This window comes from Vombatus ursinus, unplaced genomic scaffold (genome assembly GCF_900497805.2).
Source record: "Vombatus ursinus unplaced genomic scaffold, bare-nosed wombat genome assembly UNPS02014791.1, whole genome shotgun sequence".
NCBI classification, from domain to species: Eukaryota; Metazoa; Chordata; class Mammalia; order Diprotodontia; family Vombatidae; genus Vombatus; species Vombatus ursinus.
The window spans coordinates 3,053,826-3,172,837 of NW_020954569.1; the positions used below are offsets into that span (position 1 = coordinate 3,053,826).

A 119,012-nucleotide genomic window follows, 5' to 3' on the forward strand; every position below is an offset into this window, starting at 1 on the left:
TATCTATCTATCTATCTATCTATCTATCTATCTATCTATCTATCTATAAAGGAGAAGATGGGGTTGGAGAGGGAGGAAATACAACTGTGAAAGTCAAGCCATTACTGTGACATGAAAATCCCATTTAATTTCCCCCAAGAGGAGGGTACAGTGGTTGACCTTCTTGTGCATGTGATTCAGTAGTGATTCAGCAGTTGGAGTATGTAAGGCCCCAGGAAGTGGAGGATCACATAAGTATGATGGAAGGAGCCCCTCCTCAGTTCTGCTGTGTTAGGGGGGACACAAAGGCAGTCATGCTGGCGAGCCCAGTAGAGGAGGTGATGGTGCCCTCCAGTGGTATAAGGTAGGAGGAAGTGAGCCAATGCAGGTTTATAGTTCTAACAGAACTTCCACAGACACATGAAAACCCAAGAAGAAAAAAAAAATCATCATTAACTGCTCAGTTTTCTATCTTTCTGGAAGAGATGATGAAACAAAACAGGAGACGGCAGAAGGACAACTATATTTAAAGGGGAAGAAGGAGGATCCTGTCTTTTCTTGCCTATCTTCCTATCTAGGCTCTTTCGCTCCTAACATATCTAATCCAAAGAAAACAGACTTTATCCATTTTATACACTATTTATTGCTGAAATACTCACTATGTTTAATTGCATTTCCAGTACTGATTCAGACCTTAAGAAAGTAAAGGTAGGAAGCTAGGTGGATAGACAGTGGGACTTGGTGTTAGAAAGGTGTCAGTATAAATCCTGCCTCAGACAATCACTAGTCATATGACCCTGGACAAGGTATTCAACCTCTTTAGCTTCAGTTTTGCCTTTTGCAAAATGGATAATAATATCATCTATTTGTCATAGTTGCTGTGAGAATCATTAGTTAATATAAGCAAAACACCTTATAAACCTTAAAGTGCTGTATACACATTAGCTATTACTACTACTACTACTACTACTACTACTACTACTACTACTACTACTACTACTACTACTGCTACTACTAATGTAAGTAGTAGTAATAATAAAGGTATGAAGGGCCTTTGATGAAATCTGGATATGAAATCTGGATTCCATTTTGGGATATTGAATCTAGGGACTTAGAGCCAGAGACTGAATTCAAACTTCAGCCCTAACTACTAGGATCATAGGATTATAGATTTGGAATGGTAAAAGAACTAGGAGATCATGTGGCCCAATTCCCTATCTTTTATAGATGAAGAAAGGGAGGCCTAGAGATGAAGGGACTTGTCCAGATTCACATAGGTAGAAAATGTCAGAGGCAGGATTTGAACCCAGGAGCTCTGACCCAACATCCAGTACTTACTCCACTTTGAAAAAAACCTTAGTATGTCTCTACCATGCTATTTTTCTGCTTTCATGATTTTATGGCAAATAATTGGTTTCCATGAGTTTTTTCTTTTTCTGGAAGATAGCTGGGCATTATAGATAGTGCCTCAGGCTTCATAATACAATGGAAAGAACATTTATTCTGGAGTCAGGAGACTTGAGTTCATATCCCACTTCTGACACTAAGTAAGCTCAGTTTCCTCAGCTATAAAATAAGAGTGCATTTACATGACCTCCAAGGTCCCTTCTTGCTCTATATCTATGACCTTCAGATTTGTGGTCCTAGGGAAGCCATTTAATTTTTCTAAGCCCTGGCTTCTTTATTTTACAAAAAAAAAGAAAAATAGTATTCAACCTACCTACCTTAGGGGGTTGTTGTAAAGAAAGTGCTTTGTAAACTGTAAAGCATTACATAAATGGAGTTACCATTTGGATCATCTTTTAGTATCTTCCATAGCCTCAGCAGATTCAGCTATATTTCCCACCCAGTGAGCTCCTGTCCCCAGATCTGCCCATGACTCTCTGTGTGACTTTGGAGCAAGTCATTAACCTGTCTCTGTGTCTCAGTTTCTAAATTCTCAAAATGAAAGTGATAATAGATGCCAGCTGCCTCAAGTGGTATTTATTACAAAGATTAATGAGATGATGCATGGCAAGTGCCCTGAGCTCCTTGGACAATGGCTCAGGAGAAGCACAAAACCTAATTAGAATTTCCTTCCAGTTTCAAAAGAGCCTTTGGGAAGGATGCCTCCTGCTCCTCAGTCTGGAGATGAGCCCTGCATTGGGAAGGAGGGTTCCTTCCATCTGACTGCGGCAAAAGCACTCTTCTGCATTTGCTAGTTCCTGTGGCAGAATTAACTTGGATCTGGAGATGCCAGATGACTAATTTGTCCCTATCTAAGGGGCTAGGGCTTCTGTACCTAAGAACTTTCACAGGATAACAGATTTAGAGTTGGAAAAGACCTGAGAGGTCACTAACCCCATTTTATAGTTAAGGAAACTGAGGCTCAAGGAGATTGTGACTTACTCAGGATCACACAGCTAATAAGAGTCTGAGGTAGGATTTGAACCCATGTCTTCTTGACTGCAAGAAGAGCTTTCTGTCCACTCCAGTAAGTTTCTTCTTTCATAGGGTGTCATTATAAGTAGTAGTGTGGTCTCTGAACTGGTCCATAATCTATAAGAAATTGGGACCCTAACTTGTCACAGAAAAACTGTGTCTTTCTCATTTCCTATTGTACCTTCTTACTTTTCTTCAAGTATAAGATAACAAATTAAACAAAAGGCCATGGGACAGGGAAGAATGAAATAAGATCCAGGGTCAGGGGTCATCTGAAAAATGGTACAACGGGTAAAGGTGCCCCTCCATGTTCCTTTGTCCCCATCCCAAGCACCAGCTGCCCTCTTTCAATCTCTTCTCTCCCCTCCTTTCCTCCTTCTGCTTCTGGCCTGCCCTCCTCAGTAGTATTCTTGTCCTGGAACTTTCATAAGCCCTTCTCCAGTCAAAATTTCCCCCATCCTGTGACCCATTCCCTCAGGGCCTTGCTAGGTTACCCACTAACCATTGATGCTAATGCATAATAACTAATATTAGTTTAATGTATACCCTTTTCCACATTATCATAACAGAGGCAGGGCCAGCCCTAAGCAAAGTAGAAAGCATCTATAGTGTGACAGAGGCAGATTTTTTTTCTGGTCTTATTCCCATCAAATTAGCAATACTACAGTTAAAGGACTGAGAGGAAAATATGCATATGCAAACCTTTTAGAGATGTCTTAGTAGTGACTTTTCCTGGGCCTCACAGCCAATATGTAGTCAGAGATGGAACTCAAAACTCACATCTTCCTGAATCTGAGGCCACCATACTATTATATCTCTCGAACACACAATATATGAATATATATGTATGTATACACATATATATGAAGCAGCATTACAAATTGGGAGAATCAAGTTCATTCTCAGAGAGAACCATGACATTAGGGAGGTGATGCCATGACATGAAAGTAAATTGAATCTAAGTGAGGGAGGGCTGTGCAAAGTCACCAGCCTCACTTTGTCCTCTGGAGCCATCTGGGTCCAGTGGCAAGATATAGATCAGGACAACTGGAGCTGGCCCTGGATGCAGTGGAAGACTGTGGCCTTTTTTAAGCTAAGGTCTTTAACAGGTTTCAGTTTGACTGAGGCAACACCCATTCAGTGATTAAGGCTAGGTAAGAAATGAGGCAGAGAATCAGGAAAGGTCTCTTGAAGGAGACAACATTTGACCTCTGCCTTGGAGGGAGCCAGAAGAAGAGATGAAGAGGGAAATCATTCCAGCTGTGGGATAGGCTGCGGCAGTGCATAGAGGGAGAAGACAGAATGTCATATTTGAGGAACAACAAGCAGCCTTGTTTGACTGCAATATCACGGGTGTGAGGAGAACAGGCCAGAATGAGAAGCCAGAATCAGACTGCGAAGGCCTTTATTAAACAGAGAAGTTTGTATTCTAACGTAAAGACAATGGGGAGCCATAGTGACTCCTTGAGCAGGGGATTGCATAGCTCAGAACTTCTTTTGGAAAATCAATTTGACAGCTAACTGGAAGATAGGTTAGAGAGTGGTGAGACTGGAGGCAGAGGACTCATTATGATGTGATTGTAGAGTCTGGGGAAGAGGCAAGGAGAGCCTGGGCTGGAGTATTTGTGATGGGTGTGAGAAAAGAGAAAGGGATGGATCCCAGTGATGATAAGAAAGTGGAACTGACAAGACTTGGAAACAGATAAGATAAGGGGAGGGATGAGTGAGAGTGAAGAGCTGAAGGTGGTTCCTAGGTTATAAACCCCTGTGACTGGAAGAATAAGGGTGCTCTTGACAGAAATAGAGAAGGGAGTTAGGAAAGGCTAGGGTTAGAGCAATGGTATCAAGCTCAAATAGAACTGGAAATCTGTGGGCCAAATGTTGATTTTGAAAACCATAAATTAACATTATCTATGTTGTATTGTATTTTTATTTTTTTCTTTGTTAAACCTTTACCAATTATATTTTAATTTGGTTCCTGTGGCAAGGGAGTTTTACAGGCTAAATTGGTCTGTGAGTTTGACATCTCTGGTTTAGAGGGAAAGATAATGAGTTTAGTTTTGGACTCATTGAATATGAGATGCCTATGGTATATTTTGGGTGCAGCTAGGTGGTGCAGTGGATAGAGCACCATGTCTAATTTAGGAAGACTCATCTTCCTGAGTTCAAATCTGGCCTCAGACACTTACCAGCTGGGTGACCCTGGGCAAGTTGTTTAACCCTGTTTGCCTCAATGTCATCATCTGTAAGATGAGCTGGAGAAGGAAATAGCAAACTACTGTAGTATCTTTGCCAAGAAAACCCCAAATAGGGTCAAGAAGAGTTGGATAGGGGCAGCTAGGTGGCACAGTGGATAGAGCACTGGCCCTGAATTCAAGAGGTCCTAAGTTCAAATCGGGCCTCAGACCAAACACTTGACACGTACTAGCTATGTGACCTTGGGCAAGTCACTTAACCCCGATTGCCTCACTAAAATAAAAAAAAAGAAGAGTTGGATACAACTGAAATGACTGAACAACAACAAAAATGGAATATTCTGGTTGAAATTATAAATAAGCAGTTGGAAATGAGGGAATGGAGTGAGATAAGGGCTGGATTTTTGAATATTTTGGGGCAGTGGATAGAGGCCTAGGCTTGGAATAAGGAAGATTTGAGTTCAAGTTCAGCTCTAGACACTTACTAGCTTTGTGACCCTGGGAAAGTCACTTAACCTCTCTTTGCTCAGTTTCCTTATCTGTAAAATGGGGAAAATAATAGCACCTACCTTCCAGGGCTGTTGTGAGAATCAATTAATAGTGCCTGGAACATAGTAGGCACTATATAAATGCTATTGTTGTTGTTGTTGCTGTTGTTATTATAGTTGAACCTGTTGGAGCTGAGGAGAGATCAGAAAACAAAAACATTAGTATAGAGAGAAGAGAAGTCTAGAATAAGGCTCTGGCCTATTCCTGTACATAGGTGACAGCCCATGGAGGATGAACCTGCAAAGGAGACTGAGAAGCTGTCCAACAAATAGGAAGGGAACCATGACAGGGCAGTGTCTAAAAAATTCAGGGAGAGGGGAATGTCCAGAAGAAGGGGGTAGTTAAGTGTCAAACCCTACAGAAGCTGAGGACTGAGAAAAGGCCACAGGATTGAGCAATAAAGAGATCACCGGTGAAATTAAAAGGAAATGTTGAGTGGTGAGGATGAAAGATAGAGATGGAGTTATTTTGGGACAGTGCCTTGATTTCCTGATACTCTTAGTAGGTATCTCTAGTAACATATAAAAGTAGTTCTGATCAGGACTTTTTTTATGGATGCTATTTTTCTTTATAGTAATCATTTCCCTATAATTCAGTCCTCTTCCCATCAGTGAATGCTTCCTTGTAATGAAGAAAAATGTTGAAGCAAACCAGCCAACCAATTGACTAATCTCTCTAATGTAGTAGACCAAGTTCCCTTTCTGTGGTCCCCTACTGTTGTGCTGAGATATGCAGATATGGGAAGTGTACTTTATCACTGGTTCTTTCAGACCAAGATTGTTCATTATAATTTATTACTTGATGACCTTTTAGTGCCATTATTTGTTATTGTAGTCACTGTTTCTATAGTTTCTCTTGATTCTGCTTTCTTTGCATTATTTCATGCAAGTCTTGTCGTATTTTCCTGAGTTCCTCATGTTTGTCATTTCTTGGAGTGCAATAAATTTCCATATTCTATACCCACAGGTTCTGGGAAGTTAATCCCCTCAACTTTAGAATTCCTACTCAGATATTTTGATTGGTAGCAAGTGAGAACTCCTTAGCCCTAAATCTAAGGGTCATAGGCCAGACCAAGCTTCACAGTCCATCCAGTCAGCAGCCTTGTACTGTATGTTCACATACATCTTCCTCCTTTCCTTCTGTCCTCTCCTCCCAATCTCCTGCTTTCTACCTCTAGTTCTAGGCATAGTTATGAAATTAATACTGCCATTGCTTTTGAAAAGATTTTGTTAGCTGACTTCCCTTTGGATCAACTCATGATCCCTGTGCCTCACCAGACCCAAATTCTCTTCCCTGGTCACCATTCCCCTCTCTGTGCGGTCTTCCCTATTAGGATGTCAGTTCCCTGAAGTATTGGATGGGACTAACTCACTTTTTATATTTGTATCCCAGGGACTCAGCATAGTGCTTGGAACAGAGTAAAAACTTAATAAATGCTTTTTAATTATTAGTTAATCAGTTCATTGCATTTATATATCACAGTTTATTTAGCTATTGGTTAATTGATGGACATGTGTTTTGTTTCCAAATTTTTTTTTGTTGCTGTTGTTTGTTTTTGTTTTTTGCTAGCCCAAAGAGTGATTCTGTGAATATTTTATTATAATTATATGATCAGGTCAATCTTGAAGCAAAAAGCAGCACAGGATGAAGCAAAACTCTTAGCTGCTCTTTTTCTGGTCTCACCTTTACAATGGGTCAGAGCCCTTGCAACTAACAGAGAACTTCACTCTAGTATGCAGCTGGGTGACACTGTGGCTAGAGTGCTGGACTTAGTGTCAGGAAGTTTTGAATTCACATTCTACCTTAGTTACTTACTAATTATGTGAACCTAGGTAAATCATTTAACCTGTTTCAGTTTTCTCATCTGTAAAATGGGGATAGTAATAGCACCTACTTATCTGTTGAGATAACGTGTAAAGTGTTTTACAAACTTTAAAGTTCTATATGAATACTATTATTGAATCTCAAATTATAGAATCTGTAGTTCTTGAAGGAAAATATAGCTTTTCTAATACCTGATTCCATGGATAGAAGGTAATTATCCTCTTGACTGCTACTGGAAGGCTGCAAATATCTTTTTTTTTTTGGTTTGTTTGTTTGTTTTAGGCAATTGGGGTTAAGTGACTTGCCCAGGGTCACACAGCTAGTAAGTGTCAAGTGTTTGGTCTGAGGCCGAATTTGAACTCAGTCCTCCTGACTTCAGGGCCAGTGCTCTATCCACTGTGCCACCTAGCTGCCCCAGGTTGCAAATATCTTGAGATATTTTATAGGCAGAATATAAAATGATATACTAGATAGAGAGAGAGAAAAATAAATATAGCTGAGCTGAACAAAATACCCTAAAAATATCCCCAATAAGGAAGATAATGGGAAAAAGAATAAATTTTCTGTGTCATACTTCTGTTTACAGTAGCTATGATTTGAAATCATAAATCTGACTAGAGAGGTTCCTGAGCATGAAATGTTCTCGTTGGTCTAGGCCAACTGGAGAATCATTTAAATTGGCATGACTCTCTGTGTATGAGTTTACTGTATATTTTGGTTCCACTCTAATTTAAGGAAACTTTTTACTCAGGAGACAAAAATGGGCTGGTTTTTAGGTAATTAGGACATCTTCCCAACAGAAATTAAAAAATTAGCTTTGCCTTATGCCTGGAATCAAGCTGAGGTTAAATGAAGAGCCAATAGAAACTTACCTGAAAGCCAACTCATTGAGAAGAATAACAAATTAATTAATGGAAACTGTGGTGTGATATGGTATATATAGGAATGTATAGGGTGTGTACATGTGTGTGTGAATATACATACAAAAAGACTTGGTTTCTTAAAATGACTGGATTGTTTTAAACTATCCTCCACAGTAAGGATACATGGCTATCCGAAAGATACCAACATAGACCACGTTGTTGTGGGTGATGACCTAGTAACTGGTTGAATTGCTGCCAAGTTGACATGATTTGGCTGTTAGTGGAACTGTTACAAATGGAACATGGAATAGTTATTCTTGATATTTGCAATAAAAATAGAATTTGAGATGGCCAAAATGACCTGGCTCTACTACATTTTGGCCACCCTATTTAGTCAATTTAAGGTAAATTCTTGCCTCAAAGGCTTTCTCCTATGTCTGTGTTGGACCATAATTGATTACTTGAGAAATTCAATCATGGAGATAACTCTGTTTAATAGTACTCTAATTATTAATTCCCAAAAGGTTTGAAGCAGGAAAATATTTGCTTGCCCAAGGCATTTGCTATTTTGAAGGATGTGTTGAATAGCGTCCTAATGGAAGAAGCATTTTCTATACATGATGACGTCCTCCAGATTTTCCTACCTAAGGGTGACAATGTTCTGCTTGTATCAAACCTTAGAAAATCATAGGGCCTCCTTTATAAGATCCATTGTTACTCAGAGATTGGTCTAACAATTCACTCAGGACAAAAAAAATGAAAAATACCCATAGCCCAGATTATGATATGAAGTTGGACAGCCAGTCCATTGAGTCAGTATACCAGTATATTTACCCAGGAAAGGCATTTCAGATGGACAGTGAATTGGGCGCAGAATTGAATGAGAGAAAGAAAGCAGGCTGCATTGTATTTTGGAAATTGCAGTATTTAGCAGTCCCAAGTTGCTTTCTTACACAAAACCCCAGTTTAAAAAACAAAAAACAAAACTCACTAGGGTTCTTTCAGTGATGCTGAGTGATTATAAATTTTGGGACATAGTAGTCTCCAAAGAATTGAAATTGTAGGTGACCCGAACAATGACAATGATGATGTAACAACAACTATTACTGTTCCTCCTCTTCCTCTTCCAGCTCCAACTCCCCCTACTACTACTACTACAGAAGGGGGAAGGTAATTAGCATTTGTTAAGTACTACTATGTGCCAGACAGACATTGTGCTAAGTGCTTTGCAAACATTATCTCATTTGATCCTCATAATAGTCCTGATAGGTAGGTGCTAGACTTATCCCTATTTTCCAGTTGAGGAAACTGAGACAGACAGGTTGAGGGACTTTCCCAGGGTCACGCAATTGGTAGGTATCTGAGGCTGTATTTGAACTCAGGTCTTCCTGACTCCAGGCCCAGCACTCCATCCACTGTGCTACCTAACTGCCTTTGTACTATTTTGAGATAATATCTATATAATGCTTTAAAGCCTTGGAAAGTATTTTCCTGGTATTATTTTGTTTGGTAAGACAAGGTAGACATAAGTGGGTATATTTCCAATAATGACCTATACTCAAGAAGTTGTATAAGGCAGAGGTGTCAAACTGGAGGGCTGAAAGCCCAACATATAAGTGAGGCAAGAAATAGCTTAAAATAGAATTGGGAAATGTCTAATAAAATAAATAAAAATACAATTCAATGTAATGTTAATTTGTTCATTATGTAGCCCATAGGGATCCATTTCTACTAGAATTTGACACTACTGGCATAAGGGATACCAGTCAGTGAGTCAATAGTCATTTATTAAGTATTTGTCAAACAACATTCTAAGTTCTGGGAATACGAAGAAAGACAAAAACACAGAATGCTCTCACATTCTGATAGGAAAAACAACATGCAAACTACCTATATAAATACATACATATACATACACATATGTATATATGTGTATACATGCATACATACATATACATACAGTATACATATATTCTCAGAGGGAAGGGGATAAGGAAAGGCCTCTTTCAGAAGGTGGGATTCAGACTTTTTTGAATGAAGCCAAGGAGAACAGAAGGTAGAAGTGAGGAGGGGGAGTATTCCAGGCATGGAGGACATCCAGGGAGAAGGCTGTATACAGTGTTCTGTGTAAGAAGAGCAAGAAAGCCGCTGTAGCTGGGTCATAGAGTAAGTGGAGGGAAGTAAAGTTGTGAGAAGACTGGAAAGGTAAGAAGAGTTCAGACTGTGAAGGGCTTTCAAAACCAAACAACATTTTATATTTTATCCTGAAGGTAATAGGATAGTTTATTGAGAGGTGGGTGGAAGTGGGTGACAAGGTCAGACCTGGGCTTTAGTAAAGTCACTTTGTTAGCCCTGTTGGGGATGGACTGGAGTGGGGAGAGATTTGAAGTGGGGAGATCACCCAGGGGGCTATTGCAATAACCTAGGCGTGAGGCCTGCCCCAGGGTACAGGCTGATTGCTAAAGCGGTCTACCAGGTGATTACAAAGAAACTGCTGTGAGCCATGGTCTTCAACACTGTTTATGTAGCCCAGCAGAAAGGAACTTTGGCTCCTTGTTGGCCACAAAGGTTTTTTTTTTTTTTTTTTTGAACTATAATGGTTGATGTATGGGAAATGTATGATTGGTAAAGAAGATAGGTCAGTGACAGTGGGGGATAGCAAATGGAAAACCTGATTGCTACAGCCCTGATACCAAAATATAAAAAGCCCGAGAGGGCTTTTAGCTCATTAAGTGGATTCTCTTTGGAAGATCTATGGAAGAATATGGACGAGAATCATGTAGGATAAGAAGGCATGAATGGGTTGCAATCTGTACTGATGGAGGGTGTACCCACATTCAGATAATCAAAGATCCATTGAAGAATTCCAGTTGACCACGATGACAATTTGAAATGAGTGCTAAAGGAGCAAAAGAACCGGTATTCATTCATCCTGTTACGTAGTGATTAGTATTGAGAAGAGTAGTTCTGCAGCTTTATGAGGGTTCCTCAGAAAATGTGTGGGTTAGTCTCGACGAAAAACCATACTAAAATATGTTGTTTTTTAAAATTTATTTTATCTTCTACAAAGCTGATTCTATGGTAAGAAGTGCCAAAACTCACAGATAAAAATGTAGGCAAAATAATGATTGGTTTTTCAGAAAAGCTTTCTAAAAGTTAGAATCGCACTAAAAGAAACTTTGTTTCTTGTGTTTACACAGGATCTTGTTCACTATCTCACAAATGAGTGCTGTGAGTCCAAAGCAAGATGAACTATTGAAAATTCATCGGCATCACTTAAAAACAATCACAGTGAATTCATCCGTGCTGATTGGTCACTAATACAATCATGCTGTGTGAACACCCACACATTGTGCCTTGTCTTTTTAAAGGTAAGGAATGACTATACTTTTCTGGTCTGGGCCAAAACCATTTTAGAAGTCACTGAAGCCTGCAGATATGCAGACTCAAATGAATGCCCCGCTTCTCTTGAAAGATGAGAGCATCACTATCTTTCCATTTACTCAGACTTTCATCTTCAGAGTCATCTTTGACTTTACCCTCTCCTTCATTTCCCCTTACACTCTCCATATCTAATCAATTGCCAAGTTCGGTTGACTTTTCTTCAGTAACACGTTCAAAATTGAATTCATATATTTCCCATTCCAAATCCTTCCCCTTCTAAATTTCCCTATTATTGTCAAAGGCACTGCCATCCTCCCCATATTTATCCAGGCTCTCAACCTGGCATCATTCTTGACTCCTCACTATCTCTTACCCTCCATATCCAATTTGTTGTCAAAGGCCTATTGATTTCACCTTTGCAATATCTCTCAAGTACTCCCCTTCTCTCCTCTGACATGGCCACCATCCTGGTGCAGGCCTTTATCATCTCATGCATGAACTATGTAATAGCCTGCTGGTTGTTTTGCTTGCTGCAAGTCTCTCCCCTCTTCCATCCATCCTCCATTCAACCACCAAAGTGATTTTCCTTAAGTGAAGGTCTACCCTATTCAATAAACTCCAGTCTGGCAACACTGGCCTCCTTGCTGTTCCTCAGACAAAACACTCCATCTCTGGCCTTCCCTTCAAGGAGTTCACAATCTAATCAGAAGGACAACACGCAAACAACAGCGTATAAACAAGCTACATACAGGATAAATAGGAAATACCCAACAGAGGGAAGGCACTAGAATTAAAGGGCATCAGGAAAGACTTCCTCTAAAAGGTAATAGCTGGTACTTGAAGGAAGCCAGAGAAGCCAGGAGGCAGAGATGAGGAGGGAAGGGATTCCAGACAAGTGGAACCTTTCTTTGTGACCTCAGTGCAAATAGTAGACAATAAATGCTCATTGACTGACTGACTTTTCCCTCTCCCCTCCTCTCCATGAACAAAATCTCTGCTGTAGTTCAGGCCCTCATCTCGTTTTGCCTGTACTATTGTAACAACCTCCTAGTTATTCTTCCTCTTATAAGCTCTCCTTCATTCTATCCATTTACGTATATCTGCCAAATTCATATTCCGAAAACACAAACCTGGTCATGTCATGCCCCTACTCAAAAATATCTAGGAGCTTTCTATTTTCTCTAGGACCAAATACAAAATTCTCTGCTTGGCATCTGAAGTCCATCCCAGCCTGACCGCTGCTTACCTTTTCAGATTGTACTCTTATTATCTTGCTTTCCTACACTCTCCATTCCAATCAAATGGCTTGTTTGTTGTTTCCCAGATTTGGCTCTGTTATTTCCTACCTCCATCCCTTTACATAGACTGTACCTTATGCCTAGAAGACACTTGCTCTTTATCTCTTACTTTTAGAATATTTACTTCAAAAGAAAATTCAGGTATCACTTCCTACATTGGGCCCTTCCCAGTCCTACCAGCATTAGTGTTCTTGCCTTCTTTAAATTATTATGTATTACTTTGTGCAACTTCATGTTTACTTATCAGTTTACATTTTGTTTTCTACCCCCCTGCCATCAGGAACTGCCTTTTTTTTTTTATGCCTCTGAATGCCTTGCACCTAGCTCACTGCCTGCCACATGTTAATTGCTTAATAAATATTTGTTGAATGAAATTGAATCAAAACATCGATATTACATTGTGGTACCCTCAGGCACACCAAGATGGCATCAGCTCATGTGTTGTTGCTTTTTGATAAAAGTAGAAAAACATTTGCTGAATTGTCAAAGATGTCTTAAGCCTCAGATCTGGTACAATTAGAGAAGGGACTGCTATAGACTTCCAATAATGACAAATCCAAGCGCCATTCTGGGGACTACACTGAACCTATAATTATACTTGGTTCAAATGTCTGCTTAGCTGTGTAACTTTGGGTAAGTAATTTGATCTCTCTGGGGCTCCATTTCTTTATCTATAAAGTAAGGAAGTTAGACTTATTAACCTCCAAGGTCAACCTTCCACCTCTAAATTTGTGGTCCTATGATTCCCTGACCACCTTTCATAATGCTATTTATAAACTAAGACATAAGATGAGAAGAACAAAGGCAGTGGAGCCATCCATAGGCTATTCTTATGATTGGTATTTAGTATTTTAGCCTCCCAAATGCTCTATTTAATGTTGAGAATATAAAGATGATTTATCTTCTTAGGCCTTCTATCTATGTGGTTTATCTGTTTAGGTCTTATTACAGGGCCTTGGCCAAGGGCAGTGAAGGAAAATGCCATTAATATGAATCTAGCTTAGAAGGTCTCCTTGTTCCTATAGAGGCATTTGTTGGCTCTGATTGTCTCTAGTCAGATCAATAGAGTTTATTCTCATGGAATGGGGTGTATGTGTGTATGTATATGTGTGTGTATGTGTATTGTGTTGTGTTTCTTTCTTTTAGACAATATCAAAGATTGCTAGAGAGGGTCAGATAGTAGAAGAGGAAGTCAGAAGACAGGATGAGTTTAGGCTACTCCAAAGGGTAGAGGGCAAGGTACAGTTGAATGAGTGACAAGTTTAGAGTCTGAAAACTTGAGTTCTCTGTGATCCTGACTGCAATTTTCTTCTTGTTTGACCTTGAACAAATCATATGACCTCTATTTTCCTCATTTGAAAATGGGAAGATTGGACCAATTGACCTTTGAGGTCCCTTCCAGCTATAATTTTAAGTTCTTTTGGTAATTGACCATTTGTCTAGGAACCTGTGGAGCTCTGGGCATGTTTATTTGGCAGAGAAGGAGAGTATATCATTGCTTCTGGAATCTCTGTTCAGTTGCTCACCTTCGTAGAATTTCCTGGAGGGAGCACAGTTGATGAAACCTATTTTCCTTTCCTCTCTTGACTGGAGGAGCATAGATGAAGATTGCAACATACTCTGATGGACAAGATTTTGCTTAGATTTGGAAGGGACCTTAGAGATCATCTAATCTCATGACCTTATTTTACACATGAAAAACTAAGGTGTAGAATACTAAATGGCAGAGCCAGGACTAGAACCCAATATCCACAATTTATCTTAAAAAAAATTATGGATTTTTTCTGCTCCAACCATGGCAAAATATTTGGTTGCAATGGGAAAATGACCAATTAAGTAGCTGCTTAAGGGTGAACACCAAATAAATTAAGAAATGTTAATGTATGACCACTTGTTCCTAATGAACTTAATGGGATGGCAGTCAGATATTCATCATCTAAATATATGCACATGGTGCATTGGATAGATGGCTAGACTTGGAGGGAGGGAGAGTTGTGTTAAAATCCTGCCTCTCATACTTACTGGCTGTAGGGTCTTGGACAAGTTACTTAACCTTTGTTTTCCTCAGTTTCTTCAACTGTAACATGGGGATAATATTAGCACCTTACCACACAGGGCTGTTGTGAGGATAAATGAGTCAATGTGTAGAAAGTACTTTGTAAACCCTAACTATATAAACACTACTACTACTACTACTACTACTACTACTACTACTACTACTACTACTACAACTACATACTAACCTTTTGGAGCAGGACTATTTCATTGATTCAGGAATCTGGCAAACCTGGTCGTCACTGTTTTTAAAATTTCTTCTTTTTTTTTTTTAACCTTCTCCTGTCTTAAAAGGTGAATCCCTCTCTCTCAATGGAGTGAGGGAATAGAAGTCTCTATTTATACTATAAATCTGTGCTAAAAAAACAAAAACAAAATCAAAAACAAAAAACAGCTTTGCCTAAAGAAGGTCCTAACTTAATGGACAGAATTGGATGCCTGGGAAAAGCTGGACAGTGGTGAATCTAGTCATATAGAAAAAAAAACAAAACAGAAATTACCTTCTAAATTGGATCATTAGATATTTTGTAGTGAGTGCTGTCAATAAAGAGAAATTGTGGGATTAAAACAATTGATAAAGTCTTTTGCCAGTTCTCATAAGCAACCCTCCCTTCAAGAACATTTGTCAAAGGGGCATTGAGATACATATGGCATATACTAAGACCCTTGTAGGGTCTTTATTACCAGATAAGTGGCTGTAGATTTACAGAGAATTTCTATCTAGTGAATATGTAGAAGAAATCTGGCAACTATGGCAATGGGCCTTGCCCTCGGGAAACACCCTGTTGTTTGTTTTAAACTAAATTATATTGGGATCCTATGTGTTCCTTGTTAATGAACTCCAATCTGATTTATGATCATGGTTTTGGCTTCTCACACGGTTATATGTTGAAATCTTGGCTTCATTAGATGGTTTTTATGAGGAAGCATAAGACATGAAGTGTAGAGATGTACTGGATATCTTGAAGATGACTCAAAGGCCAACTCTTTGTTTCAGGGAGAAAGTCATTAGAAAGACTTTAGGACCTCCAACTTAATTTTCTAGAATCCTTTATGCTTTTATGGTTCAAGGAGAAACTTTTAAATCAATGCACAGGATAAACATTTGGAGGGAGCAGGGTTTTCTGTTCCTTTAGATGATAATTCATTAATTTTTAGAGCTAGAAGGGACTTACATGTCATCTAGCCAGAGCCCTTCATTTTACAGATGAGGAAATTAGGGCCAGAGAAGTTGAAGTCACTTGGTCAAGGTAACATAGCTGGGCATTGAGAGAGCCAAGATTTGAACCCGTATCTCCAGATTCCCCGTCCCATGCTCTTTTTTAACTCTATTATACTGGTTGCAGCCCAACCATATGATGAGCATGCTGTAATGTACATCAGGAAGCTTGAAACTCTACGTTGAAGAGTGCAAAGAATGGTGGCTTCATTCAGAGGACCTGTTATTGAACCCTGGCACTTCCTCTTCACCCCTTGTGTGATCCTGGACATGTTAATAAATCTTCCTGAGACTTGATTTCTACATCTGAGAAAATGATTGGGCTGGACAAAATGACCTCTAAGGCACCTATCAGCTCTAAATCTAGGATATTATGATCAATCAATCAACAGGTATTTCTTAAGCACTGTGTTAGGCACTGTGTAAGGTGCTGGGATCCTCATGTGATGCCTTTTGTTTGAAGATTTCAATTACTTCATAAGCTAGTAAACAGCCTATGGGACTGTGTAACTTTGAGCAAAATTATTTAACTTCTCTGGGCTTGTTTCCTCATTTGTAAAATAGAGAAAATAATATCTACATTCATTACAAGGTTTTTTTTTCTGAGAATCATTTGGGTAAGCATGTAAAGTTCTTGACATAAGCTATACAAATGACAGTTACCATTCATAATAGTGTGATCCATTAACTAGTTGGTAATTTATTGAAAGTCCCAAGAAATTTTTGATAAACATGGGAAAAGAGATTCAAAACATGTGGAAATCTGGCTAAATCTTGGTTTGAACACCAGGAAATGACTTTTTGAGCTTCTCTATTAGCCAGTGAGGAATAGTAATTAGGATTAGCTAGTTTCATTCTGTACCAACCTGTCAAAGAAAGAAAACTCAGTGAGTTACATCACCTTCAGCAATTCTTTTTGTAACCAGGAGATATGAACTATGAGAGGCACAGGGAAAACGCACAGCTTGCTTGATCTATAGGTTAATGCTTTCATTTTGCAGCTGACTGTACATTGAGAACAGGGTTGAAAAGGAGAATTCAGTCTAGAGAGCTCATTTTCTACATTAAAGCAAGGAGGGTATCATTCTGTCCCTTCTGTCATTTTGCCCAAGATGTTGCTTGGGTTCAACACTTTCTTTAGCTATGATAGCCCTCTGTCCAATCTCTATGACCTCTGTGTGATAGGCCCACATCTGTACTCTAAGTCACATGAATAGAAAGTTATCTCTTCTCAGCTATTTGGTGATTCATTCTTTCCTGCCCCCTGCCTAGTGCTGTGAGAAATGCTGCTTGTATATGATGCCAAGTTAGCTAGCAGGGCAGCGCTCCTGCTGTTTGCTCCCTTTAGCCTGCCCACATTTGAGTGGTAGGCTCAGAGGTTGTTTGGCTGCCATTGGACTGTGAGTGCCTGGCTGCCAACTGGGTGTTGGATTTAAATTAAAAAAAAATAACAGAAGCTAACTGGTTGGCAAAATCAATCCAAATTGTTAAGGCTCTTACTGTGTGGATATGTGTGTGTGCATATGTGAATGTAGATATACAATCAAGGCATTCGATAGCACACTTAGCCATCATTCATGTTTTTTCCCCTTATGTTTTGAGTTTTGGTAGTGGAAACAGTTAGCACAAAGTGCATTGAAAACCAAAATGTCAGCCAGTTACCTAGATTAATTAGCAATACTGTGTTATTGAAGTAAAAATATCTTGGGTTTGGCCGTTGTATAGATAAATTAAATTGTCTCATGTCTATAGCTTGACAATTAAGATTTCCCTATCCATGGCCAACCATTTCACAAATAAGTTGCCATGGAGGGACTGATGAGAGGGAGAGGATTAATTTGGGCAAGACCATCCTTACTCCTTGAAGAACAACTTAGAGCTCAGGTTCCACTGATCATAGGATAGGATTCTAATAATAAGATTGCAAAAGAACCCAAGGAGTTTTATCTACCACTTGCTGTCTGTGATTCACTCCAATCCATCGATATTTATTAAGTTACTACTATATGAGAGCTGCCATATGACTGTTAGTAATATATCATAGAACCAAAGCATGCCAACTTGTACTGATTCACTGTTGTCAAGGAAGAGGGAGGAACACCATAGGCTAAAAGAGGCCGTTGCACTTGGGACTTTGGGAAAGGGAAATTTTGGATTAATAAGGAGTAAAGTAAAACAGTTTTCCCAACCATTTACCTGAACACAATGATAGAATGTAAGCTACTTGAAAGTAAAGATTATTTTATTTTTCTCTTTGTATCCCTAGCACAGTGACTATCACATAATAGATGCTTAATAAATTTATATTGATGGATTGATTGTGACTATCTACCCATGAAATGGAAAATGTGGGGCCAGAGTCATTTTTTAATTTATAAGGCCCCATACCTTGTGCTTTCCCTTGTTAAGATAAGGGAATTAATAGAATGAACTCAGAGCTGCAGCCTAAGTCAAGGTCACCCAAGGACTTTCAGGCAGAAGTAGAATGAATACTTTAGGGTTTTTTTTTGCCATTATCTTAACCAGACCTGGTATCTTTCATTGTCCCAAGGGACACATGATAAATCAATGTCATTCAAGATGGTGTCTCCTTACTCACAGTCTAAACAATGAATTTCCACCAGACTTTTCCTTCTATTTAACTTTTATTAAAAGAAGTGCTAAGGTACTGTGATGCAGTACATCATATTTATTACCAAAATTATTAACAAATATACAAAACTTATACATGTAATTTTCTTACATCCATTTATTCTTCTATAATACTGCATTTGTTCAAGTAGGTTATCTACAGTATGTAAACATCCCTCGGCTTGACCTCACACAGATTAGGTAAGCCCTCTAACCCATGTAGTTATCAGATACCTTTCTTATTTGGCTTTCTTTCATAGCATCTATCTTCACAATGGGCACGTGGAAGAGACATCTACAGTGCAAAAGAGGCAGATTTCTTTTCAGGTTTCATTCTGATCAATTTAGCAGTACCACAGTTAAAGAGCTGAGAGGAGAATAAACATATGCTAACATCTCAGAGATGGATTACTAGTAATGCCAATGACTCTGGCTTCAGCCATTCAACTTGAACACAAAGTCAACATCTCTTCCCTCTCCCTCCCTGCCCCACCCCCTTCCCCCATGCAAGGCAGATAGAAGCCTAACCTTGTCTTAAAAGGGTGTGTCTGTATGTGTTTTTTTAAGAATTTCACAAATCCTAAAACAAGTAAGATTCATTTCACACAAAAAATATTGAGATCTAAGTTTCTTGTTTTCTTTTTTGTGTGGGTTGATTTCTGTGGTTTGGTGAACCAGCAAACTCCCTAACTGGAAAATAAAATAAAATGAATGTGGAAGTATGGCCATATCTCTGCTGGCTATTACCTCCCCCCACCCTCCCCATTTGAGCTGAGAATTAATATCTGCGTCCATAAGCTTCTTTATGACCCAGGCAGCAAAGTTCTGCAGTGAAAGGAAACCCCATAATGCCATAGCAATTGGATGTCAAGGCTTTAAATACAGCCATAAAAAAGGACAGTCCCCCCCCATCTCTTTTGTTTTGCCTTTCAATTACTTAATTTAATCAAGTAAAGCTGATTCAGAGAGCTGTTTTCCCCATCCCCTCCCCCATTCTCACTCTCCAGCACAGTATTGCTATTTTAGAAGACCACACCCATGTTCACAGAAGCATCTGATGAGAATGGATCTGTATTTGGACGTGCACTGCATTGTGGGAACACTGTGGCCCCTCTCCCTCACCAATTTGTTACCACAGTGGCCCATCGCCTTCGGTAACACCATACATTTCTGCCAGTTTTCGGAAACGCGGTCCCCAGTCCGTCAGGAAGTCGTAGCTCTGGTCTGAGTCTGAAGTGACTGACTGCAATGAGCTCAGGGACCCTGCCGCAGATCCCTCTCCCTCAAACATGTATGTCTGGAGGGAGTCAAAAGGAGGGGCCCACAGATCCATGTCAGCTTCGTAGAGCTTGGCTAGCACATAGCTGTGGACGTTGCTCTCCATGGTGCAGGTCTGAGGCACATACCGAGACAGGCTCTCGATCTCAGGAAGCATGTCCTGCCTCATCTTTGCTGCTGCACCTGTCTGTGCCTCCCGTGGATTCCACATGGCTGCTATGTCAAAGGCCTCCGTGTCCTCTTCCCCACCTCCTTCATCATCATAGCGGACAATGTTCTCATGTATGTTCTCCTCGTCGTCAATGATGTAGGGCTGCTTCCTATGCCGCCTCATGGATAAGATAAGAAGCACCAGCACTGTGAAAAGCAAACAGAAAGGCAAGAGAATCAGGATACAAAACGACCTCGAGAGGCTGAGACAGTGGTTCAGAACAGCATCTCATCCACTTCTGTAGCTTTATCTTCTTTAAGTTCTGCTCTTAGGCTAACAAGAACCAAGCATCCAAATACAGATAAGGGGAGATCTAGCTTAATGGTATTCCATATGGAAAAGATCTGGGGGCTTTAGATGATTTCAGGTACATTATGTATCAATAGTGTTATGTGGCAGCCAAAAAGCTAACATGATCTTAAGTGGCAAGAACATAAGTGTCTAGAACCAGGGAGGTTACAGCTCACAGGACCTACCTAGATTGATCTAATGGAATCCTAATAAAGTTGCCCCCAGCCCCAACATTCTAACTTCCTTATGAGTCCCACTGAACAGTAGGCATGTCCTGATTTAACCATACAACCTGGCCTTAATCATACCACAGGCCCCCAGACTCAATATAGCTACTGCCCCTAGCTCGCCACTGCCCCCAGATTGAATTCACATATTTGAACAAGAGTGTTCTTGTATTCAACCACAATCACATTATCCATGTAGCCCAAGACAGGACCACAATACCTAACTATCCATCTTGACCAAAAAAGACCACAATAGCTAGCCAATCAGAAAGCGGCATGACCACGATGTTTGACCACCGAACCATAGAAGGGACCACTCCCCATTACCTAATCCCTTAACAAACCCCTCCTCCCTTTTAATATTCATAATTCCTGTTGTATAATCAGCATCATTACACTATAAATTTGCCTGTGTTGTCTTACTAAGTTGCAGGTTCCTCTTGGAACTTAGCCCACTTCTGAGGGGCATCAGTCCTCAATAAATGCCTATACTTGGTTTAGAGGTGGTCTGACTCTGAATTCTTTGAGATGACCCCCACAGTACACACAGTACATGAAACCACAACAGAGTCATATTTGAATTATTGTGTTCAGTTCCCTTTTCCTAGAAATTTTCAAGTAAAGTCTTGTCAAGGATCTTGTAGAAGGGAATCTGACATTGGACATTTTCACCTGGATGTCTCATAGGCAAATCAAACTCAACATGGCCCAAACAAAACTCACCTCCTTTCCTTGAGCTTCTCTAAACTTGTCTGTTTCAATTGAGTGCATCATCACCCTTCAGTCATTAAGTTTCACAACCATGGAATCATCATTAATTCTTCCCTCTCCTTTTCCTTTCCTGATGCAATCAGTTGCAAATCCTGTGTTGATATCTCTTGTATCTGTCCACTTTTCTTTGCCTCCACTATTATTAACCCAGTTCAGGCCCTCAACACTTCTCTTCTGGGCTATTTTAAGCTTTTTAATTGTCATCCTTGCTTCCAGTCTAACCCCTCTCTAATCTATCCTTCACAGAGTTTCCAGAATAATCTTCTGAAAGTACAGGACTGACCATGCCACTCTACTCAAAAATCTTCAGTGGGTATCATTTCCCTAGAGGACTAAATATATACTTCTCAGCTTTGTATTTAAAGCCCTTCACAAAGACTTGTTTTATAGTACTACATATAACACATTTTGCATCACAGTCAAACTGGCCAGCTGGTGTCCCATTAACTTATCATCTCCATCACCTCATCTGCTTTGATGAATTCAATGACCATTGCTACTAAGTGGCACAGTGGATACAGTGCCAGTCCTGGAGTCAGAAATATTCATCTTTCTGAGTTCAAATCTAGCCTCAGACCTTCTAGGCTAGAAGGGTCAAGCTAGCTGTGTGACCCTGAGCAAGTCACTTAACCCTGTCTGCTTCAGTTTCCTCATCTGTAAAATGAGCTGGAGAAGAAAATGGCAAACCACTTCAGTATCTTTGCCAAGAAAACCCTAAATGGGATCATGAAGAATTGGACATGACTGAAATGACTGAATAAACAACAACCTCAATTGATAAATGGTCAAAGTATATGAACAGGCAGGGGAAGAGATCGAAACTATATATGATCGTATGAAAATGCTCTAAATCATTATTGATTAGAGAAATGCAAATTAAAAACTTTGAGATATCATCTTACCCCTATCAGACTGGCTAAAGTGATAGATGTTCTTCGGTCGGGGAATGACTAAACAAGCTGTGCTATATATGATTATGATGGAATACTACTGTGATATAAGAAATGATGAGCTGGTTGATTTAGAAAAACATGAAAAGACTTGGACCTATAAAGGAAGATGCTATTCATCTCCAGAGAAAGAACTGACAAATAGAAATATGCATGGTATGGTCTTACATATATGAACATGTGTGTATATGTATACATATGTTTATAGATATGTACGTATATATAAATTCATGTTTAATTGTAGCCTTCTTTAGAGTGGGGGGGATGGAAGGGAGGGGAAAAAACAAAAAGTACACAGCTGAGAACAAAAGAAAACCTAGAAGGAAGCATGGAAAAGCTGGGCAGCTTTGAAAATAATATGTAGTATTTTCTACATATGTTTTCTTGAAATGTACATTTATTTTATATTGAATCCTCTCATGTTCTTTTGTGTACATGCAAATGTGTTTTTCTTTTCTTGTTTTGTATTTGAGTTTTATATGAATAAAAAATAAAATAATAACAACAAAAATAAATACAGATGATCCCCAGATTTATCTACCTGAAGGCATCTCAAACTCAACATACCTAAGTTAGAACTCATCTTATCCATCCCACCCCCAATTCACCCCCTTTCTGACTTCTCTATGACTATAGAGGGCATCACCATCTTTCCAGTTACCCAGTTACAACCTCAGTGTCCTCAAAGCGTCACACTCAACTCCCCCACACATGTATTCAGTCGCTAAACCTTGCTGTTTCTATCTTCACGGGATTTCACATATGTCCTTTTCAGTCATACAGCCATAACTTCATTTCAGGCCCTCCTCACCTCTTGCCTGCATTTTTGCAATAGCTTCCTAATTGATCTTCCTGCTTCCAATCTCTGTCCACTCCGATCCGTCTTCCACATAATTGCCTAAGTGATTTTTCTGACGTGAAGCCCTGCCCGTGACGCTGGTGATTAAATTCTAGTGGCTCCCTATTACCTCTAGGATCAACTATAAACTCTTTTGTTTGGCATTTGGAACTTTCTGTAAGCTGTCTCTTTCCCATACTTCTATTCGTTTTACCTACTACGGCCCTTTGTGTACTACAGAGTCTCCTCTACTGTTTTCTCACTGTTCCTCACAAACACTCCACATCCCAACTCTGTGCCTTTGCACGTGTGCTTCCCTGCTACTGGAACTCTTTCCCTCCTCACTTAGGACTCTGAATCTCTGGCTTCTTTGAAGATTTGGCCCAAGGGCCCCTTTCTACAAGAGGCCCTTCCCAGGCCTCACTTCTGTAAACACTTTCCCCTTCAAGGTTATCTTGTGTCTGCTTTGTATCTTCTACATATCTATGTATGTACAGGTTGTCTTCCGTGTTAGAATGAGAGATTCTTGAGAAGAGGACTGTTTTCCATCTTTATCCCCGGTGTACAGTTGCACAAAGCAAGTATTTAATAAATGCTCACTGATTGATAGAATGTAGGCAGTATCCATCTCTCTTAATATCAGTATTAAGAATCAGGCTTCTACTATATTAACATATACCAACATATTTGAATAGAAATATGATTTCATAATTTATAATACCTTTTATTTATTTATTTATGCATTGCTTTAAGGTTTAAAACCTTAAAGCTCCCTGGTACAGTGAATAGAGGGCTGGGCCTGTAGTAAGAAAGGATAGTTCAAATCTGGCCTCAGATACTAGTTATGTGATCATGGGTACGTAACTCTACCTCTGTCTGCCTTTGTTTCCTCAATTGTAAAGTAAGGATAATAAAAGCACCTACCTCCCAGGGATTTTGTGAGGATCAAATTATATAATATTTGTGAAGTGCTCGGCACAGTCCCTTCCCTTTCTGCCTAAAACAGTACTCTCAGATTAGCACAAGTATCAGTATCACCATTTTATTGATAATGGAATTGGGGCTAAGAGAAGGCAAATCACTTGGCCTAAGGTCACATATAGTCAGTGTCCTGGGCAGGACTCAAACAAATACTCTCCCTTTTCTCTTGACCTGTCTCCTTGTCCTTGTCCCTGTCCCTCTCCCCCTTCTTCCTTCTCTCCCTCTATCTTTCTGTCTATCACCTCTGTCTTTCTCTCTGTCTTGGTAGAGGGAGAGCCATATTGATGAAATCACAGATCCTTGATGTAGCAATATATATGTATGTGTATATATATATATATATATATATATATGAGATAGCATGGAGTAGAGAGTATACATATTTATGTGTATATATATAACATATTCATTTTTATATTTATGTATTTATATTTATTCATATTTATGTGTATATATATATAAAACATATTCATTTTTTGTCATATAGCAAGTATTTCTGGTTTGTTAGATGAGTAGTAGAGTTTGCATCATTTTAAGGGGAAGAATGGAAGCCATTTCTGGTGAGAGGAATAACACAAGAGCATTGTTATGTAAGTGGGAATGCTCTGGGTGTATTTGTGAGGCAGTGAGAAGTCTGGCCTGAGCTGAATGAAAGGCTCATGCTAAGAAATAATGGAAAATAAGGTTGGACAGGTAATAACAGATATTAACCTTGCTAGGCTCTGAAAGCATATGTTGAAAGGAACATAACATCCATAACCTAATTTATCCCATAACATTTCTTATACTCACATATCCTATATAGCAATGCATGACAGGTAAGTCCAAAATGTCTATAACTTCCTCTTAAACAAATGGTAGAAAATAGAAACAATCTTTGTTCTTCCAATAACCCATAATCCTCAGAAAGGCATACGTTGAGAATAGTAATTATGCTTTTCTTGGGGGGCAGGGAGACAGGAGTATCCAAATCAGTATAAGAAAACTAAGGAACATGAGAATTGAAAAAAAAAATATCATGGTAGTAACTAAGCACCACACTTTTAAGATCTGTCCTTGAAGGTTTGGATAATATTTTATCCCAAGAAATGTATTCTTCTCAGGACATGTTCACCAGGGTTTAAAGGTGAGATAGAGATAATCCCATTGAGCTGTTTATCTCTGTGACTGAAGACATTTTCTGGAAAGTGTGTTGAGGTTTTAGCTGTAGGACTTCTATTGATTTGTGTGTGTGTGTGTTTTGTCAGAACTGGTGAACAGTGACAGCTTGACAACTCTGGAAAGTCAGACCACAGTTTATCCAATCAGAAAACAGAATGTGGTCATATGCACAGCAAGAGATTAAGGATTGACTAATAACTCACAAAAAATTATTTTAAAGAACTTGGGATGTGAAATGGAGTATTTGTAAATGCCAAGGAATGCTGCAAATGCTTAACATTTTCATTGTATTTTAAAAATCAATCAATGAGGCAGCACGTATTTATTGGATTCCTACTATGCCAACGTCAGTATTGTCCCAATGTGGGGAGAAAAGACTCATACAGCATGGTCCTTGCCCTCAAGGGGCTTATGTGCCAACTGGCAGAGAAAATGATTGAGGAAGGAAATTTGCAGTCTAAGTAGTGGGAAGAAAATGAAAAATGAAACCACCAGCAAATACTGTAGGACAGCATGTGGTCAAGCATTCAATAGTTTGATAATTATAACTGGCAATGTAAGGTACATAAAATGATTTACATACTTTATTTCATATGGTCCTAAATATGTGAGGTAGGTACTAATATTATTCCCATTTTATATATAAGGAAAACAAGGCTTGTAGAGTTTGTATAATATGTAGGATTATATAACTAGTAAGTTTCTGCTGCAGGATTCAAACACATCTTTTTAAGCCTGAGTCCATGGCTCCATCTACTAGGTCCCCCTGCCTCTAAGCACCAAGATGTTGCTGGAGTTCAGAGAAGGGAGTGATTCCTAAGGACTTTGAAAAAAGGCTTTAAGGGAGAGGTAGGCCTTGAGATAGGTACTGAAAGATGAGTAGTAGAGTTTGCATCATTGTAAGGGGAAGAATGGAAGCCATTTCTGGTGAGAGGAATAACATAAGAGCATTGTTATGTAAGTGGGAATGCTCTGGGTGTATTTGTGAGGCAGTGAGAAGTCTGGCCTGAGCTGAATGAAAGGCTCATGCTAAGAAATAATGGAAAATAAGGTTGGACAGGAAATAACAGATATTAACCTTGCTAGGCTCTGAAAGCATATGTTGAAAGGAACATAACATCCATAACCTAATTTATCCCAGACCTAAAGGCAAAGTTTCCAGGCCAGGTCTGCAACATCTGTTCTTTATCCCCTTTCCTAAAAGCTCAAGTCATCCCATATCCTTTAGAGCAAATGCCTATTAACCCCATTAAGTGTTCAAATCCAATATCTAGTATCTTCAAACATGCTACGTTAAAGTCATATAGAACTTTCAACAGTTTCATAACTTGTGGGTGATTTGAATCAAATTATGAGCCTTAAATGATCTAGACTTGTGATTTTATCTGAGGAGGGAGGAAATTCCCTCTAGCAATGGAGATCAGCAACTGTTCCGCAGCTTAAAGTCTTAGAGTTATCTGAGGCACTGAGAGGCCAAGTTACTTACAAAGGGTCATTGAGCCAGCCAATCAGTCCATAAACATTTAAGTGCCTACTGTGTACTGGGCATTGTATTAAGCATTGAATATACAAAAAAAGGCAAAAGGCAGTATGTGCTCCTAAGGTACTCACAGACACTGTATAGACTTGAATTCAGATCTTCTTGATAATGAATCAAATTCTGTATCTCCTAAGGTGTACTGTCTCTCAAACCTTGAATGATGCCCTAAAAAGAACAATAACCAGTTCTTCTGCATAGTGGCCAAAGTGAGTAGAATTAATTGAAAGGCCTTCTTATCCGTTCCCATCCTAAAGCAGAGAACTGCCTCAGCAAATCGAATGGGACCCTTTCCTCACTGGGTCTGTAGGAATGTCTCAGTGAAATGGATGGAAACCTTCCTGGTAATGAGGTACAGCTCAGAAGAGTGGAAAATAAGATCCTTCTGAAAGGGCAGGGCTGACTGCCATCAGCTTATGTGCCACCTGTGACCCGCTGCTCCGGGAGCCTCTCGGGGGCTTTCTGTGCACTGAAATGCTGGCTCTTGAACTCCATTCCTTGCATAGGCAGCCTGTTTTGTGGGTCAGGTTGAAGCAATTATAGAGAACCTATTTGGCTGGAATAACTAATGCGTGAAATATGAAGTTTCTTAAAAGAATGTGAAAAAGCTTCTGAGAAGGTTTTTTTTTTTTTTTTTTTTTTTGTTTGGTGATGGTTGGCAGTCTGGATTCCCAGCTGAGGGTAAATAGCTTTTCATTCCTGCTGCTGTTTGGGACATTCAGCTACCTGAGTGCTACTCATGCCATCCTGTGGGTATGTGAGGAATTGCAATAAGATTCTCTTCCGCTCTGTTATCAATGGTAGAAAACAAGAGGAATCAGAGAGTGAAGAAAGTTAGAGCTGTAAGAGACCCAAGGGGTCACTGAGTCAAACCTCTTCTTTTTACAGAAGAGGAAACTGAAACCTGGGGGTATTTTTCAGGCTCCAGGATTCCCAGAATCTCCGAAGGTTATATGGGAATCCGTGGAGTGTGGCAGAAAGAATACAGGACTAAGAGTCAGAAGATCTATGTTTTGTAACATTCACAGATGTGTGAACCCAGCCAAATTATTTAATCTTTTTGGGCCTCGTTTTATCATGTATAAAAGAAACTTGATCTCTAAAGATCCTTAAAGCTCATTCTATGATTTGCTTTCTTTCATGTAGAACTAAATTCATAGGATCATATATTTCAATCTGGAAGGGACCTTAGAGGACATTGAGTCCAACCTCTTCATTTTGCAAATAAGGAAATTGAGGCTGTTGTTTGGTCAGTTGTTCTTTTACTCGTGTCTGACTCTTTGTGACCCCATTTAGGGTTTTCTGGGCAAAGATACTGGAGTGGTTTGCCACTTCCTTCTCCAGCTCATTTTACAGATGAGGAAACTGAGTCAAACAGGGATAAGTAACTTGCTAGTAAGTATCTGAGGCCAGATTTGAATTCAAGTCTTCCTAACCACCTAGCTATCCTTCTTAAAAAAAAATTAGGGATATTCAATCTGTAGAGGAGTAATACTTAAGGGAGTTATTTTCAAGTGCTTATTAAATGGAAGGTGAGAGCAAAAAATTTTTTTCTGCTTAATAATAGAGGGCATAATTAGGAACAATGATAGAAGTTGTGAAATAGAATTATGTGTGGTGGAGGGGGAAATTTCCTCAAAAGTAGAGCTATGCAGATGTGAACATTACCCAAATGTTTTGCTAAGTAATGGGTTTCTTCTCCCTTGAGATGCAGGCCCCACTAGCATCTTTGTCCCCAACAGAATACCCTCCCCTGCCCTGTCTGGCTTCCTTTTATGTGTTGGCTTCCCCCATCAGAATGTAAGCTCTTTGTGAGTAAGAACTCTTCTTTTTCCTTTTTGTAGACAGAACTATTTTTCAGCAGTTGTTTGATTGGGCTAGATGGGTCATTGAGATCTCTTCCAGCTCTGAAATTCTGTAGGCCTCACCATGCTACTTTTTGGGTTTTCATCTGGAAGCAGGAAACTTCTTTTCATTTGATTTTGCTGAGACAATGGAAAACTTAACACATCCGTCTCTACCTTGGATATTTACAAACTGCATAAACAGGTGACCATTTCCATGTTTAATGTTATCTAAATAACCATTTTTGTGATATCCCACCAAAAAAATCCACTGTAAACTATTATAGTCAACCCCTCAATCTTCTCTCCATAACTTGATTCTCAGTCATGAGAATGTGTATGCATTCCAGACATTGTATTCTCAGGATCATATTTAAGTTTTGGGAAAGCCCGTGGAAGAAAAAGTCGGGGTGGGGGAGGAGAAGTTCCCTTTGTCATAAGGGAAGTCATATTTAATATTAGGTCATATTTACACAGTGCTTTATAGTTTACAAAGCACTCTTCTCACAGACATGTGAAATAGATAACTAAAACATTATCTCCATTTTTTAGATGAGGAAACAGCTTCAAAGAAGTAAAACCTAAAGTAAAATGACAAGTATGTGGTAGAGCCTACCCAGGTCTTCTGTTATTTTTTTCAATCTACAAGTTTCCCTCCATAAAGGATGCCTGGCTATGGTGTGATCTGACGGGAGTAGAAAAGACCTCAAGGCCCCAGATATCTCCTTCGAACTTTTGGTGATATCTTAAATTCTACCTAGCATTAGGTTTTGTTTTCTGTTAAGGTACAAATATTCCTGGGAGGGATAACTCATTAAGTTGCTCAATAAATGCTTGTTAATTGAGTGATTGTCAATCATTAGCAATTTCCACCTGGTCCCTGAAGGATTAGGGCACAGAACAGGTAGGTTTTGACAGGGGAAAAAGAGGAAGAAATAAGGTGGAAGGGGGGAGGTCCAAGGAAGACAAGAGTACCTGGGGAAGTAGGTTCCTGTTATGAAGGTGGAGCAGTGCAAAATGCAAACAGGGGAAATAAGAGGGGAATCTGCTTCAGAAAAGGGACTGTCTTATACATCTCTGTAGCCGCCATTACTTAGCACAGTGCCTGACATATAGAATAAGTTCAATATACACATTAGATTTGAAATAAATCAAAATGACTGCCGAAGACAAACTCCCCTTACTGCATCACTTTGCCTATTGACCTCATGATTGTTTACTCAAACACTCAGATGGATTTGGATTTGTGACTTCATTAATTTGGATATGCTCTCTAATGATGCTGGCTACAACCTAGCCATGCCTGCCAAGATGCATGCCCCTTGTTCATGTCCTCCAGAAGTCTGCCACAGGGGATCCACTCAATGCGCTAGGAGACTTTCTCACTTTCTTTTAATAGTATGAGAATACCATCTGAGAACCCTGGCTCCCACCTGACGTCATCTCTTGTTCTCTGTGAATGACCAGCCCATCTTCTTTTCTTTTCAGAAGCTTTCTAAGAAGCAGTGAGGCGCGGGGAAAGAGCATAGCTTCTAGATTAGATGGTCTAGGTTCAAATCTCAGCTCTGCCGTGTACACCTTCTATAACTTGAAGTAAGTTACTTAACCTTTGTGTCCTAATTTCCTCATCTTTTTTAAAAAAAATTAGGGGGTTGAACTAGCTAGCCTCTAAAATTCCTTCTAACTCTATGATCTGATCTGGTCTCTGGAGCTCCTCAGTGGGTAAACATTGTAGCCTGCTCACATCCCCTATATCTTCTTCCTTGCCCTCTGTGGGATACTCATTTTTAATTCTTTCGAGACTGTTGTATAACATGTTTTGTACAGTGAAATTAATAGGGATACTTGTATAAGACTAACTTTTGCCTCTATAGCTTAATGGTTAATTCACGCTGAGTTCCAGTTTCCGTGAGGATGTCAGAAATGAGCTGGAAATATATGGGGGAGAAGAGTCCAGGATACAGTTGATGTAGTTTTGAGATTAGTGAGTATCCAGCTGGGCACACGTTTCAGTTGTTCAGAATTGGCTTAATATCAATTATTGTTAGGGAAAGACTGGGTGGTAATAAGACTTTGAGGTCCCACCTGCCTCGTGGATCTAGATCAAGCAGTTTTTTTTTTTTCCATGTGAAGGCGTTAGGAATTTGATCTAGGTAGTTTTATTTTCTTTGGCTTCTCTGTTGACCTCTAATGCTTATAATGAAGCCATCATTCAAAGCAGCTGCCTCCATTATCATCCCTTGCCACGTGAGTGCCCACCAGGTTTCTACTTTAAGTGCCAGGAAAATGCCAGTGATACAACTGCTAGTACCCTCTCTCCCAAACTACCTTGCGTTAAATTATTTTGTACACATTTGTATTTATTCACTTTCTATTTATGCTCTCTCTATTTATCTCTCTTTCCTTATTTTCTCCCCCATTATAATGGAAACTTCTAGTGAGTATGGATTGTCTCAACTCTTAAAACAGTGCCACTTAGCTACATAGCAGGTACTTGAGAAATCCTTGTCGATTGATTGATAGATTGATGGATAGAACAAAGTGCTGAGCAGTATCCTTGCTTAATAATCCCACCTGATATTTATATAGCATTTTAAGGTTTGCAAAGCCCTTTTTATACATTATTTCATTTGGTCCTCACAATAACCTGATGAAACAGGTGCTGCCATTATCACTATTTTACAGATAAGGAAACTGATGCACAGAGAGTTGAGCCTACTTGCCTATGGTCACCCATCTGGCAAGTTTCTGAGGTAGCATTTTAACCCAGGTGTCTCCAGACTTCAAGTCCAAGGCTTTTTCTACTATACTATATATTTTTTTGGAAATAACTCAAATACTATGAAAGCTGGGGAGACTGAGACATCTAAACTGTCTTCTAGTCCTTGTTCTGCCATTCACTAGTTCTGAAACATTTGGCAAATCATTTCACATCTCCACACCTCAACTTCCTTATCTATAAAGTGAGGATTCAAGAATAACAATAGTGGATGTTTCTCTAGCACAGGGGTGGGGAACCTGCCACCTTGAGGCCACATGTGGCCCTCTAGGCCCTCAAGTTTGGCCCTTGGACTGAATCCTCTGCTCTAGTGCTTTGTAGTTTACAAAAGCGTTTTATAGACATTATCTCATTTGATTCCCACTATAATGGGAGGGAATATAATCATCATGAGGTAGATGATTTATCTGGTCTGTTTCTAAAGTTCTATGATTCTGATGTGTTGCATTGAAAACATTCTGAAGTCTCTTGCAAATGTGGGTATGATTTTCCATTGAGAATTCACAGTCCTTCATAACCCCCCTTCCCAAACCTACTTTTCCATTATGACGTTTGTTTTTCCCCTTTGTGCACATCACAGTTCAATTAAACTGGTCTTCATATTGTTCTTCACCTGCAACACTCCAGCTCCCTTCCCCCTACCTTTGTCCTGGCTCCCCACCCATCCGCTTGCCTGGAATGTACTTCTCACCTCTGCCTCTTAGAGTTCCTGTTGTTGTTCGGTAGTTTCAGTTGTGTCTGACTCTTCGTGACCCCATTTGGTGTTTTCTTGGCAAAGATACTGGATTAGTTTGCCATTTCCTTCTCCAACTCATTTTACAGATGAGGAAACTGAGGCAAATAGGGTTAAGTGGCATGCTCAGGGTCACATAGCTAGTAAGTGTTTGATGCCAGATTTGAACTCATGAAGTTGAGTCTTCCTAACTTCAGGCCTGGTACTCTACCCACTGTGACACATACTGCCCCGAATATGCTTTACATAAAGCATTAATTAAGATTTCCAAAGCTAGTACTCATTGCTCAGGATGCAATCGACTAGGACAATGACCACTTACCTAGGAGAACAAAGATGCAGGCGAGGATGGCGATGAGGGCCCCCCTGCTCAGGCTGACCGGGAGCATGTAGGCCTCAGCGCTGCAGGACATCACATCACCCTCATCATCGCAGCTGCACACCTGGACTGTCAGTGTGCCCGTGCTACTCAGCATGGGCCTTCCATTGTCTGCAATCAGGATGGGGAGGTAAAAGACATTCTGTTCCTGCTGTCTAAAGCCAGACCTCCTGGTAAGAATCCGGGCAGTATTGTCTGGGATGGGAAAAGAAAAAATGTTGGGTTGGAAGAGGTAGGGAGAGGAAGAGAAAGGTGGGAAGGAGAAGGTACACAAACAAGTGAATTCAACTTTTCTGATGAGGGAAGAAAGAAGAGAGGAGAGTGACAGGAAGACAAGCCTCTGTGATGTTCCCATGTTTGTGCTCTCCCTGGTGTTGCATCTATCAGCATTTGGCCTCTGTTTCCCTGTCTGATTTTTACTTGCTTCCAGGCAAAACATTGAAACTGGGGAGGCAGGGCCTTTTCAGGAGAGTGTCCTTTTCTTTGTGACATAAACTGCCCAGGGCTAACTGTCAGCCCTCAGATCTCACCAAAGTGTCTTAGGGAAAGCCAGACAGAAATGAATAATCAAGGGCTACTCTGGTCCCTGTTTATTCCTGCTCAGCAGTTTTTCAAGGCCTTATGGCTGCTTTGAGCCTAAAGTTAAAAGAAAAAAAGAAGGGAAAAAAAAGAGGCTAAGGAGACCTCAGTGAGCAACCTTGGTGATTATGGCAGATTGCTTATTTCTGTCACATTCCAGCTTGTCTGGAGCTCATGTCCTTTACTATTTTCTTTTTTGTCCCCTCAAAGGCAGCCGTCACATCCTCTTGGTGCCTTTGGAAAAGGGTGTTTTTTTAGCAGAAGCTTATTTGAAATCCTCTAGTTGTGGGCTACTGCCACTTTCCCATGGGTGGGCTGAAGGTAGAGATGCCTCTAACTTGAAAACTTAGACAGACTTGGAGATCAGCTGGGGGGAGGTTTGACTTTGATTGGTAGCTGAAGCATCAAGATCTTCCTTCCTTCCTTCCTTCCTTCCTTCCTTCCTTCCTTCCTTCCTTCCTCCCTCTGCCTCTCCCTCTCTCTCTTCCTCTTCCTCTCCCTCTCCTTCTTCCTCTCACTCTCTTTCTATGGAATTGATCATGATGAAGTTCAGGGATTCTTAACCTTTTTATGTCATGGACCTCTCTGGTAGTCTGATGATGACTATAGACCCTTTCTCGAGATAATGTTTTTAAATACATAATATAAAATATATAGAATTACAAGTGGAACCAATTTTATGGAAATATAATTATGAAAATATATTAAAAACCTTAAGTTTATGGAGCCCATATTAAGATCTTAAAGTCAGGAGAGACCTCAGTTCTCAAATCTCACGTTGGACTTTACTATCTATGTGTCTTCTGTTTCTTCAAATGTAAAACAGGGATTATAGCTGTGGCACACTGCACGTAATGTCAGACTTTTTCTTTGTGTTGCTTAGTTTTGATAAACTTTCTTTTTCTTCTTTTTTATGATTTGATTATAAGGCATGATGTTCTTGAAGGGGTTGGGGAAGAAATATAGTGGGATAAAAACAAAATATATATATCTCCCTCCTAGAGTAGTTGTAGGACTCAAATGAGATAACAGTGTGGAAAGATAAAAAGGATTTTTAAATCATAAATATTAAAATCCTAGATAAAAAGTTAGCTAGTGTTAGGTATCATTTGCCCAAAACTATATATTAGCTATATAAACTATATAGCATAAGTACATCAAATTTCCTCTAATTTAGGTTTGAACTATATGCAATATGATGTTCTATAATAATTTTTCCATATTCTCAATGTTCTTCAAGTATGTCTAAACTATAGAACAGGTTCTCTTTTGCAAAAATAGATTTGAGGAGAGAAAGTGTTTGAGAAATGCATTAGAGCATATTAATAGTGACACTGAAAAGTTCAAGTAGTTAATCAGTATAACAAAATCTATCTATCTATCTAGTCATTTATTTGATTATTTATTTATGTATTTGACCATTTATTTATGTTACAGTTTGCTGACCCCTAGTCTAGACTAAGGTTTGTAATTGGATGGTTAGTCTTTAGGACCCATCATTCAAAAACCCGTGTATCTATCAATATGTGTTTATATATATATATATATGTATGTATATATACATACATATATATGCATGCACACATATGTATATGTGTGTATACATACAAACATATAGTATAGATATATCTATAATTATATATCATGGACACTGCAAAAAGTTAATAAGCTGGTACCAGAATTGGCCAGGAAGAGGGAAGTAGGCTGGATTGCCTTTGGGAAATTTCATGGTTCTCTTAATGATCCCAGTCACCTCTCTGAAATTACGAACCATCTATATTCATTTCCATCCAATATCATGACATCGTAAATCTATAAGTTATGGAATCTGAGTTTGAAACCTGAAGTTGAAGATCACTCAAAAGGAGAAAGTGGTTGTGAAAAGGATGCAACATATTATAAATGAGGAATTCGCATCAGAAGATACATGAAGGATGGCATCTGAAAAATGAATGACCAGAATGGGCAGGTCAGTGAGTGAAAGCAGGAGACACCTGATGGGCAGGCAATTACTTTATTGATAGCCTTGAAATATCGGAATGTTCGAAACATGTGGGATGGACTTCCATGGTAACTGCATGCAAAGAATTTTATGACTATCCCACAAACTGGTCCAGAATTGATGGGTTTTCATTTGCATTATTGGAGAGAATATCCACCTTGATGAAATCTCAGATTTGATAGAACTTTGGTGTATTTCCATTTAAAACTGCTCAAACAATCCCTCCTACATAATACCTTTCATGATGTCCTCAACTGTTAGCTAGAGATAATAATAGCACCTACCTTGAAGGGTTTTTGTGGGAATCAAATGAGACAACATTTGTAAAAGTGTTTAGCACAGTGGGAAAAGGCCACAATCTATAAGAATTTCCTGACAAATTAATATGGTTAATTGTGACATTTATCATGAAATATTACATACATTATAGTTATTGACATTTGTGTCTTTCTCCCTACTAGACCACAATTTCCATGAGAGCAGGGAGTGTGTCTTTTCTACGTTTTAATGTATCATGCAGTGCTATTGTACTGAAAGCAGATCGATATGTGAGTACAAGTATGTTCCAGGTCAGGAAGACAACCAGCCCAATGGTGTGGAGATGGGAGCTAGATTGTTGTACGTGAGGAGAGCAGGAAGGCCAGTTTGGCAAGAGTGTAGACTGTAGTAAAGGGGAGCAATGTATAATAAGATTGGAAAGTTAGGTTGGGGTCAGATTGTACAGGGCTTCGGAAGTAAAAAAGAGAAGCTTATATTGATCCTAGAGATAATAGAGAGGCCCCGAAATTTGTTGAGTAGGGTACTGACATGATCAGAGATCTGCATTTTCTTTGAGGGCAATGTCCTTTCACAAACACATTATGGATTTGGGAGTCTCGGAGCTTTCCTAAGCGTTCTACAGTAAAGTGTACTTGTAGAGAAAATTGTGATGGTAAGACATTAAAAGTTTATGCCTTTTGTTGAAAATTTGCTGACCAGTGTTTTTGAGACCATCCCAAGAGATGAATCATTTCCTTTTCCTAGCTGTCCCTGCTCTACTAGCCTTTCATGTACGGGTGTTGGCTCTAAAAATTGGTACTGGAAAGGGACCTACAGTAACTTGTAAGAAATCTTGGGCCCAATATTCTGCAACATATTTTTTTCTCTATGTAGGTATAGTAACAAATGCTAGTGTGGAAAAAAATGCCTAAACACTCTACAAGCAGTCTGATAGTATGTGATATGATTGCTAGAAATCAATAGTTCTTTTATTCTTTTCTATGATTTTCTTTCCAAAACCTACTCATGAGGGGTCAAAGACTTTTTTTGCAAGCAGGGTTCCCTCTAAAGTAGATAAATGGAAAACACAGATAACTTCTTTTTTTAAACATACTTCCACATTACACAGATAACTCCTGACCAACAAAATGTCAAAGGTCATGGAATATGGCTATTTCAGATTGAGATTTTTGTTGACTTTCCTATAGAATTATCTCAGTCATTCTGTGATACAAATGGGGAAATCTGAAAAAAAAGTAGTTTTGATATTTTTAGAGATTTGTGAGATCAGCCATTGTAGCAGGGGAGATTAAAGTGAGTTTGCAAAGAACTAAGGAAAAGAATGGGAATCTTCCTGTTAGCTGGACAATATAAACTTCATGAGAACAAAGACCTTATCTTAATTCATCTGTGTATTTCCCTCACCCAGCACCCCTTCAATTCTAGTACCTAGCACCACGATCTTCATAACAGGTACTTAATATTTTTTTTCAGTTGAATTTGATCTAAAAAAACATTGGGGGATGGTGTGTGTCTGACACCAAGATCAAGGTATCTCCAATTATGAGTATTCATTACTATCCACTTTTTCTTAAGTATTTTACAAAATGAATTCTGGAGAGGTTGTATGGCTTGCTGGATAGAAAGTTGGCCTCAAAGACAGGAAAACCTGGGATTGAGTTCTATTTGTGACACATATTATGTATGAGACCCTGGGCAAGTCAGTTCACCTCTTAGTGCTCTAGACAACTCTCTAAGACCAACGGTGAGAATGTGCTAACCTGAATAGGTAAAAGAAATTTCTTCACTTTGGAATTCCCTATACCAATGACATTACAAATGTACTCCCTACAGCATTAATAATACAGAGGAAACAAGACTGCTTTAAAGAGGTTAGCATAAATTGGTAGAAGGTGATGCTATTTATAGATCCATAGACTTGGAAGTAGAAAGGACCTTAGAGACCATTTTATCCAATCACTTCATTTTGTAGATTAGGAACTGAGGCCCAGAGATATTAAATGATTTGCCCAAGGTTACACAGATAGTAGTATCAGAAGTGGGATATGAACCAGGGTTCTCTGACTCCAAAGCCAGTTATCTTTCCATTGTATCATGCTGAATAATAATTTGTTTCTTCATATTAAATATTGGATTTCATATTGAAAGCAGGCTCCATTTAATGGAAGGCTATAAATACTTACTATTTTTAGATTAAAATTAGTTTAATAGTTGCTCTTTTTAGATTGAGTCATAATTAGTTAAGGAGACTGCAGTTTTGTCTGAGAGGGTCTTGAAATTTAGAGATGTGTGCTTCCCTCTAGTAATGTTCTAGCCTACTGACCTTGTACCTCATGGTCCTTTGGTGACCCCAAGTAATGGCCCCTTTATAACCACAGTATAGTCTCCCCTATTCCCTTGCCTGGTTCCAGGTTACACTAACACCTTTGGTGCTTGGGTTATGGTGACCAGATGCTATATTTGCTACCCATTCTGTTTGCAGCCTGGGTAGAGAAGGTAAAGCTCTTCTGCTATTATTGAAATACGTGTTTTCACTTAATTTTTTTCACTAGTATATAGATTTACTTCCTATATATAAGTATCATAATTATCAACAGTAGCAGAATATTTGTATGGTTGGAAGAATAATAGATGCATAGAATTTTAGAGCAGGAAAAAACCTTAGAGATTATCATGTCCAACCTCTTCATTTTATAGATGAGGAAGCTGAGACAAATAAGGGTGATGTGACTTACCCAGAGTCACACAGCTGATAAATAAATATCTGAGTTCAGATTTGAACTCAGGCCTTCCTGACTCTAGATACAATTCTCTGTTCATGAGTCAGCTGCCCCTTAAAGTCAAGTGGGTGAGTTAGCATCCACCTATGCCCTTTACTACCTGTGTGATCATAGCCAAGGCACAGCTTCTCTTATCTGAAAAAAGAAACAATGGTAATAATAGCTGTAAACCCATTTCACAGAGGTGGGAACATAAAGTAAGACAATGTATAACACTTTGACAGTCTTTAAGTGTTATATAAATGTTAGCTCTGATGAGGTTGAAGGAGAGCTAGAAGGAAACTTAGAGAATGCCTAATCCAAATGCCTCATTGTATAGATGAGGAAAATGGGGTACAGAGAAGTTAAGTCAGGATCATCTAGCAAGTAAGTGCCTGAGGCAGGATTTGAACCTAGGTCTTCCTGACTCCCACTCTATTGCCCTCTTAACTACACATAATACTACCTGCACTGTCTGACTCATATGTTAAGAAGAATAAGAAAATTAGGCATTATGGATTTCAGTTTTGTATTAAATTTTAATGGCCACATAGTTTTTAGTATTTTAGACAATCAAAAATACTAATTAAGTTAACTCAGTTCAGGAGTAAGAAATGAGTGGATAAAAAGTTGATAGATTTCATAAGATGTCCAGATAATTGAAGAACCCTAATGATGATTTTTAAAAAGGTATGAAGTATTTTTTAAATAATAATAGCTAGCATTTATGTAGATAGCATTTTAAGGTTTGCAAAGCCCTTTGAATATGTTATCTCATTTGATCATTACAACAAGCCTGTCAGGTAGGTGCTATAATTATCCCCATTTTCCAGATAGTGTAACTGGGGTTGAGAAAGATTAAATGACTTGCCCAAGTTCACCTCAGAACTTATTTAACTGCTTGAACTTGGGCAAATTATGGATCCTCTCAATCTCAGTTTCCTCATCTGTAATATGGGGATTTTTGTTTAGTCATTTTTCAGTTGTGTCTGACTCTCTGTGACTCTATTTGGGGTTTTCTTGGCAAAGATACTGGAGGGGTTTGCCATTTCCTTCTCTAGTTCATTTTATAGATAAAGAAACTGAGGCAACTAAGGTTAACTGACTTGTCCAAGTTCACACAGCTAGTAAGTGTCTGAGGCTGGATTTGAACTCAGAGAAATAAGTTTTCCTGACTCCAGGCCCTGCATTCTATCCACTGCGCTGTGTAGCTGCCTTTAAATAGGGAAATTAATAAGAATAACAATAACAATAAAAACAATAGTAATAATAATAATGATGATAATAGTTTGAGTCTGGATTTGAACTCAAATCTTCCTGACTCCACACCTCATGCTCTATGCACTGCATTAACTAGGCATACTGAAAGAGCATTGTGATGGCTGTATCCTAACCCTTAATGATCTCTGCTCTTCTTCAATGTTTTTCCAAGATTTGCTTACTACTTCCCCTCCTCCTCTTGTCTCTGTCATCCAAATGCTCTTCTCTGGCTTTGCTGATTCTCCTTTCCGGCTCATTTTCTCCCACCTTCTCTAAATTCTTTCACCACATCGACAGAGCAATAAAAAAGAATCATAGCCAGTCAGGGAAATGAAAGGAATGTTTGGAGCCAGAGGGGAAGATGCTTCAACCCTGACACCCTGTGGAGACACTTAAAAAGGCACTAGCTGTCAAAAGAACAGCCAGATTCTCTTCCCCATACCAGCTCAGGGCTGCATTTCTCCTACCTTTGAGCAAACCTTTATGAATCAATAGTAAGTCTCCCTCAGCTCCAGATGTACAAGCCTGCAGCAGGAATATGTGTGTTCCCTGGTAGCTGGGGAACATGCTTTAGAGAAAAATGGGCACAACCACATGACCTTGAAGTCCTCTCCAATCAACAGGTATCACTTAGTGTTACTGGAAATAGCATTGTAATGGAAAGCATCACCAGCCCAACTCTCAAAAAGAGCATGGCCATAGCTAACAGTCTGTGGCCACTCTCATTACCTTGATTGTCCCTTAGAGTGAAGTTGGGGTTGTTAGCTGCTTCAGGAGCCAAGCTGTAGTAGAAGTGCTGACCATCTTGTGGGTCATCCTGGTCTATTGCGCTCACCGTCTGAATCAGCTATGGATAGAAAAAAAGGAAACCTGGTAAAGCAGCTAGAGTCAATTGGAAAGCTCCCACAGCCTGCGAAAACCCAGAATTCTTGCTCTCCAATCAGTGCCTTGCCAAGGCAAAAAATGAACAACTAACCTCCCCCCCCCATACCCTTTTCCCCAAGCCAACACAAAGTTCACCAAGAACATGATGGAGCTATGGCAGTCAGGTGTTCTGTTTACTGTCAGCACTCAGCAAATTAAAAGGCCTTGGGTGAAATTTACTGGGAAGAATACAATGAACAAGCCTCTCTCAGGGCAGAGTAAAGGGAGTAGATTTCAAAACAAAACAAAACAAAAAAAACCTTTTATTGATATTTTTGTTTCTATAGAATCTAAATTTCCCAGTGTCCCTTCCCCTCCTACTCTCAGAGAGCCATCCCTTACAGCAAAGTGTTTTTTTTTTAAAGGGAAGAAGAACTAATAGCTAAAATTTATCTAGCCCTTTTAAGGTTTGCAAAATGCTTTATGTGTTAACTCCATTGATCCTCATAACAACCTTGTGAGGTAGGGGGAAAGAGAAAGAAGGGAAAAGCCATTTATTAATTGCCGACTATGTGCCAGGCACTATTCAAATATTATCTTAATTGATCTTCACAACAACCCTGGGAGATGGGTGCTTTTAATTATCCTCATTTTAGAGATGAAGAAACTGATGCAGACAGAGTATAGAAAGGGAGCCAAGAGCTTGCTGAAGGCACCTTTTGAGTAATTTATAATTTTGCTTCAGATTGATCCTGCTCACTCACTTCTGTTAGGTTCCTAGAACCTTCAGTATCTTCTACACTACTGACTCTTCCCTCTTTTCTCTATTACATTTTACTCCGGAGAAGCCTTTTTTCCTCTTCCCAAGTACATTGCTAGCTATTTTTATAGTGTTTGTTAAGATGAGAAGCAGCATGATGCAGTAGATAGAGAGCTAAGCTTAGGGATCAGGAACACCTGGATTCAGCCTCCTCTGACATGTTGACTGTGTGACCCTGGGCAAGTCCCTTAACTTTTCAGTGTACTTTTCAGTCTCTAAGACCATATGCTGCAGAGAAGATGCTTACCTATTTTCCTTACCTGGAAGTTCCAAATAGCAAAGATATCATCAGTCTAGTCCCCTGTTAAGTCTAACCAAGCAGTTAAATAAGGGGGAGATCAATGAATCAACAAACAAGCATTTGTTAAGCACCTACCATGTGCCAAGGACTGTGAGACATGGCATTATTTGATGTGTGCTTACAAAGAAATGGATCTGCAGTTCTGCACATTTATCAGGAAAAGCCATTTCAGACTGTCCAACATGACACATAGTCTTTTTAGGGCAGAGTTGTGAGGTTGCGGTGTTTTAAAAATGAAAGGGCAAATCTGCATGCCTGGATCTAGGTTAGGAATACCCTCTAGCCATTGTCCTAGGCAATGACAGATCCTTTCATCAAGTCTTACTTGGGGTATGATATGCAAGTTTCAGTCATTCAAAAGTATCCTGCATGATTCATCTCTGTGCCCTCTTCAAGGTCACTTACTGGGAAAAAAGCATACTCACACTTTCTTAGAGGCAAAGCAGATGGCCTGCTATGGTCACTGCAACACAAGGAAATTCAACTTTTGATAAATTTAACTGCATCTATAGAGGGTGACTTACAAAACAAACAAACAAACAAAAAAGCAAAGCAACCATAAGTCCTGGAGCCTAATTCAAAGTATCCAATTTTCAATAGCCAGGTAGGAGAGAAAAGAATGCATGTGGGGGTAAGAGAAGAGGCTCCCAGATGGAGGTAGTGAGCTTCACGAGATGTTCCAGATGTTCCGGATGATGTTCTGGATGTTCACGCTCTCAGTCCTGTGATTCCATGTCACTGGTAGCAGGTTGTGCTTAAAGGTGAGCCCATTGCAGCACGTTTCAAATAAGACTGCAGAAAGGTGGATTTGCTTGGGTGATTCCATTTAACAAGAACAATAGCTAAAGTCTGTTAACCTGTCAGAAAACATCTTTTTTTCCCCCTTAAAGTTCTCTAAGAAATACAGAAGTTGTAAAGAGTCATATTTAGGCTCAATGTCAGGAAAACCTCTCCAGCAATTACAGAAGTCTGAATGTGGAATGGGCTGCCTTGGGAAGATGTTCGGGCTTAATGGAAGTCCTTAAGTGAAGGTTGGCGGACCAGTTGTCAAGTGTGTGGTAGTAGGAATTCTTTGTGGGTATTAGTTTGACTAGATAGCTGCTTAGATTCCCTCCAAATCTGAAAATTTGTGATTTTGTGAAAAGCAGAGCATATTTTATTTTTCTTCTAAAAATGATAAAACTTCTTAATATTCTCTTAAAAGTAAGAGCCAACAATTATATGGAGTTTTAAAGTTTTCAAAGTGCTCTACATAAATTATCACATTTGATCCTTACAACAACCCTGAGATAAAAGGGTTTTATTAGCCTCATATCACAGACAAGGAAACTGCCTGGCTTCAGGTCACACAGTATTAAGTGCCCCCCAAGATTCAGACTCAGGTCTTACTGCTTCCAAGTCCAACACTCTATCCTCTGCACCACCTAGCCCCTTTTCTTTCTCAGTCTCTTCTATGTTTCTAGTTGAATTATTTTTATTTTTTTGAACATTGGTTGGATTAAATGGGGCAGCTAGATGGTACAGGGGATAGAGTGCCAGGCCTGGAATCAGGAACATTCATCTTTCTGAGTTCAAATCTGGCCTCAGATTCTTGCTAGCTGTGTAATCCTGGGCAAGTCACTTCACCCTGTTTGCCTTAGTTTCCTCATCTGTAATATGTGCTGGAGAAGGAAATGGTAAATCATTCCAGGATCTTTACCAAGAAAACCCCAAATAGGGTTGTGAAAAGTTGGACATAACTGAAACAAATGAACAACAAATGGATTATATGATGTGAAAAATGATTCTCAGAGCATCCCCCCCAGTTAACCCCCCTTCTCAAAATTCTTCACAAGGACATTACTGATAATAAATTTATTCCAGTCAAACTCTCATCCAGGCCTGAATTGATTTAATCTGCTCAGGTTTGGGTGGAGACAGATTCTTCTGCCTAAATAACCCAAGACTGGGGGTGGTATTTCCTTTGTCCAGATGACAGGTGATATCAACTCCTGTTGACCAAGATTAAGTGACCTAAGTCACATATTCAAGACCTCATTTTAATATAGCCCACCTCCCAGTGTGTTGACTAATCAGGGTTGATTGGCACCCCTTAGGAACACCTATTCTTTGAAGGGCATATAACCTTGTACTCTCAAATCCCTAATCAAGTCAGTTCTGAACTGGCCCCCTTAGGGGGTGCCCAGTTTTGGACTGTACTCCCATGCAGTTCATGTCAAGCCAACTTGAGAGAAATTAAACCATGGACATACACACCCTAATTTCATTTGTCTCTTTCTTAGAATAGACTGTGATTTATTGGGGTTCGACAATAATCACTGAAGTCCCTTCCAACTCTCAAATTCTGGGTTTTTTGTGAGTGGAACTTCAACAATTCAAGCAAATGGTAAGGTTAACAATTCACAGGAAAGGGATTAGAATTGTCCCTAGACTTTTCTAAATTATTTTTCAGTGTATTACAAACTATCAAATTGAACAAGTTGGTGAGGTAACGATAATAAAGATGGATGAAACATATAAAGCTTTTTTTTTTCCCCTTAGAGAAAAGTCATTTTATCTTATCTATACAGGCAGAACAGAGAAGTGTGTGGTCATTGCCTAGTGAATTCACAAAGATACTCTTTAAAGCCTTGATTATGCAGATATGATACAGTGGTGCTGGGAGGAGGAGGAGGAGGAGGAGGAAGAGGAGGAAATGCACATCAGAGTAGAGAGCACTAGGGAAAGCTAAAGACAATAACAGCTCCTATTCAAGAATGAATAGTACAGGTAAATAAGTTTTCCTTAACTTCCAGGTAAGGAAAACAGATAATTTACAACTTACAAATGACCCAGACATACAAATGACAGGCAGCTATTCCTGTTCAATCCCATCCCACCCTATTCCTTCCAATCCCAATCTATTCTATTCCATTCCATTCCTTTCTATTCTCTTCCTTTCCTTTCCTTTCTAATCCATTTCATTCTTCTATGCCACCTAGCTAGAGACCACACTACAGCAGCCATGGGAACCATTTTGAAGAAATGAAGAGCTTTGAGAGAATCTATTGGTTCAGATGTAGAGTATGGGAAGAAGTTGTGAAAAGCAGGAATAGTTTGGGTGTATTAACCTTGGGATCAGATTTCCAAGCAGAATAGGCTTGTCATCATTGAGACTGTTGCCGTGTCCCACCCCCCATTTTATCCAATATGACTTGATGCTTAGCTTAAAGGATGAAATACTAGATATCTTCAAATCTTTGAAGGGTTTTCAAATGGAAGAGGGATTCTTCTACTGGGCCTCAGAAGGAAAAAAAAACTAGGAATAATGATTGAAACTTGAAGAGAGACAGGTTTAGATTTTATATAAGGGTAAACTTCAAACCAATATGAGCTGTCCACAATGGAATAGATTGTTTGTAGAGCAGAGGTTCTTAACCTGAGGTCCATGGACCCTAAAGGGGTCTGAGGATATATTACAAGCAGGTCTGTGAACTTGTACGGGGATAAAACATTACATCTTTCCTTCAACAGAACTTATTTCCTTGGTGAGCCTGTGTATTTTATTTTACGCAATCAATGGCTTTTACCAGTCTGCCAAAGGGGTTCATGACACAAAAAAATTAAGAACCTCCCTCCTTCACTATATATCTTCAAATGCAGGGTGACCTCTTACGGATGTTCTAAAAGGGATTCATCTTCAGGGACAGATTGGACTGGATTGCCTCTAAAGTTGAAAAAAGCAACTGTCTCTGGGGAACTTCCTGAGGGATGTGTCATTTGAGGTGCTAGGCAGCATAGTGAATAGAGCATTAGGCTTGGAGTCAGGAAGACCTGAGTTTAAATCCTGCCTCAGATACTTACTAGGTGTATAACAAACAGTAAACCACTCAACTTCAGTTTCCTCAACCATAAAATTAGGATAATAATAACACCTGTCTCCCAGGGTTGTTGTGAGAATCAAATGAGATAATATTAGTAAAGTGCTAAGCACAGTTCCTGGTACATAGTAGGTGCTTAATAAATGCTTATTTCCTTTCTTCCTTCATCTCTCAATAGGGAGTAGTTTAACAGTACTGTTCTTCCAACACTTAGCTTGAGATCTACTTTGAGAGGATATCAGGTTTTTTTGGGGGGGGGAATAGGAGGGAGTAATTTGGGGGCATGTAGCACTTAGTAAGTATAGGGTAGAAAAAGTGCCACGCTGCAGGTTTTAGTTAGCTTGAGAGGATTGAGTACCCAAAGAAAATCCTGTTGAAAGCACCACTGGGAAGTGAAGGGGGAGCAAAAATTAAGGGGAAAGGGTACGAGAAAAACCACTTATTTTAATATTTTGCAAACAATACTTTGAAGAAAAGAAGAGGAAACTACTTTCTTCTGCCTCCCGTCTCTTGCACCACATATTTCCTACATCCTCTATTTCCCAGGAACAAGAACTTAAGCCAATGCTATTAGCTCAACAACACTGTGGTTAAATGGTCTTTTGTGTGCTAGCCCAAGAACCTAACCACCATTTATAATGTTGTTCCCGTGGGAGAATACATTCATAACTCTGAAAGACTGATCTCCATGCACATTTTAGGACAATACCTGTCGGGAAATGTTGAAACTTAAGGTATGACTAGTTTATTGTAATAAGAAATATGTAACAGGTGTTCCTCTGGGCTACACACCCATTTTCTATGTTGGGGACTAATCATCAGTGCAAAAGACAATTCATAGTGCTTGGCACATAGCAAGCATTTGAGTGTTTTTCATTCATTCACTCATTCATTCATTCAAAGACCTCAATCACGTGGGCCTACTTACCTGCCCAGCTTTGGCATTTTCACAAACAAAAGCTTCATAGAATCTGGGGAACTCAGGAGCATTGTCATTCACATCCAAGACCTTTACTGTGACAGAAACACTTCCAATTTGTGTGGGGTTGTCTGAAGAAAAAATAAAATAGAATATAGAAAGAATAAGTTATTCAGGGACCCAGGAAAAGTAACTAATTGAGGGAAGCAATATGTTTACTTGGTCATACTAACTGCTCCTAAATGAATGGATCAATTACATACAAATATTATAATGTAAACAAAGGTCATGATACATACCTAACATAAAGCTGAGCTAGTGTCCAGTAAACAGACAATGAAAGACTGAGCAAGAACCAGGGGTGTTAGAGGGAAGAAGGAACAGATTACTAGGTAGAGGGAGCAGACATGAGGAGCAGGAGGTACCAAGTTTATCTAAGAAAAATCTCTGAATTCTTGGCTTAGCTTTGACTTAAGATTGTAAATGTATCAAAAAAGCCAACTTGTACTCTGGAGTTTATTTAAGATGGTGTGTGTCTAATTTGATATACATTCAAACCCTGGGTAGCTTTATTTCTGTACCAAGGAGTTTTGCTTTGAATTATATGTCATTAAAATGTAAATAACTCAACATTTAGGGGTTACACAGAGGGTCTGTCAGAGAATTTGAGAAACCAAATATATGTTACAGTATATGAGTTGGGTACAGCTTAGGGCCCAACTGGGTACATGCATCTTTGGTAGAACTTATATTTGAAATCCAGTAGCTTTCACATTGCCTCACCCTTGTCCCTTTTGTGCCTTGGCCTCCCACTCCATTTAGAGCAGAATGGAAGAGAATAAACATGGTGAAATCCTGAGAATGGATTTCAGTGGAGAGTTGATGGAAGGATGAGAAACATCTCCCTGCATGCATAGTGAAAACTCAATTACCATAAGATTATAGAATCATAGCTCGAGAGCTTGAAAGGTTCCCAGAGACTATCTCATCCTACTTCTCATTTTACAGATGAGGAATATGAGGCCTAGGTATGTTAAGTGACTTGCCTAAAGTTACAAAGGTGGAAAGTATTAGAGGTAGGATTTAAACCTATTTCTTCTGACTTGAGTCAGTGCATTAAATTAGCTTGAACACAGTAATTTTCTATCATAATGAGAGACCTATTGGAGTTCATCTAGTTCAACTTATACCTGACCAATCTATCTAATGAAATCCAATCAATAAACATATATTTAGCACCTACTATGTACCAGGCACTGTGCTAAGCACTGGGGAGACAATTAATGAAAATAAAGACAATCCCTGCTCTCAAGGAGCTTACAATCTATATGGGGAGACAACACACAAAAGAAGGCAGGAAGGTGGGGGACACCAGAAGGTACTCTGCATGGGGACTTCTTGTTCCATGAAGCTGAAACCAGATGGAGCAGCAGATACAAAGTGGGATGAGAAAACCATTTCATTACATTTTCATGACAAGTGCCATTCAGGCCTCACTGAGGAATGAAGCTTTGGAGAAGTAACTACCTTTCCTGTGCCCTATTCCATTTAGAGGTAGTTTTAATTATTGGCAAATTTTTCCTCACTTTGAGCTGAAATATGCCATGCTGCAGTTTCTATGTATCTCTCCTAGTTATGTGCTCTGGAGCCAAGCAGAACAAATCTTAATTTCTATTCCACGTGACATTCCCTTATATACTTGAATAAAGGCGTCACATTCCCATTAAGACTTCTCTTCTTGTCAGATTGGTCAAATGATCTTTGTTTTGAGTTCCATCAACATCCTGGTTGCCCTCCTTTAGATCTCCTCTAGTTTGTTTATGTCCTTCCTAAAGAATGTCCTTCTCCCAAAATGAATATAAGCATCCAGATATGCTCTAACTAGGGTAGAGGAAGCAGGATTTTTACCTGCCTCACTCTGAACATTATACATCTATCAGTGTAGCCTAAGATGGAATAGCTTTCTTAGCTGCTACTGCTGACTCATATGAACCTTTAAGTCTACAAAACTGCCATTTAAAATGTGTGTGTGTGTGTGTGTGTGTGTAGTTGTCTATTCATCTTTCCTTATGTCTATATTTATATAGACAACTCTTTTGCAAATTTAAGCACAGGACTATATTTCTAAAAATTCAATTTCATCTTAGCTTTATCCTATTATTCCAGCCTATTGAGATCTTTTTTATGTGTGTACTGGTTGGTCATGCAGAGTGTTAGCCATTAGGTATCCCTCTCAGCTTCATGGTATCTTATAAATTTGATAGCATGTCTTTTATATTTTTATCCAAGTGAATGACAAAACTATTGAGCAGACCAGGACCATGGACAGAGCCCAGTGGCATTCCACTAGGCCTTCTCTTAGTTTTAAGACAAATCCTAGAATCTTAGAATGTTAGCACTAGAAAGGACCTTGGAAGTCACCTAATTCAACCTCTTCATTTTATCTATGAGGAAACTGAAGGTTAGACAGATTAAGTGGCTTGCCTTAGTCATATAAGTCTTTGGCAGAGCTATGATTCCCATTTTCTCCTGATTCCTAAGAATGACAAAAATATATATTCAACCCAAGTTCTTGAAATTTTCACATTCTAGAATACCTATATTTATTCACTAAGAGACCTAGCTATTCTACTTACTCATTTCCATAGCCAGGACGGTGATATTATGCCATGAAAGTTCCTCTCGGTCAAGGGGTCTTGCAGTCATGAGAGCCCCTGTTGTGATGTCAACATAAAAGAATCTCCCAGGGTCACTGCTCCTGTCAATTGAATATCTGTAAAATATGTATTAGAAACATTATGTTTGCCTCTGGAAGAAAATAGTGCAAGTAAACCATCATGCAATGGACCATGCAGTATATGAAGACATGATTCAATGGATTCTGTAACAGAACTTAACTCAAAAGGCTATCCCTACCAATACTGATTGAAAATTGGTTGCCTGATCACGTGCAGATCAGTCAGATCATCATACTTAAATTTCCTCATCTATAAGATGAGAAAAATATAACAATAGTACTAGCCTATATCTTAAGGATGGTTTGAAGATGTCACTATAAGGCTGTTTTAAAACTATTTTGTCCAAATGTGTTTAAAAGTGTAAAAGGAATAACATATATAGCCCCCTTAGAGTGTCTCTTGCTGAAAAAGCTTTAATCTAGAAGAATTTCCAAGGATAGGAAAGAGAATGCATTTATTTTTGAAAGGCAGCATAGTATGGTAGCTATAATTCAAACCTACCTGGGTTTGAATTCTGCTTTAGATGCTTATTGATTGTGTAACTACTAGAAATTCACTTAGCCTCTCATTGCCTCAGTTTCCTCATTTGTAAAATGTTGACACTAATACTTATACTTCCACAGAGTTATTGTGAAGGAAACATTTTTGAAACCTTGAAGAAGCATACAAATAAGCTGTTATCATTACTGAAGTGAATAGGAGAGCCCCTGGGATTTATACGCTTTAGGAAGTTGTGCAGCTTTCTGTCTATTCATTTCAGGTAATAGCAATCTTATTCTTTGGCCTGAAAACTAAGCTATTTGTAAACAGAGAAATTCCAAGGAAGCAAAGTCCAGGGACAGAGAGGAACTAGATAGATAGAAAGAAGGGTCTCAGAGTTAGGAAAGCAAGGATGAAAATTAATACCTTCTCTCTGATAAGTCGCTGTTTAGGGCTTTTCTTTCTAAGTTGGAAGCATTGAAGTGATTATAGGGAGCTTTAAGGGAGTTACAAGTTATTTGACATGTGGAATCTAAAAACAAGGAGAAAATAAAGATTTCTCCTTAAAATATAATAAAGAAAAACAGTTAAATAAACCACTGATAGAAAAGTTGAAGTTTAATGTGAGAGGTACTTGATTTGTATGTAGGGTATTTATATTTCACTAAATCTTGCTCTCAATGGCATATCACTTTCTTATGCATAGAATTTCATGTTATTGATTATTCAGTCAAAAGGTTTTCTGCTGCATACATACAGGACTCCTCTCTCTGTCTGTGTGAAACTCCATGATGATCTCTTTCCAATGAGGAGTGAGTCTCCTTGGCAACTATTGTATTCACTTCAATTAACCCCTTTTCTCAGTCTCTGAAGACTTGCTATTTAATCACATTTTAATTGTTAAAAACTATTTATATAAAATGTTTCTAATGCCCTTATGGAAGTGTTGAAGTAAGCCATGTATGGACAGAGAAGCCCCTTTGTCTTTGAAAAAACTTTCTGCCTAGAGTTTCAAGGTGCAGAAAGAGGACAGAGGCAGAGCCAAATACCCTGTCCACCATGCGTAGACAGCCAATGGCCCCTCAACTCAGACTGACATATTCTGGTACAGTCACTATTATAGCAGTGGCCTGAACCTCTACCTGCTATGACTGGGATAGTATCACAGCTGAGACCCAGAGGCAGGGATGCAAGTTGCTACTGGAACTATGGGGAGTTAGGAATTGCAGTTTCTAGGGTGCTTGGACCATAAGTTTCTGGAGACCATATCTTGGTAAATGGGAGGAAGACAAACCTGCTCCTACCACAATATTACCATGCTCTAGTCGACTGATGTCCCTGGTTCTAGAAAACTGGCCCTAGACTTATAACTCCTGCCCATAATCTTTTTACTACCTAAGAAAAATAGAAGTATCATTCTGCTTTGGGAAAAAAAATTTGGAGGATCAGCTCTTAACAATCCTATTATTCATCTTCTTTGTATAATAAAATGTATGTGGTTTGAATATGAATGGCCTGTGAAATGACATAAAAGATGGAGTGAATTAGATTGAAGGGAACCAAATGGATATTTCTCTAATTTTAATATTTTGCTGCCATATTACACCTTCATTCCTCTAGATAGATCAATATAGAATTGAAGAGAACTTGGGGTGGGGGAGGAAAGAGTCATCAACTTGTATGTAGTCTAAACACCCTCTGGTGAATAGTAGGGGAATACTGCATCTGTTGGGAAAGTTCACCCATGGACACTGAATACCCTCTGATATAACCATTGGGATAGGGGTTTGAGGTCATTTACTAGTGACCAAAGTATACCATACTTCCTAGCTAGTTAATTAATTAATTATACAACAACCTATTTCTCTGTAAGTTGTAGAAAACAGAGGAAAAAGCCATGTGTGAATGGGTATGGCTTTGGCAGCACCAACAAGTGTGTAGTTAGCATACATTGCATATCACATTTAATAATGCTGGTTAATTTAAAAAAATAATATTTTTTTTGCTTGTCTATCTTTTGCAGACAAGACCATATAGGACAGGATTATATGCTAATCAATGCTTTGAGTTACTGATATGTAGGAACATTTCAACCAATTAGTCTATAGACTCATGACTATGGATTTCAGGAAGCTGTCAAAATTGTAGGCATAATGTCTATGGGAAAAGCAATGGTCTCTGAAGTTCTAGCCCTGAAAACTGAGGTGTTCAAACTGGTGACAGACATTTCAGATAGCATTTTTCTATAACAAAATAAAACAAAGAGCCCTCAGGCTTGCTCTTCCTAACATTCTTAATTTGTTCTCTGAAAGCTAACATTAGTTGAAATGAAATAGGATACAATTCATTCCAGAGGAACAATGCTACAAATAGGTCTTTGGCTGAATGATGACTCAACAAGATTTTGTGACTTTTCACTAGGGATTGGTAATCAAGTAATAATGATGTTATTGCTAAAAGATATATGTATGAGGCAACTTCATGTGGGATATACCTCTAATAGAAAATGACTAAATGTTAAAATCTGATTAGAATGAATAATTTGACCAAGTGTCACTGATAGGAGTCCCATCATTCATAATTAGAATCCCTCTCCTAGTTCCTAAATAGATTGATGGAGTGAGTGTTTGCAGGCAGAACAGTTTTTCAGAACTAATTTTCAAGAAGCAAAAGAATGAGCAAATGAACAAGCATTAGTAGGGCAGAAGGAGAAGAATGTTTCAATACAATAGGAAATGAACTAAATGGGACATCCTGGCGTGACTTATGTGGGTGTCTAGCTGTTCTCTGTTAGGATTTTTCATTTGTACTAGAGAGGCAGCATGGCATAGTTAAGTAGCTCTCAAAGGGTGGTCCAGGAACCTCTCAGAGTTCCTGAGACACTTTAAAACAGTCTGCAAAGTAAAAATTATTTTCATAAAAATACTAAGACATTTTAACATACAATATGATAAATATCAATAGATATAACACACACAAACCAAAGCTCTTTGAAGGAGGGGTCTTCACTACTTTTTGAGAGTGTGAAGGGATTCTGAGACCGAAAAACTTGAGAACCACTAGTATAGTGGATAGAAGGGCTGGCCTTTGAGTCAAGAAGGCTTAGTTCCATCTCTGACATGACCATGAGTAAATCACTAAACTACTTTGTGCCCCTGGGAACTGTAAGTTAAACTGTAAGTTAAAGAAAAGTTGCAGGTCTGCATTAATAGAAGGGGTTCATACACTGGGAGTTCCCTACACTGATGAAATCACAGGTCCAGACCACCTCTCCCCATCCCATGTACCCCTAAAACGGTAAAGTAGGCATGATATTTGGATGCCAAATTGTATGAATAGAATACCCATCATGTTTACTTTGTATCATTTTCATTCACTTAGTGGTGGATGTTACTGAGGGAAGTATTGATACGTTATGCATGAGTACTTGGAGTTCATGTGTAGAACAAGTGTGGGATTCAAAAGGCAGACCCGGCTCCTTGGCAACCAAAATAGGCTCATTTACCAGCGAACAAACAGTTTGTGCTTGTTGGAAATCCTTCAGGCATTAACCAAAAATTCAGAAGAAACCAAACCCTTATTTGGTTTGTATCTTGATGAGGCTGCTTAACACTAAACATACAGTACTTTATTTTACTACAAAAATTCTCCAAGAAAGCTACTTTGAAAGTTCCATGCATTTAAAAAAATGACTGGCCCTTTTACTCTCAACATTTTAAATGCTGGTGAGATGTTGATGCTGCATGATTTGAGATGCATTTTTGGTATGAGATTACAAAATGTGTCTTCTATGCAAAGTACATATAGAATAAAAAATGAGATGACTAAGTATGCAAAAAATGAAAAATGTTTTAGAAGAAAATAATACTTGCAACAAAAAGGAAGGAATAACATAGGAAAGGTACAAGAGGAAAATTATACTCCCTCTAAACATCAATTATAGCTAAAATAAATTCTGGCTAAGTCCTGATTGTCCTGGAGGTTATCCTTCACTTCTGTGACTTCTATTCTGGTTAGGGCCACTGGGAGGCAGTGGAAGCTAGTGCTGGATACAGGTCATCTGCTTCAGGGGGCTCTTCCCTCTCTGCTGCATTACACTGAATCAGGTTTGGTTGCAACTACTCATTTGATGTCTTCAGGAACTCACTTGTTTCTGCTGATTGTGGCTATGGAGGGCTATATTCCTCTCCAGAGAACAATTTCTGAGATCTTGACATCACTAAGGAATCCTTCCCCTTTCTTCCAGCCACAGTTTGCTAATAGGAACAATTTTGTGCAAAGTATCTAAAAATCATCCCTCATTCCCATAACACCCTGGCCAGGTACTAGGGACCAATACTATTTAGAACTTAATATGATCTTTCGATTAGTGTATAGGCATTCTTTTTTTGTTTGTTTGTTTGTTTTTGCTAGGCAATGGAGTTAAGTGACTTGTCCAGGGTCACACAGCTAGTATACGTCAAGTGTCTGATTTGAACTCAGGTCCTCCTGACTCCAGGGTCAGTGCTCTGTCCACTGCGCCACCTAGCTGCCCCTATAGGCGTTCTTAATCAAGCAATCCGTGGACAGATTTCCCAGGGTCTATGAACTTGAATGGGAAAAATTTACATTTTTATTTTATTACATATTTACATATTACATATTGCACATTTATTTATTTTCACTAACCTCTAACTGAAACTTGGCATTTTCTTTAATTATTTTAAAACATTATTCTGAAAGGGGTCTTAGAATAGACTTTGGCAGACTTCTAAAGCTGTCCATGACACACACACACACACACACACACACACACACACACACACACACACACACAAAAGATTAAGAACCTTGATTAGTAGGAGAACCTTTTCACTGAGAGCAGTACTTTATTAAGAGCTGTTTGTCTTACTTGTGCTCATTACATTATCATATCATGAACTATTTTTCCAATTTGACGGTGGGAGAGTCCAAAGGCAGAGGGTGAGACTATGAGCATCTTGTGATGCCCATGTTGTTTCCCTAACTCTTTCAGGCTGGAAGCACAGGGATTACTCACAGTTGATCCTACCACAGATCAACATGGGAACATTGAAGCGCTATGTTTCCAATCTGTGCCAGTTCACTGATTCTTAGGCAATCTGTTGACCCCTCCCTCCCAGAAGGTTCACCATCTTGATGCTGAACTGAGTATGAACACTCCAGCAGCATAGCCCAGGACTCTGGAGCGCAAGTGATCTGCCAGCCTCAGCCTACCCAGTAGCTGAGATTACATACATGTATTCCCACACCTGGCCTAGTTTCCATTTTCCAAGGGAATCTTTCAGAATTGAAATAGGACCCTTTTTAAAAAAAAAAATAAAAGAATAGTCTATAAGATCTCTTCTAAAAAGTTATTCTGGTATCATCTAATTGATTCATTGGGATACATTTATTATCGTCCAATGTTGACACGGGAATTATTTGTATTTTTATTTGATTATAATTGTCTCTGTTTTGGTGATGATGGTGATGACAGTGGAATTTTTTCTCTCTCCTTCAAATTTCCCATTTTAGTTAGAAGGCATAAGGATAGCATATAGCTAGAATACTGCCACTAATTAAAGGTTAGTTGTTTTCTAGAAGTTGAAAAAGCAATGGTTATACAAAACTGAGGACTGAGTATGAACTTTCTGGAAAGAGAAGGATGTCTGCTGAAATTGGTATAACAACTGAGAGAACTCATACTCAGAATGGGGGTGTCTTGATTGAGACTCATGGCTTCTGTGAGGAGGTGAGTAATGAGCTGCAAATGGTATAAAGGGGACAGCAGTGTTCACAAAGAGGCAGGTTTTCAACTCAAATTCAATCATTCCCTAGTGAGAGCCTACCCTGCTCAACATTGATAACCAACATTTTCATTTAGATGAAAACTGATGCCAGGTGGGGAAAGCATCCTGGTAACCGACAGAGAATTTGACAGATCAGAGGATGTTTAAAATGAATTAACTGCACTAATGCCCCAAATTCATTTTCCCGTATTGTGGGCTTCAACAATTAACATGACAGATGGCTTCAAACATCCTCAAAATACTGGTCTTTTGTGTTAAGCCCTTGGCAATTGCCTTTGGAAAGTCTATGTGTCATACTGCTCATCAGCTGTTTGGAGTTTTGTTCCAGGTCTGACGTGAAACCTTCTCAATCCCCAGGCAACTCTCTAATACTATAACTGGCAGAGAACACGCAGAACTGCATTGGTAGAGGGAATGTCCTAACTTGGAGTTCCCTACACCAACGAAAACACAGGTTGAGTGGGAAAAAAAAAAAGATTGCCCAGGTAGGTTTATAAAGTGCTTTACATGTATTTGAAATAAAGCAGCTTTGGTAAATTTTGAAGTTCTATACAACTATTATTATTACTACATTATCCCATTTAATAGTAACAATATCTAGCATTTATATCTTGTTTTAAGGTTTACAAAGTGCTTTACAAATATCTCATTTGATCCTCATAACAACTCTGGAAGTTAGACCCTATTATTATCCCTATTTTTCAGTTAAGGAAACTGAAGCACATAGAGGTTTAAGTAAGGTACCCAGGGTCACACAGCTTGTAAATGTTTGAGATCGGATATGAATTTGGGTCTTCCTGACTCCAGAACCTGTGCTCTATCCCCAGCATCACCTAGCTGGTACTCAAAACAACTCTCTGAGGAAGTTCAAGATATTCATCTCACAGATGAATAAACTAAGGCCAAGAATAGTAAAACAATGATAGTAAATGCAATATAGTAAAACAATAAATAAGGGCATCTAAGTGGCACAATGGATAGAATGCTAGGTTTGAAGTCAGGAAGACTCATCTTTGTGAATTCAAATCTGGCCTCAGATGCTAGCTGTGTGACCCTGGGCAAGTCACTTAACCGTGTTTACTTCAGTTTCCTCATCTGTAAAATGAGATGGAATAGGAAATGACAAACCATTCTATTTATCTCTGCCAAGAAAACCCCAAATGGGGTCATGAATGGTGGGACACAACTGAACAACAACAGCAACAAAACAATAAATGGTAAAACAATAATAGTAAAGCTCAGAACCATGCAGCTCATAAACTAGGTAGGGTTCAAACCCACTTTTTTCTTCTACCTTAAACTCCTGTGTTCTTTTGCATCCTTCATGCCTGTACTGCCTCTTGAAAGGAGTATCTTGGTAAGAAGGCTGAACTTCCCAAATGCCCATAGATTTATTAGAGTGAAGCCCAAGTGGAAATGTGCCCTGCCCTGTCTGGATTATAGCTGCATACTTGAATTGTTTATTGACAATGGGTATGGTTTACATGTGTTTCCAAGATGATATAGAGTCATATGATTTTAAACAGAAGAAATGAGAAAAAGGGGCATATTCAAGGAGTGAAGGAAATGGAGAAGGAGTAAGGAGGGAAAGGGCAGAGGTGGGAAGAAGTGTTTATGCTCAGTACATACAAGAAAGGGGCAGATTCCAGGATATGGGAAGAGGATGAAATCTGCGGAAAAACCTGATTGAGTTGTTGGTCACGTCTGGGTCCTTGGCAGAAATGATCTGTATGGTGGTTCCAATCTCCACATCTTCAGGCACCTCCACAAAATAAAAGCCAGGATCAAAAACAGGGGGCTCATCTACATCCTCCACGCTGATGTGAACTGTGGTCGTGTCTTGGAAAGGGCCTAGGTTCAGAAAGCGAACTTCCAGGTGGGGATTGGCTCCCTCTACTTTCAAAGTGTAGCTTTTCTTGCTTTCAAAACTCAGTGGCTGAAAAGGGATTACAAGGCACACTAATTAACCACTTGAACATATGCCAGGTGTCTAATGGGCTATCTCTAATGATGGTTGATCGAAAAGAGTCTCATTTTTTATAACAGGTTGGGAGAGTAAAAGAATATATATAGGAATATTCTTGTTCCCTTGCCTTTCCTTGTCCCAGAGTTTGAGCTCAGGTTTATTTCTGGTACCTTGGGTAGGAAAGGTAGGGAAGAAGTCAGGTCTTGGGATTACTAACCATTAGAATGGCTTACCAATTAAAAATACATTAGGTAAGCTTTTTCATGTTTATCTTTGTAGTTGTTAAAAACCATGGTATTGTGTTAAGACAGGATGCCCAATCTCAACTCTGTTGTGGGCTCACCATTTCACTCTATCACAGGGTATCATAGCAACACAGACTTAGAGATAGGAGGTACGATACCTAGTCCAGCCTCTCATTTGATAGAAGACCCATTTCAACATTCTTTGGTTCAGTTTCTCCATGTGAGAAAGACGAGATATTTAGATTTTATAGGACTCCCTCATATGGATGCCATGGGCACCAACAAGTTAACATCTATTAACATTTAAATTCATAGAGTGTTAGATCTGGAAGAGACCTTTGAGATGTTCTTCTTCAACCCCCTCATTTCATAGATGAGAAAACTGATGCCTAATGAAGTTGATTGGGCCAACCAAAATCACAGAGCAGATGGTGAAAGAGCTGGAATAAGGATCCAGGTCTCCTGCCTCTCAGGCAAGGTTTTTTTTTTTTTTTCCCTCCAGATAACAAATTTACTTTGAGTCTTCAAAGTGATTATTTTATGCAAAGTAGTGTTTTTCTTCCTCATTTGTATCCTTAACTCTACAGCTGAGATCTGTTATTTCAAAAGAAATAAAGTTTTTCTGGGGAGGAGAAGACCATAAGTGACGTTTGTTTTTGAACAATAATCTGTTTTATGTTTTACCAACTGACAGAAATGGAAGAGAAAAGTCTCTTAAAGAAGATTGAAATGATAATTATTCCAGAAAACAGCAACAATGCAAATCTTTTATGAAATTAAATCCTGTAAAATAATTATAGTGAATATCAAAGCAATTACATGATAGCTTAAGTGTCAGGAGGTAAAATGCTGATGACTTCATTTCTTCTAGCCTGGCAGTTGTGAGAAGAGAAGATATTTAAGCACTCACTGCTGTTGTTGAGGAAATCATGGAAAATCAGCCCAGCAGAAACTTCAGAATGAATGTATTACTTGTTGGAAACATTGTTGCTTGAGCAATTGCCCTACTTTAAAAAAGCAAGCCTCACCCAGGATTGCTTAAACAAAAGAATTATTACCTTGGGTGGGGATGGGGGGAACGGTGAAGTCACCCATGCACTACAGCTGGTTAAGCTCAGTCTGTCAGTAACATGCTGTCTATTCTCTGAATTCAAGAGGGGAGTAATTAATGAAAGCTTTACTCATTTGCATAAGTGTGGCTAGAACAATTGTGATGTGACATATGGTCCTTTCTACATGGAATATCCAGGGGTAGGCCGTCTTTTGGGGTTGCTGTTTGCAATGAGTACCGTTGTTGACAGAGTCTCTACCTCTGCTCTGTGGGCAGACAAACAATTTTGCTCCAAGTGAGAAACCTTCCTTCACTGAATCAGAGAAGGGAATGGATATCTAAACACTCGGTGGAGTTCAGTTGATAACATCCATGGGAAATTAGCCCAGCAGAAATTTCTGAATGGATAAGTCTGAATGGGATTCTCCACGTGGTTGAGATTTTTAAAAACAGCCTCAGCCACAGAGCAGATAATTTGTGTCTTGCTATTATCATAGATTTAGAGCTAGGAGAGACCTTATAAGCAATCATATACTACTTTCTCATTTTACAAAGGAAGCACATAGAGGTCCAGTGACTTGCCTAGGTTCATCTAGCTCACAGAGTAGCTAGGTGATGCAGTGGATATAGTGCTGGGCCTAGAGTCATGAAGACTGCTCCTCCTGAGTTCAAATCTGGCCTCAGAAATTTACTAGTTGTGTGACCCTGGGAATCCTGCTTGCTTCAATCTGTAACATGAGCTGGAGAGGGAAATGGCAAACCACTCCAGTACCTTTGTCAAGAAAATCCCCAATGGGGTAAGAGTTGGACATGACTAAAAAATGACTGAATCTATCTAGTAAGAATCTGAGGTGGGATTTGAACTCAGTTCATCCCTCCTAATCTCTGTCTCCTAGCTTCCCTGGTTTCCTTCATATCTCCACTAAATTCTGCCTTCTATAAGAAGTTTTTCACAATCTCACTTAAAGCTAATTCCTTCCTTCTGTTGATCATATTCACTTTATTCTGTCTACATCTGGATTGTACATACTTGTTTGTATATTGCCTCTTCCATTAGACTGTGAGCTCCTAGAGGACAGGGATTGTTTTTGGCTTTGTATCCTTGGAGCTTAGCACAGTTTCTGGAACATAGTAGGTACTATAAGAAATGTGTGCTGACTAACTGCAGGTCCATTGCTCCATCCATTATGTTACACTGCCTCTTAACAAGGAGAACCTTCATGAAACTTTATGATTCATATATACCTGCTTTTCAAATTGATTTTATATCCTTTTGTTATGCTATCATATTTTATAATGAGTGAGAATGATATAGTGGATAGAGTGCCTTGAAATTAGGAAGACCTGGATTCTAATCTCACCTCCAACACTGGTTAGCTATGTGATCTGGGGAAGTCATTTAATCTTTCTGGATATTAGACAACACGCAATACTTTAGTTTAGAGACAGCTCAAAATCACAGATCCTTGATGAATGAACTTTACTACCCTCATACACCTTCTAAAAAACTCTGTGCAAGTGGAGTTCCTCCCAAACAAATATATTCTTCTGGCTCTATGTCTTTACATAACTTGTCTCCCATGCCTGCCCTACTCCTCTCATCTTCATCTCTTGGAACCTCTAGGTCCATCCAGATATTGGCTCAAGTGCTATCGTCTACATGAGGCCCTTTTGAATCCCCCCAGTTGTTAGGGCTCCCCCTCATCCAAATTACACATAGTTTAGGAGCCCCAAGTAGAGTATAAAATCCTTGCAAGCAAGGTCAGTTTTGTTTTGGCATCCTCAGTGCCTAGCACATATTAGTGTTTGGTAAATCCTTGTTGAATTAAACTTAGGATCATAAATTTAGAATTGTAAGTAACCTTAGAGATCATTGAATCCAATGCTTTCATTTTACAGATGAAGAAACTGAGGCATAGAGAGATTGAGTTCCTTGCCCAGGGTCATCCAGTTATCAAGTAGATAATGTAAGATTTGAACTTAGCTTATCTTGACTCCAAGTATATTGCTCTATCTACTATACTACTTTGCCTCCTAATGAGGTAACAAAGTAGAACAAATTAAAAAGTAAAATGTAGACTAGGAAGAAATACAGTGAATTATTCTTATGTTGACAAATTCAATGTGTATCATTTAGACCCCAAAGTTTCATTTTGAAATAGATGCAAAGTGTTTAGTTAGAATTAAGTAGATATTTAGCATCATAACCACAGACATTATAATTAGAGCAGGATTCAAATCTTGGCCCTGTTAATGAGCTGTTGTGTGACCCTGGGAAAATCACTTAACTTCACAGAATCTTCATTTTACCCATCAATAAAATAGGTAAAATAGAAATACTGTGCACCATGCCTATACCATAGATTTGTTGTGGGTATTGAATGGGATAATGTATGTGAAAACTCTTTGGAAAAGGTAAAGCACTAAATAAAATACATTAATATGGAATGAAATATTTTAGGTACTATAATCATTTATGGTGAATAATCACATAAGTAATGCAAAAAACTTCTTGTCCATTCCTCAAAGTAATGCCTCATGGTTGATGAATAAAGCACACTTACTTTCTCCTACTTTTACCTCTTGATATCCATGTGAGAATCTCCAAATATTTATACTTCTAATGAAGGACATGTCCTTCCTGGGCCTCGGTTTTCCCATATGTCAAATTGTGTGTGTTTGTGTGTGTGAATAGATGATCTCTGAAATCACTTCTAGCACCAACATTTTATAATCCTATGATTCTACAAAGAAGTGATTGAAAACTGGGAAAAGGCAAATGCTACCCTCTTCTTAAAAATAAGGCCAAAAAGTTAGGCCTTGAAATGATTCTGGTGATAACTGAACTTTGGTTATTCCTAATATGTTAACCAATCAGTTAATTAATGATTCACACAACAAGAAAAGTGTAAAGTGCCAGGTAGGAATAAGTGGGACTTTATGGAGAAGAGGCAATCTGATAAGAACAACTCAGGTTCTTATTTTGGAAGAGTGACAATCTTTGGAGACTGGTGGGACACAGTCGATGTGATGGATCTGTGTTTCAGGAAGGTGTTTGGCTCTGATCCATGGTATGTTCTTAATAACAAGGTAGGAAGGAATGGCCTGGCATAAGCAGCAGGGTTTTGTCCCACGTGGGTGGGCTCTGTGCATAGTATTATCTAAAATATTATTTGTGACTTACATAATGACATTGAGGTTATGGTCAATAGGTTTGATACTGAAACCAAGTTAGGACAGAGTGACAAAAACTTAAAATATAGGAGAAGAATTGAAAATGATCTTGACAGATTTGATACATATTTTGTCAGAATGAGGATGAAGTTCTATAAGGTCTCAAAAATAGATAATCCATTGTCTTGTCTAATGTTGATATTATCTTGCTTGGAAGTAAGAGGTTGGAAAATATTATCATTTAGGGCTTCTTTCGGCTCTAGAGTGGCTATTTTTTTTCCCTGAGGCTTAAGCTATTTTATGATATTTTGATAGAAGGGATAAATATTAGTTTGTTAGAGAATTATAGAATCTCTGAGTTGGAAGGGACCTCAGAGGCACTCTGGAATATCATATACCTGAAAAAGAAACTATATAAAATACCCTTAAGAGGGGTCATTTAGTCTTAGGCTGAACACCTCTAATAAGGTTCAACCTCTTCTTCCCCAGGCAATCTATTCCACTTTGGGGAAGCTCTAAGTGTCAGGAAGTATTTCCATGTATCAAACTTAAAATTTTTATGTCTATCCATTGTTCCTAGTTCTACCATCCAGGAAAAAGCAGAATTCTAGCTATGCTTTCCTATTATATTATTGGGAAATTAATTTTTGAACTCAAGTTTAAAGACTACAGTTATACCCATTTATTAGATTAAGTCCACTGCCATTAACTCTTGCCCTCTTGAGGTCTTTTCTCTTCCTTACTCTGGCATCCAAGGTGTAAGCTATTCTTTCTAGTGTGTCTTCTGTAGGTTTATGCTTTATCCAAGAGTACAGCAGTAAGAGTCAGAAGACCTGAGTTCCAATTCTGGCACTACTATGTAATAACTTTGTGATCTTGGTCAAGTCACCTTACCTCATTATTTCCTCATCTGTAAAATGAAGGGATTGAACTTGCTGACTTCTAAGATCTCTTCCAGGTTGAAATCTATGATTCTCTATTAAATAGCACAAGTCCAACCCCAAATGCCTGAAATACTGTACTGGAGATGCCCATCTAAACTGACTTCTTACCCTTAACAACTGCTCTTTGTGTCTGACTACTCAACTTTTTCTTAATATACTTAATTGCACTAATGCCGAGGTCACAGTGAATATAGCACTGGGCCTAGAGTCAGGAAGACCTGAGTTCAAATCTAAACTCAGACACTTGCTAACTGTGTGACTGTGGGCAAGTCTCTTACCCCTGTTTGCCTCAGTTTCCTTATTTGTAAATTGAGCTGGAGAAGGAAATGGCAAATCACTCCAGTAACTTTGCCAAGAAAATTCCAAATGGGGTCATGCAGAGTTGGACATGACTGAAATGACTGAACAACAACAAGGTAATAGTTCTTGATCTTTTCTAAAAGACTTTTATGAGACTTTGCCAAATGTTGGGCTAAAATCTATGTAGAATAGCATCTATAGCATTCTGCTGTTGTGTCAATCCAGTAAGTGAGCCTGACAAAAAAGGCACTGGGGTCAGTCACTCTTGATGACACCCTCTTGATGAAGTGATCTGTCACCACTACTTTCTTTTTCACATGTTGACTATCTCTGCTATAAATTTTCTTTGAAAGACATTTTCCCAAATCTATTACTTTTAAAAGATAAGTTAGAATTTTAAATGCATAAAGTGAATTTTATTAATCACAAATTGGCAAATGAAGGAAACTTTCAGTCTCATCTGGTGTGATCTAAGGAAGTTTTTTGATTGTTGATTTGGACCTGATATCTAGTATACCAAGTTCCAGGTGAGAACTTCTCCTCCTCCCAATGCAAATTGGCACCTCTCTGCAATTTACAGTATTAGAGAGTTGCTCGGGGGCACAGAGCGGTTAATTGACTTACCTAGGGTCACACAGCCAGTATGTGGCAGAGGCAGGTCTTGAACCCAGGTCTCCCTGATTCATAGGCCAGCTCTCTATCCACTTCACCACATTAATTAAATGTTTTAATTAATTGAGAGTTGCCATATATGAGGTGTGATTATACGGTAATGAAGCAGATTCTACAAGTCACAAATGAAAAAGAGTCTAATTACTTTATAGTACCAGACATGCATTACCAATTTTAAAAGAATTAGAATATAATAAAATACCCTGATACTAAAATTGCACTCAACATTTCTTTGATGATACAGAAGGTATTTTAGGGTCTTGCAAAACCTTAGTATCATCATTTTGAACACCAATTATCACACTATATATATATATCTATATAGATAGATAGATAGATAGTGTGATAATTGTGATATATATACACATGTGTGATATATATATATATCACATATATACATATACATATACATACATATATATATATGTATATATATATGTCAGGCTGGTTAATAGCCATTTCTAGTTGATAGAGCAAAAGTCAGTTTATCCAATTATCTAATTGGCTCCATCATAGTCTATCTGTATATCTGTCTGATTGTTTCTCTATTAATTGCTCAATTCTTTCCCTGCTATAAAGCCATATAAGTTCAGCTAATTCTTATTATCTTCTAAACAGAACCATAACTAACCATTTTTTTGCACTTGGGGAGGAGGGAGGAGAAAGTACAAAAGAAAGCCTCAAATTAACTCCTAAAGACATATTCATTTGAAGGTGAGGAAAGATCCCAGGATACCAGGGGTCAGAAACTCCTGAACTCTTTCTATTCTGCTGAAGGACTGTTAAGTGCTGTGGATGCTCTTTATAGTTTGGCACTGTGGGGACAGCCTCTCATCACCCTGCCCTAGTTATGGCTCTGCTTCTAATGCAAGATTTTTTATGAAGCTCAAACCCTTTGAAAATAATTTACATACCCTTCAAAATACTTGAAAATAGAGTTTTTTGAGGTAGTGTGGTAAAGTGGATAGAAAGTTGGCCTGAAGATCTAGGTTCAAGTCTCACCCAGATTTGATATATCATGGCTGAGTTTTTCTGGGCAAGTCACTCAAAGCTCTCTAAGACTATGAGCAGAGAGGAAGGTGCTGATTTGCATTGGTGAAGGAATTTCTTCACCTGATGTTACTATGTTGATGAAATCACAGGTCCAATCCTTATTCCTCTCCTAAAAAATAATTCATTGAGTTTTAAAATTAATAATATGTTTTCCTAGCTAATCAGATTTAAGAATTAAAAAAAAAATGACAGAATTCATCTTCCAGCTTGGGTTCATAGCCTATATTCAGAATCATGCTTTCTTGGGCTCAGTGATGTCTTACCTAGAGCTAAAAATCACTTAAGCAGTCATGTTTGATAAAGCTTCTTCAAGTCTCATTAGCATTTATGGATCTTCAAGTAGCAATTAAAAATCCCCTGCATATTATTTATTGATGTATAAATAATTTTATGGTTCACTTTATTGTTATTTATGATACACTAGAGTAAAAAATGTGTGCTATTCAAGGCAAATATTGATCAAATCATTCACGTCATTGGATAATTAAGTGACAAAGATTTTTTAAATGGGTAAAGAGTGAATTGGGAAATTAGTATGGAGAAATGACATATTTATATACTTTTCTAATGACCTAGTACCCTCTGTGTAAAATGAAGACACAACCAATTTTCACATGTAGGCAAGAACTAGAGAATTTTTTTTTGCAACATAATCTCACTTATTTCATGTTAATTCATTCATTCCTTCATATGGTCATTACTACCTACTGTAGACCATAAAACACTATATAAAGGTGAATGATAATCACCAGCACTTCATATATTTCCTTAGGTAAAAAAGTGATTAGATAGGAGAATATATGCTACCTTCCTAACTGTTATGATGCCAACTTGGAAACTTGGATCCGTGTTGATGTCAAAGGTGTCCAGGCCATCTCCATCCACAATGGTGTACTTCATTTCTGCATTGATTCCTTCATCCAGATCTTTGGCAAATACACGTCCCACTGTAGAACTAACTGGAGCTGATTCTAACACGCTCATCTGGTAGTGCTCTGAAAAGAGAGGTGGAAAGGTGAAATTGTTGACTGTGTCAATATGAAAATACACAGGTATTATATAGAGCAACCCACCAGTCATCAAGACAAACCATAAGCTACAGTGTTATTCTGTAGGGTGGGGTGGTGAGTATAAAGTGTTAGTCTCCTAGTTTTCTGGCTAATGTTTACATAGTGCTTTAAAGTTTACAGAACACTTTCCATACATTTTCTTATTTGTTGCTTCTGGTTGAGCTTCAACCAGAAGTTGTTGCCTGAATCAGTGTGCCTCAGTAGTGGAGTGACTTTGTATGTGTGTCTTAAATTCCTTGGGCCACAGTTCCTCATTTATAAAGTGATGGGGTTAGACTTAATGATCTCCAAGTCCATTTTGTCTCTAACATTGTAAGTCTCAACAGCAAATCAAAACACCGAGAACTGTAAAAATGAGATGCACAGAATCCATCCAAGATAAATTTGCTGTGGCAGCAGAGCAGAGAAGGAGAGAGATGAGTCCTCGATCCAGTGAGTGTGCCTCATTCCTTTTAAAACACAAATATTGCTTTTGGCTTGGGAAGAATTATCATTATGTGCCAGTATTTTACTTCTTTCGATTAAACTTAGGTGTCTCCCCAAACAGCTTTGTCAATACATCATCAACTAATTCTTAACTGTCTTCAAGATAAGTATAGAATAGATCTTAAAAACTAACCACTTGTTTGCTCTGCAGACATTACCCACAGCTACATCTCCCCTCTTTGCGTAGAACAGTGGGCCCTGCATGCTGGTGAATAGGACCTCCCTCCCAGTGCTAAAGGGTATGTAAGTCTTGCATGCCGGGGAGTGAATTTCCCCAAGCTCCAGGTGAGGTATGGAAATAGAATCTAAATGGAATTACTGATGCAATAGCACCCTAATAAAGGTGCCTACCTTTGGAATAAGTCTCTGGTATCCTTTTCTCTGTGTTCCAGGATCAGGTCAATGGAAAACATTGAGTACAGAGCTGTGCTTGTCATTGTGAGAGGATTACCTGGTAGCCCCCTGCTAGCTTTGACTTCATCTATCATCAAGGTAATACCATCCTTTTTTCCATCATGACATAGATCCCAATCTGCCTTGTTTTGTTTCCAGGCCCGTGGATATTTATCTTTGTGAAAACATTTGGCCTTTAGGAAGCTAAATTGTTAACAATTCCTCATTATTTAGTGAGTCATAACTAAATAATGAAGAAAAATATATAACCGCTTTTCCTAAGAATGTGGTCTTTCTCCTAAAGCATTTCCCAAATCACAACCAAGCCTGAATACAGAGACCCTCAATTCCAGACAGTTTTGGGAAAGAAGGCGGCACTAAACCACACATTGCCTTGTATAATGAGAATTTAGGCCGATTCTTGCCTAGGAAGGAGGGTAGTTGTGATGTGCCAACAGGTGCCTGGTTTAAGGTTACCTACACAGTTTTTGGCAAAGCCTTAAGGAGAATTCAGGATTCCTGATGCCCAATCCAGTGTTTCCTGTCTACAAACATGTATATGTAATCATTAGATTATGAGTTCCTTGAGGACACAGTCTGTCTTTTGCCTTTATATTTTCAGCACTTGTCATGGGTGCTTGGCAGGTAGTGGATACTTAATAAATAAATGTTTACTGACTGACTCAGATGTACATTTATAATCTGAATGCATATTCTATTAAAGTATGAGGGAAGTACCAGGGCTCCTACTTATTTAACTTCATAATATTCAGTTAAATAAAAATTAGTGAACTATGAGATGTTAAGTTTTCCATTTATCAATAGCCTACAGTGAGTAGCCGTGAATTTTTGAAAGCAGAAAACAAAAATGATTTCCATCAACAATGGCATAAAAAATCAGAATGTTACTGAAGTAGAAGAAATAATTGAAGATAGTGTTGAAGGAGTTGGAGCTCACTTGAACTTGGCTTTAGCAAATCATAAGAGTAAATAATAATGATGTAAAGTAAAGGGACATAGCTAAGTGGCATAGTAGATAGAGTCATGGGCCTGGAGTGAGGAAGACATGGGTTCAAATTCAGCCTCAGAAACTTACTGGCTGTGTGACACTGGGCAAGTCACTTAACCCCAATTCCCTTGCCAAAAAAAATGAGGAAACTGAGGCACAGAGAACTTAAGCCACTTGCTCAAGGTCATATAACTGATAAGCGTCTGAAGCCAGATTCCAACTCGGGTCTTCTGACTCCAAGTCCAATGCCTAAGGCACTTTAGCACCTGGCCTTTAAAATATAACAATTCTGAACAACATAATACAGTGAATCAGTAACACCAAAGTTAGTCCTACTCCCCAACTCCATCATCTGAAAGGGACCAAAGGACCACAGATTTAGTAATGGATGCCTTTGTATTTCAGTCATTCCCTCCATTCTTCTCTTGAAAGTCAAATAACTGATGGAAAAGATGGACAGAATGAAACTATGGATTATATTCCATTAAAAACAAAATGGAAATCAACAAAAAAGGTTTAAGACTATGTGCTTCCCAGTGTCCTCCACATATAAACTCCTTTCTCCCTGCATTCTCAATAGCTTGCAGATGTTTTTTCTTTCTTCATTTAGCGCCATTTCCTTTACTTTATTATTGCCTTACTTTACATCATAAATTCCCTTTACTTTCTCATTGTTATTTAGTCATATCTGACTCTTCATGATCCCATTTGGGATTTTTGTGGCAAAGATACTGGAATGGTTTGCCATTCCCTTCTCCAGCTCATTTTACAGATGAGGAAACCGAGGCAAACAAAGCCATAATGAGGTCAAGGCAACTAGGGCTTTGACCCCAAGATATCAAAATCTAGACAACTCTGACACTGCCATGTTCTCCTTTGCCAGACAGAAGCTGGACTTAGCACCTACTTAGCATGAATAATTGGTTAAAATAGGATGCTATCAGATTATCTGTTTCCCACACCCAGGTAAGTTCTTTTTTCTGCAAACTGGCCTTGCTATAGTCCGGGGGTGGGGAACCTATAGCCTCGAGGCTACATGTGGCCCTCTAGGTCCTCAAATGAGGTCCTTTAACTGAGTCCAAACTTCACAGAACAAATCCTCTTAATAAAAGGATTTGTTCTTTAAAACTTGGACTATGTCAAAAGGCCGCACCCAAGGACCTAGAAAGCCACATGTGGCCTTAAGGCTGCAAGGGTCTCCACCCCTGCCCTAGAACATTCAATTTTTCTTTCAGCCTTCTCACCATGGAATACCCCTCTTGCCATGCTATCCCCCATTTCCCATTGGTGAGTTCCTTCCTGTGCCTCCATTTTGCAGATGAGCCCAGGCAGGTTGACCTTCATTCCTATCCTGGCTGTGCTTCTGACTTTCTCACCTTTAATGCCATGCCCTAGTGTGGGTACCTTCCCCCACCCTCCACTTTTATAATCTGCCTTTTCTTCATTAGAATGCAAGCTTCTTAAGGGCAAGATCTGTCTTTCTTTTTGCTTGTATCCTTACTTTTTAGTATAGTGCCAGGCACATAGTAAGTCCTTAATAAATGCTTGTTGACTGTCTGCTGGTAGAGATAGGATTTCCCTTGAAGTATAACTACAGCATAATAAGATACCTTTACTTCAGAGTTTCACGGCACTTGTTTCACACATTAGTTTGGATTCTTGACAGTCTTTCCAGACAATGTATGTTTTGACAGATTCATTGTTTGAGGAAATGTCAATGAGATAATATTTGTAAAGCTATTAGCACAGTGCCTGAAACATAATGAGGTGCTTAATATATGCTTGTTCCCTCCCCAAGATTCCCCTTCCCCCTTTACTTTCGTTTTGTCAAACTCTCTTAGTTTGTATGTTTAATAGTCTTTCAGGAATCTCTATTTGAATGCTAAGTATCCTTAACTCAGAGCTAATACATCTCAAACTATAATCATCTTCTCCCCAAAACCATCTTTTCCTTTAAATGACTTCTCTACATATCTTATTGGTATCATAATTTTACTCACCAAGGTTTGACACATTCCAGTCATCTTTAATTCCTCTCTCAACCTTGTCCCCATCCCCTTTCCCCATTCACCTCTGTTGCATCTTTTTAGCTTTCTTTTAAGTGTTTTCCTCCATTGGAATGTAAGTAACTTGAGGGCAGGGGTTGTCTTCCTTTTTACTTATATTTGTATTCCCAGAGCTTAGCAGAGTACTTGACATGTAATTAGTGCTTAATCAATACTTGTTGACTAATTCCACCAAAAACTATCTTGTTTCATTTTGTACTTACTCATTTATATATACATCTTCTCCCAAATAAAATGTAAGCTCCTTGAGGGAAGGGACTGTTTCATTTCTGTCTGTATCCTCAGCACCTAGCAAAATGCCTAGCACATAGTAGGAACTTAATAAAGATTTGTTGATTGATTGATAGATAGATTGACTTAATATTGCTTTATCCTACAGGAACTACCTCCTTCCTTCCTATTCTTCAAGCCCCATTCAAGTTATGCCTTTCTGGTAAGAGTAATCCCTCATTTAAATGCCTATAGCATATATTACATTATATTATGTTATTATAATATATTACATCATGTCATATATCATACATATTATTGTATGTTTTGTCATGTCAAATGTTATGATATATTATATATTATACTGTGTTATATTATAATATATCATGTCATGTTATATCATTATGTTATATATGATCTTTATTATTGATTTGCTAATTATAATGTAATGCCTTGTAATTATTTGATTTTTAAAATGTGTACATCTTTCATTTTCCCATGTAGATTGCAAGCTTCTTGAGAGTAAGGTGTCTCTTTTATATACCTTTGAATTCCCCATATTGTCTGGAATATAGTGCTTGATAAATATTAATTGATAATTCAAAAGCTAAAGTGATTGACAATTTTGCTCTAATGCTTGAGATCTGGAAGAAGAGAGTGGTGGCTGAGAGAGGATAACATCGATGAAGAAGATACAGTTTCCAAACCTAATAGAATTTATGTGAATCTAATTATTTTTCAAAATTATTTGGAAGGGAAACCTAAGCATAGGATCTAGAAATGGAATGGATATTGGAGATCATTTAGTCTGGTTTCCTCATTTTTAGGAAACTGAGATCTAGAACAATGACTAAGTGTCTTTATTGGGTAAATAGCAGAGAGAGATCTCAATTTCATCCCAGCATTGGCTAACATGGACTCTACAAGCATATTTGATATATACATACTCTGTGGAAATCGGGGTGGATTATCATTGACATCGGAGAGGGTGATGTTGACGGTGGTTGTTCCCGCCAATCCCCCGAGCTGTCCTCCCATATCCTTGGCTTGTATAATCACTTCATAGTATTCTTTTGCTTCTCTGTCCATGTTCATGAGTGCTGTCCTAATTACACCTGCAGGATAGCAAAAAGTCTCTTCTTAAGAAGGCAAATTACAAACCGCAATTCCAGTTTGGAAAAAAATAGTCCTTGGGTCATGTGTTGTAAGCACTAAATCAAAATAGAGATTACTCATATTACTGGAGTTCTGAAGCATCAGTTAGTAAGTGTTATTGACCTTATCCCCAAATATTTCAGCAAAGTCAGCTTCAAACGAGACCTTTTCCTTTCGGTCACGTTACTGAAAAGGAACACCAGGTGGCAGCAGTACTTTTCTCATAGACCCAGGAAACTGAAACCAACACTTAACTGCCTGTTCTGACTTACCAAAGATAATGAATTTTGGTCATAAGAATAGAGCATCAGAGAGCTACTCCTCTTTTGACGTTTAGAAAATTCCTCTTTTCTTTTTCCAATGTAGTAAAAATCTCCTCTTCTTTAATCTTTTCCTGCCTTGCTGCTTCCCACTTCCTCAATCCACAGGAAGGTGAGGCTGGGTTTGGGGAGAAATTTCCCTTTTTGTTTTGTTTTTAGTCATTCCTAGTTTGCTTTTTTTTCTGCTTACTTTCAAGCTCACAGTGTACTATGTTCAGTAAACCTGAGACATGCAGGATGCTCTGTGAGTTGTTTATTTTTAACAAGCATAGAGGATAAATCTCTCCAAACAACAGCAGAACGGCTGTGGGATGACATAGGCTTCATTTAAGAAAGAAATGAGATTGAAATCATAATGCATTGGAATATGTTGTTGAGATCCTGCTATGGATCCATTATATAACAGTGGCCAATTGGGAAACATGTTCTCTCTGTTCATTTGAAGTACTAAGTATGGACTTGAAAGAAAGATGAAAAGTTTATTCATTCCAAGATTTACAATCTCATTTGTGACTAAACAGTATTTTTATATGGAAAAGGAAAGAAACGGTTTCTAGTTTGATTCATATAATATTCATATTGAATTAAATTGGTAATTTTCTAAAATGAAATATATAGAATTTCTTCTTTTTAAATGCTCTCTTTGCCCTCCTGGGGCATCCTCTTTGTGTGTTTTTGACCTTGACTTTACAGATGTCCCTTGGGAGCTGTCAAAATAATTTGTAGTTTCTCTTAGGATATAGAGGACTTAGTAGCATCATCTTACCAATGTGTTCTCCAGTCACATTTCAGTGTATTGTGAATAAAGTTTCTTTTTAGGATTTGGAAGAAAATAACAAATTTCTATTAGTTTATTAATAATATAAAATCAAGTTTTCCTGTGATATCCTCATTACCTTTCCTTCTGCAGAGAAACATGATTCTCCTCTGAAGTAAGCAGAACTCTCATGTTACATCTGTCACTCCTTCCTTGAGATTCCATGTTGTGTTATTCCATTCTTTGTCAGAAGCATGTTCACATGCTCCCAGTCTTTCTTCTCCATTCAAAAACTGATGTCTCATTCCTTATGGAGGCTCTTACTTTTTATTAACATACTGTAGTGTGCAAGTATACCAGTCTGGGAATCAAGAGACCTGAGTTCTAATCTGAGCCCTTCCACTAACTAGTTGTATGACTCTGACCAACTTACCTAACAATTACAGGTCTCAACCATAAAAACAAGGTGTTGGGTTATATGGGTTTCAAGGTCTCTTCTAGGTCTAATATTCTGTGTTTCTAGCATGAAGATGTTAATGAGCTGACTCAAGTATTCAAAAGGATCTATTACTTACTGATTTGAGAGTTCTCTCCAAATATACATATTGCAGCCATTTTTGCCTGCCCCTACTGTGTGAGCCTCATCCATACTGACCAAAAGCTTTCTATAGGTATTCCAATCAATGTTCTGGAGGATCTCCTCATCTTTTCCCAGTATCATGAAGATGCCATTGGAACACTCTGGTTGTCTATTGGACACCCTTTGCTCTTGCCATGTGACCAGTGCATCTCCTTTTTCCATCATACAGTTCTCCTGATCATTTTAGGCATTCCTCACTGGTCATATGTTGGAGCCTGCTCATGCCTGCCATACACTTTTCTGTTGCTCACTGTACTTTGCTTATCCTCAATTATTCAGAAGCAGTAGTATTCCAGATCTTGCTGAAATATAATAATACTGGCAACATATTTGTATTGCCAGGGTGGGCCATTGTTATTGTAGCAAGGTTGGGTTCAGTTGAAGTGTTTTGCAATTTTCATAAACCAAATCAATATACTCTCCATCTCATCAGCTTTGGGCCCAGCTCCTTGTCCTTCTGGACTGTCTGTCCTTAACATGCATACTGTTGGATAAACTCTATGGAGTGTCCATTCAGATTCATGGTGAAATCTGAGTAACTGACATTCTTCCTTCAAGTAGTCTTTACTGTGTGGATAGATGAGCCAAATTTTTGTGAGTGATTACAGAACTCCAGGATTCTCTCTAATGTCTTAGGGCTAGATATAATCAAAACAATATTATCTATAAACAGGTACATGACCTCATTGTCCACCAGGAATCTCTTTTTGACCTGGACTCTATGCCATATCGCCTCCATCATCTTCCTATTTTAGTTCTTTTGGGTCAACTTTTATGTTTGTTATTAGAGTGTTATTGAACATGGTTATTTCTGCATTACATATCTTTAAAGGAATCTTGAATGATCTTGATATACGAATGGGAGCTACCTTATTATAAAAGAAACTCATTTTTATAGACGTTTCATTCTATGGAGTTGAGTACTTTTTCATAATCAATAAACAACAAGGATAATGGGATCTTATATTCTCTATATCTTATATCTCTTATATTCTATATATTTTAGTCAACTATGAAGTGATAAAAATGTGTTCTATTTACTGAATATTATTTGCAAAAGCCTCCTAATTCCCTATTAATATTCTTATCAAGAATGCCTTCTCTAATCAGTAGTGATTTAGAGCATTTTTTCATATGACTATGGATGGCTTTAATTTCTTCATCTTAGAACTGCCTGTTCATATCCTTTGACCATCAATTGGGGAATGACTTGTATTTTATAAATTTGACTTAATTCTCTATATATTTTAGAAATGAGGCCGAGGTACCACATCACACCTATCAGATTGGTCAACATGATAAAACAGGAAAATGATAAATGTTGGAGAAGATGTGGGAAAATTGGAACACTAATGCATTGTTGGTGGAGTTGTGAAATGATCCAACCATTTTGGAGAACAATTTGGAACTATGCCCAAAAGGCTATAAAAATGTGCATACCCTTTGACCCAGCAATAGCACTTCTAGGGCTGTATCCCAAAGAGATCATAAAAATGGGAAAAGGAACCACATGTACAAAAATATTTATAGCAGCTCTTTTTGTGGTGGTAAAGAACTGGAAATTGAGGGGATGCCCATCAACTGGAGAATGGCTGAACACATTGTGGTATATGAATGCAATGGAATACTATTGTGCTATGGCAAACGATGAGCAAGCAGACTTCAGAAAAACCTGGAAGGTTGATCCTGAGTGAAATGAGCAGAACCAGGAGAACACTGTACACAGTAACAGCCACGTTGTGTGATGACTAACATTGATAGATTTAGCCATTCTCAGCAATGCAAGGATCTAAGACATCTCCAAAGGTCTCACAATGGAAAATGCTATCCACATCCCAAGAAAGATCCATGGAGTTTGAATGCAGATTGAAGCATACTATTTGCTATTATTTTTTTCTGTTGAGTTTTGTTTCCTCTTTCTGGTGGTTCCTCCTATTGATTCAAATTCTTCCTTACAACATGACTAATGTGAAAATATGTTTAATAGGAATGTATATGTATAGCCTATATCAGATTGCGTGCCGTCATGGGGAGTGAGGGGGAGAAAAATTTAAAACTCAAAAGCTTATGGAAGTGATTGTTGATAAATCAAAATAAATTAATAAAAAATTAAAAAAAAAAGAAAAATCAATTTTCCAGTCAGAGATGTAACTAGGGTAGGTTGGCTGGGCTTTGGGTCAGAGCACTGAAATTTAAAAGGGATCAAAAAATTGAACATGAACTTTTACAGCAGTTACAAGCATTTATTGTAAATGATTGGCTCTCCAGCTAAACTGACCTTGTTTTAATGATTTTTTTTCTCTTCATTTTCATATCATGAGTTACATAGTTGATTTTGGGGTTTGATTTATACTGCTTGTCTGGGGGTACATTTTTGTTTTGTTTGCCCCAGGAGTGTTTTCAAGCTCCTTGCTCCAGTGCCAAAATTGCTGGTTAACAGCTCTGTTCCTGGTTATTATTATTATTTGGAATATGCAATAAAAATACATCTTTAAAATAAAACATTTCTGAGAAAAGGCAAAAAAAAAAGAATGCCTTCAATTCATATAGATCGCCCTCATAAACATTTTGTATAGGCATAAAAGTCAATAATTGATTATGTTCTTGGTCACTTTAAAAAAATCAGTAAGATCTGAGAATTTTTCCACACCTTTAGTATCTTGTAACTATATCCCTCAGTGCCCTTCCAATTGTATTGCCTCCAGCATGGAATACATACATTTATTTGTATGTGTATACATTTTTCCTATTTTTGTTCTCTTTAAGGTCATTTGTACTCCCTCTGTAAGCATTTCAGGCATTGTAATGTCAGGGTCCAAGATGGTGGTTTTACTATTTTTTGATGGAGGAAAGAAAATGTTGTAATCATTTTTGTGATTTTTTTCATGGGTTAACATGTGACCTTGTTTAGGTAATAACCTGCTAGAGTTAACAGCTAAACCAAAAGCTACTCCCATTTGTATGGTGCTTTCCGTACTCTGTGAGGTAAGTTGGGCAAGTTTTATTACAACCATTTTATAGATGAGGAAACTGAAGCTTAGAGAGGATATGACGTGACCGCAATCACATAGCAATTTGTTAAGTGGCAGAGATAGAATTGAAACCCAAGTCTCTTCTGATGCCAAATTCTATGATCTTTTTATTTCATTGGGATGCCTTTTTCATGCCCAAAGTCATGACTGTAATAGTAGCTATTTTATGGATCATGGCAAACTGCTGGGGAAGGTGGGAAAACAGGTGTTTTAGTCCCATTAGAGTTTTTACATCACCCTATGTGGTGCATGTTCTTATTTATACAATGTTATTCTGTTCTCTTAATTCTAAATGCTCTATCTCTAGAGATTCCTGCACTTAAATTGAGACAAAATTTTTGTAAGTACAAAATGGCAGAGATATGGCTTAGTAGCAATTTATGTTAAAAGAAAAAGTCCAGAGGGGTCTTAATGAATTGCAAGTTCAATATAAGTGAACAGTGTGATATGGCAGCCAAAAGACTAATGCTATCTTTGGCTGTAATTGCACATAGCATGAGAGAGACCAGTGTTTAAGAAAGCAGAACTAGGAACCATGCTTAGAAGTTACAGGGACACAGATTTTGATTCACAATTAGAATTGTCAGAAAATTGAATGAACTGCTTTGTAAAGTAGGGAGTTTTTCTCCACTGGGATTGTTTAAGCAGAAAGTAGATGATTACTTCTCAGGTATGCTCTGGAAGGGATTTATTTATTCAGGTGTGGGTTAGCTATGACCTTTGTGGTTCCTTCTAACTCTAAGACTCCATAACTTTTTCTTTGTATCCCTAGCTTATAGCACAGTGCCTTAATAAATTCCTTAAAAGCCCTTAATAAATTCCTCTTAATTGGTTGAGGAATTGATTATGAGCATTAATCCCACAGTAGAAAGTTGTAAAATACTGAAGGAACATAACACACTTCTCTGACCCCGTGTGGTAGGATAGTACCTGTTTTAGAGTCCACGGAAAAATATGGCTGGCCCTGAAGAATACTGTACACTACCCTGGCACTGTTCCCATATGTTGGGTCATCGGCGTCGGTTGCTGTCACCTGGATAACTGAGGTGCCTGAGAAAAAGAGAGTGGAACTTTGTTAAAATCACGTCTGGGAAGAAGGGACAATAATCCTTAGTGACTTTTATTACCACATTATGAAGTATTGAGTGGGATTTCAATAGAGAGTAGTTGCTTCCTTTTGGTGCCTTGGTTTCCATGGCACATCTCATAACTAATTCACTGCATATTGGATCTTCTTGTATATATATGTATATTTATTGACCTTCTGAATTTTTCTTTACAATTTATAAGAAGTTTTGCATAATACTTTATTCTCAGTGAATTCATTGGAGGTAGTCTGTTTGCCAGTTATTATTTGTGATAGTAAGTGTTTAATATCACCTTACCTACAGGGGACATTTCTGGCACGGTGGCTACATAAGGTCCATCCAAGAATTTAGGCTCATTATCATTGATGTCTTGGATTTTAATAATGAACTCTGACTCAGGCTCCATAGGCCTGCCTGTCCGCCTGTCCAGGGCTTGTGCTCTTAATGTATATTGGGCCCTTTCTTCCCGATCCAGTCTCTGAATCGCATGGATGTCTCCCGTAGTATCATCGATTGTGAACACAATTCCGGCTCCTTCTCCTGACAGAATGTATTTGATAGACCCATCACCCCTGTCCATATCTGAATGAAGCTGCAGGAAAAGAAAGATTCTATTAAGAAAATGAGCCTATGTAGTGAATGAAACTTGGCAAATTAAATTTCAATTCTGCTAGAATTCTTTAACACTTTTCAAAACAGAGTGGTAATTTTTTTGGTAACATGTTTATCAAAGTTCACTGACAGACACATTTTTACATCAAACAAGGACATATCAAAGAATCAACTTAAAAAGCTGGAAGAATGAAGTCCAAATTCTATAGAAAGACACTTAAAAACACTCATGAAAAACCCCAAGGTCAAGACATTGACTGTTATCTGGAAAAATTTCTATTAAAAACATAGTATCAGGAATCCTAGGAAATATAACTCCTAAATTCAGGGAAAGAATAAACCTAAGGAATAATTTTTTTATTTGCTTGAGTAGATTACAGGCTTCATTTAAAATAAGACCCTCTGTCCCCAAACCTTGCCTCTTGAAATTTCTGCAGACTAATCATAAAATTCCCATGAAATGTCTTGAAATATATAAAATCATTTTTACCATTTTTAAAAAAGGAAGGTTTTTGCGAATCAATAAGTTACATAAGCATTTCATTTTGTGAAGATTCAAATTGGCTAAAAGGAGGATGACAGCTCCTAATGTCATCTGTCAGTAGACTGATAGAGAATTTAACTGCTTGGTTGCTGGTTCAACACCATGATTGCCTCCTTTCCTTGAATAGGATGAAGATGCTTCTCCTTGAGCCAAGAATCAACGGAACTTCAGAGGTCCAAACTGTCCTGCTTATTCCGAGGGGGCTGTGTTACCAAACTAGCCCTGATTTTGGGCATCACAGTCTCGGTTACCTTTCTAAGCTTATTCAGATTCCTACCTTCCAAATACTCTGTTTCAGCCAAATTTGCTCACTCACTCTTTCCCTGACACCGAATTCTCTCTCCCACCTCAGTGACTTTGTATAGAGTGCGCTCCATGCCTAGAACACCCCCTCCTCATGTGCCACGCACAATGGAAAGCCTTTTCTGATTTCCCTAGTGCTCTCTTCCTTTTCCAATGATCATGAACCTATGTATGTTAACATGTTGTATAACCTTCCTCCTACCCCAGCATGGCAAAAGTCCTTGAGGCAGGGGCTGTTTTGTATATGTGTGTGTGTTTTGTCTCTGTATTTCCAGGGCTTAGTAGAGTGTCCTGCACACAGAAGATGATAAATGAATGCTTATTGGATTAGATTGGCTAATATATGAGTAAATAAAAATCGACAAATATAGGAAGAAATGCCACTTTCTTTACTTTTCTTTTTTTTCAACATCATTCTCATGACCCTCTAAGGAAATGGAGTGAATTATTGTTATCCTGGACCCTGTATTATGAGTATCAGCACAAATACAATTGTATTTGGACACAGAGAAATACTGACATAATAATGGCAATATATGTTGATATAATAATAATAGACAGCTAGTTGGAACAGTGGATAGAATGCTGAGCCTGGAGTCAGGAAGATCTGAATTCACATCCTTATTCAAACACTTCCTGGCTGTGTGGTCCTAGGCTAGTCACTTAACCTCTATTTGCCTCAGTTTCTTCATCTATAAAATGGGAATAATCATAGCATCTATCTTACAGAGTTATTGTGAGGATCAAACCAGTTAACACATACAAAGCACTTTACAAACCTTGAAGCATGATATAAATGCTAGCTCTAAGTTACTATGGACAAAAAAAATTATTGCCTGGTGGCTGATCCTTTGGTGATAAACCTCTCTGAATTTAAACTGTGTTTATTTTCTGAGTCAGCCTAGGTGTTCCATCTCTGGGCTCATCCTTGAAGCATCTCCAGCTTGGTAACACCTGCTGGGCTTGGACTCCTTTAACCAAGCCCCTGAGAACTCAGGGTCACCTCCATGCCATAATGAGGCAACAGAGTAAGATTTGGGTTTTGGCTGGGGCAATAGCAGAGTGGTTAAATTCAATCTGTGGCTGCCAACTCCAATGTGACCCAGATTGTTAGCACTAGCATTTTTCCAGTGAATAGTTTCTTATGATTAATTTACCAAAAAAAGACAACAGATGTTGTCATTTATGCCATACATGCTTAGCCAGAAGGGTATTAATGCACACAGATTTTCTTGTCTCCCTTCAGAACTCTGGTGCTGTAATAGGGTTAGGGAGGAACACATGGACTGGATTCTTCTGGTAAGTGCAATTCTCATGCATGGTCACAGAGGGTCAAAGCTGTAGCTGACTATTTGAATTTACTAGTATAGTGTAAATATAAAGATGCCTGCTAGTAATTAAAGGGCACAGAGTCACAGAAGAGACCTGAAAATACATAAAAAATACTCTTCTACAAGAAGGTTGGGGACTGATGCTGAATTTGAATGGGTCTCAAAGTGACTCACTACAAAATAATGGAAGCAGCTATTTTGCTGCTTAGAGGATGCCATGCTTTATCTAAAAGAGGGAAATAAGAAAATAAAATGGAGTGAGAAAAAACCAAGGATTTTTTCCCTACTAAAAATTCTGTTTAAAATATGGTCTTCTTTCATTTTCACATCTAACATGCTGTCCTATTATTTTTCACAATTGAAACCTTCTATTTAAACAGTTCAGAAAGCATAGGGGCACAGCTCTGACTCTGCACTGTAGATACTTATTCTGTTTGGACCTGGTTATACATAAATAGAAATCCATCCTACTTGCAACTCTGCTATGTGTTGGAACTGCCTTTGGTTAAAACTGAAAACTATATTTATTCCCCCTCTTTAATAAAGAATGATACCTTGGAGAAGAAGCATACAACTCTTTACAACTTAGGATAAAAGAGCTTAATTTAGGCAATGGCAGATTGTAAGGAACAAAGGAATTGAAATGATGTTAAGGCAAGTTATGGGGGTGTGTTGAGGGAGAGAGGTGGCAGATTTCAAATCAATGGAAGGATATTTCCAACAACAGGTCTCTGTCTGAAAATGGAACGTGCTGCTTTATGAAGTAGTGAGCTCCCCAAACCCCAGCTATTAAGCAGAGGTTATATAAGTGTATTTTGTCAGGGGGATTCCTCTTCAGGTATAAATTGGACAAGATGGCCTCTATAATCCCATAAAATTCTAAAACAGTGATAGAATCAGAGAATTTCAGAGAAATGTGTATAATCATTCCCAGAAAGCTACTATGATTCCATGTAGCAATTTAAAAATTGAAAGGAAAAATATAAATAAAATCACACTACAGAGTAAAACAGATACTCAATACATATTGGTCAACTATCTTTGTTAATGACAGAACTCTAATATTTTCCTTGTGTTTCCATTTTATTGTTGTTCAGTTGTTTTGGTTATGTCTGACTCTTTGTGACCCCATTTGGGGTTTTCTTGGTAAAGATATTGGAGTGATTTGCCATTTCTTTCTTCAGTTTATTTTACAGATGAGGGAACTGAGGCAAACAGGGTTAAGTGACTTGCTCAGGGTCACACAGCTAGTAAGTGTCTGAGATCAGATTGAACTCAGGAAGATGAATCTTCCTGATGCCAGGCTTGCCTCTCTATCCACTGCACCACCTAGCAGCCTTATGTTTCCATACCTGCCCTGGAATCTACTCAAGTCAGGTCTTAAGACTCCAACTTTCCTTTTGATTGGCATTGGAAGAAGGACTTTGGAAATGCATCTTCAGCTAGTGAGGGAATAGGAAGAATGACTTTAAAAGTAGTAATTAAAACCCAGGTCGAGAAATATTTATTTAGTATCCACTGTGTTCATGGACAGTGTTTGTATACATGTGTGAAGGACATCTACAGAGCCAGCCTTAGACAAAAATGTTGAGATGAAGTTTGTTTTTAGTGCATTATTTATGTACCCTGTCCTATTTCTGGGGTCCCTTGCTCTTTTTCCTTAGCAAGTCCCATGTCCTGTTGCTATCTCACTCTTCCCTTTTTATAAAAACCTCTTGGATAAGGATCTGATATCCAGGATTAATATGAATTTAACTCCATGGCTTGTCTTTCCCAAGGGCACCTACATTTTAAGCCTTATTTCTCATTGTGAATGAAGGATTTTGTTCCCATTTTAAATGATTTTTCAAGCATCAGTCAACAGGTGGAGGGAAAAAATAATACTTTCTGGAGAAGACTCTTCTGTGTCTCCGAATTAATGTGACACAGTCACTGTTACATTGTCATCTTCAGAGCAGTGCGGTGGAGTGGAGAGGACACTTCACTTGTGGTCGTAAGACTCTAAGTTCCAGGCTTGACTTTGACATTTCCTATCTGTATGACTGTGGGTAAGTCATTCTTCTTCTTTAAGCCTCAGTTTCCTTCTTTGTAAAGCAGGAATAATATACTTTCTCTACCTGTAGGATTTATATGAGGATATATATGCTCAATAAACTTTAAAACCCAAACAAGAGTGAATTGTTATTATTAGAAGACTAGCCTGGAACATACAAATTCCCTGAATGTTGTGGCTACACACACACACACACACACACGTATTTAGATAAAACTTATGGTTTTATTAGTGTAGGAAGCTCTGTTCATACCAAAGCTGTTCAGCATCTATTAATTAATAGATTAATTAAATTAATCTTAGAGAGTTGCCCAATACATTGAAAGGTTAAGGAACTTCATTAAGGTCACATGTATATGTCAGAAGCAGGACTTGAACCCAGGTCTTCCCAATTCTGAGGCCAGCTTACTGTTACTACACAACTGCATCTCTACTATCTTCACTAATAGTTTTACCACATAGTTTAAGTTGCCAACCTAAAAAAAATAGGAAAAGGATATGTTATTGTGCAGATTCTATACCTGTGTCTTTCTTTCCTTGTCAGATTCTTCTAAATTATTTTTCTAAAATGTCCTGTTGCTATGCTTAAATTAATACTCTGTTGTCCATCAAATTGGTAATAGGTCATATACTTACTCGCTGTGTGATGCTGAGAAGTCACTTAACTTCTCCCTGCCTCAGTTTCCTCATCTTTAAAGTATGGATGATAATAGCACCCACCTAATAGAATTGTTGTGAATATAAAATGAGAGAATATTTGTAAAGTGCTAGATACGTACTAGCTATTCCTATATAATCCTATATAATCACCTGTTTACTTTGTCTCAGTAACAAGGCTCATTTTCCTCTCCCATTCCTCATGGCTGATGATGTTATTTAGAAGATCATAAAATCCTAGACATAAAGATGGAAGGGCCTTAGAGGTAATCTTGTCCAACTTCCTAATTTAACAGTTTAGGAAGCTGAGTCTCAGAGTAAGTGGCAGAGATAGTATTCAAACTCTGATCTTAGGTCTTCAAGTTCAGTGCCTCAGAGTTAAGACAATCTGGCTTCATGTCCTTCTTCTGATACACCATCTGTGTGACTCTGGACAACTCATATAACCTTTCAGTGTCTCCAGACAACTAGCTAAGATTTTAAATTGCAAATCTGCATTGATAAAGAGATTTTGCTCATTAGGAGTTCCTTACACCAATGTAATCACAGGTTTAAAAACATGCTTTTAAAAAAGCATCCATTCAGAGAAGAAGGAAAATCCTTTTCTGCATACTTGTATTGAAAGATGTTAATTGTTTTGAGCTAAAGTCTGATCTTGCTTTTAAAGTGCTGTAACATTCTCTTCCACTTCCTGAGCCCATGGTCCATACCTCCTATTGTCTTCATGTTATTTTCTTGGGTAGAGCTGTAGCCTATTGCTATTGTTAAACAAACAAACAAAAAAACTCCCCAAAACAACCGTTGGCTATTTTTCTTCACTGGATCAAAAAAAGAGAATTGCTATGACAACAATTAGGAGGTATCTCTTATTGCTGAAGATTTAACCTTCTCTTAGTCTTAAAAAGCAGATCCATACTAGAAGACCTGCACAGAATACAGGTGAGAAAGGAAATTGGGAAATTCTGGGAAGGGAGAAACTCTTACAGTGATGTGTGTTCAGTCGTGTCTGACTCTTTGTGACCTCATTTGGAGTTTTCTTGGCAGAGATACCAGAGTGGCTTGCCATATCTTCTCCAGCTCATTTTACAGGTGAAGAAACTGAGGCAAATAGGGTTAAGCGACTTGCCCAGCCAGTAAGTGTCTGAAGCCATATTTAAACTCAGGAAGATGAATCTTCTTGACTCTAGGCCTGGCACTGTGCCACCTAGTTGCCCTTATAGTAATCAGAGACAATAAATGGTGTATAGTTCTATCTGAAGAAGCTGGTCTAATTTTCTCTTAAGAAACCTTTTTTCCTGTGCCTTTTCTGTGCATCTGCAAGTTCCTATCTGTTGTTCCTAAGAAAAAAGAACATAGGAACTCTGTGGCTGGAATGATCTACTAGGTTTAGATCAGGTAACAGTTTCTCCCACATTTTATTTAATTTATTAACATGGTGGCTAAAGGGGAGAATCCAAAGGGACAAAGAGGAATCATTTTTACTCTTGAATAAGGGAAGTCCCTGGTGTAAGGAAGAGCAGATTACCATTTTGTGTTTACATAGTACATACCTCTGGAGAGCTTAAAGTACTTCTCTGGCTTTTAAAATTAGAGCTCATAACATTTGTATGAGCTTCCAGGTATACACTTTCTCTGGGGGAAACTGAAGAATAGAAGTTAACTGACTTGCTCTGGGTCACAAAGCAAATCAGTAGCAGAGTTGAAAATGGTTCAATATTGATTCTTAGCTGTAATCAGCAGAACATGCCCACGTACACCCTGGAAGCAAATCTCATATTCCTTTTAAACACTTGCAGGATGGAGTGACACAAGTGAATATGCCCACATGTCTAAGAATTCCACATTCATTAGGGAAAGTCTCAAAGGTAATAGGGAATGATAGCTGGGATCTTCAGAATGCTGAGTTGGGGTCAATTTGAAAAAATATAAAAAAGTAATTAAAGTGCTTTGTTATTAAAGATCTTCGGGTTAGTCCTTTCCAGCAAGATTGTTGACCTTAGCAAGAGCTTGGTCCTTGGGACCCAGCGTATGCCTCCTCTGGCTTTCCGTCTTTGTATATGTCAATACAATCTAGCTAGGACTTGCTCAGTGCAGCTTCTATAAAGGCAATGCCAATTACTGCTGCTAATTGTTATAGGAGTTCTTCCTGAAATGAGCAAATACAGTGGCAGGCTTTCTAAACAGATGTCTCAGGGAGGTCAAGGTGACAAGAAGTCAGATACCCCAGGAGTTGCAGGGAATTAGGTGTACATGCATTACTTGCCAAAAAGAAAAAGAAAATAGTATCTTGAACATAAAGTAATGGGAATATTCTAGATATAGAACTGGAAGAGCTCTCAGAGGTCATCTAGTCCTCATTTTGCAGATGAGAAAACTGAGGAACAAGGAGCTTAAGTGACTTGCCCAGGATCATACATCTACTGCATTTTGTCAGAGGTGGAGTTTGAATCCAGGTCCTCTAACTCCCGCGGTAGTGCTTCAATGCAGTTCAGTGTACAACACTGAACATAGGATGCCTTTTTATGTGTATATATAAGCACACACGGGGATCAGTAATTCAGCCTTGTTTCAGCCTGCCATTGTGATAGGGACCCTCAGAAGGTTCCTTTGCCCCTTCCCATAGGAATGTCTGTACGCTCACCCAGCGAGTGCTTGAATCAGATGTGGTAATTGGAACAAGTCTTTCCTTTGGGTTGCTCCTGGTTGAGGCACCAGAAACCCCTCTCAAGACTGTAGTGCACCTATTCACCCACTTCAGAAGGCAATTCCTACTTGGTGGTCTGGGCCTCTAGGGCCAAGACATGGGCACATAATTGCTCACCATAGCAGAATCAAAGAGCCCCCAAACTCTCAAAGACCCCATCTCCCACCCAGGGTGGTTCGTGTTGAGCCAGGATGTTCACTCTGCAGGACCATCTGTGGGGCAGGGAGTGGCAAGGGCTGGCATCCAGAGGGGCACAGAGGGCATAGGGATCCTAGCTCATGCTGCCTGGTGGTCTGGTCAAGAATCAGTCAACCCAGGGTGTCAATCCTCACCCATCACCACAACTCTAGTCTTCCTCCCCCCTCCTATTACTAGAGTCCTCCTGGAATGAGACAGAGCACTGGATTTAGATTTGGAGTTAGGAATCCCAACTCTGCCTTCTTTCTAACTGTGCTAGCTGACTCCTGATCTCAGAGCCGCATGAAGTGAAGGACCTAAGCTCTTTGAGGACAGGAATGGTCTCATTTTGCATTAGTATCCCCAGGGACTAACACAGTGCCTGAACTATATTAGGTGCTTAATAAAAATGCTTGTTGAGTTATTCGTAATAAAGAGAAGGTGAGAGTATCATTTAACTACCGGCCATTCCTATACATTCAACTCTCAGTGGCCCTTGAAGGTAGCAGGAATCTGCTGGAGTCAGCTTGAAAGGACTCTGAGAATAAATCATTAAATTCTCAGTGTGAGCATTTATACCCCAGAAATCAGCAAACGCTACAAATCAGGGTCCGATTTATTGTTTAGTTGATTGTCTGGACTTAAGAAAGTGATGGATTCATTTCCCACTTGGTTGCTCACCTGGACTACCTACCATTGTCTCCAGGAATTCATCTTCCTGAAAGATCAGATTAACCCTGAAATTCATACTTCTCCAGTACCCCCCTGCCCTTGGGACCCCTCCCTCCCTCTGTTTGCAGACGGTGGAGAGTAGATATCTGAGAATTCTTTCCAGATCCTCTATTTAAGGAAGGGCCTAGGGCTGACACCCCATCATTTCCCATCTGGTTACAGGAACTCATTATTACTTTCCCCCCAATCCCCATGCTGTGCCCTTGCCAGTTACCATCTTTCCCCTCTCCCCTTGTCAATTACTTTTTATGTGTTGCCTTCCCTGTTAGAGTGTAAGCACCTTGAGAGCAGGGACTGGCTTTTGCTTTTCTTCATATCCCTAACACTTAACACAGTGCCTGGCACATAGTAGGCTTTTAATAAATGTTTATTAACTGACTGATGGAGAAAGTGTTCATAATTCAGATTAAACTTAGAAGTATGTTGTGTGTACTTTTTTTTTTCTTGGAGAGCTGGATTTACCAGGACTCCACTGGTCAGGGGCCCAGAACATACAGCTATTCCAGCTTCTGCTCCAGTCCTAGGATCATAGATTTTGAGCTACAAAGGACTTTATATATCATCTATTTTTGAACTGTTCATTTTACAAGTGAAGAAACTGAAGCACAAGGAAGTTAACCACAGGTGGCTGGAGGTGGTATAGATAATGAGTAGCTGGATTTAAATACAGATCTTAACTCCAGATTCAATTACGCTTGCCACTACAATGCAGTGCTTTTTTCTACTCCTAAACACTATGATCTTCTTTTGCATCTGTCTGGCCCCATCAGTGGTTGTAGGCTCCATATTTGGTCCCTTGCTTCCCCTCTCTGGAGCTGGTAGGGAAGGTCTGGGCTTGGGATCCTTTGGTCTGGAGAGAGGAGGATAACTAGAACTATTGAATGTAAATGATCCTCAGGTCTTCACTTTACTTTTAGTCCTACAATTTCTATTCTCTCTTTCAAAGAGTATTGAGCCACCAACTGGCCTAGGGGGTGTAATTAGGGATCTAAGAGGAGAATAAAAGGAATGAGTCCCTGGGAAAGAAGGGAAGAATGGCTTCCTTCATTTATTTTATTTAGACTTGTAGCTATTTGTTCATTTTAGGTGCTTAGCCCCCCTTGCAGTGATGCAAAACATACCTATTTAAAGAAGGAGTTCTTAACCTAGGATCCACAAATTAGGGATTTGTGAATAGATTTAACGGGTTCTGTGAACTTGATTGGAAAACTATATATGATTTTTATTTTTATTGACCTTTGGTTTCCTTCACAATCATATTATTTTATTTTATTTTATTTTATGCATTTAAAAACATGGACTTTATAGGCTTCACTGGACTAAAGGAGTCCATAATGCAGAAAAGGTTAAGAACTCCTGAGTAAGAGAGAGGAGATTCACAAGCATGAAATAGAAAGCGACTCAGGCTAAACAAGTGCTTTAGGGATTCAGAACAAGCAAGGAATCACTATAGAAAGGAGTATGATGAGGAAAATTTCATGGAGGAAGAAGTGACCCTTGAACATCTTTATTGCGGAATCATGAGAGAGAAGGATGGGGAGATAAAGGCGGCTAGTAAAGATGATTAAATGATAGAAAACTCAAGAGCTTAAGTTTTGTCTAATAAGCTTTAGTGAGCCATATTAAGGTCTTAATAAAGGAAATGATGTGATGAAAATTGTATTTCAAAAGATGAATGTTTCAGAAGTATGTCAGGTAGATTGGAGAAAGGAAGAAGAGAGACTTTGGTTTTTCTTGCCATGAAGAGATAAGAGCATGAAAGAAGCTGAGACCAATGGGAATTGAAAGGAAACAATTGATTTTTGAAACATTGAGAAGGACCTATGGACAAAATTTGGTAAGTGGCTGGATGTGGGAGATGAGAGAGACATTGCTGAGACTTTAAACTCTGGGGAATTTGCTTCCTACATTGGGGAGTTACTATGAGTTACTTAGGCTCACAACTTCTTTCTGTTCCTGGGGAGAGTGGCCACAATCATCTGCCTTTAAGTTATCATTTAATAGAATTTTTTATTTATTTTTCATTCAGTTCTCTAGCTCCAATATTCTTGCACTTTGTTGCTTTTATAGAATGGTTCTCTGATTAAAATTCAATTATAAAACAGAAGAAAGTCCAGCATTTTAAACAAGCAAGATAAACCAAAAATAATTAATTGTAATTCCATTTTAAAAAGTCTACAAAAGTATCTGAAGGCACTATCTACAGTCTGTATGTAGGGATGACATTTGCTTTCTTTTTTATTTTTTTAAGGTCAGAACCTGGGATAATGAATGTGAAAATGCCTTTAAAATGACAAAGAATATATAAATACAAGATATTCATTTTTGTTATCATCATTGTTAGGCACCCACATGGCCTCTCTCTGAAATATCCTGTATCTTTTGTACTTATCAACCTTCTCCCTCTGAAATAATAGTAACTGACACACATGCTACTTTAAACCCACTTTATGGGTTATTTCATTTGAGCCTCACAACTGCCCTGTAAAATCAGTTCTAAAGGCATTATTCGCAGCTGAAAAATCCTATGCATTGTTTCCATCTATTAGAATATTAGAATACCCATACTTGACAGTATGGATTGTCTTCGTTTTTGTTTTCTCAGCACTTAGCACAGTACTTGGAACATGCTAAGCTCTCAATAGATGTTTTTTCATTCATGTGTTCTTTATTATCCCCACTTATCTAGGAAAAAAAAAAAAAGGCTCGTAGGCCCATAGCTACAGCGTAAGTGTCGGAGACAATGCAAACCAAAGTCTTCCTGATTTTGCTAAGTATAGCATTCTCTCGGCCCTTCCATACTGCCTCTAGGAGATTCCTTGTTCTCTATCCCATGTTGCCCTGGAGGTAGCTTCCCTTCTATACCCCTCCTCTTTCATGTCAGTTTGATGTTCCTGCCACTGAGGAAGCTTGCTGCCCTCTTGGGAAAGTGTTGTCTCCTCCAGGCCTTTACAACTACCTCTTCTTGCCTTTGGGATGTGAGGGTAGGGAAACAAGCTCTTTTCTTTGGCAGATTATCTAGCAAAAGAAGTGATACTTTCCCATTTGTCTGCCAACATGTTTGCCTTCCCTTCTTCTACTATGTAGAAGCTCACGTGAGGTGGCTGTCAACCATTGAAACTGTTGAGGATTAAAAAGGCATTTAAAATTCATTTCACTTACATTAAGCAATTTTTCAAGCCCTGGACACAGGTATTATATATGGCTGACTATGTATGTATTCACACTCCACATGCTATAAACCATTCTGTATTATTGATTAGTCTGAATTAAAAGTATGTTTTTTGAAATATTTATGACTAGGCATCTTCCCAAAGCATTTATATAAGAGAAAGTAAACAACTAAGATGAATTTTCAGTTTTTCTAGACATCATTTACTTATCATGGATGCATTGCTGTGTATCCTTATTATTATATCTGGCCACATAGAACACAGTTTCTGGAATATAATAAAGTCCATTCATTGAATGAGCATTTATGAAATGCCTCCTACATGCGAAGCACAATGTCCACATTACTGTATGAATAAAGCTCACAACATTTTATATTCATGATGTTTAATAAAGCATACTGATGACGTGTTTAAATTCACCATTGTTGCTCATTCTCTCTCTCCCACCCCTATGTACTGCATATTTTATTTTTGTGTTGTAGTTCTTACCTTGCCAACATACAAAGGGTCAGTTCCAGTGTATTCTTCCAGGACAAAGAATTGATTCCAAACCCAACTTCTTTTTATTCGGTGGTGCAAATGTGTCTTGTCCGACAGATGTACTTCCAGTTCTTTGAGGGGCATGGGAGTGACAGACAGCACAGTGGTTGTAAGATCCATCAACCCACAAAAATACAAGGACATGCCAAGTCCAAGCCAACTCTTTGCTTTGCTCATTCTACCAGAGGTCCACATGGGTTTGCCAGGGTGTCAAAAGGTAAGGCAAAAGAAAAATCACTGGAGTTCAGCAATTTCTTGAGATGAAAAACTTGTGTTTGTTGGGCCCTTAGATCTTTCAAACAAGATCCTGCTTGGAGTCTGACCACTTGAAGGATGATTTCCTGTCAAGTTAGACAAAAGACACTTCAATGACATCAAGTTCTTCCCTTGTGTTTGAGCAAGTTCTCAAGAAACACAAATAAGTATTCAGTTTTCTATTCAAAGAATTAAAAAGTCATGGCATACTATCACTTCAATACTGTTTGGGTAATGAATAATATTTTGGTAAAAATCTTGCTATCTGCAGTCCTAAACCTTTGGACATGGATTTCATTGGGGATGCAGCTAGTGAATAAATTTCTTCTTTTTTGGTAACTTAGATGCAGGGTTTTGCTGTATTATTGATTGGCCTGAATTAATAGTATACTCTTTGAAATATTTATCATCATACAACCTTTGCAAACATTTAAAAATAGCACTCACTTCCAAAATTTACAGCAGATTACTAATATTTCCATTAGGAGAATAGCTTGTCTTGGTTTATCGAAAAATAAAAACAAAAGCAAGCTTGGACTTGTTACTACTCTCCAGTACCTGCCCCCTGTCCCTTATTGATAACATTACCAAACTTGGGTTTCATTTATAAGCCACTGTGAATCATTTGTTTCTTTAATCATTCTTTCCAGACCATTGTGGAATTCAAGTTTCACACTCTGCTGCCTCTTCTCCTGGGAGTTGATAGGGGCTGCTAATGTGACATTTCTAGGATTTGAACGGTCAGTTAACCATTATATCATTCACAAAAAGCTTTAAAGGGCTGATGGTCACATGCTACTGTAGGCCGCCTAAAAGAGTCAAACCAACACATTTTTCCTGCTTAAGTGTGAAAGGCTTGTTTAGGCAAAGGAATGTGGACTTTCATCAGGGGACACTTTTTCATCCCTTGAGGTTCTTTTGTTGCTGTGAAGTCAGATTAACCAGTGACCTCACTTCTGGGTTAGGGATTATAGCAATCTATTCTTCCCTGATTTGGATGGGTTTAATGAGGTGGTAGAGTACTAGAGGTACCCTGTCAGAACAGCCTCAATATCCTTGTGGTTCTGATGTCACTATTCATTCTAAGGACTTTTGTCTCCCTATCACAACAAATGGACTCTTTAATATGTGTGCTTGGATTTAGCAATTAAGTAATGCTCCCTTTTTATAAGTATAAATTAAATGCATTGAAACAAACTCTCTTCCTGCCCCCAACCTCTTCACAGATAAAGATGTCAAGAATTAAAAAAGACATTTAATACTTATTTCACATTCCTGCATGAGCAAGTGAAAACTACCAAGAAAGGAGGAAGGGATGATGAGGAGTTGAGAATGAATGCAGCAGAATGGGAGAGACTGATCATTTGAAAAGCTACAATTCTGAAAACAACCCACCTGTATACTCGTTAGGATGACAAACCTCACTGAAAACACAAGCATGTTGCTGTTATAGACTAGATCAGTAGAGGAAAGAGTCGATGGTCCCTTTCTTCCTGACTCTATGGACATAAAGAAGCCCAAGCAGAGTTGCTCTTATTTCTGTTGATGGGATAGCATTCTAGGAAAAGGAATTCTTACTCCAACAGGAGTCAAAAAATTATTTCTATGTTTTGTTTCCATTTTACCTACAGTGTCTAATATATCCCTGCTCCGTACCTCCTGGAAAACCATTTGTTATAATAAAAGACTAAAAAAAGAAAGAAAAAAAACTCTAGTCAAGCAATCTGTTCAGCAATGCAGCAAACTGAGTCTGACGTCATATGCAGTGTGCTATACCCATAGTTCTCTATATCTGCGAAAAAGGGAGGGAGCTACATTTTCATATCTCTTGTTTGGATGCTAATTTCACAGTACTGAATTGCATCCATTTGCATTGTTGTAGTAATTGTATATATAATTTTCCTGGTTCTGCTTACCTCAATTGCATCAGTTCATTTTCCCTCTTCAGTCAGTTCAGTTGTGTCCGACTCTTCATGACCTCATCTGGGGTTTAATTGGCAAAAATACTGGAGTGCTTTGCCATTTCCTTCTCCAGATCATTTTACAGATGAGGAAATTAAGGTAAATAGGGGTAAGTGACTTGCCCTGTGTCACACAGCTAGTAAGTGTCTGAGGCCAGATTTGAACTCAGGAAGAGGAGTTTCCCAGCTCCAGGTCCAACACGCTATCCACTTAGCTGCTCCGCATTAATATATATGTCTTATTTATGTGCTTTCTACATGCTTTTCAGTGTTTATCATATGCATTGTTTCTTAAAGGGCAGTGATATTATATTATGTTTATATACCACAACTGATTTAGTCATTCATTTGGAAGTTCTGAGAGAAAGAATTATGCTGTCTCAGGGGGTCTAAGGTGGCAATCTATAGGCGTGATATATTATATAGGGAAGGATGTAAGTAAAAATGCCTCACCCTCCACCCCTTGACAATAGCTACTAATAAGACATAAAGAAAACTTTATGGAATGTTCATTTTCTTAGATCTAGAAGGAGCTTTTGACTGGGAATCCTTCCTCTGACATGATACATACATGATCCTGAGAAGATCACTTAATGCCTGTGGGCTTTCAGTTCTTCATCTCTAAAATGAGAGGGTTGCCCTCTACAGATAGCTTCTAAGGTCCTGTTTAGCTCTCAGTCTATAGTACTAATAACTATGAATGAATAAACCTTCCCTTTCTACCTTACAAGGTTATTAAGATCAGCATCAAATGAAATAATATATGTGAATGAACTTTAATTATAATAATAGCTGTTGTTGATAGATCATTTTAAATTTACAAAATTTTGTGCAGGTGTTATCGCATTTCATTCTCATACCAATCCTGTGGAAGCGGTTCTACAGGGATTTTTTTTATCCTATTTTTATCTTTACAGATGCAAAAACTGAGGCCTAGGGAGGTAAATGACTTGATCATGGCTAATGAATATTAAAGGAAGAATTTGAATCCAGGTCTCTCCTGTATCCAAGTACTCTTCCTAATAAACCATACTAGTTTCTTTGTAAGAACCAGCTGAAAACTGTAATGTGATATAACTAAATGGAAAGTATCATTACCTAACACCCATTAGCACTTGAACAGTCAGACAAAGTAGTAAAAGGAGAAATTATCTTGGTTGTATATGAGAATGGAGACACAATATGGTGTGTTATATCTGTATCAAAATGTTTGGTGTGTGCATATGTTTTCTTTCATATCTACAGAATCTGCATGTAACAATTGCCGATTGGTAGTGAATTCTAGGGTTTTTCCAACAGCCTACCTTGGTAATCATCAAAAGCTGTTTCAACCTCATGGGTACCATGTAGACTGCAGGGGTGAGGAACCTGCGGCCTCGAGGCCATATGTGACTCTCTAGGTCCTCAAGTGCAGCTCTTTGACTGAATCCAAACTTCACAGAACAAATCCCAGAAAATTTGGATTCAGTCAAAGGGCCACACTTGAGGAACTAGAAGGACACATGTGACCTTGAGGCCGGAGGTTCCCCACTCCTGGCAGTGTTAACTTTTAGTGAACAACCTAGCCTAGTAATTCATTCTTGGCTAAAGTTTACAATGGATACAGGAGCTGAATGCATTTCCTTTGCGCAAGGTGGAAACTCTGCCCAAACATGTGGTTACCCTCTGTGATCAGTTTAACATCTGGTTGTTTCCTTTGCAAGTGTGTGTGTGTGTGTGAAGAATTTTCATCCAATCTGCTTTGTCTGGGAAAGACTCTTGCACAAAACTGTATTGAAGAATAGATGAATAAGGGGAGATGTTTGTTATTTATTTCAGCCCACAGTCATCAGTGCAAAACTCCATTCTTTCTTAGGGATCCCAGTAAGTTAGTACCTCTGTCCCCATTTTTTCAGAACATATTTATGAGGAGATAGAGAACATTATGAAATGCAAAATGGATAATTTTGATTACAGAATATATTTATGCCAATTAAAAACCCACATTGTTACCAATACCTCTGATCCATATGCTCAAATAAGATCTTTCTTTCTGTTCTCTGCCTTTGTGATAGATGTGTTGTGGTCAGTTTAGTTGCCCAGGCTATCTCATTCTCCTGCTCAGTTTGCCCTCCACCACAGAGTTCTCCTTTCCTTCCCTGTCACTCAAAATGCACAAAAGTAGTTTTGGGTTTCTTTAGGATACATGAAGGCCTGTGTGATCACTGAGTAAACTGATGGTCTGCTTGGCCTGCACAGCCCTTACAAAACCTACCTACTGAGCTCCAAGGGAACACAGTCCCAAGGACAAAACCCATGGACTGTTTCTGTGTTAAATAACCCACTAGTTTAAAATTAAGTGAATGACTCTGCCTAGTTCCTCTTCAGGCTAAATACATAAGAAAAATAAGTCAGCTATAACTCTTTAGAAAGTGAAATCCAAGCTACAAATAGTTCCATTATAAATTTCACATTTTAAAAACAGTTTTTATGTAATTGAAGAGAAAAACAGTCATATCTGAAACAATTACCTCTTTTACAGCTGTTATCAATAATCAGTTTCTTGTATGATTCCCACTACCCAGAAAAGCAATTCCAGAAAAAAATGAACAGTGGCGGTTTATAGGTGGTTTCTCTGCTTCTGTTCTTCCAAAGGCAGATACGAATGTGTATGTGCACACATATGTGTATATATATATATATATATGTGTATATGTATATGTACATACATATACAGTATACATATATACATGTATATATGCATGTATATATATGTGTATGTATACATACATGTAATAAACGCTCTAAAAGGAATGTATTAGCGGAAGTTGATGTGCATATTAAATGAGTCTTTGAAAAGTTTTTCCCCAGCCATCCTGCCTAAAGAAAGCAAGCAACTTGCTAATGAACTTAGTAGAAAAAAAATTAAAGTTGAAAGAAAAGTGTGCTCTAAGAGCCTTGTTTATTTTGTTCATGAATTTGTTGTGATTTTTAAAATGTTTCTTTTTTTTTCGGTGGGGGGGTTGGGTGGGAATACCTTTCTCCTTTAAATGAACTAGGCTTTTATATTCTCCTCTTGATTTCCTGCCTCAGTGCCCCATTTTCCTCAGCCTTTCATGGTTCATGGAAGTGCTGCCTTATGAAACTCAAAAGATAACCCCACAGCAGGTGAGTGTAAAGCGTGCTTGGGAGTCTCTCAAAGCAGCCAAGGTGGCTTTACTGCTCAGTTTAGCCTAATGCATGGTGCAGGTACCTCTGTTTAGATTGTTTTGGGGAGTTAAGTTACTTTCATAATGTTATTTGGTTTAGTTATGGAAAGAGCCCTGAAAATGCACCAAGGGAAAAAAAACCCTCGGTTTTGATACTTTTTTTTTTTCATTAAGATCTTGGATAATAGAATGAAACATGACAGTGCACCATATGGTGCATCAACATTAAATCAGAATATACTTCATTGTCACAAAGCGACTTCTACAGAACCATCAACCTTCTCTCTGGGGAAAGACAAGCAAACTCCTTTGACTTTAATATTCAGAGTCCTTCAATATGGAGTAAAGAATTCCCCGAGAACGACAGGGGCCATCACATCAGGTACATCAGAGGGAAATGCTTACATGACTGTCACATATCTGGAGATGTGCAACGCGTAAGCAGATATTTCCGTAAGGAAGCTTTTACTATAAAAGACTTCCACCAAAAAAAAAAAGCTCTAAAATTTCCCAACAGACAAATAGAAGTTGTAGAATTAGTGTAGTGAGGGGGGAAAAAAGGCCCTGGATTTGGAATCCAGAAGACCTGACTTTAAATCTCTCCCTGAGATACTTATTAGCTGTGACCCTGGGCAAGTAACTTAATTTTTCTTTGCCTCAGTTTTTTTTTTTTGTGTAAAATGGGGGGGTTAATAATAACACCTCAAATGACTGTTCTGAGGATCAAATCATACAACACACTAAGTATTTTGCAATCTTTAAAGTACTTTGTAAATGCCAGCCATTATCAGGAAGGAAGTAAACAAGCATTTATTAAGTGTTCTAGTTTCTTCACTGCTTAGTGGCCCAAGTTAGTACTATGAGACCATTCAGACAGAATGCACCGGAGAGCCAAAAGTACCTGGTAGGGATGATTCCCCACTTGTCCTGTGGACCCTTGTGGCACCATGTCAAGAGAAATGACAATTTTGTTGGTCAGTCATTACTCTTTGTGACCCCATTTTTTTAGTTTTCTTGGTAAAGATACTGGAGTGGTTTGCCATTTTCTTTTCTAGATCATTTGACAGATGAGGGAACTGAGGCAAACAAGGTTAAGGGACTTGCTCAGGGTCACAGAACTAGTAAGTGTCTCAGGTCGGATTTGAACTCAGCTCTTCCTTACTCCAGGTCCCATGCCCTGTCTACTACACTACCTAGCCACCTTTTTGCCTTATTATTAGGTATCTTATCATGTATTGTGGCTACCAAAGCATATTCATACACATTACTCATTTTGATTCTCAAACAAACCCTGTGAGATAGACTGGCGAGGTATTAGTTCCTTGTTGTATATGGGTAACTCAGAGAATGGGTGATTTGCAACAGGAAGGACAGTGATTAAGCTTTAGACTGAACTTGAACCCCAGCCTCTGAATTCCAAGTCTTTTCTCTCTGCTAGTTTCCTCTTGGTTTTTGTTGTTGTTGTTGCTGCAGTTTTCTAGGTTAAAGGGAGAGAGGAGGAGTTTTGTGGAATTGCTTTCTTAGAAAAGCAGGTCACCCTTGCTTAGTCTCACTATGGTTATTTGCTTTCAGGCCATCACCCTTGTTTAGGCTAATCCTGGTTGTTTGCTTTGCTGCTAATACCTTCTCCTCCACACACACTGGGAAATCCTGAGGCAACTGCAACTCAGGGTTGTATATAAGTGGAGTAAATTAGGTGGGCTGCCGTAAACTCCCGAGCTTATCCAGTGAGTGAAAGAAAAAATGGAAGCAGAAACACAGGAGTCTCAGAATTGGGAGAGACGTCAGAGCTCTTCTCATCCAATTCATACCTAAACAAGGATCTCTTCTATAATATTGCCAAGTGGTCATCCAATATTGCCTCCCATTCCATGGTTAGATAGCCTTAATGGTTAGGAAAGTTTTTTCCTTGAATTAGATCCAAATTCATCTCTTTGTAACTTCTATTGCTTCTTTTCTGCCCACTGAGGTAGATCCAAACAGTTTTCACCCCCTTTCTACCTGAGGGCTCCATAAATGCCTGAAAACAACTATTGTGCCCCCCCTATATATTTTCTTCTCCTGGCTACACATTTCCAGTTCCTTCAGCCATGACCTTAAGACTTTTCATCCTGGTTGCCCTCCTGTGGAAGTTTGGCAATGTCCCTAGTAATACATTCTTCCAAGAACTGAACACAGTACTATTTCAGGTGTGGTCTGCCCAGGGCAAAGTAGAGTTGGACTCTCACCTCCCTATTCTTGGACACTGTGCCTCTTATGGTTTCATTTTTGGTGTTTATGTCCTCAGTACCTAGAACAATGCCTGGCACACAGTAGGCACTTAGAAATGGGTGTTGATTTATTGATTGGTGTTAGCCCAGGCTGAGATTGCATTAGTTCTTGTGGCTGCCATATCACAATGTTAACTCATATCCAGCTTGCATTCCGCTAACCTCTCCTAGATTTTTTTTAAAGATGAACTACTTTCTAGTCATTTCTTACTCCCAGCATCTTGTGCTTATTAATTTTTTTTAGAAGATTACTTGTGATTTCACTGGCATTGAGAATTTTTTAGCCTTTGGTAGCTGCCTGGGGACACTGAGAGGTATGTGACTTGCCTAAATAAGTATCACATAGCCAGAATATGTCAGAATCAGGACTTGAACTCAGGTCTTCCTGACTTTCTATCCACTATATCACATTATATTTCATCCAGTTCAATTTAGCCCAATGTTTTAGCCTGCCAAGAACCTTTTGGATTCCAATTCTGTCAACCAGTGTGTTAGCTGACCTTTCCAGATATGCATCAGCTGAGAATTTGATGAGCATATTCTATCATTTCACCAAAGCCATTGATAAAAAATGTTAGGGCCATGCCCAGAGCATTGGAACATTTCATTAGTGACTTCTTTCTATCTTTCAAAAGTTTTCATTGAACTTTGCATGGATATTCAACCAGTTCTGAATTCATCTAAATGTCTAACCTACATCTCTCCATTCTTTCTACAAGAATAGCTTGAGCATTTCTGCTGAATAGTTTGCTAAAATCTATGTAAATTATTATCTGTGGCACTTTCCTTATCTATTAAGTAACTGTAAAATTCATAGAGTAAAGAACACTGGGCCTGGAGTCAGGAAGGCCTGAATTCAAATCCTGCCTCATGTATTTATTAGCTTTGTGATTCTGGGCAAGTTGTTTAACCTCTGTTAGCCTCAGTTTCTTCAACTATAAAATGGGAATAATAATAGCATCAAATGATACAATAATTGTAAAAGTGCTTAGCATAGTCCTTGGCATATAGTGGATGCCATGCAAGTGCTAGCTGTTATTATTATTATTGTTGTTGTTGTTGTTGTTACCATTTCTAAATTCAAAATGGTGTGAGCATGACATGATTCATTCTTGATGAAGCAATGTTGGTCTTTCATGATCATCATGTTCTTTCCTAGATAGCATCAAAAACATTCTAGAGTGTTGCCAGGAGTCAAAGTCCAGTTTTAGCCCTTGTAGTTTAAAGATTACTCCCTTCCTTTCTGGAAATGTACTTTTCTTTACTCTTGGGTATGTCTCCCATCCTCCATGATCTTTCAAGGATTAGTTACAGTGGCTATACCTGATTCAAATGATGTAATATTTATAAAGTGCTTAGCACAGTGCCTAGCACACAGACATCCCCTTTCCTTTCCGCTTTCTCTACTCGAGAATATAGTTCATGTGGGTCAGATGACTTGAACCCATATGGACAGCACCCTAGTTCAGGCCCCCATCACCTCCTGCCGAGGCTGTTGTGATAGCTTCCTATTCTGATGCTCTGCCTCAAGTCTCTCCCCTCTCCAATCTACCTTCTACACAGTTATAAAAGTGATCTCCCCGATGAACAGGTCTGACTATGTCACTTTCCCATTCAATAAGCACTAATGGCTCCTTATTACATTTAGGATCAAGTATAAACTCTTACGTTTGGCATTTGAAGCCTTTAACATGGCTCCCCTCTACTTTTCCATCCTCATTATAGATCACTACCCTTTACTACACAGCATTCTATCTCAAATCTTGGTGCCTTTGTACAGGCTGTCGCCAATTCTGGGAATGTCCTCCCTCTTTACCTCCAACTATTAGAATCCCCAGTTCCCTTCAAAGCTCAAATCAAATTCCACTTTCTACATAAAGCCTTTCTGATCTCTCCAGCTGCAAGTACCTTCTTTATACATCCCCCAATGCTAATATTTATTTCATATATGCTTACACATAGACATCTAGTCTCCACTGAAGGAATGAATGCAAACTCCTTCAGGGCAGGGACTATTACATTTCTGTCTTTATATCCTCAGCTCCTTGTACAGTGCCTGTCACATAGCAGTCACTTAATCAATTGATCGACTTATCAAGAGCCACCAGAAGTTCCCTTTACTCTCACCCTATTTATCCTTGGTGGCAATTCCCCATCAGCCGTTTCTGTTCTGTTTTTTCCAGTTCAGGGATTCTTCTCCTTGGCAGAGAAAACAGATGCAAAATAACGGTTGAGCAGCTCTGCCTTCTCTCTATCATCTGTTATCATTGTCCCATATACTCAGAGCAATGGTTCTGTCTTCCTTTTCCCTAATATGGTTAAAAAAACAAAATACACTTTCTTGTTGTCCCTGGATTCTTTGCCAACTTCTGCTCATTCTGAGCTTTAGCATCCCTGACCCTTCCTATTACTCTTTTCTATTCCATCCCCACCTCCAATTTGCTTTTCAAACAAACCACTAAGAAAACTCCTGTGGTGAAAGGAAATAACTTTTGGGAAATAATACCAGAGTGGAGCTGTGGGAACATAGAAAGGGTGGTTTGGTAAGAAACTAAAGAGTATATAGTAAGATTGAGTGGGGGATGGAGGATGAAGAAAGTGATGATGGAATGATAGAGCTTGGATTAAATTAATAATTAGAAAGTTAGAACTTTCTATGGGGATCAGCTAAGTCCTGAGATAATATCTGCTGTATGCCCTAAACTATTCAGCCAGACTCCATGGCTGGTAACTACCTAGCTATGATCATAAATAAAGTTTATCCATTTTCTGACATTTGTATCTAATGCTTCTGACTCATCCTTCTTGCTGTCCAATCTCCTTGCAATCATTCTTTCACTGTCCAGGATGGTCACAGTTCATCTCTCTACTATTTCCACACCTGGCAAATAGATTCTTTCCCATTCTCTCACATATACTTACTATCTGATCATTAATTTAATCCTGAAGGAGCTAGGACTTTTTTTTTCTCTTACCTACTTTATCCTTTCTTCAGTTTTCACTTTTAATCAAGCTAATGAAATTGCAAAACTGTCCAAAGATACTCTGTTACTGCAGGCAGATGAAAATTTCCATCTCTGCATTCTGATGGCTTTCTCCCCTATCCATTAATCGAGAGTCCTATGTAACATATGCATTTGCCTGAGGATTTTGTGAGGATCTCTGATTTTATTGATGTGGGTATTACTTCCTTTCGTATAGATTCCAGCTCATCCATGTCATTAACTCTATTCAGTCTGTGTCCATATTCTCCCATAAACGATCTAATGCACTGAACATGCTCCTTAAATCTTTTAATGTTTCATGAGTATTAGGATAAGGTTGTCCTTCTGTTATCCAATAGAATGCAAACTCTGGCAAGATTTCACATACTGGAAAATACAATAACAGTGACAGATCTGTCATCCAAGGCCTAGACTAACTGAACCTGAGGAGACTAATCAGCAGCAAATTGACCTTTAGGTAATACCACAGCTACCCATAAAACAGAGGAAAAAACAAAATGGCCCCAAATCCTATGAAGACTTGTAATAGTGTTAGAGTGCAATCAGGGAGGTAGAGGTTGCTAAAAATCACAGTTTTTAACCCGTCTATTAACATTAATTTCACCATTGACAAGCCTTCTCCAAGATGAGATGTCTAGTTAACAAGAACCAATTGAAAAACTATTGGAGGATTAACTCATTCATTAATATTTACATATCATTGATGTAGTTCTCCCATAACAGTGTTATGAAAGAAAAACTGTGGTTAACTGCCGCCGCTGTCTGAGAAGTTAGAAAAGTTAAGTAGAAAGAGCATTAGCCTTGGAGTCAGGAGATGGGGTGAAAATCCCCATTCCTTCTGTCCTAGTCAGACCACACCTGAAATAATGTGTTAAGAGCTGGGCAGCACATTTTAGGAAGGACACTGAGGATGAAAGGGAAATCGGTATGGCAAAGGGCCTTAAGACCATATCATCTGAGGATCAATTGAAGCAACTTGAACATTCAATCTGAAGAGGAAAGACTTAAGGTGGCAGATGAGAATTAGCTGGGTATTTGTGGGATTATCATCTGAAGGAGGGATTGGATTTGTCCCTTTGCATCCCAGAGGACAGAACTAGGAAGAAAGGGTACAGGTTGTAGAGAGACAGGTAAAGACTCAAAGGAAGAAAAACTTTTAAGAATCAGAATTACCTTTGGCAGCAAATAATAGTGACTTCAAGACAGATGTTGAAACATAACTCTTGCCTCTTTTTAGGGAGGTGATAGACTAGAGGCCCAAAATGAGATATGAATTTTCAGACATGGTCAATGTGCTGATTGTTTTGTTAGACTAGATGTATTTATCACAAAGGAGGGCTTCTATTTGATAGAGTAGGGAATAGTAAGTTAGAGGGTAATAATATAGGCCAAAGGTGACATCAATAAAACAACGTTTTGAAATGTACTAAAGCAAACATAAAAGGATAGGAGATACAAATAGAGAAGTTTTATTACTGTACTGTTAAATTTTATACACACATTATGCCTTAAAAAACAAACTGTATATAACTAAAGTTCACAATTTCTTAAACAAGCCTCTATTTATAGCATATAAAATCCTTGAGAGGCAATCATTTAATTTTTTTTCTTTTTGTTTTTTGCAAATAGCACAGTGCCTAGCAATAGTAGGCACCAAATAAATGCTTGCTGATTGATTGTTGTCCTTTGTATATTGAGATGTTGTTTTTGTTAAATTCACAATAAAAGAGACAATTGATTTAAAAAAGATAAAAAGCCAAATATGTTTTGCCATGTTTGCAATATTCAGAATAAAACTGGCTCTCGAGAAATATCCATAGATAGATTGAAACAAAAAAAAGGAATTGAAGTTGTTCCAAAGTTGAATGGGATGCTTCTGGAAATGGTTGGATTCCCCTTACTGGGGAGCTTCAAGAAAAACCTAGATGACCAAGGCTTCTTGTAGAAGATATTCTTTTTCAGGTATGGGATGGAATAAAGATGATTCAGAGATCCTACAATTGTGGGTTCAAATCCCACTTCCAACCCATTAGCTATGAGAGCACAGGAAAGAAATTTAATTCTCTGAGCCTCAATTTATCAATCTGTGCAAGAGGAACAGAGATGTACCCTGGTTTAGAATAATGTTTCTCAGACTGGGCTACAAAGAACTTTGAAACTCTCCAGGATTTTTTGTGAACCATAGATTGTTTGCTAATGGGAATAAAAAATAATGATTTTAGGAGATTTTACTTACAAAAGTTCTGACAAAGTTTTGTCTAAGCTAAAGGGTTCTGGCACCACGGGAGATTTTGGGAACCACTGTTAGAGTGGAAACAGAGGTGGCATCAGATTCAGGAAGACCTAATTTCCAGTCCTGCCTCAGTGAACTGGCTATGGGACCCTGGGTAAATAACTCATACTCTCCATGCCTCAGGAAACTTACTAAAATAAGTTTCATGGAGGGTGCCAATCTGCATGGATAGAGGATGTTTCTCTTTGGGAAATTCCTATACTGGTGAAGTTATAGGCCTATTAAAAAAAGGTGAGGATAATAGTACCTGTAACATCTACCTCACAGGGTTTTTCTGAGAGTTTGGTAAGATAATGTCTGTAGAGTCTTTTTCAAAATTTAAAGTGGTATATAAATGCCAGCTAAGCTATTATTCTAATATCTGAAAGGACAGCATTTTCTTGTTGAACCTTGATAGTAGCTATTGCAGTTTGGAAAAAAAAAAACTATCAGAAGAATAATTTTTAGTCAAATCATTAATAAGACCAAAGCTCATTCATTCAAAAACTTTTTATTGAGCACCTACACAATGTGGAGACATTGTGCTTGAGTGCCATGGGAAACACAGGTGATTAAGTCATAGCCTTTGGCTTCCAGGGGCTTAAATGCTAGCAGAAAGGAAACCACACATCGAGAAATAGTATAACATAAAGCAATACCAGTGTCACAAGGTAAGTAGAAACAAAGAGTGAAGGGAGTCTTTTAGTGAAGTATTTTACATTAAGATGAAATGACATTACAGGGTTTTAATGGGAAGCAGGAACAGAAAGGTGGGGACAGGGGTACTTGCCATTTTACTAGCAAATTAGAGAAAATCCCTCAACTGATTGAATATGGTTCCAAAATTTCAAGCTTGGTTGAATAAGAGTTTTGTAGGGAATTCATTTAATGAACAAGCTGATACAGTGGGGCAAAAAAGCAATGTACCATGGAATCAGAGTACCTGGGTTCAAATCCTAGCTCTCCTATTTACTTTGGCAAGTTACTGAACATTTCTGAGCCTCAGACCTCTGATGCATGACACGAAGATTGGCTAGTTGCCGCCGACATACTTCTAGCCTGAGATCTTTAATCTTGCTCTGTGCTAGGCATTATGATAGCCACCAGGGAAGCTGAGAAGAGGAGCTGCATTGGGAGTAATGGGGAGGAGAGTCTATAAACACAATTTTTGGACTTCAAGGTGGAAAAATACGTACTTTCATGCCTTACTGAAAAAGGTAAAGACCTCTCTTTCTAACCTAACACTTAAAAATGGCTTTGGACTTAAGATACCCGAGTTCTTTTCTTTCCCAGTGGTCCTTGAGGCTCGATGAGTAGAAGCAGTATTACTTTCAGGCTAACTAACCTTGTGCCCTGACTCCTGTAAATGTCTTTCCTGTGATTGATTCTATAAGAGTTGGTCTTGAACTTAAATGAAGCCACAGACTTTTAACTTGTCAGTCCTAAGATGGTGTGCTACTTTAACATAATTCTCACTTTCACTTCAGAATAGTGATGTTCTAGCTTCCGACTTTTTTGTGGTATGAGAAATGCACTCAAAGGAGTCAAAAGCTTTTTGTTTAATACTTAATCTGCTTAAGGAAAAGGAGGAAAAAATCCTGCAACTCCACAAATTTTTTAAAAAAAATCACTTTTCTTCTTTCCTCTTAAACCTGATGCCTAATTCTTATGATTTAAAAAAAATAAATAATTTAATTATTTCTTGAGGAAAATTTTCTTGCTGATTTTGAAACTAAGAGCAAAAATTTATTAACGAGTATATACATTCAATTTAACAAACATTAATCAAACACCTACTATGTGATGACACTGTGCTGAATTCTGGGATATTAAACAGTCCCTGCTCTCAAGGACCTTATATTTTACTGGAAAAAATACACCGGGCTAAGTGTATGTAGATAATAAAAACAAAGTATAAACAAAATAATACTAAGTGACTTTAAGAACAGATCCGTGACAATCTATAAAATCAGCAGATACTTCATGGATGAGTTGACACCTGAGCTGAATCTTAAAGAAATTTATGGATTCCAAGAAGTGAGAGAAATAATGTCATATATGTGGTATAGCCAATAGCTCAGTCAAGGGGAATAATGTAAAATACAGCTGGAAAAGTAGGTATGAACCAGACTGCAGAGGCTTTAAATGTCAGGTTGAAGACTTTGTGTTTTATCTTAGAGGCAATAGGGAGCCATTGAAGATGAGAGAGAGGAAGAAGAGAGGAAAAAAAGGGGGGGGAGGGAAGGAGGTAGAGAAGGGAAAGAGGGGGGAGAGAGAGAGAGGGAGACGGGGAGAGAGAGAGGGAGACAGAGAGAGAAAGAAAGAGGGAGAGGGAGAGAAGTAATTTTTTTTTAAAGATCTGTGTTTAGAAATATTCTTTTGAGAGCTTTGTAGAGGAAGTTTTGATGAAAGGAGAGGGTGGAAGCGGACAGACCAATCAGAAAGCTAATACAATAGTTCAGAGGATAAGCAAGAAAGGCCTGGCATATATAGAGGCTGTGTGAGCAGAGAGAAAGGATAATTGTGAGAGAGATGTGGTCAAATTGATAAAACTTGGCAATTAACCTGATGTTCTAGGTCATGGAGAAGGAAAAATTAAGGATGGTGACAAAATTGCAAGCCTGGGTGACTGAAAGGATGGTGATGGGGAAAAGAAATGGGGAATTTTGGAGGAATGATGGCTTTTAGGGTGAAAGACAACAAATTCCATCTGGGATGTGTTAATTTCAAGATGTGTATGAGATGGCCCGGTAGAAATATCCTGCAGGTGGACAAAGATACTTGGAAGTATATAAATATGATAAATTTCTTTTTAAAGTGCTATTTATTTGCTTCATGGTCAATAAAAATGATTAAGCCTATAAATTCTTGTGGCTTTGAAAAATTTCACATCACTAGTGTTGTACATTACTCCATAGTGGGCACAGATCAGGTCGAATGGGCTTTTGATGATGGAAAAAAATTGCAGTTTTTAAAGGTCTTCTCCAGCAAGTTATCTTTCATGTGAATTTTAAGATCACATATGATTCCTTATTAAATTTGTTAATTTGTTAAACAATGCTTTGATTTCAGTAAGTACCACATAGGGCATAAAACAGGGACACACATACTTTGCCAAAGCTTCTGTCACATAGGATGTATAGTCCAAAAAGAAAAGAGATTCCCTATTCGTAGTGAAGTCCCTGTTTATGGCTGATACTCTGCTGACTATATCAGAATCCTACAGATCTTATGGGTACTCAGAAGAAGTTGTCCTAACAATCCACAATGGGCAATCTATGCAGTTGCATAGTTGGCCCTTTTTATTAGTGCATCAGTTAGATATCTTGGATAGGAACAGCATATAGACAATGACCTTAGACAACAATTCAGTAAAAGAGTGGGCTAGATTGCACTTGTGAAGATTGACATCACTTTCAACAATCTTAAATTGCTCCCTGATACTAAACCCCATCTTTTTCATACCAATATTATTACAGGGATTCAATATGATTAGAAATCATAGAAAACCATACTCTAAGGAATCAAAATCTTAGTGAGCAAAAACGTAATGGGGAAATGCTGAGGGAGCATAGACAGACAATAGTACATTATCAGTGATGACTTCCTCACCAAAAATAGTGTAAAAGATAGCATCGGGAAATGTGTGATTAGAAAAGATCTGGTAATGCAGAAAAAGTGAGGCATAGTAAATGGGTAGCCTGAAGACAATACCATACCCCAGAACATGCTAGAAAATCTCAAGGAGGGTCCTTGGTCCATTAGGTGAACATATGTGTAGAATTTATGTGACACAGTGATCAAGAATTACATGTGATGAGAATGCATAAATGGGCTTGTTGAATAATTTCAGTAGTGTCTGACTCTGACCCCATTTGGAGTTTTCTTGGCAAAGATACTGGAATGGTTTGCCATTTTTTTCTCCATATCATTTTAAGATGAGAAAATGGAGGCAAACAGGGTTAAATTACTTGCCCAGGGTCACACAGCTGGTAAGTGTCTGAGGCCAGATGTGAACTCAGGTCACCCTGACTCCAGACCCAGCACTCTGTCCACTGCACATACTATGGAGCTTCAGACATGAGTTAGACTCAATGAATTCTGAGATTCTTTTCACCTGTGAAATTCTGCAATACTTTAATATTTCCACCTGGATGTCACACTGGCAGTTCAAGCAAAAGATATCCAATACTGATATGTTTTCATTCCTGACATTCCCAAATCTATTAATTGTGCTTCCTTTCTTCAGTATTATCAATACATGATTTCAGTGATGTGAGTCTAACTCATACCTGAATGAAAATCCAGTTGGAACTGTGGGTCTGGGACATAGGAGAGAGGTCAAGGCTGGAGATCCATATTTGAGTTAATTTAAACGGAAGTGTTAATTGAAGCTGAGGGAGTAGAAAAGCTCACCAAAGAAGAGTGTTGTGAGAAAGAAGAATGAGGACAAAGCCTTGGAGAATGCCTATGGTAAGATACAGGGGGCATGAAAATGGGAGGACAAGGAGGAGAACTAGGAGTCCACAGAAATGGAAATTCCAGGATTAGAGCAGTAGTTCTCAGATTCTTCTGGCGTCAAGACCTCTTTACACCATGAAAAATTATTGAAGACCCATTTATAATCTTAAAAAATGACTGAGAATCTCAAATAGATTTTGCTTACATGGGTTATAGCTATTTAACACATTAGAAATTAAAACATTAATTTCCAAAATATTAACTCATTTAAAAAGAATAATAAACACATTGTATGAATACAAAATATATTTTTATGAAAAAAAATTGTATTTTCCAAAATAAAAAGTTATTTGAGAAGAGTTGTATCAATCTATTGAGATATGTAATTTTGGTTGTGGAATATGAGGAAAATCCACTCTTATACATGTAGTTGGAAAAATTTAATAGTCAAATACCATCTTGGTATTATTAAGGAAATAGTTTTGACCCCTTGAAAGGATCAGGAATCCCCAAGGGTTCTCAAGTCACACTTTGAAAACTGCTCGATTTGAGAATATCAGAGCTAGGAGAGTCAATAGTGTCAAATGCTTCTTGGAAGTTAGGGAACATTACTACCAAGAAAGTGCCATTAGATTGGGAATTAGGAACTCTAGTGACCTTAGGGAAAGGGTTTTCAGTAGAGTGATGAGGATAGAAGTTAGACTTCAAGGAAATGCAGAAATGAATTGTCCAGAAGTAGAGGCAGGGGAAGTATCCTATTCTTCCAACAAGTTTGATAGAAACAAGATGAGACAATAGCTTAATTGGTCCAAGGATGAAGGGTAAATTTCTTCTTAAAGGCTGATATTCTAAAGTTATTTTGATAAACATCATTTCCTGTGGCACAGGTCACAATCCACTTATATCCCCTAATTCTGTACAACTCTTGTCAATATTCTCCCGTAAATCCTCCACAAGAGGGGCACACTCAATGAGTTGAAGGCTTTCTTTGAGATCTTGTGACATTGTATGGATATCAAATACAAGTAGCTCATAGCTTTTGATAGTTATCCCAAACTCTCTGTACCCAGGCAGCCCATCTTCTTTTCTACTCATATGACTTTCTGACAGTATTCTTTATACTTCTTCATCTCTGAAATTTTTTGCTGGTGATATGTTGTAGTCCATTCAGTCAGTCAGTCGATTAACACTTATTAAGTGCCTATGTAGCAGACACTATTCTAAGTGTTAGAGATACATTTCCCTGAAGTCTGATAATCTATGTAACATCACACACATGTAATCCTCTGTCCATACTGAGAGAAAAGAGATATGTGGAATATTATGGCATCATAAGAATTGACAAATAAATAATGAGATATTGAGAGAAACATGGGGGTACTTGCAGGAACTCATGCATAGTGAAGAAAGTACCAAGGGAACAATTTATGCAATGCAATGAAAACAATGGTAAAATGTAGTTGAATTCAGAGCACTTTTCAATTTCCCAAATGTAATACAAACTACTCTCTTCCCCCATTCAATCCTGGGCATAGTTAAGTGTCCAAATTTGGTGTTATATCATCTATATCTGTATCTATATACATACATAATATATATGTGCAAATATATGGACATATTTACTCACATATATATACATCTGCATATGTATGTATATACACACATCTATATAGAAATGTATATCTATATGTATGCTGATAGAACAGCTCTATGATTTATCTATTCAACTGCATATCTTTTTTTTCTTTGAAAAATTTATTTTTTATTTTAGTGAGGCAATCAGGGTTAAGTGACTTACCCAGGGTCACACAGCTAAGTGTCTAGTGTCAAGTGTCAGAGGCCAGATTTGAACTCAGGTTGTCCTGACTGCAGGGCTGGTGCTGTATCCACTGCGCCACCTAGGTGCCCCTCAACTGCTTATCTTAAAGAGAATGATGTTAAATTTGAAACCAGATTTTGGAGATATCACATAGTTATGATCACTACCCCAATGCGGGGCAAGCACTTTGGAACGGAACATTTTCCATTTACAGATGCTATCTGTGGATCTTCTGAAATCCTTTTTCAAATCCAAGGCACATGGCTATATAAGTATTCTACTATAAGCAAGCACCATAATGATTATCTGATGATAGCTTATGGGAGCAATACAAGGGCAAATTTTATTTTCCCAGTTCAGCGAAGCCAGGCAGATGTATATCAGAAAGAGAAGTAGACAGAGTAATTCCCTCTGTTCTATTTCTAGCTCTGCTACTAATTATTTATGAAAGCTTTGAAAGCTATTTAACTTGGGCCTCAGTTTCCTCAGCAGTAAAATTTGGGGTTTTGATTTGATGATCACAAAGTCATAGAATGTGAGATTTGGAAGGGACCTCAGTAACCATCTGGCTGAGCTCATAACTACAGGGATCTCCACCATAACATACCTAACAAGTGTTTTTCTAGCCTCCGATTAAAGATGCACAAGGTTGGGAGGAGAGGAGACCAACTCACTACCTCTCCAGGCAAGTGATTCTACTTTTTCAACAGCTGTAAAATTATTAGGAAGTTTTTCTTGACATCAAAAACCCTTCTAAATCTAGCACTCCATGATTGTAGGATGTACAGTTTTGAGCTTGTTAAATCATAATTTTTAGAGATCTTCTTTTAAAGATGATAATTCTAGCCCATCAACATTGAAAAGGAAATTTGCAATACTTTCATGCAACAACATACTGAAATTACCTAAACAGAAAAAACAATCTATTGCATGGAGGGCAGTTCTTTATAAGATACCAAGAACAGTAAAGAAATGGAGAAAAGGTATCGTAGAAACAACTTGCTTTATATAAAACTAACAACTTAAGTTTCTTCACATATACTCATATGATGTCAGAATCCATTGCTACTAGATTGATCTCTCTGCTTCATTATAAACCACTGAAAAAAGCAATTGTAGGACTTCTTGCTGATGTCTAAGATACAGCATCTTCTATTCTCATACCACCAAGAGTTAGATCTCATAATACCAAACCTTGACTTTAGATCATGCTTAATCATATGAAATTGAATTTTTTAAATGATGCAGGCACTGTATACAGTGTTAGTTACCTGAACACAACTTTATCACATTAGACATAACTGGGCAGTGTTAGGTCAACTGGTCTCTGTGCCAGAAAACTGTGAATCTCTGATTATGTGGCATTTATCTAGAAAGTTGATTATAACTTACACAATGGTCCTATTACAAATTCTTTATACCTCATCCAATCCCAGAGGTCTTAGATATTCTGACACAGTCTCTCCAACCCAGAGCTAGCCTTTAATTCAGGAGATTCCTGGAAAAATAGATTAATTTGGCAGTTTTCCTGAAGGGTTTACCTTAGAGGGTCTCAAGAAGTAGGGGGAGACTGAACAAATTCAGGGGTTTCTAAGCTAATTGAAGCTCTGGGTGAGCCCTAGGAATCAGTGTAATGCTTGGAGACTCTACAGTATAGGAAGTGGTCTAAGTCTGAAGTGATTAATTTTCTGGAAAAACTTTTCATAATTTTGGAAGGTTAGTTCTATTGGGTAGATGATCTGAATTCAGTCTAGTTTGGGTATGGGAGATTACAAAGGTTTCAAGGCTTTAAAATTAATGTGAGAGGAGGGTATTCCTGTCTCTACTCTTAGGTTCATAACTTTGGAGTCATCCTTGACTTTCCAATTCTTCACCCAAAATATGCATATTCAGTTGTAATGTCTTGTCCATCCTACCTCCGTGATATCTCTCATCTATCCTTTTTTCTTTACTTACACAGCTACCATCTTAGCTGAGATGATCTCATCAGACAGAAAGAGAAATACTAATACATATGAAAGATATTCTAATATATGCAAAGTTATACTAATATACACCAAAGTATTCATGGTAGAACTTTTTGTGAGAGCAAAGAACTGGAAACAAAATTAGCACCCAGAGACTGGGGAATGGCTGAACAAACTGTTATATGTGGAGTAACTCAATATTACTGTGTGCTAAATAATGAAGAATAAGAGAAATTCAGAGGAACATGCAGAAATTTGAATGAAGTGAGGTAGAGTAGAATAAGCAGAACCAGAAGAGCAATACATATGAAGGCTACAATAATGGAAGTGAAATGGTCACTAAAAAGGAAGCCTGACTCTAAGTAATTAAAAAAAAAACAATTAAAAAACAAACAATAATGGTCCTGGGAAGCATATCACAAAAAAGGGACCAGATTTCAAGGGCAGAATGTTGCAGACATTGTCAAACAGGGTCACTGCTATCAATTGCTTTGGTTTACTATTTTTCTTTGATACGGCAGATGGTTTGATTCTGTAGTGGGAAAACGTATCTACTAAAAAAAAACTACGATATAAAAACAAACAAAAACTGTTTGCAGTCTATAAAATTTATTTAATTGAATACTTCTAAGCTGTAGGCCTTTACCACGTCATTCAAAAATCTCAAAAACTTTAGTGTCTTCCCAATTTCTTTTTTTTTTAGTGGGTGTTTAATCATTTTTATTAGTTAATACATTGATAATACAAGTGCCAATATAAGAACTTTTGAAACGCTAAGGGGCTCCCTCCTACCTAGAAAAGATACATTTAACCATAATATATATGATAGTTTGAGGACAACATAGTGGTGGCTGAACTAAAAGAAATAGTTGATGTTTAGGAGAAGCAAGGATCAGGAAGATAGATGCATAGTTTAACACTTAAACTCACCAACATTTCCTTGGTTGCTTAGAATCAATAGATGTGGCTCTCTAGGTTCTCAAGTGAGGCCCTTTGACTGAATCCAAACTTCACAGAACAAATCCCCTTAATAAAAGCATTTGTTGTGTAAAGCTTGGACTCATCAAAACTACTTGGTACTGACTAAGAAATAGAGTGGTGGATCAGTGGAATAGGTTAGGTATGTGAGAAACAGTAGTCAATGACTATAGTAATCTACTATTTGATAAACCCAAAGACCTCAGCTTCTGGAATAAGAACTCAGTATTTGACAAAAACTGCTGGGAAAACTGGCAACGAGTATGGCAGAAACTAGGCATAGACCAAAATCTCACACCATATATCAAAATAAAGTCAAAATGGGTTCATGATTTAGATAAAAAGGCTGATACTACAAGCAAACTGGGAGAGCAAGGAAGAGTTCACTTATCAGATGTATGGAAAACAGAAAAATTCATGACCAAACAGGTGATAGAGAACATTACAAAATGCAAAATGGATAATTTTGATTCATTAAACTAAAAAGTTTTTGCTCAAACAAAGCCAATACAATCAAGATTAGAAGGAAAGTAGAAAATTGGGAAAAAATTTTTACAACCAGTGTCTCTGATGAGGGCCTCATTTCTAAAATATATAGAGAATTAAGTCAATGTTATAAGAATACAAGTCATTACCCAATTGATATATGGTCAAAGGATTTGAACACGCAGTTCTCAGATGAAGTAATTAAAACCATCTATAGTCATATGAAAAAATGCTCTAAATCATTATTGATTAGAGAAATGCAAGTCAAAACAACTCTGAGGTACCACATCACACCTATCAGATTGGCCAACACGATAAAACAGGAAAGTGATAAATGTTGGAGAAGATGTGGGAAAATTGGAATACTAATGCATTGTTGGTGGAGTTGTGAAATGATCCAACCGTTTTGCAGAGCAATTTGGAACTATGCCCAAAGAGCTATAAAAATGTGCATACCCTTTGACCCAGCAATAGCACTTTTATGGCTATATCCCAAAGAGATCATACAAATGGGAAAAGGACTCACATGTACAAAAATATTGATAGCAGCTCTTTTTGTGGTGGGAAAGGCTTGGAAATTGAGAGGATGTCCATCAATTGGGGAATGGCTGAGTAAGTTGTTGTATATGAATGCAATGGAATACTATTGTGCTATAAGAAATGATGAGCAGGTGGACTTCACAAAAACCTAATTTCTATAGGAAAAAAATACAAATCCTTAGCCTGGTATTTAACTCACTACCTCCCCTCCCCCATAATCTGGGCTCACATCTACCTTTTAAGACACATTATATTACTCTCATTTATAGACTCTATTATTCCAGCCAAACTGGACTACTAGTGATTCATCAAACTTAATACTCCATTTCTTCCCTCATTCCTTACATGGAATGCTCCTCCTTCCTGATCACAGCTAAAGCCTCAAAATATTTGTCATCCTTCCAATCTAAATTGATATACCACCTTTACATTGAAGCCTTATTTATTGTTGTTAGTGTTAGTGTTTTCTCTCTTCTCAAATTTCCATATAGTAGAGCTGCATAGTGGCTAGAAGGTCAGTCTGGAGTCAGAAAGACCTGGGGTTGAATTCCTCCTCTGATACTCACCAGCTATGTGAATATAGGTTTGCAGATTCTGATGCAAGCACCATAGCTTCCAAATTTTAGCCTCCTCTACTTCCATGATCTCTGTCTCCACTCTACCTCATCTACTCCTGGGGATGGTTTCACCTTATACTAACTCTCAGCCCAAACTATTCACTCAACTTCTAAGATTTTGAATTCTGAAATTCCTCATTGTGATCAATTTTTTTTTTGTCTTTTCACTCCTCTCACAGCCTCATCCCACCTAAACCTGTTTGTCATTGCCACCATGACCTTCCTCAAGCTCACCTCACTCTTCTAGGCAATCATCTCTTCTGACTTCCCTTTTTTTACTTCATAGCTTTGGTTTTATAGTTAGTCAGATGAATAAATGAACAAAAACACTGTGTTATACCCCTGGATACCTTGCCTGCTTATCCTGATGGTTTTTAGATTGTGCTAATCCTGAGTTACTCCCATCATCAACCTTTTCTACTACTCAAATTTCTGAACATTGCTGTTAGCAGTCAAAATTGACTGTAAACTCATGTTGTCTTACCTCAACCGGGTACTCACTCTGGCAAAGCACTTCTTTTATTCATCTTTGATTAATGTGGGTATCAGAACTACTTTTGTCTAGTGGAAGGAGTTGGGCAAAATGACTTCATTCTCTATTTTTGTAAAATTTATGCAGCATAGGATATTTATAATTGTTTTTCAAATGTTTGATAGGATTCATTTGTAAATCTTTCTGAACTGGATTCATTCTGCTTTGGGAATTCATTTATTACTTTTTAACATTTCTCTTTTATGATTATGTTATTTATAATTTCTACTTTGTTGGTTTTGGTAGCTCATATTTAATATTAATGCCTTTCATTTAAAATTTAAGTTTTGTTGACATGTAACAAGGTCTGACATGTTCTGATAATTTTCTGTATTTCCTCTCAATTTGTTATGAATTCCATATGGCATAAAGGGTAGAGAACTAGACTTGGGACTAGTATAATGCAAATTTGAATCCTGCTTCTTCTAATTACTGTCAGTGTGACCTTGGATAAATGATTTAATTACTTTCAACCTCAATTTCCCCATGTGAAAATGGGGATAATAATCACTTCTTTATCATAGGGCTATCGTAAGTCTCAAATGAGAGGAAAAAATACACACACATATGTGTGTATGTGTATTGCGTTGCAAACCTTAATGTTTTATATAAATGTCAGCAATTATTATTAACTTTTCCTTTATAATTTTTTATTTTTATTATTTTGTTGCTCCCTCTTTTGGGGGAACTCAATTAACTAATGATTTATTGCTTTTATTACTATTTTTAAAAGTCTCTTTGCTTTGTTTAACAGCTCAATAGGTTTTTATTTTTAATTTTATATCTCATTAAAATTTCAGAATTTCTTGTGTTTGGGGATTAGTTTATTGTTTTTCTGGGGTTTTCTTCATTTAATTGCATGCTAAATTCATTTATCTTCTGTCTTTTTTATTAACATAATTGTTCAGACATTTAAATTTTCTTCCAAAGTTTGTTTTAGTTACATCCCCCCAAATTCTGGTTTGCTATTTCATCACTATCATTTACTTTAATGTAATGCTTTATTATTTCTGTGATTTCTAAAAAAAATGAACCTTGTGTTAGTTGGTTTCTGCTTAAGTCTGAAGCTTTCATTGATATTTTTTAGCTAAAATTTTCACTGCTTAACAGTCTGAAAAAGATACATTTAATATATTTGCTTTCTGCATTTAGTTATGCTTTTTGAAAATGTCTTACATACCATCATATTAAGGGGATCAAGTTCAGAGTTCAAGTTATAAAAATATTTTCTATAGTAAGGTACTCCTGGTGTTTCTGATGAAGATGACAATTGCAGAACCTCTTAGAGCAGAGTTTCTTAAACTTTTTCCACTTGTGACCCCCTTTTGAGTTTTGGTAGCATTTGCTTGGCATCGCGTGGCTTGAGGACATGCACAGTGCAAAGTATGCATGCTTTGTGCTCAGAACCAAGGCTGCAGTGAAGTTGTACAATGCAACATGGGCAAGTGCTGGCAGAAATACCTTGGATTCATTACATATTTGATTTTTAATTAATTTTTGGTCTGTGCACATTCAGAAATCTTTTACTGTTGCCAAATTTTTTGTGACCCCATATGGATAGCTATCTATATAGGAAAAACCAAAGGAATTAAAAATGCCTACTATCTAGATAGGGATTCACTGCCTAGTTGAACAGACAAGCTATAGAATCTATCCACTTGAGTCTATATCCTATATATACAACCCAGAATCTAACTATGTATAATATATATGTATGTATAATCATAAGATCATAGATTTAGACTTTGAAAGGATATTAGAAGCCACTGAGTCTAATATCCTTGTTTATAGATGAGAAAACTGACCCCTTGAGAGGTTCAGCCATTTGCCAGCCTTACACATCTTGTAGGTATCTAAGGGAGTATTTTGAATTCAAGTCTTTCAAATCCAGTACTCTATCTGCTCATACACACACACACACACACACACACACACACACACACACACACACACATTTAAAAAGACAGACAGCTGCACTTAGAATTGAGCAGCAGGAGGGAAATAGGCTGTATTGCTTACAAAAAATCACAAAGTTCTTTAAATGACACCAACTTCACCCTGAAACAAAGGCTCATTTTTAAAATACCAATGATCTTCTAGTGTCATATGGTTGTATGTCATAGAACATTATACTGTCAGAAGAAATGAAATTAAGAGTCACCCAAATGACAATAGAGAAACACATAATAAATATTATAGCTGACATTTATATAGTACTTCAGGATTTGCAGAGTGCTCTACAAATATTATCTCATTTAATCTTTACAATATACTGGGAGGCAGGTACTATTATTAGCTACATTTTATAGATGAGGAAACTGAGACAAATAAAGGTTAAATGGCTTGCCCAGGGTCACACAGCTAGTAAGTGTGTGGAGCAAGATTTGAACTCATGTTTTCCTTATTCCATTCCAGCACTCCATCCACTACATCATCTAGCTATGCATAGTAAGAGTTAGCAGGTTGTAACAATTGTAAACAATGAAGTTTGCAAGGATTATGAAATTAAAGTTGAGAAAAGCATGGCATCAATGAGTTTGAGTGAAAGCAAGTGTCTGGTCACAAGGTGAAAGTGAGTGATGATTATGGGCTACCCTAACTACTAATACTTCTAGTATCCTTACGTAAATAGAGAAAGAGAGAGAAAGAGAGAAAGAGAGAGAGAGAGTGAGAGAGAGAGAGAGAGAGACAAAAGGAGAAGAAGAAGGAGGAAGAGGAGGAGGAGGAAGAAGAAGAAGCAAAAGCAGCAGCAACAGCAGCAGCATAAGACCCCCAGTGGTAAATTTATGGCAGTGCTTGATTAAGAATTGCCTAGGATGAGCAGGCATGCATGAGTTGAAATCTGTGTCATTGAGGTATATATCCTTATCAGTAAGTTTGTAGATCCATTTAAGTATTTGAGTATATCCTATCTGATGATAACTTTTATAAAGGTACTGTAAGATGCTGAGAGTAAGTGTTTTCCCTAATTTTCCACTAAATATCTGCCAAAGGTCTATCACCAAATTTTCCTAACATTCTGTTCAGATTCTTAATTTCATTCTTGTTTATTTTTCTGTTAGTTTTACCCAAGTCTGAAAGGGGCACATTAAAATGAACTACAATTACAGTCTTACTAACCAGCTCTTTTTGGGGGTCTGTTTGCTTTCCTGCTAAGTACTTACATATTGTCATTTGCTGAATACATATTTAATATTGGTATTGTTTTATTATTCATAAAACCTGTAAGTATAGTGTAGTTTTCCCTGTTTGTCCTCTTGAACATATGAATTTTTAAAGTTGCCTTTTCTGAGACTAAGATTGTCTTTCATCTTTTTTTTTTAATCAGCTGCAGCATAACAAATTCTGCTCTCGTATCTCATTTTAACTTTGCATTAATTGTTTGCATTAATTGTTGGGTTTTATATTCTTATTCATTCTTCCACCCTACGTATAGTCCACTATATGGGTGAATTTATCCCATTAACATCCATGCTTATGATTGTTAAATTTATTTTCCCTTTTATCAAATTCCTTTAAGCCCTTCCTTCCTTCCTTTTTTCCTTCCTTCCTTCCTTCCTAACTTCTTCTTAAAAAAAATGTACTAATTACCTTCAGTTTATATTGTTTGGAACAATCTGTTCCTAGTGTTTCCTCTTCCACTTCCCCCACCTTTGCCCAGGTCCAAATCACTGGACCTTGAATCTGTCCTATCCCACCTTTTGGCAAATAAGCATGCATAGCCAAAGTTTATTTTGTTTTAAATCCCTCTGACCCTAATCCCTTCATCTCAGACACCTTAGTCCAATTCAGACCACTCCTCTGCTTACATTATTCTACTTGTACTACTATAATAGGGGACATAAAGACAAAAATAATCTTTGTCCTCAAGGTATTATACCTCAACTAATTTACGTATAATTATTTTATATTGAAGAAGCTAAAGCTCAAAGAAGGAAATCATATAAATATTTGGCAACTGAAGTATGATAAAAAAGGACTATCCAAATCACAGGGGATATTTGGAGGATTATTACTTTTAAGCTGAAGGCAAGTCATGGATAGTTAGGAAGCTCTCATTTAAGCCATTGAATGGAGATGAATTGACATTGAAACCTGATATAAGGACATGAGAAGAACTGAAGACACAACAGGGAGACTTAAAAAATATTCTGTCCTCAAATTTTCTCAGAATACTTTCTTCTCTGATTCCCATCACTTTCTAAATTATATTATACTTATTTGTTGATATACCATTTTCTTCAATTCTTTGAATATAAACTACTTGAGAGCAGGGACTATGTTATAGTTTATCTTTGTATTTCGCCCAGCATTCAGTACAGTGCCTTTAACATACTAGGTACTAAGGCAAATAGGTTGTACAATGGATAGAACACTGGCCCTGAGGTCAGGTCAACCTAAATTTAAATCTAGCCTCAGATACTTATTAGCTATGTGACCCTGGATGAGTCATTTAACCTCATTTTCTTCAATTGTAAAATGAAAATAATCATAGTTCCTACCTCCCAGGGTGATTGTGAAAATTAAATGAGATATTTGTAAAGCTCTTAGCACAATGACTGGCACATAGTAGGTGCCTAATAAATGTCTCCTTCCTTCCTTAAAGCATATCTGTCTATATAATCAGCCAGTAAATAAAATTGTATTAAACATCTACTATGTACCAGGCACTGTGCTAAGCTCTGGGGATACAAATATGAAAAAGGAAAGATAGTCTCTACCCTCAAGAAGCTTACATTCTAAAGGGGGAAGACAAAACAAAAAAGGAAGCTGAAAAGTAGGAGAGAGAGGAAAGAGAAAGTCTGGGGAAGGGGTAGAGAAGGGGTTTGGCAGAGACGTCAGTTAGAGAAGTCCCAAATTAGTGCAGTGAATTGAGAAATGATGAGTCCGAGATGAGCTCTCTTCTTAAATGGAGGTTTAGAATTCATGGCCCCATCCTCCAGTCAGGCAGAAGGTAGTGATGAGGTAGAGCACCAAGGCTGATGATAACTTACAGGATGATGAGGTTTCTGAACTATGAACTTTTGGAGGGCATAGTGGAGGAGTCAGAGAAATCCCAAAGTAGTGTAGCCAGGTGAGAAATGTCTTTATCTATCTATCTATCTATCTATCTATCTATCTATCTATCTATCTAT

General features: G+C 38.2%; 1 protein-coding gene across 2 annotated transcripts; it reads right to left on the reverse strand.

Moving 5' to 3' along the window:
* Positions 1-19,104: 19,104 nt before the first annotated feature.
* On the reverse strand, positions 19,105-89,721 carry CDH20 (cadherin 20). 2 transcript variants are annotated; one of them, XM_027869005.1, is made up of 12 exons: positions 89,476-89,721; positions 76,998-77,292; positions 76,543-76,662; positions 70,656-70,823; positions 65,282-65,469; positions 56,752-57,005; positions 48,678-48,814; positions 46,051-46,172; positions 40,007-40,124; positions 32,342-32,593; positions 19,585-20,053; positions 19,105-19,108 (listed from the first exon to the last, which is right to left on the reverse strand). In XM_027869005.1, the coding sequence occupies exons 1-12, from the start codon at positions 89,719-89,721 to the stop codon at positions 19,105-19,107; spliced, it is 2,373 nt and encodes a 790-aa protein (XP_027724806.1). The 2 variants fall into 2 exon arrangements, with proteins under 2 accessions (XP_027724806.1, XP_027724805.1); XM_027869004.1 differs by lacking the exon at positions 19,105-19,108 and having other exon boundaries at positions 19,505-20,053.
* Positions 89,722-119,012: the final 29,291 nt, after the last annotated feature.

Bases quoted from the DNA above. Each gene is read 5' to 3' on its own strand.
- CDH20 (XM_027869004.1), bottom strand. From the start codon at position 89,721: ATGTGGACCTCTGGTAGAATGAGCAAAGCAAAGAGTTGGCTTGGACTT. The intron at 76,663-76,997 runs GTAAGGTGATAT...TCTTTTTCTCAG, and splicing joins GCCAGAAATGTCCCCTGTAG to GCACCTCAGTTATCCAGGTG. The intron at 48,815-56,751 runs GTTTTTCCGCAG...CATATTTTACAG, and splicing joins GTGACCAACAACTCAATCAG to ATATTCAATTGACAGGAGCA.